The sequence below is a fragment of the Xiphophorus hellerii genome, chromosome 23 (genome assembly GCF_003331165.1).
Source record: "Xiphophorus hellerii strain 12219 chromosome 23, Xiphophorus_hellerii-4.1, whole genome shotgun sequence".
Lineage (NCBI taxonomy): Eukaryota > Metazoa > Chordata > Actinopteri > Cyprinodontiformes > Poeciliidae > Xiphophorus > Xiphophorus hellerii.
Window position 1 is genome coordinate 20,966,071 of NC_045694.1, and position 143,393 is coordinate 21,109,463.

The 143,393-nt window shown below is 39.7% G+C and overlaps 8 protein-coding genes across 12 annotated transcripts; 5 read left to right on the forward strand and 3 right to left on the reverse strand.

The window, feature by feature from the left end:
• The first annotated feature begins 19,841 nt into the window (after positions 1-19,841).
• Positions 19,842-37,380, forward strand: eda (ectodysplasin A). Of its 2 annotated transcripts, none has more exons than XM_032555364.1 (8): positions 19,842-20,312; positions 27,351-27,450; positions 30,846-30,884; positions 32,164-32,328; positions 32,668-32,696; positions 32,806-32,857; positions 35,346-35,470; positions 35,711-37,380. In XM_032555364.1, the coding sequence occupies exons 1-8, from the start codon at positions 19,986-19,988 to the stop codon at positions 35,972-35,974; spliced, it is 1,101 nt and encodes a 366-aa protein (XP_032411255.1). In that variant the 5' UTR covers positions 19,842-19,985; the 3' UTR covers positions 35,975-37,380. The 2 variants fall into 2 exon arrangements, with proteins under 2 accessions (XP_032411255.1, XP_032411254.1); XM_032555363.1 differs by having other exon boundaries at positions 19,843-20,312; positions 35,346-35,476.
• Positions 37,381-37,576: 196 nt separating this feature from the next.
• LOC116714673 (tumor necrosis factor ligand superfamily member 13B-like) lies at positions 37,577-43,563 on the forward strand. The gene is made up of 6 exons (XM_032555365.1): positions 37,577-37,925; positions 38,051-38,138; positions 39,312-39,368; positions 39,454-39,566; positions 39,657-39,801; positions 42,380-43,563. Exons 1-6 carry the CDS (start codon positions 37,683-37,685, stop codon positions 42,493-42,495), a joined length of 762 nt encoding a protein of 253 aa, XP_032411256.1. The 5' UTR covers positions 37,577-37,682; the 3' UTR covers positions 42,496-43,563.
• A 92-nt stretch (positions 43,564-43,655) lies between these two features.
• On the forward strand, positions 43,656-48,084 carry LOC116714671 (transforming growth factor beta activator LRRC32-like). Its single transcript, XM_032555361.1, has 2 exons — positions 43,656-43,975; positions 44,078-48,084. The coding sequence occupies exons 1-2, from the start codon at positions 43,886-43,888 to the stop codon at positions 45,944-45,946; spliced, it is 1,959 nt and encodes a 652-aa protein (XP_032411252.1). The 5' UTR covers positions 43,656-43,885; the 3' UTR covers positions 45,947-48,084.
• Positions 48,085-50,431: 2,347 nt separating this feature from the next.
• On the forward strand, positions 50,432-60,223 carry LOC116713873 (gap junction beta-1 protein-like). Of its 4 annotated transcripts, XM_032554148.1 has the most exons (9): positions 50,432-51,003; positions 52,392-52,524; positions 52,633-53,671; positions 53,802-53,932; positions 54,055-54,203; positions 54,433-54,587; positions 56,136-56,221; positions 56,312-56,427; positions 59,243-59,344. In XM_032554148.1, the coding sequence occupies exons 1-8, from the start codon at positions 50,863-50,865 to the stop codon at positions 56,392-56,394; spliced, it is 1,917 nt and encodes a 638-aa protein (XP_032410039.1). In that variant the 5' UTR covers positions 50,432-50,862; the 3' UTR covers positions 56,395-56,427; positions 59,243-59,344. The 4 variants fall into 4 exon arrangements, with proteins under 4 accessions (XP_032410039.1, XP_032410042.1, XP_032410041.1 ...); XM_032554151.1 differs by lacking the exons at positions 50,432-51,003; positions 52,392-52,524; positions 52,633-53,671; ... (1 more) ...; positions 54,055-54,203; positions 54,433-54,587 and having other exon boundaries at positions 55,477-56,221; positions 59,243-60,223; XM_032554150.1 differs by lacking the exons at positions 50,432-51,003; positions 52,392-52,524; positions 52,633-53,671; ... (3 more) ...; positions 56,136-56,221; positions 56,312-56,427 and adding an exon at positions 58,324-58,489 and having other exon boundaries at positions 59,243-60,223.
• A 2,250-nt stretch (positions 60,224-62,473) lies between these two features.
• Positions 62,474-65,540, forward strand: LOC116713939 (gap junction alpha-3 protein-like). The gene is made up of 2 exons (XM_032554218.1): positions 62,474-62,845; positions 63,572-65,540. Exon 2 carries the CDS (start codon positions 63,587-63,589, stop codon positions 64,667-64,669), a length of 1,083 nt encoding a protein of 360 aa, XP_032410109.1. The 5' UTR covers positions 62,474-62,845; positions 63,572-63,586; the 3' UTR covers positions 64,670-65,540.
• An 8,789-nt stretch (positions 65,541-74,329) lies between these two features.
• On the reverse strand, positions 74,330-77,756 carry vma21 (vacuolar ATPase assembly factor VMA21). Its single transcript, XM_032555308.1, has 3 exons — positions 77,568-77,756; positions 77,255-77,364; positions 74,330-75,267 (listed from the first exon to the last, which is right to left on the reverse strand). The coding sequence occupies exons 1-3, from the start codon at positions 77,627-77,629 to the stop codon at positions 75,128-75,130; spliced, it is 312 nt and encodes a 103-aa protein (XP_032411199.1). The 5' UTR covers positions 77,630-77,756; the 3' UTR covers positions 74,330-75,127.
• A 5,666-nt stretch (positions 77,757-83,422) lies between these two features.
• mtnr1c (melatonin receptor 1C) lies at positions 83,423-104,146 on the reverse strand. The gene is made up of 3 exons (XM_032555307.1): positions 103,315-104,146; positions 88,070-88,882; positions 83,423-84,076 (listed from the first exon to the last, which is right to left on the reverse strand). The coding sequence occupies exons 1-3, from the start codon at positions 103,505-103,507 to the stop codon at positions 83,952-83,954; spliced, it is 1,131 nt and encodes a 376-aa protein (XP_032411198.1). The 5' UTR covers positions 103,508-104,146; the 3' UTR covers positions 83,423-83,951.
• A 5,013-nt stretch (positions 104,147-109,159) lies between these two features.
• On the reverse strand, positions 109,160-124,120 carry neurl1b (neuralized E3 ubiquitin protein ligase 1B). The gene is made up of 6 exons (XM_032555346.1): positions 123,460-124,120; positions 118,718-118,962; positions 118,313-118,646; positions 114,311-115,045; positions 112,410-112,535; positions 109,160-112,058 (listed from the first exon to the last, which is right to left on the reverse strand). The coding sequence occupies exons 1-6, from the start codon at positions 123,488-123,490 to the stop codon at positions 111,811-111,813; spliced, it is 1,719 nt and encodes a 572-aa protein (XP_032411237.1). The 5' UTR covers positions 123,491-124,120; the 3' UTR covers positions 109,160-111,810.
• Positions 124,121-143,393: the final 19,273 nt, after the last annotated feature.

A 143,393-nucleotide genomic window follows, 5' to 3' on the forward strand; every position in this document is an offset into this window, starting at 1 on the left:
GGACGAGTGAAACATGAATATACGAAAAAGACTTGAATGTCTTCCTTCTTGGCATACAGATTGCCTGGGCTGGGTAGATTTTATTCCAGCCACATGCCTGAGGGATATTCTGAATCTTCTCATTTTAAGGTTCATCTTTCCATTTTTGCATGTTCGACATTTTGTGATAATGGAGAAACTGGGTCAGACCGGCACACACATTCCAAGTCTTCTGCTAGTTCAGAGGGGGGGGGGGACTTTTTCGCATTTGCATTCACATCAACTTCCAGTTTATTCATGTTGGGGATTTGTGTGTTTTTAATGGCAGCGAAGTTCCAAAATCTACTATAACATCACTGGTGTTACTGTTAAATTTTGGAAATTAAAGGAAATTAAATTTTGGAATAATAAAATAAGTTATTTCTATCTGCAGATAGAACCAGTGTTCCTCAACACAGACCACAATATGTGCCTCCATTATGACTCTTAAGAAAGTTTCTAAACCATTCAGTTAAGGTATTATGCTGCTCTGTGATCAGGGTTAAATTTGTTTAATTTATTTTTCTCTTAAATAATGATTAAAGGTAAAGTAATAAGCCCCAACTAAGATTGAGCAATTTCCTCAATTACACTGAAAATTCTGACAAATTAACTTGCTTTGTATTCAGGCTTTTATGTTTATTTTTAGTGCAACTGTATGCAACATCAATTTTAATTTCCGTAAAGTTAGCAACAAACTTGAGATCAAATAAATGATTTGTGTCCATTATTAATTTTTTCAAGAGATGCTTTTTAAACATTTCACTGCAAAAAACGTTCCATGTCCGAGTGACATTGATCTTTTTCCAATCATTAGCTGTAATTAGTTAAAAAGTGAAGTTGGGAACTCCGGTCCTCGAGGATAGAAGTCCCACGTGTTCATTTATGTGTCTCTGCTCTAACATGATAAATGCAAATTGCTCAATTATCAACTAAGGCTACCATCAAGTTCCACAAAACTCTGCAAATGACTCTTTTTAATTTTTTTTCAGGTGGGATAAAGCAGGGAAATGTTTAAAACATGCAGGTGTGGAATTTGCTTTGTTGGTCCCGTGTACTTAGGTTTGATAGCCCCACATTAACTGCTTAGACATACTTCTTGTAATTGTGGCCAAACAGCTCCATCATGGTTTCACCTGAGCAAGGTTTTTCTCCCAGAAAGAATTTGCTTTCTCTTTGTAGTCTGTAGCAAGCTTTGCTTCAGCCCACAAGGAGAAACACATGCACTACTTTCTTGGTCGTCATGCCTCTCATTCCTACTTCACTTTGAACAGTGACACTGGTGTTCCAGCAGCTTCAAGAGCTTTGGTAATCCCTGGTTTGCTCTTGTACCCTCTGAATCACATCACATGTCAGCTTAGAGGGCTTCAAATTGCATATTTGTTGGTATATAAAGATAAAACAGACTATGCTGTCCCCGAAACATTGACCGAAATCCTGCTCACATCCTATGAAATTGTCTGTAACAGGAAGCCAATCAGTTTGAATTAACTAAAAGATGAGAGGTCAGATTTGATGACTTATTTTAAGAATGAAAACATAGTTTATCTTATAATACAGTTTAAAGTGCTGTAGATGTGTGTTGTTGTTAAAAGAACATAAAACACTCATCCAAGAAACAAACTTTTCCGTTGGTACATCAAGGGAGCTCATCAACCCCCGTGGCTGCGATATAAGAACAAAGGTTGTGGGCATTATGTGTCCAAAGATTTATTGCCTTAAATTTAAAATCTCTGAGCTATAACTAAACCTCTTGGTGTGCTGGACTCAGAACAACAAAATGCGTAATGTACACAATGTGCAGGTTCTATATGAGAACAGGGATTCCCTGAAGTAATTTACCCAAAATGACCCAGTATGAATAATGTACGAATGGAGCACGCCAATGGAAAAGGAATTTAATGGTTTTACTTCATCCTATACAAACTATCCCAAGAGATGTGGCATTACAAAGAAATTATATGGAACCCGCAGCTTCCATGGCAATATAAGCCATAATAAAACTGCTGACTTCAGTAAATATGACTCTCATCTCATCCTGCAGTTTAACTGAAGCTGAAAGGTGCAGAGAAAAAAAAAACACTCTGCAGGCAGAAGTGTCTTTGACAAGAAACTCAGGCAGCATGTTTATCAATGGGGAGCTGCTCTGTTATTAAAAAAAAAAGAAAATGTCTTTAGGAGAAGATTCCCAGGCAAGGGGAAAATGAGTAAATGTGTGAAAGGAAGGACAGGAGAGGTAAGGGAAGAACAGACTGGGGGAAAAAGGGAAAGAAAGAAGGCCGGTGCATGCACCGACTCCAAAAATGGAGCGGCTCTAACCCAGCGAAGACTAAAGACAGCTATTTGGACGTCACCCAGACACCTGGAGCTGTTATCAGGTTGCAGTAAGTGAGGCTTTTAGAGGGCTGTGAATTGAAATACGAAGCTCAGCACTAACAGGTATTTCAAGGCTCTTTCCCTCTGATGATGTTGGCGTTTTAAAACAGGTCAAGCTGATAAGGCAGCAGCTGTGACCCCAGAGCCTCAACCTGCTTCAAGGAAATCTAACTGAATGGGGGGACAACTACTGTGTAAAGTGCCAGACCAGCTCCTGAAGCGACACTATATCAGGGAGCAGAGCGTCAAGTTCAGCTTCTGAAGCATTTGCTTAGGTTGTAATAGGTTGTAAATTAATACAGATATAAATCAAAGATTTTAATCTTTTTTTCAATAATAATAATAATAAAAACATCAGCATTTATGACATTGCTGTTCCCTTGACTTCACACTAATTCAGCCATTTTTCAGGAGAAGCTTTCATCTGCTATGGAGTGCACTTAGAACTCATCATGTGTTGCATTAAAGGTAATGCACAGACAGAGTATGAAACACTAGACCATCATGCAACAGCAGAGCCTGCCTTTAGCATAAAAATACAGTTTTAGGAATGAAAACATTCTGAAATGTTTGGTTATTTAGTTTAACCAATGTGCCATTCTTTAAAAACAATCATGACAAACACATCTCTGGTATTTTTCATTACATTTATACCCATATATATGGGCAAAAAAAATTTTTTATAACTTAGGTGGCCATATTCAGCCTTACTTGAATGGGATGTTCTCCTGTTGTTCTATTTATTAGTAGTGGCTAAGAGAGGTGAACCTCTGTGTCATGGTATATTCATCCTTATACCCCTGGAGATTGGAAAGTAATGGATTACCAACCAAAATTTCCTAAGTGATCAATTTTAAATATAAGTTCACATAAAAATGCCTCCTTTACCACAATCTAAGAGTATTTTAGGAGAGCCAATAGTTGTGGTGAGGTCTTATTTCTCCCTCTGAAAACAATTTTTTTTTATTAGTATATGATTATGCTGCCTCTACAAAAATAAATTTATTTTCATGTTTTTTTTACTCTTCCTTAGTAGGAATGTAAATAAACTCTCTAAACAACGCTAATAAATGTGCTTTTCAAGGTTATAAAAGACAAAGCAGATTATGTAACTTAGTAAAAATACTGGTCAGCAATGTGTGGCCAACAGCGATTAAAGCAGAAAAGGTCCAAACATAATGACGCTCTGAGAGTTATTCATATTTAGCTGGTGTTCTGACTGAGTGCAGCTGAGAGGAAAAACAGAAAATCAGGAGGAGGAAGGATGAAAAGAGGAGCGTTTTTTTTCTTCTTCCTTCTCATTGAACATTAGTCCTTGGGTCTGTCTGTCAGTGCTGAACCAGCCTTTTAGTTTCCTCACTGATTTTTCTGCTATTCCCTCTGAAATGCTAATATGGCAACTTAGTGCACCAGCATCCGCCCGTTCCCGGCCTCTCATCTTTATATCTCCTGGATGAGCTCATTCTCACTCTCCCAGTTTTCCCTCCCTCCGTCTTTCTCAGTATGAAATACGAAAAATCAGTTAACACACACATACTTGACTCGTATGTAAAATAATAACATATGTAGAAAAAAGGTCGATGATTGTGTAAACCCAACATTTCACAAGATTTGAAAAGCAGCCTAATAAAGTCACATGGTATTAAATTTTACTCCTCCTCTCTGATTCACAAATGCAATGACCTTTCTTTATGCTGCCATGAAAAGAGCACATTTCATGGAGCTTAATCCACTTTGCATGTGGATGAAAGCTGTAATTTTAGCGTTTCTCAAACCTTCCTTCGTCGTTTGCTTCAGTGTACCTTAATCCTTAATGTGCCCACCACAATACAGAGCCTTCCGAGGTGTGTTAAAATTGTTTTCACTTTGTCACATTGCAATAAAACACAAATCTCAATGTGCTTTATTTCAATTTCATGTGATCAACTAGTAAAACATATTAGTAAGGATGGAAGTAAAGGTGCAAATTAAAACAACACATTGTTTTGTAATAAAAGAAAACTATGACAAGTTTTAGATGCACAGTCAGCACCTCTGAGTGAGTACTATTTGCACATTTTACAGCTTCAAGTGCCTACCAGCTTTGCACAGCCACAGACAACATAAATTTTAAAATCTTCTCTCTGATTCTTGATTGGATTTGGGTCTGTACTTTGATTAGATCATCTTAACACATGAATAAGGTTTAATCTAAACTTTGTTGTTGTTTTTTCTTTCACATATAGCATTCAAGAATTTGCCTTTTTATCTCATGTCCCTTTATGCATGTGTTTGCTGCAACCCTCGCATGACTGCAGCTAGGACCTCTAATTTCTTTTACTAATCTATGTCTTTATCCTTCTCTTAAACAATATCAAGTTAGTGGAGAGTAAGACAGATTCTCCCACCGAAACTGTGGTTCTCTGCAGCTTCTCCAGAGTTACCATGGGCCTCTGAGCTGATTCTCTGATGAATGCCCTCCTTACCCAGCCAGTCAGTGAAGGTATTTTGGTAGATTTGCAGTTGTTTCATACTCCTTCAGTTTCCAGATGTCCTGTTATCCACTGCTCAGCTGGCAAAGTCTGGGATGTTGATTTAAAACCATTGTTAATCTTAAAGGTGCTGTTTGTTCACTAATATTCTTCAGCAAACCACTGAGACCTACAAAGAACAGATTAAATTAGAGTGTGTAATAAAAAAAAAAAATCCAAAACCATTTACAGTGGACCCCCTCTTATTCGTGGTTCAGTATTTGGGGATTTTTCTGTGGAATGTAACTCAAAATTATTAGCAGAAAATCCTTCAAAGATTTTGTCATACAGCACATTCAAAATATTCAAAAGAAAAGGCAGCTTAGGAAGCTGAAATGACTACTAACAAAGCTGTTTGACACACTATTGTCTGGTGTTTGCAAAGCAACTAATCCAAGGACGCCATTTATTTCCTTGGTGCTGATTGGCTGTATCCTGAAGAGGCGGGATAAAGAAGACTGTCGATATTTTCTCCTAGTAGCAAGGCAGTTCACCACCATGCATATTACTGCACATTAAGGTGTATTTGATCTTTGAACTATTAAAGACATGTTAGAGTTTCAAATATTTGAAGATTTGAGCTATTCCTAGATGACTGTGCCTTTCACTTCACAATTTCCCCCCTTTTTTAAAGTATGACACAAAATCCCATTAAAATAATTGCAGTGTTCGGTTATCAAGTTAAAAAAAAAAAACTTTTAAGGGGTCCGAATCATTTTGAAAAGCAGCCATTGAGACTAATGATTTCTCAAATCTCAGATTGTTCCCAAAGCAGATGAGTGTGGGCTTGTGCATCCTCCTCACAGACTCATTTACTCATTGATCCAAGGAAAATGGATCTGGTGACGACTAAAGAGGCATCTGCATCAGTCAAGCTCAGTGCACGTGTTGTTAGAATGTGAGAGTAAAAAAAAAGAGAGTTTGAAGAAATCTGACACGCTAAGGATTCCCACCTTCCTCCAAAAATTAAAAAAACCCTTTACCTTAATATTAATATTACAGCACACCACATCCGGCAGTCTGCTGGACCTGCTCTCTGGTTGGCAGCATCTTTTTCTGATATCTGTTCTAATAAGCGGCAAAGTTAATCGAGAGCACGGAGCAACACAGCGTCCCCCTGGGAGCAGCCAGCCAGTGCTGCTGACTGTGGTGCTGACAGCCAGAGAGCATTAAGCACAGGGCTGCTCAGTGAACCATGACGGTGTCATTTCTTTTAATAGGCTCCCTTTCTCTTTTCTTCCTCGCATAGTTTCCTGCTCTTTCTCCTCTTCTTCTCATATTTTCGGTCTTCTCCCTTGCATCCTCGGCCATTAACCCTTTCTTTTCCTCTACTTCTCACTTCCCAGTTCTCTTTAATCCCCCGCACCCATCTCTCCTGCTTAAAATGCAAGATGTGGGGATGCAGTTGTTGCTGAGAACCCCATCGGCGTGTGGAGAACTCTAATTGGTTTGCTTAACCTTCAGAACACAATGAGCTGGCTGTAATGAAGGCTCATGATTCATGGCCAGGTAATAAACCTGAAGAGGGCTGCTTACCCAACACAGCACACACACACACACGCACACAGGTGCAGGGAAATTGTGAGACTCTGTGACTAACACACAGCTGCATATGGGATTTAACACGACGACAGTTGTTGTCAGACAGGCGTATGGTCCCTAATAAAGCTCTAAGCTATTCTACTGAGAGACCAGCGGAAAGCATTCCTTCTTGGCATGTTTTTGATTCTCATCAAAAACGTGCAACCAACATGGCAGCCAGGTGAGGGCAATTTAAAAAGCGGGATGCCAGGAGGAGCGGGAAATTATTAGGGTACGTGACAGCTGATAGAATGATGTCAAACATTTTAAAAACTGGCGTTCCTGGTTGCGACAGAGCAAAGTTGCACAGGCTGTTTGCAGGTTTGTTGACAACACAGCCAGTTCCCCTCGCTGCACTTCGCTCCCACAAAGTACCCCCCCGCACTCCCATCAGATTCAGATCTTGCACCACAGGACCCTCTATGGGAGCTAAGTGAAACTTATTAGCTTCCAGAAAGCTGAATTAGCCAGAAATGTGCGTGTGTGTGTGCGGGTGTGTTTGTGTTGTGCATGTTTGATGAGGTTTTTAATGAACTGGCACACTCTTGGTGGGATATTGCTGTGTCAGGGTATAGTCGGCCTTTTTTAAGAGCTTCTGAATAAGTTATGATATTTGGAGAGATAATGAGATGGAGGGAAGGAGGTAGAAGGCGAGAAGGAGCTGAGGTCATGAGCATGAAAGTCGGAACACAAAGTGACAGTTGGTGCTTTGAAGCAGCTTTCAAGGTCAGATGGAAATACCGACAACAAAAGCTTAAAAAGTACTCCTTTAAATATTTTTTTATTTATTTATCAGATTTTAACATAATACCAGATCGCTGTGAATAAGTAATGCTCTGACAGAATCAGTTGAAGTATTGACGATTATGTACTCTCCAGACACATGGTAATATTTTATCCCACAATCAAGTAACTGTTATATTCAGTTGCTATAAAAATGCTGTGCATATCTAACATAACTTAAAAGACATCTGACTTTGTAATTTGACACCTTGAAATTGGGCCTCTGTCTCTTGAAGCACCTCGTGCTATTTCCGAGGCTCCACCTTCAGCACGTCATCAAAACAATGCTCCTCTGTAATGCTGTTATGAACCGTTGGCAGGAATGTTGGAATATAATTGTAATAAAAAGGTTATATTCTACCTTCATTTTATCTAAACATCAATCCCTGTGTTTTTGCTTTCTTTTTAATGTTTTTGGCACTAGTGGCCTTTATTTGACAGTAATCTAAAGGGGGCATAGTTAAGGGGGTAAAGCATGCAGCAAAGGAAACGAGGACAAAACTGGGACAACTGCATCGAGGCCTGAAGGTTGTGCATACGCTCCAACCATAGTGTTTTTTAAAGCGAAATTTGCCTCTGAGCACACTAGTCTGACTCTCCTCGCTCAACTTTTCACTCGCATTTGGACTCTGCATCATCGAACGCCGGGTAATGTGCTGCTTTGAAGTAGGCAACCCTCTGTTGACATGCTTTAAGTCAGGATTCTGACTTAGCGTGAGCTACTTTGCAAATGAGAATGGGCAAAAATGAAACTTTCTAGATATGAAAACTTGCCAGAGACGTCCTGCTGTAAGCGCTGCATCAGGTGGTTCTGTGATTTACTGACACCACCTTTTTAAAAATGTACTACACTACAAAACCATGCATCATTTTTCTTCCTCTTTGTCAAATATAAAACAAAATGTAAAAATGTGTGTGGATACTTTTGCGTCTACTGAATGATCTCTGCAACTCAGTGACAGGCTGTCTGGGCTCAATGGGAAATGATGATGGTTTAGAAACTCAGATCCCTCTCGTGTATCATGGCTCTAAATCTGAGACAGAGGTTGGCCTACTGGATTGCTGATTTAACTAATGATACATTCAGCGGTGCCTTTGCCACATGTAAATAACCCCTGCCTTTGTTTGCTCATGCTGTGTGAGAGAACCTACTTCAACTTGTCAGTCACAGAAAAAAGATAGCAGAACCTTAAGTTTATGCTAACCTGAGCCCTCAGTTTTCCAGAAAACAATGGAAAACTCTCAGTCTGACAAATTGAATAAGAAAATAATAACAATAGGAATTGAACATGGTATGTTGTAGTTTAAACTGTTCAGAGATCTTTTGCTGTGCTGTTTTTAATCTCCTGCTTAAACAACAAACAGCTCTGCGCAAGGTAAGTAAGAACCAGAACAAATGATTCATGATTAATGGTTCCTTCACAGGGCTGCACTTACCCAGACCATCGGTGCATTGAAGACTAATGCACCGATGTCATGAACGTAGGCTTTTAAACTATACACTAACAATCACTTTCTCCATTCTTTATACCAGAGGACAAAGCATCCACAAATGTTACCATGAATTCTAATTTATAAATTTTGTTAAACCGCAGTAAGCACTTCCCGATCCTGCTTGTTCATGTTTGCTTTTTTCTTTCTTTGATAGGTTTTGTTTGCATCGGTACATGTAGAGAAGAGCTTTGTTCACTTATGATATCAGAAGTGTATATTTGCACTTAAGAATCATGTCTGGTTTTAGATGCCGCTGTTTTTTAGCTAACAGAAACTGACAAGCCCAGGTCAGTATGCCGGTTGTCACAAAATCAATGTAAGTAATATTTCCAGATAAAACATTTTTAGGAAGCTGCCCCAGTATGTCTAATAAAAGTACAGGCATTGCACTAATGATATTTATTAAGGTAACATGTCAGATCCTATGAATGTGGGTGTGAATGTATAAACAATGTGATTCAGGGCAGAGAATTATCAAGTTATTAATTTTTTTTATATGCTCACATGTTGCTCAAGATGAGAATGTTTGAGATTAAGGCAAAGCTGACCTTTAGATGTTCACTATAAAACTGTCAGAGTTCATCAGTGAACTCATGCTTATCATTTCCCATGAAAATAAACCTACGATGAATTGCTTTTGAAAACATTAAGGAGCCTATTTTCCTAATTACTCACATGTCTGAATGAGAGATCTTTGTAATTTTCTTGACTGAAATATTCTGCCTTTCTCTAAGCAAACGCCGGTCCATTAATCTTTTTTTCCCCCCTCCTTGTTTACCAAAACAGTCTATTGCTGAGTATTTGTAGCCTCATGTATTGCAGAATTGATAGCATGCACTCTCATCCTCCAGGGACAAATTACTATTGGACAATCATCCATCAAGAGAGTGTTTTTATATTTCTTTTTAAACACTGCAACACATAATTTTTCTTACTTGCAAACGTAGTGACATGGGTGCAGTTGTGCAGGTTGGATGCTTTGAGTTATATTTTAGATTTTTAAAAATCAGTTCTTTTTCATGAAATCTGTTTTTTTACTGACATGAAGGGTAGATACGATAGATTGTTTACCAGTCTGAAATAATCAAGAATGAAATCTCTCAAGACAATAAATACTGCCGACTTTTGATTGCCTGACTTCTCATCCAGCTGATAAATTATCCTTGATTATAATCAGTCATTTGTTAGGTACGTAATTATGCACAGTCATGCTTTTTCCTCCACTGACAAATCTGCAAAGATATTTTATTATTGCAAACTGCTAGTTAAACTATGAACCAGCAAAAACAATTGCAGTCCATTTGCTCAGCTGAATAGTTTCTTGATTTATAAAATGTGATATAAACAAACAAGAAAGAGCTTTTGATCAAGGAAATTTAAAATGGGTGTAACATCCAATCCATCCTATGGAATCCAATATGATATACAGCGAAATGCAATATGATATAATCCACTGAGATACAATTAAAAACAAAAATAAAAGTGAGAAAGATAATAAAATGGAATATAATATGATACAATGACATGCAACATGATATATGTTAATATGATGCAATTCAATATGATACCATTACAGATAAATGTAATGGTATCAAGCAAAATGTATTATACATGTGATAAAATGTGATACAATAACACATACAATGCTGTTAAATATAATAAGACACAATGTGATGTGATATACTTCATGCACTGTTGGCAAAACATGACTCAGCTCGGTTCCATTAGCTGCCTTCACAAAGGATCCACATATAAATAGGCCCATAATCCTTAGAGGTGTTAAAGTAAAGCCAGGTTTCTAAACCTGGGACAGTCCTTCACTGACACAACGTTAGGCGACATGTTGTCTGTATATCACCGTACCCATGCGTCACCAAGCTGTCTCTCGCTGCCTTTTAAATTCATCAGAGTGTGAAGATGCCTGGTAGAGCGACATTAATACTTTACTTTATGAACTCTGGCAGCACCTTAGTGGGAGAAGGAGAACCTTCCTCAGTGACCTGCAGACTAATACGTGGGTATTTCTAAAGCAATAATCACATTTTTAAGGATTTAGGTTGAGAGTTGGAACAACTGTTGACAGAAACAAACTTCTATTATGGTTATGGACAATACGAAAAGGGTGGGATATCTCTGCCTTTTAAATTTCACATATTTTACTTGCATCATATAGTTTGTTTGCCTGCTTTTTTTTTTACCGTCACTTTGAAATGAGCTGGGTCGCTTAAGCCATCACCACCTCTTTATCATTGTGTGCTAGAATTAACTTCTCTGCAACTTGTTTTCCTTTTCTCTGCTAAGCACAACAACAATTACATTCAGCTGTTGGCTTTCCTCACCTTCCATTTGTCTTTTTTTGAGCCTGTCCATTCAGCCGCTGGAAGGAAGAAATGGGCCTGTGTTGTTTAAGTGAAGTCACAGAGAGCACTGCAGTCATTCATCTTAAAGAGGGCAGGTGAAGTCACCCCATGAGGCAAAAAAAGTATGAACACTGACCTGAGCAAACGGGCATTTATCTTTCAAAGGCATGACTGATAGCGAGAGAAAGATTGAAGGAGACTGAAAAAATGTGCGACAAAGCACCTGGTGCCACACAAAATGGACTTAGGTCATGGTGTAGAAATGAAATCCCTTACATATGAGAGTCCTACATTACCAGGATGTGATTTCATAGCGGGATTGTTGAAGTCAAATCAAGGGCATGGAAATATGGTCCAAAACATCGTAGTCATTCCAAACCTACAGAAAATCTAAACAAGCAAGACGGGGAGAAATAAACAAAGAGGGGGCAGCAGAGAAATGGAACCTGCAGGGTAAATTACCTTTGGGTTCACCTCAGGTGTGCCTCTTAATCATGCTGTTGGTCTGGCTTAGAGGTTTTGATAAGGGTAGTGACTGTTTATTGAAGATGGCAGACTCACATGAGCCTTAGAACAAGCAGTGTGGAAAACATCCCGGGAACACAGAGGCTGTAAACCATCATCCTGGCACATATAAAGGCTCATATAAACAGGGATTTTGCTCATATTTCACATCTTTACTGGCACTGGCTTTACAGGTTGTGCGAGGTATTCAAGTGTGTACATGAGGATAGTCTCCGTTATATCTCAATAACTGTACCTGCAGAGGCTTAGGGAGCAATTTAATGCTTAAAAAGCCAAAACGTAAACACTTCCTAACTGATGAAGATGGTGGCAGAGCATAGTGGATCTGACTGGGGAACAGTCGGCTAATTCATTTCTTCAAAATCCTTAATGTTCTTTAACTTGGTTTTCACTGTATTTTCATCCGCAGCTGGGACTTTGCCCCATTTAAAAATGAATGTCGTATTTGTTCTCATCTCAGAATTAATCAGGCAGCAATAATAGCAATTTCCACATTAAAACTGAATGAAATACAGTTCCTGTGAGATTTTCATGCACTCACAGGCATGAATGTCAAACTATTTTGGCTCTTTCAGGATTTGTTTCAAAAGTTAATCTTGAATAATCAAGTAAACTAATAATCGGGTGCATAACCTTGATATTATTGAGGATTTTCTCTACTTCACACCGATTCAAAATTACACACACATGCTCAGAAATTTATACATCTCTAATTGGATAAATGTCCCTAACCCGTCGCTATCTTAACCACATTACTTTTGTTGTTATCTTCAAGCTTTTTTGCACAAATCTTCCAGGAAAATGAACAATGTTTTCTCATGATTGGTAAAATATATTTAGACTGGTGAGTCGTAAACTTTTTCCACACATGCTCAATAGTTTTGTGGCACGGATTTGGAAAACATTTTTACGAAACCTAATATTACCCTGCTGATGGATCACCCATTCGTATGTAGGTTTCCTCCATTTTGAAGACGATATGTCTTTATTTTAATAACTTTGTAGTCTTGCTTCAATTTATAAATATGATACAGATTTGTTTGTAGAAACCTTAAAGGGATCCATGATTAGTTGTAACAATAGACTTTATGTGAGTAATATTTATTTGAGATGTAAAAACAGCACAGCAAAAATACTTTAGGCTGTTTTTTTGTTGTTTTTTTTTTAATATTGTCACATGGACATCACCATGTCATTTATGCTGCAATGCATTCTGGTTAAATGATGTATGCGTGGTCCGATCTGTCCAGCCAAAACAGCGATGAGTAACTTTAAGCGTTTTCAATTTGAACCAGACCTTGTTGAAACTGATGTCAATCACAAGCGGTAACTGCTGCGCACACAGTTAAATACACACTTTTACAACATCTTGACTTGTAATCTTTATTTGTTTTGTTGTCCTCAAACGTATTATGATGTGTTTTCTACCTGTTAACATTTACAATGGTGGAGTCACGTTTTTACATGCATCTATTATTATTAACCAGGAAACTTTTCCACGTTGTATTTGAAGTGATTACAAGGTATCCAGTCGCTATGGTTACTTAGCCTCATTAAAGATACTTTATGTTTCCTGGGTTTATCTGCTAACTCTCTTTTTGTTTTCCTTCTTAGTTGATATTTAACCTTGAAGTCCAGCTTTTACATCAACTTTTTCCTACTTATAAACATTTAGATTATTTTGACAATCCTACTAAGGATATAATTTTTATAATACGGATCCATACATCCCGTTACAAATAAATACCTTTAAAAAGAAATGCTAACAGCTCCTCTGATCTCAAACTTTGGTTTCTGAGCCACGTTAGCAAAACAAAGTTATCAAGTGGCTTTGCATTGCTAGACACACATCAAATACAGAAGTCCTCCAGAAATTGTGCCAACTTGCTATAAAAAATAACTATTTGTCTCTCTCAGGTTTTTGCCGAAACATAATTCTCTTTGCTGAAAAAGACATAAAACATGTGCCAGCAATTTTAAATGTGTCTTTTCACATTCAACTGCAAATCAGAGAGGCAGGCTTTGTGCTGTAACCCTGTTGCAATAACCACAACCATGTCAGGTTGAGTTTACATGGTATTCATCAGCCTACACAAGCAAATATTCATAACATTTGAAAGGGGAATTGTGAAATTGTTTTAGCAAATGGCTTCTTTATTTTAGTGCCAGATCAGCCAAGACCCTAGTTATCGAAGCATTTAAAAAACATCATGTATTCAAAGGGCTTTAGTTTAAGAGCCCAGTTTTAGTGGCAACACATTAATGAACACGCAGTGAGGGAACAAATGTATTGTTGTGTGTCACTAGATCTTCACTTTGTGTCATGTGAGCATGTGCTACAGCCTCCAGACCTGCTGGTTTTCATTAATATGTACAATAGCAGAATCATGTATCCTCTGATGGGGCTGCAGGGCATTGGAAAAGGTTACTCGCAGAGGAGGACTGCTGAGCTTGAGGCAAAGCGAGACATGACAGCCTCTTCAGAAAAAACATCTCTTTTTAATATATTCTATTAAACTGTTTTGGCAAATGAAAACTGCTCTTGGGCTCAAAAACTTTTAGTAAAACATGTAAACACTTTATGTCTGTCACTGAAACATCCACCATACACCAGCAATTTAAGCTATGAGAAGATACCAATTTACATTTACTTAAAAAGTAGATGTTAGACTTCACTCTTATCTTTTTTTCCTATGTGTCAAAGGAACAAAGAGAAAGTGTGATATCAAAGCTATGCGTTATTATGACACATAGTGCTTCCCAATTGGATGTGTACCTCTTGAACCTTTTTGCTTTTTGTTTCACTCCAAACACAAACATCATTGTCTTTTATTAAAGATTTGTGACAGTCCAACATAAAATCGCACCTGAATTTGAAGTGGAAGGAAACAGAAACATGGGTATCATCATTTTTACAACTAAACATTTGAAAAGTGTGGCACACATTTGTGTTCTCCACCTACAAGTAGCCTAAACACTTTGCAGAATAGCCTTTTGCTAAAAATGTCTCAGGATTTGTCTACATCACTTTTACATATCTAAAAAAAAAAGGAATTGTTGCCCATAGCTAAAGCTCAGTCAGATTGGATGAACACTGTGTTTGAACAACATTTCTAAACTCTGGCAACAGATTCTCAGTTAGATTTCAATCTGGGTTTTTGACTTGACCCTTCTCCAAGAAAATGCTTTGATCTAAACCTTCACATTGTAGTGTTGGCAGTATGCTCAGAGTAGATATCCCTCTGGAAAGTGGATCTCCACCCCAGTTCTGTTTTTTTTTCTTTTTAAAATGTGCACTTTATTTTGTTCCATCCATTCTCCCATCATATATAAACAGGGATGAGATAATAGCCACCTAAAATAGTTAACAATTTAATAAAAAATGTATTGGAAAGTGCAAATGTATAAAAACCTCAACAGCTCAGACCATATTTATGTCAACTGATCTTAGTCTATAAAAGCGTTGAAGTCCCTAGTAAAGAAATTAGTTTATGTAAACTGTAATCCAGAGTTTTGAGTCTCTATTAGTCATATACTTCATAGATCTGACCTTAATGGACGAGTGGAAGAAAGGAAGCCATTTTATTTGTATAACCCAGTCAGCCAACATAAAAAAGAGAGCAAAGTACGAAGCAAAAAGCTGCAGAGGGAAGAAAGACCACTGAGTACAGGAAGCCATGTGATCTTAAAAGGACTATGAAGATGGACATTCACAATGAGAGTGAGTTAATGGAAATGGCAGACAGGGTCCAATTTAGTGGAGATTTAAAAAATCAAATGCCACAGTCTATAAATTTGCCACGATTTAAAGCACAGACTTCTGCCTGAGACGGTACAAATGAGTTGGAGTTTTGTGAAACAATTTGCTGTAATATGAAACTGTACTGGGCTTCCAGCTAAAAATCACTCTAGCCTATATGTTATGCCTTGTAAAAGCAATTGAAAATAGAGTTTGAATTGCTCTTTTATCAGTTCAAGTACGAGAATGGAGAAATTACATAGCCACTCCTTTGCTGTAAGACCAAGCAGCCATCAACTTTGAGCAATGCACCACTTGACTTGTGGTGGTATAATATAAGAGCACCTATTCATCCTGCAAACTTCTATCATCTGGCACAGAAAGCCACTAAATCTTGTTATAAGCTCAGAGGGGATAGAGTGGCTCGCCGTTTATGAACGCTGCTTGGAAGCCCTGGGTACATTTTAGGAATTATTCCTGCTCCTTTAAACAGCAAACAGCAAGAAACCACAGCACCAGTTGCGGTCATTTGTTACAGGTTTAATGTTGTTGTGGCGTGTTGTCTTGTAGCAAGGCAGCAGATCGGCTTCGGCCACGTCGTCTCTGACCTTCAGCTCTGTCTCCGATTTACCAAAGCAAACTAATTAAATCTGACAGAAGAAGAGCAATTCTGCATTTTAGTTCATACATACTGAGAAATAATTTCAACACACCAAGGAACGGGCAACAGTTTTAGATAATGCATGCGCTTAACTTTTGCAGCCCTGAATCTCCTGCCTCTCAAAGTCATTGTGGCTGCTTGAATGAGAAGCGTGGCGAACACGCTTAGGCTTAGCCGCAGACCCTTTAAGAGTTACTTTGAATGTTTTTCTCTCTTTATTTTTTCTGTCTACTAAGCTAACAAAGGAGGGGTAACTTCACTGCAGAGAAAGAAGAGACGGCTTGATTTTAGATCAATAGTCCACAGAGAGGCTATATAAACCAAAAGCATAATAATAAATTTTGTCATATATTGAAGATGCTTTTTTAACTTCATCAAGACAGAGGAATGCAGTCATAATGATTTATAGCTTGGCAATGCTGCCCTTCAGTGGCAGCTGGCTAGAATAACTTCCTTTGAAGATCAAGTTTTTCTTTAAATAACACTGTTTGTGCTTGTGGAAAATAAAATGTGGAAGAGAATAAACCAGAATAAATCATTTCAGTTCCTGTTTTCCATAACAACTAGCCTCAGACTGTGAAAATATTTTATTGTGACAAAACTCCCTTTTTCTGATTTCCAAAAGTCATTCCTCTCCATTGTTTCCTCTTTGCAATTTGAAGCGAAACCCAACGACTCCTCAGAGTCTGTCTGGTTGAGCTTTTACCATGAGGGAGTTCACCTCTATGTAGGGCAAGCGCACGTAAATGTCAGGGTTTGTCCCGCCAAAAATAAAGACAAATGTGTCGTGGCACATGCCCGAAAATGTAATCTAAGGTGGTGATCCATCAACGGCCCATGTTTCAGGCCTGATTAGGCTGCCGGTTTCATCATCTTGATTCTCAAGGACAACCCCGATGTGCAAGTATTCTTCTAGTTCCTTGAAAAGCAGATCAAAGTGTCTGCATCAGAATAAGATCGTCCCAGCTTCAGATTTTTGGGAATGCAGAAACCTCAAAGCCACATTTAATCTGGTTAAGGAATTGTCCTCAGTCGCCACTTTGCTAGCATAAATGTCACACCATTCCCCATGCCCAGCTGAGCGACACATGTTCATTGCATTTGATGGTGCTTCTGACCTCATTGTGACACTGTCTCTCCTCCAGGCCTCTTCACACAGCCAGACACTAAAATGGGGTTATGTCATTTAAAAATGCAATATCGTTTCTTAAAAGCTATTTACTGCTTTTGCAACACTGTCTTTTAACTCTACGATGATAAGATTGTGAACTGCAATGCCCTTTTTCTCAATAACACCGGCTGGTATTTACAGAGGAACACCAGTCCATGAGCTGCCACAAACATAAAAAACCACAATGCCAAACAAAGTCCACTGGTGAAAAATAGCATGCCCAGACCCCTAAAACACATGTATAAACAATATGCATTACATCAGTGACCACCCATCTCTGTTCATGCTTACGTCACCAAAGAAATGTCACGAAATGTATTTTCCAGCCTCAAGGTACCACACAGTGTACAACAACCACCTACATGTTCACTAATACTGTGCTGGACCACACATAACAGCAAACAATGACTGCGACTGTTGTCTAAGATTAAAGCATTCAGTATCACAATGTTTCCTTCCAGGGTGGCAAAGAGGGTTTTTTTTTTTTTGTTGTCAAGTTGTTTAATACATGATGAGAAAATCAGACCGCTGCAAAGGTCTTGTTTATGAAAACCCTCACATTCTTGTTAGGATTAAAAAGTTGACAGTGTGACCTCTATTGAATGAGTGAAAATAACTCTTCGTAGTATACAACACTACAAATCCTGTCTTTCCATAGAGTTTCCTGTTAAAATAAATAGTTCAGGATTTTTGAAGTGAGGTTAAAATATGTAGCCCAAAAGAGACAATCAAAACAAGCTAAATAGTTAGCCTTGTTAACCAAAAACAAATCATATCTCAAAATGGCCGGTGGTCTATGCGAATGGTTTTTACACACATTTAACCAAACCTCATCTGTGCATTGAGTTGATATTTATACAGATGCTGATGATTTTTTACACGGGAATAGGAGGTAGAAAGCAATGTGTAGGTAATGATCTTCCTACGTGAAACAAGTCATGAGAACAAAATATACTGTTTTCAGAATAACTGCCTCATAAATAAAGTAGAAAAATATTAACCCTTCTGTATGTTAAAGTGGTTATAAATCAACAATATTATGACTGTTTAAGTGAATGTTTTGTTTATTTTTACATTACTCTTTTATTAGACATTTACTCTGATCTAAAAGTCGTCCTCAAAATCCAACATGTGCTTCATATTTTTTTAAAGGGTAATGATAGCTGCAGTTATTATACTGGATATGCTGAGTTGTGTTTCTAGTTGTAATGGTATTCTCAGAATTATGTAAATGAAACACAGCCTTAACAGACTGCCAGCTGTTCTTTCCAGTTCATTGTTGACCACTTCAGTTACTGTAGTGGTTCTCTGATATCCTGCATAGGATGTTTTTTATGGGTCTTTTGTTTTTGTTGCACCAGATATCTGTGTGCCTAAAGAGCTTACCCTCTTGTCTAAGATTATTGGCTCTACATCTTAGCTTAGTTCATAGTAAATAATATGCTTGATATCTAACTTGTAAATTGTTCATACCAAATGTTCCATTAAAGGCTGGTATAGTATTGCCAGTTGTGCATGTACCGTAGTTTGAGAACCGTCACTTTGCATGTTCTTAGTCTTTGTTTTACACAGGAAGATCTTTGGTGGTTCTCCCCTTCCTACTGTACTTCCATCTTCTATGTGGAAGATCAGTTGTTGTGCTTTACTTGCCTCCTAATTGAGAACAATATCAAAGACAATTGTATTGCAGTTAAAAGTTTGAAGACCAGTGTGATTTTCTGGTTGATATGTCACCAGGATAAACTGAAAAGATGTATTTTTCTGATTTGTGCTTTAAAATACTGTGGCACCACATTCCCTAAAGGATTAATAGCTTAAAGAGCTACAAATAATCAGAAAACTAAATTGTCTTTTTTCTTCTTCTCCGCTGTCGTTCATGCAGGGCAGCCATTTTGGGTTTTGAGGTTTTGAGAAACATCTGACTTTCCTTCACAGTATTCTGCCTTTCTAGGAATATTATGATTTTTTTTTTCACTGCAAACATAGAAATCCCAAATAAGACCTGTCATGGGAGGTCTATCCACCATGGAACTCTATCCACTAAATTACTGCAGTTCAGCAACGTGAGTAAACCACGGCTTAGTGATATCCAGGTGTTCCAGCAATTCGTACAATATAATATGGCAGCCTAGACTCATAGAAATGTTTTAGTCTGTAAAGATTGTGGTTCTTTCATAAAATAGTTTTTTTTTTACATCCTAGAAAGCAAAGAAGCAGAGAATGTGCTTTCTTGGATGTTTTCTTTCTATTTTTAATGAGAATTTCTTTTTAGTGCAGGTATTGCCATTTGGTCTGTGAATACCTAAATAATAGTTTTCTTTCTTTATATACTGTATATTTGTATATGAAAGTTAGCTTTTACCAAGGTGGTTCCCCTTTTAAAAAAAAAAAAAATCTGAGAACCTCTGGCTTAGTTAAATCCAGGTGTTCTTTTTTTCCTCTTTTTAAATTTTCTCTCGCAGCGTCCCGTCTACACGTGTTGTAGTACCTACTATTGCCCATTAGGTGTCGCTCAATCCCTGGCCCTTTTGAATCCAGCGCCCAACCTCTGTTCCGGACTGTCTGGATTAGTCAGCGCTATGGACCAATCACAGGCGAGCTGGGCGGGACATCCATTGTTACTACAGATCCTGGGAGAAGTTTGCAGCCGACCTGCTGCTGCTGCACCTATGAGCCTTCACGTAAATGAATAGCCCCGGCTCGACGCGCCACAAGACGAGCTGATTATGCCGAGATAAGGAGCATATGACCCGCGCTCCCTCCGATAATGGCATGCGATGACGCTTCACCCGCCGAAGACTTCCCGGACACGGTGATGCCCAGGGGGGCTCCCTGCATGTGCGGCAAGAAGTGCAGGGGTCGGAGCGGCAGCGCTGTCTTTCTGGGATTATTCCTGCTGTCGCTCACCCTACACGCAGTCACCCTGGTCTGCTATTTGGACCTGCGCTCAGAGGTGAAAAGGGAAATTACCCACCAGAAGCGGGACTCTAAGGTGACACACGCCGGGGTTGACCTGGATGACCCGGTGGGGGTTCTGCCGCCCGGCCACCCGCGGATGGACACCGGCAGCAGGCACAGCGAAGAGGATCGAGAGGTAAAAAGAAAACCTGTAATGAGATTCAGCACGCTTCGTCTTTCGGAGGCTGGTTGATTGCTCCCGTTTCTGTGTCAGGGTGTCAGGTTGTGTGTCTGTGTTCTGTCCTTGGCATGTTTTACTGGCCAACTTCATGTGCAGAATCCTGTCACCAGCTTGTTTCAACCCAGTTCCCAGGGAGATGTATGTTGAGAGAAATATTTGATTCCCTCATCTTTCAATCTGTCAGGTAAACCCATCTGCCCTGGCTCAATAAAGCATCTCCCGTTGGAGAATGTATTGGAATAAACTCATACAATTTATTCATTATTCCAGTTTGTCATCTCTTTTTTCAGTCTAAAAACAGAGAAAGAGTTGGATGCTCAGAGTTTTCGCCCAGCTGGAAACGCACAGGGGGGTCAGTGAGTGTGCTGGAGCAGGTGGACTGCACATTAACTGAATCACCAGCAGGTGCAAAGCCCCAAGGGCTGATGTAAATTCATCAGGACTTAGATGGGGCACTTGGTACTTGGAGCAGAGCCAGTCTCCGTCTCACATGTGTTTTCCCTTTTGGCAGCGGCTTGATTGAACACTCATTGTGTTGTCTGTGGCTTTGGCAAACAGCCTCCCCCCCTCCGACTCCTCCACTCCCTAATTTGATCAGCACGAAAAGTACCAAGTTGTATCTCTCAACTTTACGTTGCCGTCTCACTCCTGCTCATTTGTCAGCGGTTGTGTAAGCTCTGTGCTGGAGAAAACGATCCTCTGTGTGGGACATTGGCCAGGACCTGTAGCTGTCACCCTGAGGAATTTAAGTTTTCCAGTGCAAACACATTTATTCCTCTGGAGGGAACATTAATGAGATCCATCGTTCGTATTGGGATTTCTCCGTAATATTTTTCTCTCACGAGCTCGGGATATTTATTTAGCTGTGTCTTTGCTTGGCTTATTTTAGATAGTAGCTGCTTCCCTTGTTGTAGCCGAGTGAGACGGGCCTGGTATTCGGCCCAGATGGTGATGCTTCATGAGGAGAAAGACTGTAGCCCAGCTGTAAATATTTAACAGTGCTGTGATGCTGTCCGTGCCAGATGTCTGCATTAAACAACTCTGATTACACGTCCCACAGTTTACATAGTTGGAGAAACAGGAGCATGTGGCATTGAGGCCGCACTTGTTAGCCTTTTTTTTTTTTTTTCCAAGTCCGTTCCTTTGAAGAATCTCTCTTGTAGAGTTAAAAAATGTTTATTGGAATCTTCACACGCGTCTGCATCAAAGGCCCCCTCACATTTCAACCCAGTTCCCGGCAGGAATGGTTGAAATTTGATGTGACGTACAGGTATACAGACAAGTGTAGCAGAACAATCGCCATACATCTGATGTGGAAAACATAAAACAAGTGGAACTGTCCTTCACAGCATGTGTAACCTGGATTTGATTTTTTGTGCGTATAACCTATGTTTTGAGAAAGACAGGTGATATGGATGTCTTCATTATGGTAAGACTTTTTAAACATTTTGAAGCATGTGTCTGATCGGTTTCAGCAGAGTTTCTGAGCGAAACAAATCCATTTTGCCTCTATGAACAAGTGCCCCCAAAAGTATTTCAAAGGAAAAAAAAAGAGCTGTTTCTAGTTTGGCAGCTTCTTGTATCCAACTGAGAAGAGAATGATTGCTTGACATCCCACTGTTACTGTAGGTGTCAACAGATAAAACAGAAATGGGTTATCTCTGCCTTTTTTGTCAGGTTTTACTCTTGTCAGTTTACCTCTTTACCATTTCATACCCCTATTTCACATATGTACATTGCCTTTTGTCTCTATAACTAAACCATTTTGCACTTATATACTTTGTGAACAGGTTTTTCCAATAATTATAATAATAAATTGCCAATAAATGTTCATATTTCACCCATAGTTTGATTTTATTGTATATTGCTTTCTGAAAACTTAGGTTAAGTATTATCCCTTTTTAATTTTGGTTCTGGTTCCTCCTGTGCAATATGACAGATAATGACCCAGTATCAGACCAAAAGGACTCTAAATGAGCTCACATAATTCACTTTGCATAAAACAGACTGTGAGTAGATTATGGAAAGTTAACTTACGTCAATATAGATACAAGTGAATGCTAGGTTCATATAGAAACGTCAAGCAGTCAACCAACAAGTCGGGTATGACCAAACTACAAACATAGAAGTAGAGAAGGGACATAATGACTCCATGTTGTCCCTACAACGTTTCTCACCTTTTTGTAATTTTTTTAGCAGACTTCTTCTGGTGTTAGATGGAGCCATCTACCAAGTGACGCCAATGGACATTCTGTGCTACATATTTCATAAAAGTAGATGTCTGCTTTAAAACAATACATAAGTGAATTAAATTGTACAATAGCTAATAGTAGTTTTGCCTTGTAATGAACCAGCAGCCCCTCCATTGTGTACCCGACTGCTCAATGACCTCTAAACACCCCTGTGAAAAGGTGGCTATAGAAAACGATGGATAGATATTAGCTGTGTTTGTCTCCATAACCCATGAAAATACTGAACCATAAAGAAAAATATTTGGATCCAGGTCACTTCACCCCTTGGACAGTTGATAACCTTTGAAGTTTAAAACATTTTGTACTCAGGAAAAGTTCTGTAGGAAACACAGCTGTGCCTCAAGTAATGTTTAATTACCAATTTATACAAAGTCTTAAAAGAGGGTTTCATATCCACTTAGAGAACAGATGATTTTAGGTCATTTTCTAGAATGTAGAATTATTTTTTATAATTATTTATCTGTAAAATTAATCAAGAAATACTTGGGTAGTAATAGAAATAAACTGATAAAAGCTTAAGAACATTAATTGTTTACTTCGGTTTGTTTGGAGGCAGTAGCAAAGGACAAAAGATAATTGGCACTTTGAATATTGTATTGTTTGAATACTTCAGAGAGGAATTGGTACACTGTTACAAAATGGTAGTAAAAGGGAAAGAAATGGCATTGTGTGGGTTCAAGTTGGTAAAGGAGCATTTCTTTGAACTGAAGACATTGTTTATAAGGGCTAATATTCACACTTTATTGCATATTTGTCAGCTAGAACCTGCTGCCTTCTCTTAGAGTAGATGTCTTGACTTATCTCAGTCAGTCCTGAGAGTAAATCAGAAGATGAAAATCCAATCAGAAGAAAGCAGCCACTAATGGGTATTAGAGATCAAAAATCTTGTGTGTATAAGCAGAAATGGAACTGATGAGGATAAATGCAAGTCACATCCAGCAGACTTTAGTTTTCTATGTCAGTGACAAGTATTCATCTCGATCATTAAGAAGAATGGCAATGCTTAGATCTTTAAGATTTTTTAGAAACAATCATAAAACTAAGCAGCCGTTTCCGGAATGCAGGTAGAACTTAAGAACCACTTAAAAACTTAACAGTTTCACCAAATCCTTCCAGTTGCTCTCTTAATCCAAGCAGATGAGCTGGCGATTTATGATCTGGGTCTGGGAAGTGATCTTAACAGTCCTCACCTCCACCTCACTGTTGGTAATGCCCTTGAGCAAGGCAGTAAATTCCAGCTGTTTCGCAGATCTGCTCAGTTCCCAACAGTAAAAATAAAACAACCTCCGTCCAGGTGTGTATAGCGCTAATATCTAGGATGGCAGACAGCGAGATGTGGGGGTTGAGCATGTTGTGCCTTTATCCACCTGACATCAGCGAGAGAAATGTATTAAAGTGTGATTTAAGGATTATTTGATCGTGTTAGCTCGGCTCATGTTTTCTTCTTGAGCCTTCTGTTATATGAAATAATTCTGTGCTCTGATCTGTGCCTTCAAAGTCTCAGAGAGAGCACATGCTGAAACATCTGGAGTCTGGTTAATGGCTATTAAAAAAAAAAGCCAGTTTGATGGGAATCAAACTCAAAAGTCCTTACTCGCGTACAACGTTGAGGCGCCGGGTGGGCTGTGACCCTCTTTGATTGTAATTTGCTGCCGATAGCTAAAACAGCAAGTATCATGATTGTTCACTCGGGTATCATGCTTAAATAAATGAACTGTCGTAAAAGCCCAATAGGAGGTTAAAACATCGACAACGTGAGCATGCAAACACATAAGCACGCACAGCCTGAATCGTCCTGACAGGCAGATGGCGCAGACAGATTGAGTCCAGAGTCGTCGCAAACATCAACCAAAATAATAAATTCTCGACACGTTCGAGTGAGGAATCTCTCCGCCAGCAAGTGTTGCAACAGTCCAAGGGATGATTGGCTGCTGACAGGCTACATCTCCCTCAGGTTGAACTTCATAGCGTATGCGTACTGTTATTGAATTACCCGGGTTATGGTTTAAAACACATGGCTCGCCCAGAGAGAAGCGGTTAAGACGGGGAGGCCGCCCTTTTTGTGTGTGGTGTTTTAAAAGAAAACACGCCATCATCGTCGAATTCGATCGCTTGAATCACAGGAGTATCACGAGCCGTCGGCTCTCGGGAGGATGCATGCCACTGGGGTTAGTAATGCCTGCACAGCGGTGATGGGCACCCGACATGCAACATCAGCCACCAGCCCTCGGTTTCAACTCCTCAACTTTGTAACCTCACATTCTTAAGCACTATTGGGTTTCACACATCTATGCTGCAACCAGGATGGATATTTAGTGCAGTAAAATAGAAAGGAGAATCTGCTTGTCGTCTTTAGTCATCAAAAATATGACTATAAGTGCTGATGTTTAAAAGTGCTAGCAAGCATACAAGCTTTTGGAATGGTGCTAATTAAAGCAAAAGGAGCAATCCTGTAATAGCAAAATTACACAGCCTGGGGTGACTGAATTTTAGTCATATCCTCACGAAGCAACAGGGAATCGCATCCACGGCTCGCAACAGCAACCCCCCTCACTTTGAAGATTTGAAAGCCCTCTAATTAATTGCATTTTCCCTTTGTGCCGAAAAAGAATGGTTTACTCAATAGTTGGCACTTGGCATACATACCAACACGTTGTCATCCTGATTTACTGTAACTCGGCGTGCCTTTGAAGACGATGAAGGCTGCAAATGTTGTAATGATGTGAAACCAAGCAAGCGAGAGTGTGAAACCATTCCGCATGGTACTTTAATGGGAGCTTTTAGTTTAAAATTAATTTTTCTTCCCCGCTCTTATGCCTTCATCTGTCAGCTGCACCGGTTTGGTAGTAGCCTCGCAGACTGCTTGTTTGTCTTTCGTCGTTCTGCCGGGTCCTTAATCTCGGGCCAGAAATTGGCTGCGAGATCATGTTTGACTGTCAGAACAGACGAAAGTGTAAAGCCATATGGCTGAACATACACACCAAGAATACTTTTGAGATCCCCTTCTTCCCCCCCCCCCTCGTTCTTTTACACACCAACAGCTGGAGAGGAGATGTGGAGGCACCTGCATGCCAAATGAACAGCGAACGTTTCTGCTCCCAGAAACATCTGGAGCGGCTGTGTGTCCGTAAACTGTTCCAACTCGCGCTCGTTCATCGGTTCTGGATTTCCCGGGCCTCGTAAGGTCAGACATAGCTGGCAGCTGGTCAGGGACGTAGATGTTAACTGCACTCTGAGCCGGCTGGGGAGGTGTTCGACATGATTCAGCTCATCGCTCGCTTCAGGGAAGACATTCGGGAGGGTGGGTGTTCCCACATCTGAAAAGAGGTATAGAAAACTAGAAACATAACTTCTTGTGTCTGTCTTCCTATGGTCTGTCAGTGGTTTTGGTTTAAAACCTCACTGAGGAGACACTGGGAGTTCACACTGCTTCAGAAGGGGGCGATATCGGGTTGATGGTGCTCCGTGACTGAACTTTTAGAAATATTTCCTATTTTACTATCTTAAAAAAAACGCAAACCTCGATGTATTATATTTATGTTGTAGCCTAACACATAGCAAATAAAACCGTGAAATGGAAAAAAATGCATATAAAAGCTGCTTATAGTTTCTAAAATATTTTACACTTAAATATTTTTTAATGTGATCACATGTCAAAAATGTAATGCCAAAAATGAATATCCTCTATGGTTGCACAATTTTGGAAAATATTATTGGTGATTTTTTTTATTTTGTATTTAAGTTAACAAATCCACATCTGTGTCAATCCCCTTATTATCAGTTGTTCTTCATTCACTGTGACCTTCAGCCCTCCATTGTGAGATTAATATTTCACTAACAAAATAATTGTGATATAGTATACAGCACTAATATTATAAGGAAATAACAACATTTTGTATAATTTTCTTGTCAATTGACAAATACAGTATGTCCTACTTTTGTTGATCTGACATGTGAAATTCAAACATTAAATATTGCACAGGTGGAAATAAAGGGCATGTGTGATGCTGCACATGAAAAGAAATATACGTACAGGTTGTAGGATGTGATAAAATAAAGTCTGTATGGTGGTTTGGATGTTTTTGGTGCCAGGTTTCAGGGCAGTCTGACACTGATCAGCACACCAATATGTAGGTCATATAAATAGACAGCAGTGGGAAAATTGATTTACGGATCTTAAATCAGCCACGCCAGATCTGTTTCTTGGAATTTTTTTTTTTAAATTTTGGTTATTCATGTCACCAGTGAATAGGTTGGGACCAGGTGCATATGAATAGGTGTTGCTCTCTTATTAACCCCACCTCATGTCCTCCTTTTGTGTTGAAAAAGAAAAAAAAAGGTGAATTTTAGAGCGTCCGTGGCCAGGTGACGAGTTCAGACACAGACAGAAACGACTCGGGTTACGGGATAAATTACCGCCCGTACTGGGACAGACAATGACTTGGCCACAGGTGAATGTCTCGGCTCGCGTCTTTTTAAATGCCCCAAGTTGTTTCTGTGCAAACATTATATGCCAAGAATAGAATCAATACTTATAACGTGTGTTTCCCTCTCAAAACCCTGGATTGTTTTTCCTTTATTTTCTTTTTACTTCAGATGCTTCATCCCAGATGGCTTTGCTGCTATTGATATTCACAGCTGTTCGATTCAGGGCTCTTTTGTTCGACGCTTGTTGCACGTTTGAGTTCTGGGCAATTTTCCACTCTTAAATTTTCCCTCACCCTCTTTGTGTCCCCTTCAGGAGAGATTCCTCTACAGAAACGACGACTTCCATGGCACAAAAGACAGCAGAGGAAGAACGCGACGAGCAAAAAGGAGTCCTGGCAGGGAAACAGAAACAGGTGTGAGGCGTTTTTTTTTTAAAATTCATCCACACCCTTACAAAGAAGCTGTAATCTGATGCTGTGTTTCCCACCTTGTCATTTTCCACCTTTAGATTCACTACTAGAGGTGCACCAATTAGGCTTTTCCCTGGTTGATACCAATTTCCAATTTATTTTGAGGTCTGACCTGCCAAACATATTTATAGCACTAATTTATAGCAGTAAATTTCCATGGGAAGGTGATCCATGAACATTTGGAAATAATTTCAAATTGCAACCTTGTTGGAATTAAATGGAAATTGTGGCCAATTTTATGCAATGTAGTCTTACCCCTGTTGTTGGCCAACATAAACATCAATGTATCGTTTGTCATATTCAAAGATCCATGCAAAATAATGCCATTAAAAAAGGTTTCCACAGATTTATTTGTTTGCAAAACTTGATCAAAATTGAATTATTTTACTGCTCATTCAGTTCTTTCATTGAAGAAAGAACAAAATAGGAATGTCAATAATATTGTTCAAGGAGAACTTGGGAGAGCCCATTTAGATTTTTTAATGGATTTTCTTTTTTTGCTCCCTTAAAGTAAAAAAAAATCTAAGCGTGGTCACAATTGTGGCACATAGACACAAGTTTGTAAAACTGTGTCTATGTGAAGAAGAAATTTACTCAAGATTAATGGCATTATGTCTGGTTGTTTTCCATCCATCCATCCATTTTCTGTTCACCCTTTGTCCCTAATGGGGTCGGGAGGGTTGCTGGTGCCTGTCTCCAGCTACGTTCCAGGCGAGAGGCGGGGTCACCCTGGACAGGTCGCCAGTCTGTCGCAGGGCAACACAGAGACATACAGGACAAACAACCATGCACACTCACACCTAGGGAGAATTTAAAGACACCAATTAACCTGACAGTCATGTTTTTGGACTGTGGGAGGAAACCGGAGTAAACGGAGAGAACCCACGCATGCACAGGGAGTCTGGTTGTTTTAGTCAACGTTATGCCAGAACGTACTTTCCTCGTCTATATTTAAAATCTCTATTCAAGCGGTGGCCATGCTTGCTAACCTGAGCTTTTTGACAGACTCTACTGACGAGAAGAAGCTGTAGAACAGCAGAGAGAAAGTGGGAGGGTGTGAGCAGCGCATACACAAGGATTATTGATATCACTAAGAACGTGCACCTGACTGTGATTGTTTTGTTTTATTTCTGACAGAGCAGCTTATTTGTGAACTTGACAGCGTTCTCCCTTCTCTGCATAGAGAGAAGTCAGAGAAGCTCATTATGCTTTCAGAACATAATGATAGTTTTAACAAACATGTAAAATGCTATACACATGTGTATATATACTTATATTTATACTGCCGTTTTAAGGGCCAGCCTCCAGGGTTAATTATCTTGGAATGGTTCCAGATCTAAAATTTCCAAATTATGCATCCCTGTCTTGGACTATAACAAGCACCAAGCGCTGTATGTTGCTTGTAAGAAGTAACAGTTTTGAATCCAGCAGAAAATGAATGAAATATAAGCATCAAGGTGTCTCCAGCTTTTACCTCACTTTTGGGAAACTCAAAAAAGTGCATCAGAATGTAGGGATGATATCACATAACAAATGTGTTAGGAGTTCTTATGTTTTTTATTGAATATAAAATAATGGGTTTGAGTTTTTGTTGTTTTTTTGTTTTTTTTAATACTTGAACTTCTGATTACCAATCAAATCCTTTCACAGGAAAACCAGCAGATGCTGTCCTCTGGATTAGTCCACTCTTGTTGACTACATTGCACCTGCTGACTTGACTGTTGAGCAATTGTTTCTGTAGTAACGGGGTTCGGTTACTGTGTAAATAAAGGGCTCATGTTGGGATTACGGCTCCTAAATTCTGAAAACTGGATGTTAATGGCTTCTCACTTCTCTGTGGAATTAATTATTTTAGTATTTTTTTAAACTTCTTTGTGCTGACTTTACAAAGCGACCCCACCACATCATTTGGCTGTGCTTTTATAGCAAAAACAATAAGTGAAATGGGATTGATTAATACTTGGATAGGAAGAAAGGACAACAAGGGCTTTGGGAGGGTTGCACCAATTCGAAACAGACAGTGAAATCCTCTCGATTTTCCTCAGTCTCAAAATAACACAGTCTCTCAAATGTCGTTCGCACCTATCATCGCACATCTGAATATTAGAATAATAATCGGCAGTGTTGATGGCTTTCATTATTTTAAGCTGATTTATGTAAACTAATAACTCCACTGAAGGAAAAAAACCCATATGGCCAATATGTCTGAATTAGCTTTTGTTTAGAATCTGAGCTATGCAAATAAAAAAAAAACTAACTTTGATGTTTCATGTCAGAGTGCAACAAGTGCACCATGATCACAAGGCATTCCAGCGTCTGTGGCGTGACACTGAATACTTGGGGTGTGGCGGCAGCGGGGGAATTTAGTGATTGTGTTCAAATTAGAAGAAAAAACTCACCTTTGAGAGTTTCTACATAAATCAGTAACGTCCCGAGCCTCTAAACACTAATCATTCCCAGGTCTTTCCTCTACGCAGAGCGCACAGACAAAGGCTTTTGTAATCTCAGCCTTAGATGTGTGCTGTTTTGTGTGCATTTATGCATGTGTGTCCTTTTTCTTTTTTTTTTTTCTTTTTTGCACGTGTGTGTGTGTCTGCAGCGCTCCTCTAACGGGCACCAGATTCCAGATAGGGCTGCTCGTTAAGAGAAATCTACGCGGATGCATCCAGTCATTTAGCCAGGGGAGAAACGCCGGCCCATATGTTTGAGGGGGGACTCAAACTGTGAGGTTTTAAGGTTAAATGGCCTTTGTAGTTCTAATGACATGGTAAACATGCACAAAAAGGCTTTTTGAAAGGATTCCTCAGCTGAGCATATATGTACGCGCGCACATTTTAACTCCGGAGCAGTGACATTGATGCCCCAGCGAACATCCGGGCGTGTGCGGCCGCGCACACAACAGCGATGCAGGGTACGGGGGAGGGGGGTTGGTTGCCGGTGGTGAATGTGTGCTTAAACAAACACATGCACACATGTACACACACTTTCATCTGTGTTCTCCATCTGGGTCTAATTCAAAGAAAAAGGATTTTGGCAGGATAAAGTATCTCTCTAATGATCTTCTCCAGTTCCACTGCCTGCGAATGCTTAAGGCACTTGTTCATACAGAGGAGGTGAAACCGCACTTACAAATTACTACACTACGAGATACCGCAGACTGACATACCTCCACTCCAGTGTGTTTCCACTGTGTTTCGGCGCGCACTGTCTGAATCTGGTAAAACCGATTATAGGATACCTGCGTGGAATGAACCGGACTCTCGGGATGCTGTCCAAGATGGTGATTATTCATGAAACTATTTCAGAAATAATCATGCTGCTGTTTTTTACTATTTCAGAATCAAATGGAAAGGAGAAGAGGAAAGAGAGGAAAAAAGGTATTTGTCTGCTTTTCTTTTGGTTATTGAGAAGACTGCGGCTTCGATCGCCTAATTACAATTGGTACTGTGCCTGGTGAGATGTCTATTGGGTTTTTATGTGGTAGACAAACACAAAGTAGTATAAAATTAGACGGAAAACTAGATTGTTTCAAACGTTTTTACACAAATATCTGAAATATGTGGGATGCATTTGTGTTCAGCAATCTTTCCTCTGATACTATTAAATAAATCCAGTACAACCAGTTAGTCAATTTACTGGTAAATAGTCTACACATATGTAACTTAATAGTAGTATAAATAGAGTTGTTCTGTGATGACCTCTGGGGTCATGAATAGGTCAGATTTGGATTTTTGAAGTGGTTCCAGCAGGTTTAAAGCAGGCGTTATCCCCAGATTTTAGCATCTCACTGGACTAATTCTTCCTAAAAATGGAAAGAGCTTTGGACAACTGCAGATATAACATTAAAAAGGCCGTCTACATAAACAGAAAGGCCTATCAGTCTGAGAAGCTGTCACCATGGTAACTCTGGAAGAGCTGCAGACATCCACCGCTCAGGTGGGAGGATCTGTCAACGGAACTACTTTTAGTTATGCAGGCCACACATCTGACCTTTGTGGAAGAGTGGCAAAATAAAAGCAGTTGTTGAAAGAAAGCAATAAGAAGTTGAGCTTTTCATTTGACACACTAAAATAAATGCATAAAATTAAGAAAGGCCATGTTCAAACTTAAAATAGACATGCAGAAGAAGTTTTAGCCAAAGGAGACCAAAAGTGAACTTTTTGCCCTACATGTCAAAGTCTGTGTGGCAGAAAACGTAGACCCCAATGCTCCATGCCCACAATGAAACTTATTAAAAAATCTGGCAAGACATGAAAATTAACATCGCCACTCACACTCTCTGACTGAATTTGAGTGATTTTGCGTGTCCACAATTAAATTTTTACTTCTAACTTTATTCACTTTGAAGTTATTTTACTAGCTGTTAAAAAAAAATAATAAAATATGCATCTTTTTTTTCACTTGCAAATAAACACAAGTTTGTGTTGATCTATCACATAAAAAACCTAGTAAATACAGTGAGGTTTGTGGTTGTAACGAGACAAAATGGAGTATTTGGAATATGAACATACTTGCGTGTATTTTGTTTGAAGGTTCCATCAAAACCTTCATGGCTCTGGCCTGTCTTCATATGACCACATCTCTTAAGATCATTCAGGGTTAAGTTCCTGATTAGATTCCAACAAAAGTAACTTTATTGTTTTTCTCTTTCTACAGCGAAGAAAAGACCTGGACCACCTGGTCTCCCGGGCCCCCCAGGGCCACAGGGCCCACCGGGCATCCCAGGGATCCCCGGTATTCCAGGAAGCAACGTTGTGGGGCCCGTAGGACCTCCCGGACCCCCTGGGCCACAGGGACCTCCAGGTCCTCAAGGTCCGGCAGGTACAGGACTCTGCGCAACATACGTTGAGATAACCGAGAAAACAGAGAGCTCAGAGATTTTCCACCTAGATTACAGTGCTCCCCCAGCACATCGCCGCTTTCCCACACTAGAAGGGGGCTAAAGTTGTCAAAATTGATTAACTCATTGCCTCCGCTGTGAGGCTGTCTGATTCAGGTTGTCAAACATTGTGTAGAATAGCAGTGATTTATCCTTAAACTATGTCAGTGTTTGTTTTGTTTAATCACCGCTCCTCCTTTTGTTTCTCTCCAGCATTGAATTGCAGGATTTTAAAAAAAAAAAAAGAAAAAAAAAATCATGTCTGTCTTTTATTGTTGCAGGGGTTTCTGATAAGTCAAAGAAATTCCAGGTAAGAGTACACCCTTCATTGAATTAAATCTAATTCTACAAATATTTGTCAATGAGAGGGCCTGCTTGCCCCCTTGCAAATTATTCACCTGGGGTTCTTTGTTTTCCAGCCGGCAGTGGTTCACTTACAAGGACAAGAAACAACAATCCAAGTGAGGGAAGGTGGGTGCCTTGCTCATGCTCACTCAGAGATATACTAGCGTGTTTGACACGAAGCAATAAGCACGAATTATCCCTGTCACTGCTGTTTGTCAAACACACAATTTTGGAGTTATACCAAACAGACGGGCCTGCCAAACACTGAAATTACAAGAAAACAAATTACATTTCTTTAGATTGTTGGCAGGCCTTTGATGGTTCACTCGAGAGATCCAGCACGCCACATCTGAGGGGATTATGGTCTTTATGTCGAAATGCGGAACCATCTACAAGTCCCTGTTAAAATGTAAAGCTTGTGCTATGTAAGAAAATATGTAGCCATGATAAATCATTTCATTTTTTTACACATATCAGGCCATGTAGTTCGTTCCAATTAACTTAGAAGGAAAAATTGCTAAATTAGTGCCCATCCTTTACCTGATAGTTAGTTGAAGCACATTTCCATTTGTTTTTCAGCATTTAGTTTTCTTTGGTACATACCTAAGATCAATGACAGTCAAATAACCTAATCTAACTAAACCAAAATGAAGTCGACCTGTTATAGTAGGAATTCCCTGGCATTTGCTGATTTACAACCTCTAGCTAAAGGTATACATTGCAGAAAGGTCACAAAGGATCTCATTGTACAAAAATTTTGGTGAGGACAAGAGTGTAAGAATCCACAGTAATATATCTTGGCACAGGAAAGAAAATCTTTAGTTATCAGAGAGAAAAAAAGGGACAATGGTTACAAAAGCTGAGGTTTTCTCTAAAACTAAAGCTACACAAAAGAAATTGGTGAAGGAGGCTGCTTGACCGCAGCACTGAAGGAGCTGCAGGAATTTCCACTGAACGCTCCTTGTGAGAACAGTCTTATGTATTCTCCATATGTCTGGACTAAGGATTAGGTTTACATGAGAGAAGCCTTTTTCTTTTGTCCAAAGAAAACATCCACGTCTGACTAAAACCTCTCAAACTGTGTGGGAATCTTTATGATCTAAAGGAGACAAACTGAAACCTTGGTCAAATATTTTAACACTAAAAGAACGCCATGCTAAGGGAAACATGATGATGGCTGTATCATGCTCTGGGGTTCGCTGGAAAATGTTATTTGTCAAGATGGATGAAGATATGAGTAGCTTTGACCCAAAGACTTCAGGTCCTTGCTAGAAAGATGAGTGATTTTATTTTTTCTGTGCCAAACCAAGTCCAACAAAATAAAGACTTAATGTGAAGAAAATTCAGCTTTTGGTACAGATGAGCCAGAATCCAGAACTAGAGTCGACAGAAAAACTATAAATACTGTTGGAGCATTTGGATAGATATGAAAGATGTCTGCAAAACTGAGTAGGCAGGTACTTAATCCTTCCAGGACTTTGCTCTGTTTTTTGTGATTGTTGCGGTTTAAAATGACTGATTTTGCAGCACCTTTTTTCAAAAAGCTGCAGTCAGAGTTGCAATTTTTTGGGGGCTTTATTTTTGCCATAGCGTCATCTTATAGAAATACTTAATATTGCTGCACATAATTTCCCCAAAAAAGATAATATTATACCATATATAATAATTAAAATGGAAATAACATTTTTAAGTAATTCTAGTGCCTGTAATTCATAGTAAAATCATGTTCTGAGGAGTTGTCAAAGTGCAAAAGTGTAATTCCATATCGGTCAATCAAGTTAACAATCAAGTTAACATACTTATTCAGTATAAGAAAATCCTACAAAACATCTCAAATGGTTTTTACAAAAACAAAAAAAAAGACAAAAAAAGGCAAATGTTACCGTTTAGCATCACATGCTTTCATCTTGCAGGTTCGACCTTCACAAGATGTCATGAAACATGACGTTAAATTAGAAGTGGGCTAAGGCTATTGGTCAAAATCCAGCCGAGTTGCAGTGATTGGTTAGAAAAGAAGAAAAGACAGAAAACGTTAAATTGCTTGGAAAGATTTGCAGAGAAGTGAATTTGTGAATGATGAGGTCATTTGAGTCAAGTTTCGACGTCACAACTGCCTGGAGGGACTGAACGCTGCCAAGTGAAGGAGTGAGATGCTCACAGACTGCCACCAATGAAGACTGATTGTTGACAATATTCAAACAAATTTCATTGTTTCATTTTTGGTCCTGTAAACAGATTTATTTCTTACTCAGTTGAATTGCGAAGAATGAATGTCAGCTGCTGCAAAATGAGAAAGTAAATTTTCCTGCTGGAGAAATGTTTGGTTCCGCGACTTTAACATTGTGCAGAATGATTGCAGCCTAACTGTTATCTTACTGCTGTTTCATGTTCATTTAACACATGTAAGCCTGCTTTAAATGTCAGAGCCACGTGGCCTGACGTCAGGACTGAAAGGCTCGCATGCTACCTCAGTCCTTCTCCTAAGACAGAGCACAAGCATCATTAAGCAGGTTTATATTCTGTCAGTGCCAAGATCTGTTTTTTGTTAAAACATAGCCACGAGTTGTTTATGTTGACCGTTTGTCTCGCCCTGTGTTTGTTGTGACATGTTTAGATCTGTCTCAAGGCGTCCTCAGGAACTGGAAGATGGTGTCCATCAATAAAGATGTGTTCAGGATGAACCCTCGCACCGGAGAGCTGGTGGTGCTGCTGGACGGTGTCTACTTCATATATAGTCAGGTAGAAGTGAGTACGGTCCTTGACGTAACTCCTTTAAAATTACAGTCAGAAGAGCTGGCAGCTGATCTTAAAAGAAATCCTGCCTGCTTTGTTAATGTCTGAGTCATTCTCTTCCCTCTGTGGCTCAGTGTGCAGCTCTGAAAGTCCTGCTTCTGCTGCTGCTCAGGCTTTCAGAGAACCCCTAAATTGTTTAGATTACCCCTCTCAGTCTTGTGCGGATCTCTTTTCTTTTCTCACCAGGTGTACTACCTCAACTTCACCGACATTGCCAGCTATGACGTGATGGTGGACTCCAGCCCGTTCCTACGCTGCACGTGCAGCATCGAGACAGGCCAGCGCAAGTTCAACACCTGCTACACGGCAGGCGTGAGCCTGCTGCGCTCGGGCCAGAAGATCTCCATACGCATAGCCCACGAGTACACTCTCATAAACATGACCAATCACACCACCTTCCTGGGCAGCGTCAGGCTCGGAGAGGCTCCATCTGCTGGACAGAACGGTTAACCACACTCGCCGTCTGCTGTCTTTTCATCCTGCCTTATGTGGGATTGCCGGGTTCCTTTCAAGGCCAATGTCTAGAGGACACTTGGCGAGCTTTGGTGACTTTTGTTCACTTTCAAACGTTTGCCTTTAAAAAGGACTCTGAACACTTCAAATACTTCCCTTCTACATGGATCTGTGCAGAGATACGCCTTTTGGAACCAAATATCCTCGTCAAACTTCAAAATTTCTATTTATAGTCACCCTCTACACGCAGTAGCTCTCTTTATAACAAGGAAGGACACTGTGCTGATAGGTACTTAGTAATTACGTACTTTTAAGTGCTGTTGAACAATGACAAAAAAACACCAGTGATGGTGCCTTGCAAATATATTCATGATTCACACTCCTTCTCAAAGCTTTCATCAGATTACATTTTATGAACATTTTACACGATAGACCAACATAAAGATTTCCTTAGATTTGAAGTGGAAGGAAAATAATTACGTTTTTAGCATTTATTTTTTGTTTTTTACAAATAAAAATCTGAAAGGTCGTCACCAGCTTTAAAATGTTAGCTACTTTGACTTTGCAAAAAACGTCAATCTCACAGATTGAATGGAGAGCATCTGCAAACAACAGGTTTTAGGTGTTGCCACAACATCTCAATTTGATGCAAGTTTGGCCTTTGGTTCATTTATGCATTTTTCATGAATATGCTTTGATCCAGACCATTCCATTGGAGTTCTTGCGTTGTTTGCAGTCATCTTGATAAAAACTGAACCTCCGCCTACCAACTAATTTCCTTTCAGAATTGCCTTGTACTTGGCTTTAGCCAGCGTCCAATCAACTCTGACTGGTGAAAAAAAAAAAAAAAAATCCTACACCATACCGCCATTGGGATGACATGACATTTTTATATTTTTATTAGTAAAGTTTAAATACATTGTATAATTTTCCTTCCATTTCACAGCTCTTTCTCTAAGGCCATCAAACTTCCAATAGCAAAAAAACCCTTAAAAGTTTGTGATTGTATTGTGGTAAGATATTAAAAAAGGTACTTTAGTGAGGCACTGTTTCTCTCATGATTTAGTTCCTGTTTCTATTATTTAAGCCTTTTCTACAAGTCATGGAAGGAGGAGCTGAAAACTCCACAAGATGCAAGGACGAAGGAAGGTATTCAAAGAGCAACAGCACTATATATATGTATATATATATTTTTTTTAATTTTTTTTGCGCACATTTGCACTACAGCATCCCTGCAAATTACCAGTGATAGGTCTCCCAGTGCTTGTTTAGTTACCTTATGACTGAATCCATGTAGAGAAACAAGTTGTTAATACATGCTTGTACATAATGTATATAAAATGGAATATACTTTTGTAAATGGAGTTGATTGATGGATTAAAATGTTTTCATTTTCTGCCTAAGTTCGCCTCCCTCGTCTTCTGTGTTTGTGCAGCCGGTGGTGTTCATTTAAAGGCCTCCAATGTCCCTCTTATATCAGCCCGAACTGGCACGAGCGCTGACAAGGATGAATGATGCTGTGCGATCGGGGCCTTTGTCTTTATTAAAATGTAGCTTTTTACGTTGTCTGCGAGTTTCACAACAAGCCGCGGAGTTGGCTTCAGTTTCAGCAGTTTTTAAATGAGTTCCATCTCTGAGAGGCAACAAGAGGACAGTTCCTCATTTAGAAACTCATTTTGAAACTGCAGGTTTCCGGCGTGCACTGATGTGCAACCTCACCCATTTGAGTAGCTGGGGGAACACCCCGTCAGCAGGTCTCACTATGCTCTATAATGCTTTATTCTCGCTAACGGCGATCATGTTTTGTCTTAGCCTTTTCCTCGCGCACAGGGTCAGTGTTTTAGAGAAAGATTTTCAGAAACTCCGAGGGGACATAAGTCAGCAATTAAATCAGCAACGTTCTGAGGGAGTCCATGGGAAACTGGCCAAGATGTCTAAAACAAGGGAGGTATGTCAATGATTACGCATTATGGCGTCATCTTGGACACTGTACTGCTGAGATTTATACCATTAGCGAGTATTCAGATAGTGCTGCAATAATAAATTTCCTCTCGATGCTTTGTTTTCTCCCAGGGCATGAAGCAAAGTGTTTTCCAAAGAGCTCAGAGTTCTCTGGAGAGCTTTTCTAGGAGAGTAAAAAGAGAACAGAGCAGCTGCAGAGGTGGGTTTGGAGCCGAGAACTAAAAAATAAAATGTGCTTATTAGTTATGCTTTACACTGTAAAACCCAAGTAGTAGGCAAAAACTCCTCCTGCTGCAAAGCAGTTTATTAACCAACATGCACATACACTTTTAATATGATTAAAATGACACGCATTGTTTGATTTCAAAAGTACTTAAGAGTGAATCAAGTTAGAACCCAACTACGCTGAGTAATTTGAGGTAACTATACATAATACAGCCTGCTCTTAAGGTGTCTGTGAACTTGCCAAGTTCACAAAACTTTAGATATTTTCTAATGTAGACATTATCAGTATAATGTCTGCATTAAGTGAAGCTAACTAAAATTGTTAGTTTGTATTTTTTGGAGGTGAGGTTCTATGAAGTTATTACCGTTGGTTATTATGAGTAATGTTTCTCTTTCCTGTTTGATTTGCTGACAGCTAGTCAGATGGCGGCTGCTTAAAATAATTGAATGAGAAACATGTCAGTGCAGTACAACACTATGGTAGCAAATATTAACATTTACAATCAGCAAACTGTTATGTTTGGTGCTGCTTTTTAAGCCAAGCAATGTCTTTTCCTATGTGGAGTAACTTTGGGTTACATTACTTCGAAATGTATGGTTAAGGGCTTTTTTTTTGCCTTATTTTAAATTTTAAATAATTGTACATTTTTAAGAACACTAAAAGATCTTTTAACAGACTTGGTAATCATGTATGTTGTCTATTGTTCCATACTTACTGAATCTCATGGAGATTTTTCAGATATTATAGAACAAATTAAGTAATCATTTTATAGTTGTTAATAATTAAAAATCTATTAATTATTTTAAGCACAACTAACTTTTGTTCCATAAGTGGAAGCAAGATACTGTCTCCAAAGTTTGGACGGTACTATAATAAATTTTAAATTAATTAGTCAAGACAACACATTTAAGTCATGAAATGTAAACGTGCATTTTTTCAAAGCAACTAAGTTTTTATCAAGTGCCGATATTTGATGGAACTTTTATAGACTACCTTTTTGTGAAAAGCCAAGTTATGGTAACTTGTCTCATTTATGAGTTGAGATGTGGTGCTGGGTTTTACAGTGTAATGTGGTAGTGGGATCAGAAATGATATCTTCACAGTTAATAAAATTAAAGCATGATTTTTATCTGCCTCTCTTGCCAGCTCCGTTATCATTCCTACAGTTGAGAGCTAACACTAACAAACAGCCAGAGAGAAGAGGTAAAACTAAATTCATGTACTTGGCCTCAGTTCCACACCTTCCTGCCATTATTTTTGAATAAATGTGTTTTGCCTTTCCCCCCAGGAAATATAACTGTGATCCCCTGGACTGTTTCTGCACAGCGAGGAAATACAATTTCACAGAGGGAAAATAGGATCGTTGTCCAAGAAGATGGTTATTACTTGGTGTTTGGACAAGTATTGTGTCATTCCAAATGAAGCGTAACTAAGTTGATATTGCATATGATTTATTCCAAGTATTCAGCTAATGTTCTACTTAACTCACAGGTTTTGTTTCAAAGTCAAAGCACAGTTATGGGTCATGTCATTCAAAGCTGGAGCTCCACTGAGGGAGAGACGAGACCCACAGAGCTCTTGCGCTGCCTGCAGGATATAACAGAGGGAGCTTATGACAATACGTGCTACACTGCAGGTCAGTGAGACCAAACAGCTGCTGCTTTTTGTTACATGTGAGCAGACAAATTCAAGGGTTCACTAAGAGTTGCTATATTTTATAGTAGGCCAATCTTTGCAGGCCACAGTGCTTTACAAAGATTAAGATATAAAAGCAAGATAATATGCATTAAAGACACAAATTTTATTGTAATTCAAAGAACTGAGGAAAACAAATGGGTTGTAAGCAGAAATTTATGTGGTCAACAATCCGAGCTGCTCTAACGAGGGCCGTCCTACCGCCGAAAAGAACAGGTCCAACTTTCCAGAATGTCAGAATGAACCAAATGTAGCACAATAACATATCACAAGTCTAAATTCTTCCAAGGCCAATCTTTTTACCAATATTTTATGTGCAGGACTTTTATGATGTGATACTGACTTTCTGTCGTTCTGATCATGAGTTATTTTGGATAGCTCACATGAAAAGCTAATCTGGTTGTTGAAAGTACTTTAAAAAAAAAAAAAACTCCTCATAACTTGTAATTGTAGGGAATGTGCACCTGCACGAGTTATTCTGAATACCACAAGCAACAGTTTAGTTAGTAAAAGGAACAACTTGGGAGGTCATTTTAGTCTTATTCCAGGTGAAATTAAACGAATAGTAAAAAAAATGTTGATATCTGAAAAGTGTTATGTCAAATACCCACGATGCTAATTAAAGGAATTATCCAATTATGGCTATTTGGAGCTGTAAGCACCCACATGAGTTAGGACAAAAGTCATTTGTTCACTAATTTGTCCTGAGAAGAATAATGGTTGAAATATGTAAAATGTTGTGGGATAATTAAAAACTCCTGCTGAATGTCTAAGAGGTTCCTATTGATCTGGGAAAGAAGGATTTATGAATACTGGACTGAAATAACTATAAATTCTTAGCATAACCTTTTAAGCTTTTGTAGATACAATAAACGTTGTATTTCCAAATACAATTTTAGATTTAGAAACTTTGTTTTTATGTTAAGTTTTACTATTAGGAATTTGATTTCAGATACCATTGATTTTAATCATAACCAGGAGGACATCTAAGCAAGAAGGATGAGATAAGAGTGTGCTATGATTATAGAAAATGACCTGACGCTGTCAGTGTAGCTATGAAACAGGAGGAAAAAAAGCTTTTACCTAAAAAATGGTTCCTATTCTTTAAACCTGCGCCTCTGCTCTTGTATAAGTCAGCTCGTCTTTCAGCACCGACCCACATATTTAAGTAGTTACACATAAGAGTGAGGAACCATAACAATTACTCTTATGGGCAGATGTTTTCGCTAAATGATTTAATGCGTGTCGAAATACATATACACTCTTCTTTGAACTGTGTTCTAGTCAGGTTGTGTCAGGCCAGCCGCAACATGATATATGTGGATAAAATAGCAGGAATCACAGCCATTTATGAAGTGAAAGGTAAAACTTTAAAAGTATTCAGAAATAGTTCTAGAGCATTTTTTTGTGCCATGCTAGAGCTCGAGGTTAAGTTATGAAATGTCAATTTACTCTCAAAATAAAGCATCTAATAAATGTGTATGTTAAGCAAAACTATAAAGTAGATCATTATAATTTTTAAATATGATTATCCGGTTTTAGGTACGTGTCTAACCAAACGATACAAATTTCTTTACTGACGAGACAGCAGCCTCAATAAGCCCCTAAATCAGGGGTGTCAAACTCCAGTCCTCAAGGGCCACTGTCCTGCAGTTTTTAGATGTGCCACAGATACAAAACACTGGAACGAAATGGCTTAATTACCTCCTCCTTGTGTAGATCAGGTCTCCAGAGCCTTGCTAATGACCTAATTATTCTATTCAGGTGTGGTGCAGCAGAGGCACATCTAAAAGTTGCAGGGCAGTGGCCCAGGACTGGAGTTTGACACCTGTGCCCTAAATTATTAAACACGCAGTAATATGTAAAATTTATATTTTTTTAGCTTTACATAATGTTATAATGTTATTCCCTCATTAAAAATATACTTGGAGTGTTGCCTTGATTCTTTTATGCATATTTGAGAAATCCTTTAATCTCCCGTGGCAACCACTGAGCTGTGCAAAACGCCTTGTGGACCGAGCTCTTTTCTCGGAGCTGCAGTTTGCAAGTTTCCAAGTTACTGACTCACAGAGTACACCTCCCCCGTGACTTTCCCACTCAGCTCCTTCAGACTAGCCAGCAGCAATTAGCAAACACCTGGTGGAACTGAGCTCATACTTCTCAGATAATGGCAGGTAAAATGTTGTTAAAGGGTTGATAGGGAAACACTGTTGTGATGATGTCCTGAAGGCGGAGTTTCAGAAAGAGGAGGAGTTTATAGACAGAGCATTTTCATAACAACTGAAAGTAACAAAGTTCTTGATTGTGCTATAAAATGCCACTGTACCCAGAAAATGCATAATACTGCCCCTTTAAAGTTGTTGAAAACCTATCCAGACTAGTTCAAGGATAATGATAAGTTGTTCATCAAGTTACATTTTATCTGTAAGAAAATACTGAAAAAATGGGAAAACATATAAAGAATAAAAAGGTATTTCAGTTTGAACCTACAGACAACCTCACATGTTTCTTTGTTCCAGGCACTGTGCACTTGCTTCTGGGTGAGGAACTGGAAATGATGATCCCTTGTCGACCATCGGCTCTGATCTCTCTGGAGGCTGACTCGACCTTTTTTGGTGTCATACAGCTAAACTGAAACAAGTTCACATAAATTAATGGTGTTACTGCAGGAAGTGGGAAACTGCCACAGAGCTGTGTGAAAGGATGCAGATAAACAACTATCAGCAACAGGAAAACAGCTGGAAACTTTTCTAAGTGTAAACAATATGCACACACAGCTAGACATTTAATTTGAGCACATTTATAATGTGGGGGGAAATAAAACTTACATTACGAAGGATTTTTTTAACCAAATCAAATGAATGTTTCAATTATTTGTATATTCACTGTAGATTATTTGTATATAACATCGCACGAGGTTGGAGCACAGGCAGAAAGAAGGATTTTTGACCATTTCTGATCACCCAATCCTGAGTCTTCTCTTATGCTCCCTTCAGTTCAGCTTGCACCACTAGTTGTCCATAGATTAACTGAGAGAAATGGGGAATTACTAATTTTGTGTCCGATCAACAATTTCTGTGTTGATGTTGTCAAAAATTTGGGATAACTTTGCTAGGACATGGTATTTCAAAAAACACTTTAGGCTATAACAGATCCTTCACACTTAACAGTAGGAATAAGGTGTTTTGGAGAGTTTTTGTTTTACCTCCCTCAGCTTTGTGCTCACTGTGTGTTGCGGCACAGTAAATGTGGCTTAAAGAAATGAGCCTTTGTGAAGTTATAATGATACCCCACAGAAATACAAACCTCCTGGATAAGTAATTTGAAGTAAAAAAAGAAATATTCAGCATAAAAAAAACCTAATTTGAATTCTTTATCCTTAAAAATGTATATTTTAAAACTTTTTTCCCCTGTGTGGTTGTCTGTTGCTGCTCTTTTTCTGTCCCACTAGGACCTTTCATCACTCTATTTTAAAGTGTCTCTTTATACCTCGCCGGTCCCTCCTGCTCCACCAACGCGTTGTCTGTTTATTTGTTCCTCTCCTCTATTTTAGGACTGATTTCCGCTTTCCTCAGACTTTGGCAGGAACAAACAGATGTATAAATTTATATCACATTGTAAAGGCTTTACTTGGCTGAAATAAAGCTGCACAAGGCAATGTAAATCTTGCAATGTCTTTAATCCATTAAAAATGCGTATATAATTCAGCTTATGCAAGTGTCATAATTGTTAACCTTTTTACACTTCTTTTTCTTTTCCCAAACTTGCAAGAAACTAAATCAAAGAGATGAGCATATGTGTTGGAAATCCATATATATATTCTAAATTAAAGGAGATCTGTTTGCTTCATTTTAATAAAAAGGGAGAGATAATCAGTAGTCTTTGTCTAAAAATAGAAACCACGCTCTCTGTATCTATTGTCCACAGCTGTTTACTCTGTTGCTTTTTTGTGAAGCATGGGCTATAAGAGGTGGTGTGTGTGAGCTCTGAACACAGCAGGGGTACAGTATAGCAGAGCAGACACAATGGTTAGACATACGTTCTCTAATCTTGTACTTCTTTGGTCAATTACCCTTGGCTTTTACAGACCTGGAGGGACTCGTCATGCTTCAAAGGTAGGCTCAATGGCAGATTCTTAAAAGAGATCCATTTAGGCCCGAATTTTCTTGGGACGTGTAGTTTATTTTAACCATGATTAATGTTCATTTCATTTCAAGAATCAGTCCTGGAACAATCAGAACCTCTCCTCTGTCCCTTTGGATCTGGATGTAAGGCTCCGAAGGCTCGACCTGTCAAATAACTTCATCACGCAGTTACATGCTTTTGCTCTGCCGTGCTTGGAGGAGCTTGACCTGAGCGGCAACCAGATGGATCTTATCTCCGAGGCGGCTTTTGGAAACCTGGCCCGGCTTGAACATTTGAATTTGTCCAGGAATCGACTGAGCGTCAGCCTTGGCAGCAACAGCAAAGCCCTCAGATCCCTCGGCGGACTCAGGAGCTTGGATATATCAATGAACGGCTTGAGTAATGGCGCTGCTGAGCTATTACTGAGAAACAAGTCTTCCCTTGATCAACTTAAGATGACTGGTAATGTTTTAATAAAACTGTCACCCAGCCTGTTTCGAGAGAGCAAAAGTATAAGGAGTCTTATTATTGAGGATAATCTGATATCAGAAATAGCACCGCAGACGTTTGAACCACTAAGCCGATTAGAATCTCTCAACTTGGCAAGAAACAATCTTGCATTTATCTGTGATTTTACGTTGCACCAGGTGAAATATCTGAATCTCAGCAGAAATTCAGTGGAGTTCTTTGTTACTCCAGAGGACGCTGTGTTGTACAATCTTGAAGTTCTGGACCTCAGTCACAACAAGCTGTTATACTTCCCAATCCTACCAAAAATGAATCGACTAAAGTATCTACATTTGCAGAACAATTTGCTTGGTGCTCTGGATTCAGAGGCTGTGATGGTAACTGAAATAAACTCTCTTTATCAGAGCGCTGTAAATGAGCCGATGCTTCAAAATAATTATTTTCATGCAAACTGGAGGCTAATGCCGCTGGTTTACATTGATCTGAGCTTTAACCGCTTTGCCTCTTTTCCTCTTGAGACGCTGAGCTTGCTTAACTCTTTAGAAACACTCAATTTTAGCTACAACTGTTTGCAAAACATAAACTGGGATGTTAGAAATTATAGTGATCCGAGGCAAGTTCGTCAGATAATTTTCCATTCCTTAAAGCACCTCGACTTGCAGGGCAACGATCTGACCCATCTGCCCCTGCTCTTCCTCAAGACACTCACACAAATCGAAACACTAAATCTACAAGACAATTCATTGCAACCGTGCAGCATTTTGAGTGGATCTTTGTCAAAAAATCATATAGATTTTGATTATTCCTGCACTGCATTTGGGCAGCTGAAGACTCTTAAACACCTCAATCTTAGAGAAAATGACATAAAAATACTTCTGCCAAATGCCTTTCAGGGGACCTCACTCATTTCCTTAAATCTTGCCAAAAACCTCCACATGCTAATACATGAGATGGCACTGGAAGGTGTGCAAACAACTTTACAGTCTTTGATAATCAGTGGGATAAACATAAACAGCTCGGGTCTGTATTTACCCTGCATGCCTGCATTGACTGAGATCAACATATCAAACAACAAACTTAATGCAACACCTAGCAGCTTAGGGTGCTCTCCTCTTAAAGTAATCGATGTAAGAAACAACAACTTTATGACCCTAAACTATTCTTTGGTTGAGGCTGTATCCACAAATCTGACTACAGTGTATATTAGTGGCAACCGTTTCAACTGCTGTGACAGCAAATGGTTGACAGTCATGAATGACATGAGGGTTAAGCTGCCTGACATTAGTCAGGCCAAATGCTTTACACAAGTGAGGAACTTGACGATGTCAGAATACCTAAAAAGTCCTTTGTTTTACTGTTCCTTTGAAAGAAATGGGCAGGGAGTTCATTTTGGAGGAATGGTCATAACGTTGTTATTTGTGACTGTATTGTCATTAGTGCTCATTTTTTTTAGCAGGAAGCTTTGTTGCACTCAAAGATCTTCTGTGGTGTGATGTTTACAAAGTCTGCACAGTGTAAAGCTCTAGCTAAATGTTGAAATACTGCTCTTTCTACAACGTGGAATGATTATGGAACATACAATTGCAATAATGTTCAAAAAACAAGACCTGGGTGGTTTGAGATAATTTATTCTTGGCGTTCTTGAATCCATGGTGTCAAAAAAATCTATGTTTGTACAGAAAGTAGTCTGTTTGATAATGGGTGATTTGTGGAGCTTTAATCAATAACTGATCAACTTTTAAATACTTTTTGATTGTTGTTTTTATCCTTCCCTAAAGGATACCACAAAATATCATACCATTTCAAGCCATAATGCTCATTTTTGTGGATAGTAATGCTGGTGAACCAGCAGCTTCTAGTTTATAACAGGCTTAAGCCTTTGTGGTTTCGGTGATATTCTTATACATCCCAACCAATAACCTTTCACTTTTTTGGTCAGATGGTTGAAACTTGTTTACAACTGGTTGCTCCAACATGACAGTGATCCCAAATACACATTAAAAATGGTTTAGCTAACTAGCACAAGATGCTGCTTGAAAATTGGAATTGCAGTCCACAGCATTATGTGATCAAGCTAACAAGCAGCATGACGAGGGACTGTCAGGCTGATGGCTAGCTAAATAAATAAATGACTAATTGTTTTCTCCAAGTTCCAATCGTCAATTGCAGAATAAGCTGTTTAGCGCTGGCAGAGACATTTTGGCAAAGATTTTCCTGGGTGCAATAAAAACACTCAACCATGCTGCTCAATCTGAAAATTAATTTTCAATACAAATGTGGCACCACTTAGAGGGAAATAAACTTATTTCCAGCGGCATAAAACAATCAACAAAAAGCATTGTTTGAGAATTGTGTTTACTTTTTAAGCGGAGGATGCTTGTATATATGCTGCTGATTGGCCATGTGCGAAACACCCAAATGTTGTTTATAAGAATCCCTGAAATTGTATGTTGTTGCTTATAAGTATGTATGATTTTTAGTTTTAATAAAAGTTTAAAATTAATATGACAGTAATGTCTATGATGAGTGCCTGTTAACCTCTGACCAGAACTTTACGTTTAAAGTCAGCAATCAACACTCAAAGGCAAACTGGACAACAGATCAGATTTCCTGATAACTCCTGGGAGTTTCACTTTGCTTGACTCAGAAAAGTGTCTGCGAAAACAATTTTCCTTTTTGACTAAAGGAAGCAAAATTTCCTGTATAAGTTGGCACATGTAAAGCTTTCTGCACATCTGTACAAAACATGTCACTTCACATCACCAACTCGGTGCAAAAGTTGTGATTTGAATCGACACCAAGGCTCCCAAGTTGTGTTGATTACAGAGGAACAGATCCGCTGCCCGAACTTTGCGAAACATTTGTTAGCATATCAAACTGCAGCTTGAGCTGAAATACTTTTGATATGAAGCCTTTCACAAGATTCCCAGAATAAAGAGCGGAGAAATCCAAGCAAGAATCGTCAAAGGGAAAATAACAGTAACACTTTCAGTATGAACCCTTGCAAAAATGATATACAGTTCTCTTCAAAAATCAAACATCAATCTGAGTTTTCTAACAGACGAGGATCCAACCCTGGAAGATGTAATTCTGCATCAGTCTTGCTGCACTTAATAAATATGCTGTACTTAATTACCGCAATATGTTGGCAGTCTTTATTTAAGAGTCTGAATCTTCTGGTTTAATACCTACAGATAAATCACATGAAGTTGGAAGTGGATTAGTTTCACTTTCTGTGAATTTCAGTTTCTATGTTTTTGTTTTTGTTTTTTGTTTTGAGCCCAGCAGATGTTTTCCCCGTGAACCATAAAATACAGTAGAGTAAAAAAAAAGAACAGCTGTGTTAAAAGGCAAAGCTTTTGTGCACTAAAATAAATACAACATAATAAATTATTTTAAAAAATAGTTTCCACCTTTTAAATGACTTATGTCCTGTACAGTAAAGCCAAAACAAGAATAAAGGAAATCTGTTAGCATGGAAAATGTAAAGACCTACTTGCATAACTTTGCACACACTTAAGCATATTCTGCTGAAGCACTTTTAAATGTATTTATAGCATTCATTCATCTTGTGTTCACACATATTATTTTTAGTGAATTGAATTATCATAAATAAAATTCAGCTGTGCTAGTGGCGTTCTCCTGACTTTTTCTTGGCTGGATTTTTAAAGTTTTGAAAGAGGTTGCAAAGAATCAGAAGAATCATAGTTTAAAGGTATCAAGCAGGAAAGAAGAACCTCCTCTAAAGAATACAAAACCTGTTCTGAAACCTGGTGGGCACAGTTTCATGTTCTTGGATTATGTGAAACATTTTTTTGTTTTGTTTTGGGGGGGGGGGGGGTTTGTCAAGAAAGATGAACATTGTCAAATATCCATCAGATTAAGCTCAACAATCTGAAGAGGAACTTTATTTTCCATCATCACATTGAATTTAAATACACATCCAAGTCAACATAAGAATGGCTCTTTCTGTGAAGAAAACTAAAGCTTTATAACGTACCAGAGTCCAGTACTAAATCTGAGCATAAATAAATCTTGGTGGTAATCTGGACAGGAGTGTCGAAAGGTGTCCTCTTTATTAGGGAAGAGAAGGCAGTTTTTGCCAAGTCAAGATCTGGCATGCTGGCAGAGCCCTTTGAAAGAAAATTTCCAACTAGAAGTAAACCAAACGGTGGTTAAACAAAGTAATTATGTCAGTAATCTTAAGCAACTCCTTTTCTTTGGCGAAAGAGCCAAAGAAAAGGTTTTTTTCTTTTCACTTTACTAGTGCAGGACTTATGTCAGATTAACAGAGCTTTAATCAGTAATTTAAGATAAATTATTTAATGTGATCTTATTTTTTTCCATCATTAAAAACCTGCCATTTTAACAGGGGTGTGTCTACTTTTATGAGTCACTGGGTGTTACCGGAATTTGTCATTGTCACTTGAACCGTATCATATTTACTCAACTAAGAACCGATTATTTAACTTTAATTATATACTACAGAAGCATAAAACACTGCACTAGTGCTGCAGAACATTTTGCTTTAATTTCCCCCTGCTAAAGATGTCCTTTCAAATGGTATATATTACCAATATAACGCTTTTTTGTGTCCTTTGCATTTTATCTACCTTTAGTGCTGAGTCATTGACTCCAGCAGAAGCATCAGAATAGCCAGAGTGCTTATCACTCAGGTCTTGAGCCATATAACAGCCCCACCCCACAAGTTTTCTAGATCAAGTAGCAGCTTGACAAGTTTGAGCAAAGAGGACTCCAAGAACACAATACGGCGTGGATGTTAGGTGTGAAACCAAAGGAATGCAAGTGGTAAATTACATTCATTCTTCTTGGTGGTTGTAGTATCATGGCATTTTGAAATGCTGCAGTTTTTTTAGTAGCACATGAGAGCAAGCAGTGAAACCTAGAATCACAACTAAACTGCTTATAACAGAAAAAAAATGACAATATAAATCTGCAAGTTATTTATCCAGTGACCCATTTATTAATGAAATCCTTCACATTTTATTTATTTTTTTTGCATTTGCACACTACTGAGAGAATCCAAGCAGGTGAGTGGAGAAAGTCTATACACAAAATGCCAGACATAAATGTAACACTGACCTAAGCCCTTTTCACACATTGGCTCCATCTTATCAGCGCGAAAAACATGGCCTTGTGAAGCCATATGTTTTTGTGTTAGTGGTGGATCAACTTCCAACTCCCTATTTCGCTGGAGTCGTTTCACACATGACAGAGATTCAATAAGAAGGTGTCTCGGGCTGGGTTGAAAGCCTCGTGAGGAGAAAGCTTCAGATATAGGCGTGGAGGGGCTGGGATGATATGCTTCATAAGGCTGAACACTCACTAGAGTGAGGAAGGGCTCCCTCGGAGGGCTGAAGCAAGGGATAAGTCCTCCATTTATCACCACCTTTATCCAGGGCACCGCTGAGAGCAACCTGTCAGGCTGCATTACATTTTGGTATGGCAACTGCAGAGCAACTGACAGGAACACTCTGCATCGTGGTGGGGTGAGAGTGGCTCGGGAGGTCATCGCTAGCCAATCTAGGCAGATACATTTTTAAGGAGGGATGGAAGAAGAAAACCTTAACATAGAGGCATATCCAGCTCACCTTGCCTATTATCTTTTCAAGCTACTTCCAGGATGAATTACAAATAACCAGAATATAAAACAACAGCATTGGTTGCTCAAGGCCCAGTAACACGCCGAAAAGAAAAATGTACTTAAATCAAAATAGATTTTATAAATAAAACTGTATCTAATTTTCTGACTGAACAGGTCATCTTAACAAATAATAATAATAATCGCAGACTTCAATGTGTTCACTTGTTTCCATATATTACACATATGTCATGTTTTAAATGACGGTATTTAATTAAAACATGCCGCCATATCATGTTTTAAATTGCAAGGTCAAAACAATCCAACCGTGTTCTGAATCAGTCACGTGATGCAGCCATCTTGCGAGGCTCGTCGCCATACTTCCGGAGCCACAAGCCTTCGTAAAAAATCTTTCTGGTTTCCTCGACACGAGCCTCGTCCATCAAAACTCATCGGTAAAACACCGGGTAACAGCTCTCCGAACTTTTTTTTTTTTTTTTTTTTTTTACTCATGGTTTAAGTCGAACTAAAACTCCTCAAGACAAAGAGTGAAAACTAGCAGCTGCTTTTCGTCATGGCAAACACTGAGTTATCCGACCAAAAACCAACGGCTGTTGCTCAGAACTGAGAGGAGGATTCTCTGAGTTCAGAGTGACTGCTGTGGTGTGGAAACAGTTCATACCCCGAGGAATTTGTATTCTAATTTGGCAAATTACTCAAGGAAAGAACGTTCTGCCGAAACACCCAACCCGCCGATCAGCAGTGCGCACGCGTAGGAAAATAACGAAGAAAACCGCGAGGGTCGTCATGGCTACCCAACGGATTGGTGTCTACCAGGAACCGCGCTCGTCCAGAACCATCCAGAAAGCGCAGTTAACCTGTAAACTGTACTTGCTGGAAAAGGCTCGAAATAAGCTGGAGGAAGAACTTCGGGACTTCACAAACCAGGTATTGTTAACTACAGGGATGGAAAAAAAGCTGTGACACTCACAAGTCACCTGGGTGTTAGCTAAACAATTTTACTTAACTAGCATGCACGTTGTCGGCTATGTTAATGCTTTAAAAAAAATAACTATTGAAGTCAGAATGGGGACAGAATAATCAAATAAATACAACATCGATAATGGTACTCATTAGTAAAATTCTTAAGGATAAAAAAAAATGAGTATGACCAAATAAGTCTCACTGTGTCTCACTTACTCTAACAGGCAATATGTGGGGTCATTAATATTTAAGCATTTTTACAAGATGTAGAACAAATTGCGAGCCTTTGTGTGGACTTGATTTGTTTTATTTTCAGGTTTTGCTCAAAAATATTTGCGGTGGTTAAACCCTAATGCAAATGCGATTGGCACAGTAATATATTGCTTATTGAGGCAATGTAATTGGTTCACAAAACTTGCTTAAAAAACTTCACTAAACAAAATGAATATGTGTTTAAATACAATGTGGTTTTCTGGATTTAGTTTTTTTTTAAATTCTCTCATCGTTGAGGTGTATTTCGGATGAAAAATACAGACCTATTCATTCTTTTTAGGTGGGAAAATTTGAAAAATCATCAGTGTAGGTTTTTTTTTGTTGTTGTTGTGATTAAAACTATGATGGAGATTGTACTGTAAAAGTTGAGATATGAAATTATTGCTTTGTCACATTGTCCTTGTATGAAAGAAAGAAAAAAAAAAACAGGAGTACAAATCGCCCCCAACTCCTATAGAGATGTGGGGAACCATCTAAATTGAAAGTGTATTATATATTTAAATATGGTCTTTGTCAGATAATACAAGTAGAACAGCTAAATAATTTGGCAAATGTTTACTTTTTTAAAAAAAATATCTAAATCAAAACTAGAAGAAATTTGAAAAACTACAGGTTTTTACGATCAATTATTAAGAACATAAAATTAACGTCTGGCAATATTTTTATTTTGTGCCTTCATATTCAGGCAAGGCCAGCCGATGTCACTGGTATTTCCTATTTATGCTGCAAAATATACACAAACCCAGACAAGTTATGGTCTTCCTTCAGTGTGATGGAACCCTTTAAACTAAAAAAAGATTCCAGCAAACAAATTGATCCACTCTGGCTTCTTAGTTTGATCCAAGATGGAGAGATTTATGAGCAACTGAGTTGAAAGGGTGCACTTTGTTTTCCACTTTTCTGTTTTAGGTCTGTTTGTTTTGGCAAGATTTATGACTGGTGCTCAGTGTTTTCTTCCTAAAAGTATCAGTTCATTCCCAGAACTGTTTTTAATCTTTTATGTTTCTTCTTTTCAGCTCATAAGACAAATGTATTGCCTTTTGTCCCCCTCTGATAAACCACTGTGTCCTATCCACCAGGCCTATGAAGATGCACATGGTGTCCTCAACTCGTCTATTCCAAACCCTCGGTACAAAGATGTCATAAAGGCTCTGGACAGAAAGTGCAACGAAATTGTGAAGCTCTCTGCTTTGTTAAAGAATTATAAAGCTGGTAAGTCAAATAAATCAAATGATTCAGTTCATTTGAAGGTTGACGTGAAGGGAACCCTTTCAGGCTTTTAAAGAATAAAATCTTTTCTTGTTTCCCCCATGTTCACAGACTACCAATCATTTGATAGGGTGAGCTTCAACTATTTTCAGCCACTCAAAGCTGCTCTGTCCCACCAGCAGCTTAAAGTTTCCCTCGATACCCTGTGCCCCTTAAGTCAGCAAGATGGTGGCAAGACATCAGACTTGGTCAACACTCGTCTGACTCCAAGCTCCTCCTGTTTAAAGCAGGAAAAGGAAAAGGCCGCGTCTGAAGATAAAAACAAAGAAGTCTCCATGCACATCCCAGCTGCCATTATTCAGAGCAATGTGGTGAGTGAAGGGAAGTCAGAAGTCCTACTACCTTCTGTCCAAGATTCATTCTCAGAGAAGTCACAGTGCAAACTGAGGTCTCAAGTAATCTGGGGCCATGGCGATGACGTCCAGGTGCTACACCAAAAGCAAACTTCCTCCCAACTGCTGCGCTTTCTCAAAGAGAAAGCTAAAACCAAGGGTTCACTCAAGGTCACTTTTTTGGAGCAGACTAAAAGCAAATACAAGGCAAACAATTCAAGGTCTCTCTTGCGGACGTCACCTACAGTCAAAACAAAAAGCTATCAATTCAGACATGTTGTGACAGATGACTCAGTAGACGAGCAAGGTCCTAAAACGTTGCACGCAAACGTTAACCACGCTCCGGTTTTCCAAGTGAAAAGAGTCCACTCCTGCGGTCCTTTGATCTACAGTTGCGTCATCGCCACGGAAACTGAATTGTGGGACATAGGAGACATCTTCACAGAGGTTTTGCTGGAGGAATCTGTTCATAGCACTGCTTTGGATACTGAGAAATGGCAACAAGCATTTGCTCAGGTGGAGAACTCTAGTATCAGTATAGAATTAAAACCCCAAACTCTGCAGCACACGCAACCCCGACTTGAAAAAAACGACTCGAATTACTCAGGTCGGCTGGCAGCTAATATTGTAAACATTCCCGAATTTGAGATCCGGAAGTTTGAAGAGACTGAAGTGGTGGTGTCTCATGTTGTCAGCCCCAGCCACTTCTACATCCAGCACGCAGACTCCCATAGGAAACTGGAGGCTCTTTTTACAGAGTAAGTCATTTGTTCAGTCATAAGTCACAACCCCACGTCATGTTTACATGTTAAATACACTTTCATCTTATTGTTTTTGATTCTTGGCGTTCTCTTCCTCATGTAATTGTGTCTTGTTTTTGATTTGCAGCCTTAAAGTCAGTCATTTGTATGCTGATCAGAACTGCATCCCAGACATCGGCGCTCAGGTCATCTACTGGTCTCCACAAAATGAGCAGTGGTTCAGGGCTCAGGTGGCTGGGATTTCTGGAGTGAGCAGTAGTGAGTAGTTGAATGTGAAATGGCTTTACAAAGACTTGCCTCTAGATGGTAGCAGTGTCACTTAGACAGACTGTTACCTCTTGGGAATTTCAGACTAACCTGTTTTGTCTTGAATGCTACAGACGGGACTGGGAAAACGTCATCCATAAACGTGGAGGTGAACAGGTTGGACTACGGTGACAGTTCCTGTGTGTCACTCTGTAATATTAAGCAGCTCTCCTCAGAAATGGCGGTGCTTCCACTTCAGGCTCTGCAGGTTTCTATGGCACATGTGAGTGGTCCAATACTCCAAACCTATCAACTTTCTTTTGGGGTTTACCCAGTTACGTCACTTTCTGGAACTAATGTCTACAACTTGTATTCATGGAAAAAGTTAACAAACAGCTCTGTAACAAAGAGAGGCTAATTATTTCCTTTACTTAGTCACAGCTTTATCTATTGCCTCATAATGAAGGAAATTCACTAAGCTCACGGTACTTAGTCTGCTTCCTCTCCTTCAGGTGATGCCCATTAATGGCACAGATTGGACTGAGGAGGCGGTGGGTTGGTTCAAAGCAATGGTACATGACAGGACGCTGTATGCCAGAATGTATCCACAGGGGCCCACGGTTACAGTTGAGCTGTTCCTGGAAAAGGGCAAACTTGGAGCCATGAGGTACTTAATGATAAACCACTAATTAATTAGAGAATTAGGGAAATGCCATCAGTTTGTCATTAGGGGGATAAAGTAATGTTTTTAAATTGGGGAGCCAGTTTTAGTTTTCAGATAGAAGTGGTGGATTAGATTAGAAGGTAAGTCCAAATCATCTGGAACTTATAGTGACTATGTACAGTGCCTTCAAAAGTATTCATGGTCCTTCACATTTTTCCTTTGGTCATGTTATAAACACAAACTTGTGTTTCTTGGGGCATTTTTATGTGTTATACCAACACAATGAAGTGCATAAAGCACAAAGGTGTATAATTGGCTAAATAAAACTTTAACATGAAAATAGTAATACCCCTTAATAAAGCAGGTAGTGGACATTTACAAATTACTGGTCTGTTTCTTTATCTCAGTTCTCCAAGAAAAGAATATTTACAGGTAGATTAGATGATTAATTGAGAAACATTTTTTTCTTGAAAATCAAAGCTGTATCAGAAAAATATCCACATTTCCAGCTTTATTGGTAATGGTTAAAGAAATGTCAAAATGCTACAGACAATTTAAAAAAAGCAGTATGCATACTTATAGAGCCAAAGTATTTATACCATTGATCATGAAATATTCCCAACTTGCATGGTAAGTTACAACAAAAACAGTTAATTAGCACAAATGGGTGAAAACAAATAACATCAAAAACAATCTCAAAGAGACTGAAATTTATATTACTTGCAAATGATTCCAATATTTTGTTTTCTATGGAGTGGTTAGTGTAGGGTTACGAGAGAATAACATCAGAAATTTGTATATAAGTTAAACAGTGGCTTGATATGAGTAAATTGTCTATTAACTTAATTTAAAAAAAGTCTGAAATAATGGAACAAATAAAAGTAATTGTTAATATGTAATGAACTTGCATATTAATATAAATTATAAATTTATATGTATTATGTAGGACCATACGATCTGCTGAAACATGCACAAGCAAAAACAGCGAATGGTAATGCAGCGTTGGCAAAAACAGTCAATGTACTAAACCAGGAATCCCTAAATGGTGTTATCATGCACCATTGATAATTACCGTAGGGAGATCTCAGAAGAGTCATACAAATGCACTTTATAGTGGTTTGGTTTCAATCACAGCAAAAGCCTAATTAATGCCCAGAACTAAGTCCAGTTAAGAACCTGTGTCAGTACCTCACAGGTGCTTTGTCCAATCAGGTTGAGTTTATGTTAACTTGAGAAAAATGGACAGAATTCGCAAGTTTTTGATTTACGAAGCAGGTAGAAACATCACTTAAATGACTTGGAACTAACTGCATGAAAGTGATTTTTACAAAGGATTCACACTGGCTTAACTACAAACGCACAACACCATCAGATTTTTAGAATTTCAAAAACTATTAGTAATTTTCCTTCTACTTTACAATTATGCATTGCTCTGTTAATCAGTCACAGAAAATAAGTCTACTGAATATGTTTCATTTCCTTGTTGTAAAGTGATACATGTTCAAGTAACTGTAAATATGTGAAAACGCCAGCAAGTCTGTGTTTTTTTAGGAGGGGTGCATCTCTGTCCTTGAGATTAGCCCAAAATGGACATGCAAGGCACAGCAAAGTGAAGAACAATTGTCTTCTGAAGAAAAGTAAGTAGAGCAAGTGAATCTCCTCCCAGGTGTGTTGCTCGTATTGCTTATGATTCTTATTTTTGTCACCTTTTTGATTTTCATGTACAGGTGCTATTCAACTTAAAATGAAGGAACAAGAGATTGAATGGGAAAAATATCTCATCTCATGCTACTCTCAAAATAAAAAGTAAACCGTGTGAGCTGACACTGAAGGAGATTGTAAGGTAGTGTAAGAAAGTTTGTTGTGTAGTAAAAGAAGCTTTTAATGTATGCAATTTGGAGCTCTGAAGTATTGATTGGTTTGCAGTGTGTGAATATATACAGTGGATTCAAAATGGGTTTCCAAAACCTTTTAACTTGGAGAACTCACTCTGGGTTCAGTTTTTGATCTTTACATCATCTTCCGAAAGTGAGTGTTCACTATGTGGGTAATTTTTATACCACCTGCAGTGATTGAACTAATATATATTTTATTTTAAATAATTAAATCCTGAGTAGAAACTTCACTTTTTTTTGACTGGGCTTTCTGCAGAACTGCATTCTTTTCAAGTTTATCTTTAAATGCAGTATTTTGTTTTTATAATATTTTGTTTACAACGAATTTTAGTGAACACATTGTTAAAGTATGTGAAAATAGAAATCTACTGTAAGCTTATATTGCTACTATTAGCTTCCTCAATAAACAAATTGATCAGCAAAGCCAGCTGGGTTTCAGACTTGAAACTGGACCTTTATGAAGTTCCAACTTCAGAAGTCTCTAGAAAATAGCATAAATTGGTTTATTACATTACAATTGATATGTTTGTATTTAAACTTGCTAATAGTTTTTGCTTTAGAATTATACCTAAGTGCCATTAAAAGCCAGTCCAGCACTACTGTATTGTATTGGTACTTCCACAGAGAAACACTGACTTATATAAACAGATCTGATTTCTTCCCTCAGCATCTTGTTCTCTTATTTTTGCTGCTCCTTGAAAGATTTTAATGTATGTAACTCATATTCTCACAGACTGAGATTTTGTGTAAAAAAAAAAAAAAAAAAGGATGTGATATTTAGGTAGAAAGAAGGACATAAGGTGCGATGAGTGCATGATTAAGCAGAAATAAAAAGTTCCCCTGGAGCCTGTCTGAACTGATAGTGCACCTAGATTCTCTGCATTATAAAATTCTACTTGACTTGTCTGTACATCAGATTTATTGTATTTCTTAAATTCATTGCTTGCCTGCTTAAGATCAAAAAGCCACATTTGCTTCATGTCCAATTGCATGTTGATTTCCATGTGTGTTCCTGCTTTTGAAATAAAGTTACTATCATTGGCACAGTTTGTGCTTCTTGTCTCCCTTCTGTGGATTGAATGCAAATGAGTTTTTGAGTTCATTCAAAGAATCGGCTTCTCCACGCAAACCCTCCCACTGGCCCTGTCAGAAGTGACGCAGAAATAGCACAGTATTCTGCTGTAGATTATTTGAATGTATGTGAATGACAAACGGGCATTGTTTTCCTCTGGAGTTCAGTTTGTTTCTCTTGATCGTTTTTTTCTTGTCTTATGAGAACCAACTGTAAGGAATCACTTCATGGAGCCATAAAAGTTTCTGGGGGGGTTTAAGAGCCCGAGCATTGAGTGATTCATCTTGTTTCGCTTTCAATTCATGTGCAGCAGAGACTCTTTCATAGACTGCACAAACTGTGCTGTTGTAAATTACTGATAATTTGTTATAATTTCACAAAAGTGGGCTAAGAGTCTGGCCAAGGTTTCTGCCAGGATGTTTTGAAAACGATTCAGAAACAGCACTGAACTGTGTAATGCATTAAAAAGAATGTGCTGGAACAGTTGAGAGGATCATCACATTATTTATCCATAGATTATCTGAACAGTCATGCTTTTTGTAAACTGCCAACCTGACTCTCCGCAGCAGCGGCCCAGGTCAAAAGCTTCCTTCACGTCACTGAACCGCCAAGCACAATAAATAATGTGGCGAAGCTGAGGCCTTTTGTGTCCACACAGATTCCTTCTTTTGCCCCGGGGTGGGCGGAAATCGAGGCGTTTGATCTGAATTCTAAAGAGTCTTGTTGCAGCCTGATAAAGGCCACCATTGTATGTAAATAGTTTATATAAGAGCATATGACTGCTACGGTGCAGGGCAGCGGCTAGTGGCGGAGGAATGATTTGCATTTTCCAAACGCACGGTGTTTTCGTTCCAGCCTTTTGGCTTGCTGATAAACAAAATATTTTATTCATTTTCTTCCCATTTTGTACACATTTTTGTGTACCACCACAGCTGAAGGTAAAATACATACTCTGGTTTTAGTTTTGTATATACTAACATCAATTGTGAATGGAGATGTGATTTGATGTAGCTGATGTGCTCCTAATATCCAACTAGAAAGTATTCTAACAGATAATTCAGGATAAGTATTTGAAGGGCATATTCTCTGTAGTGTTTGAAAGGAAATTATTGTATTTTTTGTGGTATTTTTGCCGTTAGACAATGGCTTTCTGGCTCCTTGGAGGAATTACAGCTGTCCTGTCGGTCTGTCTGTCTGAATGAGTGGTTGGCCAGTTTTGGAGTACAGTATTAATATGGAGTCAGCAAGCCACGTGACTCAGCAAAAGTTTTGCAATTGGCTTCGATTTCTTGCGTCTTGTGATGCTGCTTTGTGTTAGGCCATCGCCCCTGCTTTTATAGAGCCAGCAGGCTACTTTGGCATTTCTTGTCAGCTGTGTCCAACGAGTCGAGCTTGATGTTCATGTCAGGCCTCAGGATGGTCATCTTTGGCCCCGGTGCTGCTTACGCCGCTTGCACAGCCGGATGAGCCTGGTAAGGCTCTGAACACTAAATTCTTGCAACAGTTTGCTGTGATTTATTCAAGAGTCAGTGATGGAGGGTTGTTAGGAGACCAACTACTGGCAGTGTGCTGGAAAGACTTAGTTTGTCTTTTGGTTGTCTTATTTTTTCTTTTAAAGAATTAAATGTATTTCTTTTAATTGCAGTTTAATTAAATAACTAGAGATGTGCTCTACTTTGACCTTTCTGCAGACCTGGAGTCGAAGATGAACTGGGGAACCTTTTATGCCGTGATCAGCGGTGTAAACAGGCATTCCACTGGCATCGGTCGCATTTGGCTCTCCGTCATCTTCATTTTCCGCATCCTGGTGCTGGTGGTTGCCGCCGAGAGCGTTTGGGGTGATGAGAAGTCCGGCTTCACCTGCAACACCCAGCAGCCCGGCTGCAACAGCGTCTGCTACGACCAGTTCTTCCCAATCTCGCACATCCGACTGTGGGCTCTCCAGCTCATCCTGGTGTCCACCCCTGCGCTGCTGGTGGCCATGCATGTGGCCCACAGGCGACATGTCGATAAGAAGGCCCTGAAAAGGTCGGGCCGCGGCAGCCCCAAGGAGCTGGAGCACATCAAGAACCAGAAGTTTCAGATCACAGGAGCTCTTTGGTGGACATACATGATCAGCATCATCTTCAGACTCATCTTTGAGGTGGCGTTCCTCTACGTCTTCTACTTGATCTATCCTGACTTTAAAATGGTGCGTCTGGTGAAATGTGACTCGTACCCTTGCCCCAACACGGTGGACTGCTTCGTCTCCAGACCAACAGAAAAGACTATATTCACAGTGTTCATGCTGACCGTGTCCGGGGTGTGCGTACTGCTCAACCTGGCCGAGGTGGCTTACCTCATTGCGAGGGCCTGCAAACGGTGCATGAGTCGCCCCGAGGACGAGGCTAAAGCAGCTTGGATAACTCAAAGGTTGTCTTCATACAGACAAAATGAAATCAATCAGCTGATAGCAGATCATTCGCTCAAGTCAAAGCTAACTGTGACCAAAAAGGGCCCGACTGAAAAGGGCGAGAGATGTTCTGCCTTCTGAAGCTTCGTTAAACTAATAAATCATGCCTGTAATGTGTATTATCTCCATGAATGACACCTTAACTGTATATTTGTTTATTTTACCATTTATTTATATAAATGTATAATAAAATCATTTACTTGTTTCCTTTTTATATTCATTTAATTGTGACGTTTTTCTTGCCTAAATCATCTCCAGCATATTAAGACATGGTAATGATTTCTTACAAATCCAACACCACAGTGCATTAGGTTGTGGCGCTCTGTGTCTTGCACTCATTCCCACACAAGTTGACACTGTGGGAAACCTGTCTGATTTAAGAAAACCATAAGAATTTGTTTCGTTCAGGGCTGCATATTTGCTGCCTGACGGAGCATTACAAGCAGGATGCATTTGATGGGCTCTTGCAGGTGCAGTTGGTCCAGGCTCTCAAAGCTTCCAGTTTACTGCCAGCATAGTTGTATATATGAGCTGTGAAATGGAGGGACTTCTTCCAGAACACAAAAATCTAGTATAAAATAGGTGCTGTGAAACATTTCCATTGTAAATGTATCACTTTGGAAGCCAGTCCTTGATCAGTTTGCACACGAGGGCATAGTACAGCAGATTCTGTGATATTTTACTTTTTTTATTATTTTTATTGACACTTTTAAGGTTACAAAACTACAACCACCTTTCTTGTGTATAAATTTTGACTGCAATGAGAAGGCATGTGCCTGGTAAAAAGTTCTAAACAAGGATGAACATCACTAAAGCAATCATAAAGCAATCATAAGCTAGATGAGGAAATGTGCTTTTATATGTAATATTTATTGATGCCTTTATCAAATCTGGTACAAGTGTTCGGAGACAAGGCTGTTTACTCTCAATGAAAACGTCTAACTTTGTAGAAACGGCTACATAACTTAGATTGTGTTAAAAAAAACAAATTATTGCTATAAATTCAGGTGGGATGTAGATTCGGTCAGACGCGTAACAAAAAAACTATGATATATAAAACTAGAAAATGGCTCATAAAATTAACATGTCATATAAATAAACCATATTTTGACAAAATGCCTTTAAACACAGGATGTATTCAATAGAAAATTTTGAACATTACTTTTAATGTTTTGTTTTTTTCCCCCTCTGGGCCACCCTTAGTTGTTAAGCTGCTGTACTGTAAATATTCATTTAAGAAAACTCCTTATTTGCAGCTAATTGCAACCAGCTTAGAGTACTACTTGTGGTAAAGTGTTAGTATTAATTATCAGTGAGGTAAAATAAACAATCTGTGATACAGGGTTAATAAATACAATAGCAATGATTTTTGCTTAATCACAAACCTCTTGAAACCTTACTTAACCACGCTGCAGGTCCGAGTTCATAAACTAATGGGATTTTTGCTCAATAATATGTGCAGCAACCAGACTAACTATTGTTAGCAATGGGAACTAACAACAGTCTTTCTGCATTTTGTGTTTTGAAGGACTAGAAACATCCTCAGAAAAGGTTATCTAATACTTTGTATGAAACATTCAATAAAAAACAATCTGTCAGAAAGGCAGTTAAGCATTTTTTTTCCTGTTAGGTTTTATAAGAAATCAGACACGTTGAATTTTGAGTAGGTGTGCAAACTTCAACTAACTTCAACTAGTAGGGTAAGTTGAAGTAGTTCTGCTCTGTTAAATATTCAACATTTGAACTGGAAATTTCAACTTCTGAGTAAAAATTGAACATTGTTCATTTATCAATGAACAACAATTTCTTTTGTTTTTTCAGCTTGTTATGAAACAAACAAGCTGAAAACATCAAAGTTTGGTTACACTACTGTTTTAAAATACTTGTAAATGAAAATGAAACTTAATCACATTTAGCATTTACTGAGGTGTTGCTTTCTTCTTGACTCTAGTAAATGTTTGACATTGACCAGCTTTTCAACGGATCCTGATTAGAACTTGCATCTGTGTATTGCTTACTTTGTATCAGTCTAGGTCTGAGAAGTTCATATCAAAAGACGCCGTCATTGTTTTCACATTGTTGTTGACTCAACACATTTTTTATGCTCTCAAATGCATGTTTGTTTACATGCATAAATGCTCCGGTTCACACCCAGGTAAAAACCCTCCATGCAGTATTTTGGGTTATTACACACTGTGTAATAAAGAAACAAACTGCCTGATCAATTGACTTGTTGTTATGTTATTTTACAACCAATAGCTTGCTTTTTTCTTCAGGCTGTAACAGGCTGCTCATCTCCCAGCCATGTCACCCACCCTCTGTGATAGGAGATAGGCCCCTGTGCTATATTTAGGCCCCAGGAGCTCTTTTGGCTAGACAGGCACAACGAACAAACATCATTGGCTCACTTCCCTGCCACTCAGTGTAGCAGCTGAGAAAGAAGGTCTTCAGAAGTTTACATTAGAGAGAGTCAACTGTGCCAAATTTAACCTCAGAAGGGAGGGGGAGATGTGGAAGAGCAAGCTGGACATGGTTAAGAGGGCTTCCAATGCACTAGGTGTCTGTGGAAGACCCCTGGGCCGCAGCCTGGGTCCTGATTTCTGTTAACAGGCTTTGAAGATGGACGATTGAGTCGGATGGTTTTTTCAGTGTGGAACGAAGCGTATCGCTAGACGGACTTCGCTTTTCCTGTCCATTCAAGGGCATTGCTTGAGGGCCCTCGGATCAGGCGCCACACCGAGGCCTGTCTGCAGAACATGACGGCTCCATGGACCCTTCAGGACGTGAAAAGCTTCACTCCATGAGATGTTTTGAGTTCACAAAGTGGTTTTCACCAGTAAATGTGAGTTATATCATTCAAGTGTTTGTGACCTTTTATGTTTACAGTAAAAAGTTGTAGGGCTTAGATTTATGACCAGTTTTTCAATCATCTTAAGACAAGCTTTTTCTAGCCTTTAATTGACATCAATTATTTGAGTTTCTATTTTGTTACCTTGAGGTAAGCAGGATTGATATACATTTTTGTTTTTAACGCCTTCTCTATTTCTAATTGTTAAAGTATTTTAGAAATGTATTTGCAGTGGCTCCCAAGACAACAGTTCAATTCACAATAGCATCATTCTACTGAACATTAAATCTATCTGAGATGGGAAACATTCATAGCACAGCTTTTATCAGAAGCCGACAGTGGCAGCATCATTCAACTGTCTCTGGTTTGGACCTCCAACACATCTGGCCAGTGTTTGATTTCACCTTCTTGAGGGATCATGTTGCCCTGGGTTGGGTCATGAAGGCCAGGACATGCAGAATCATGCCTGAAACCTGCCTTGCTCCTGTCTGCACCCACCAAATATACTCTCCTAAAGTAAATATAATCCTGTCTGCATCCACGTGGATGAGGCCACTCGTTGCTCAGCAGCTGAACCCTCAGCTTGTCAGGGACTTGCCTGTTTGTTTTGAGTTTCCTGTAACTTTTTAGACAATTTATAGTCATTTAGGACAAGGAAACATATTCTAAACTTTTCTAAAGAGATTTTGTTTGTGTCATCCATCTTCATTTCTATCTTAGTGACCTGACACAGCCATGGGAGACTGGAACCTGCTGGGAAAGCTTCTGGAAAAAGCCCAGGAGCACTCCACTGTGGTCGGGAAGGTCTGGCTCACTGTCCTGTTCATCTTCCGCATCCTCGTCCTCAGCGCTGCCACCGAGAAGGTGTGGGGCGACGAGCAGTCGGGGTTCACCTGCGATACCAAGCAGCCCGGTTGTGAGAACGTGTGCTACGACATCACCTTCCCCATCTCCCATGTCCGCTTTTGGGTGCTGCAGATCATCTTCGTGTCGACGCCCACCCTCATCTATCTGGGACACATCCTACACCTGGTGCGGATGGAGGAGAAGCAGAAGGAGAAAGATAAAGAGAGGCAACAAGTCGACAAACAAGCTCCCTTTGTGGATACTCATCACAAGAAAGCTCTCAAAAGGGATGAGAAGGGACGGGTGCGGCTTCAGGGGGAGCTCTTGCGCACTTATGTCTTCAATGTGATCTTCAAGACACTGTTTGAGGTGGGCTTCATCGTAGCCCAGTACCTCTTGTACGGTTTTGAGCTGAAACCCATGTATACATGTGACAGGCCACCTTGTCCTAATGTGGTTAACTGCTACATATCCCGTCCTACAGAGAAAACTATCTTCATCATCTTCATGCTTGGGGTGGCCAGTGTTTCATTGTTCCTGAACCTCATAGAGATCTACCACCTGGGGTTCACCAAGTGCCGCCAGGGCATCGCCTTCAAGAGGGGTCAACAGAACCTGCAGAGCATTTCCAAGGGGCACAGGGAGACTCCTGTGCCTCTGGTACCAAGCTACGATGACTACTTCCGAGAACACAGCCAAGTCCAACCATCTTACCCTCCAGTACCAAGCTACAACCTCTCCCCCCTGTCTGAGGGAACAGACTCATCTTTCCACCCTTACCACAGCAAGGCTGCCTACAAGCAGAATAAGGACAATTTGGCGGTGGAGAGGAGCAGCAGCAAGCCAGAGGAATGTGACGTGAAGGGAAAAAACGGATCAGTATCAGCCCCCGGGTCTCCTACGCAAACTAGGTCCAGTCATGGCGGCAAGCACAGCAGCAGCCGGACTAGAATAGACGATCTGAAGATATGAGGAGGTATATGTTTCTTGGAAGGGTCTTAAAACACTTGTGAGGGGAATCTTACATTGTCAGGAAAGCTGCTGTATATGCTGAACTCACCCTCTCACACAAGACGACTCAGGTTTGACTCATTCCAACTTTGGGCGTGGGGTACATTTAAGAGTAGAGGCGAGTGTATTTGTACACTTAACAAACGTGGGTTACCTTTTTCAGATCAGCTTTCTGCTTTGCTGCCATTAAATTCATATTTTGTGAAACTTAATAGTTTTTTTTTTAATCTCATCCCAAATCACATTTGTTTGTGGAACACAAATTAGGTTAATAGTGCATTATGATGAAAATTTGATTTGTATTGCTGATTATTGAATTGGGTTGTATGGTAGACTCTTTCTGCATTAAATTACATGGTTTCATCAGGTTTAATTTGGGGTTTTTTTGTCTTTCCTTGAAGTTCAGAAAGTTCTCAGACTTCAGAGTAGGAATGTGTTTGGGCTCTGGCTTGACTTCAGTGAATGAAATAAGATAGGGTGAAGAGTTAAGTTTAGCTTCCTTTGCCTGTTTTGAGGTCACAATCAAGTTCACTTGCTCTGACTTGAAGCGAAGAATTGTGCAATACATGACAGCTCATTGAACGGAGGATTGGCTGTCACTGATTCCAGAAGAAGTTGGACTGGTGTCATGAGTTCCAAGATTTGTGCTGCCTCTTGTTTTTGTATTTTATTTTGACAGCCATGAAGTAGATAATTGTGAACACATTTTCGGGTGGGGGGGGGAGGGAGGGGTCGATCCTTGTTTGTATGTGTATTTGTGTTTGTTTCCTGTAAAGCACTTGGTGACGACCGTGTTTGTTTAACTGCTCAAAATAAACCTGTCTTAAATTTGCACCGCCGGCGGTTCGTTTATGTTCCAGCTCCAAATCGAGAAAAGGGAAGTGATTACATTGGAAAATAACCGTGGCAGCTGTTGTTTTGTATACTTTACATTACCTCATGATGCTCAAACTATGTGTTGAAATGACCTAGGTCTAAACTTAATAAGGAATCTGAGGTAATTCTTGAAATTTTCTGTTACTGAACACTCTCAATTCAATCTGAGCCTGAGCTATTTCGCAAAGAATAGATTTGTCTCTATCACTTCAGATTTTTCATTGCAAAGCATACTAAACTATGTGTCTTTCCTTCTACCTTATATTTTTGTTGCAGGTTTTGCTGGTCTGTCATAAAAAAATCAATAAATTTAAATATTAAAATGTTTAATAAGCAATATTACTTTGTAAGGTAGTGTAAATGAATCTGGATCAACTCCAGAATAGAAAAACAGATATTGTTGCTTCGGCCTACAGTGTTTTATTTAACCTATTGTCAAGTGTGGTGTGAGTCATCTGTATATCACTGTTTCCAAACTAACATGGTTAAGCACGAAGATAACACATCATGTTTAAAGACTAATGCTGTTCTGTAGACAGAGGACCGAACAGGCACACTTCTATGAAAACCTTCAAACTGCATGTTCAGGACGATGAACCACTCTCGTTTCTTTAGACTGATCATGAATTCCTTTTGGTTTTGGCTCTGTCAGCGGGAAAACAAATCAGGTTATCGTCCTTTTCAGAAATATTAAAACCAAGAGTCATGCCTCTCATAAATCATGGTTTTCCCAGTGTTTTCACATACATTTCAAATTTTGGCAAGGTTTAAGGGCTTCACTTATGTTTGTTGAGGTGCCAGACTCAACGTGCTTCACAGCTGGTAGGGGGCAAGTCAGTAAAATATAACATTTGAATACTCAGAAGTGTTATTTGCAATATAAAACACCATAAATCAGCAAAGAAAAGAAAATATTCGACAATATCTACTTTTCAAATGAAGATGAAAAATGATACGTCCTTATTTTTATAAAAAAAGAGTATATGTTTTTAAAATGATAACAGATGTGCAGCTATAAGCCATGATTTTATGCAGCCCATAGAAACGAAATTATTTACCCCAAAACTTTAAATCACTGCGCATCACTGCAAATTTTTGCATGTATGCACTTTTTTCAATATGGCATTTTTATCGCAGAATTAATGTAAAGTAATTCTGAAATAAAGAATTAAGAAGAGAAGCATATGATCAGTTTTGTGTCAACCAATTAATAATAGATGAACTGTGATTCAGGGCTCTGTCAAGTACAGTAGCATTTATTCTGGGTTATATCAGTACACGTCCTCTTTATACCAGTATGACACTTCTGCCTTTCAAAATTCTTTAAACTGAAGAGCAATTGAAGGTTTTCACAGAGAATGCTCTGTCTGCAAATGTTTTGATTTGATCTCAGAGTATCCAGCGAGGTTTGGACTTCACTTGACATAGTTTGGATCCTTCATCTTAGATAGATTAAGCTTTGCGTTGCCTTTCAGTATTCCTTGTCAAATGAGTGAAAGCTGACTGCCAAGACCAGGAGAAATCACCATAATGCAGCTTCCACCGTTCCTTACTGATGACATGGTATGAGGATTTTCTTGCAAAATTAAAGTCATGATCTATGGGGTATGTGATCTTTTACAATATGTTCTGTGACCACCTCTCAGCTTTGTGAAAGATTTTAGAATGGATTTCGCCAGGTAAACCATTTAGTGCACAAATCTGATTTTGTTATTTTAATTTTATGAATCCCTTTAGACAGATTAAAGCATGAACCTCAGTACTAAACAAAAACCTAATGCCAAGATCCATCACCTCTAAATAGTGACCACCTTCAAACAAAATAACTTCTTTTATGAAACTAATCTTATTTTCCCCATCAGTATTCAAGTCAGGCATTTTCAACATGTCAGTGTGAGTGTTGTTAGGATGCGTTAAGAATACTATTGTTTTGTCAGTGATTATGTTAGGCTCTGTTTCACAGAAGATCAAGTGTTTGCTTGTCCTCCCTAATTGCTCATACGGCTCCAGTTAAATGTTATATTCTGTGGAGAACATCCCAATCAAGAAGCCTGAGATACAGACAGTTTAATTTGATCATATCCTTCTTGAACAATAATTATTCCCCTAGATGAACTGAACAAGCTGCATTCAAGTGAGGTTATGTTTCTGTGATCAGTTGGGCTGAGCTCCTGCAGCGTGACGCAGTACTCTGCTGCCCTCTGTCTTTACTTTTATTTCAAACCTCTCCCACTGCTTGTCATTTGTGCATCGACTGCGCCATCTGCTGGACATACAACTTTCTCTTTACTTGTTATTTATTAATCTTGGTTAAGTGTTTGTTTTAGAATAAAAATGTTATTGATTTTTTTATGAATATTGGGCTGAAGAACCAGAACCATGAGATGTGATTTTTTTTAATGCAAAACATAAAACGTGGTTGATAATCATTGTCAAAGAAATTAGCTTCCAGTTTACCTGTCCATCACTTTTACAGATTTTACCTGTATGCCCAATGAAAAATGACTTTGAAACCATGTTTACTCTAAGTCACAATATTTATTTATTTTTTCTATGATTGTCAAATATTACAATGATATCAGTTGTGTTAAATGTGGTACTTCTTAATACTCTAACCTTTTTCTGTCATCGCCTCTTTGTGAGCTTTATACCTTGGTTACTCTAAATGAAATGTGGCATTTACTGCAAACTATTAAAAGCAATGCAGGTGGAATGTAAGAGTTTATATTACATCCAAATGATCCTTTGTGAAACTGATATATTGTACACATGAACATATAGCTAAACTAGATGCAGGCAGTTTTTGTAGAGTTTGCATTGCATGAACTTGTCATATTTCATTATGCAGTGTGTAACCAAATTAATTCACATATTTTTGGATCTGAAGAATAATTTTCTTCGGAGTGGTATTTGACATCTTGTTCAAGAAATTGTTTTATTTTTCCAACATTATATGTTTTATAGACGGTAAATGTTTGGTTGCAATATTTCATCAAAAAAGATGTGCTTTAGATGATCTCACAAACTCACATAATGTCACATGACCAGAAGGTTGAATTGACATCACCTTGGGTTTTATGAATAAAAACGGGGACGTTTCCACAGCATTCAAATGATATATTACACGTGTCTCCAAAAGCAGCCAGCCAGTGCACTGAATTGGCAGCAGGCTTTAAGATTTAAGAGGAAGAACTGTAGGTCGTTCATGAGTGTGTTTTAAAATCCCTGACACAATTACCCTCACTCTCTGACTTATTTTCCATCATGCTGAGCTGCCCTGTAAACATGTGATGATGACACAGGCCCTGAAGCAAAGCCTGCCCTTACACCAACCCGCTGGTGCTGCAGGGCCAAAATCATAAAATATCAGCCAAAAGGAAAAAGAGGACGACTTCTGATGTCCGGTAGCCGAATCAGTCTGTCTGCTCACAGGTCTGTCATCACTAACGCCACCCTCTGTTTGAAACCAATGCAGCACGCACATCTCCGGGTTCATTACCAGCAGAAAAACGGCGCAAGAGGAAAGTAGAGGGGCTCCAGAGACGAGGAGAGAGGGGGAGATGAACTGAAGTCAGCTGCTATCACAGTTTCTGATGCAGAAAATGTCATTATACCATCAGATTTGTCTGCACTCCTCTCTGCCTCCTTATGGGGATACGGGAACAGGCTGAACATTTGCTGCCACCATGTGACAACTCCAACGCTCTACTCAACTTAATAAAGCATCTCATGGTCTCTTGAAAGATTGTGTTATCACGGCTCAACTGATTCATTCCGCTGCAGTGTTTCTGAGGCCACATAAAAACTGGGATAAATTTGTGTGAAAGTTAAATGTGCTTTTTGATTCCGAATGATTGGAATTTTTTTTCCTCCGCATTTTTCTTTTGACCTAATCCGTTTTGGGCGTGAATACAAGTTGGTTTTATGCAGAACTAGATTACTGCCTGGTGGGTTTATTAATGTTGTGACAGTTAAATATGCTTGTGAGATAAACACTGTTAGAAAGCCAGTGTCAAGTCAAAACTCACAAACACAGGACTGATATTTGTGCGGATGCTTCTTCAGTCTGGCTCAAACAACAGATGCTGGGGGAAAGTCTATGCCTCTTGAGGTGGTACAGCCTGTTCATCACGCGCAGACCTAAAAAAATAAGTTCACCACATTTTTTTAATCAGCAGATCCTTTAAAAGATAGGAGGGTTTTTGTGAATCCACAGACATAGTTTGTGTTGGGTTTTTTTGTTTAACCACAAACTGGTTCCTTTTTTACAAGGCTCTAATTCATTAAAAAAAAAATACTTCACACATAGAATCATCTTTTTAAAGGGATAGTTCTTGAACTAACCCATAATTAATATCTGACCTGTAATAAATAAAATTAAAGCTGCAAGCAGCCTCGGGCGGCCCTCGCAGCAAGCGCCGCTCCGGCCTATTGGCCACCGCGGGGGTTCCGGCCACCGCAGAAGCTCTCGCGCGTTTTCCAGAGCCGCAGCCCGCTCCCCACCGCGCAAGCTCTGCCGCAGTTTCCAGCACCGCCGCCCGCCAGACGCCGCAGAAGCTGTCGCGCATTTTCCCCGCCCGTCCACCGGGCGACAGGCGTGAATGCGTTCGGCGGCGCTCCCCGACGACTGTCCAAAAATCTGGTGCAGATCGGTCGATGCGTCGAGGAGATACGGCCCATGTATTAACTTAGGGGGCGCAGTGGAGTCAAATTACATCTCAAACCCGTCGGGCTCTTTAGAGGTGAACAAAGGTCAAACATATCCAGTTTGGCGCCAATCGGATGATCTATGCGTGAATAAGAGCCAAACGTATGCATATGGCGAGGGACTGATGTTCGCCGTTTGGCCACGCCCACACGGTTCAGCCAGAAGCGAGCATTGACAGAGCTCATCATCCGAATTACCTTGATTAGGTCAAGAGAGCCATAAACAGAGCTTTCCAAGGAAAAAAATAGCACTTCCGGTTCCGAGGGGGCGGGGCTTAGATGACGTCACAATGTGATGACGTAGGATCGACGGGCAAGCCTCCAGGATCACTCAGGCCAAGTTTGATGCAGCTCGGTCAAAATATGTGGAATGTAGAGGCAAACGTATACGAACGGCGTTGCCGCCATTGAAAACTCTTGGCACTTTAAAGCAAGCGAGACCAACTTCCTATCTGTCATCCAACACAGAATCACCTTGATTAGGTCAAGAGAGCCATAAACAGAGCTTTCCAAGGAAAAAAACGGCACTTCCGGTTCCGAGGGGGCGGGGCTTAGATGACGTCATAATGTGATGACGTAGGATTGACGGGCAAGCCTCCAGGATCACTCAGGCCAAGTTTGATGCAGCTCGGTCAAAATATGTGGAATGTAGAGGCAAACGTATACGAACGGCGTTGCCGCCATTGAAAACTCTTGGCACTTTAAAGCAAGCGAGACCAACTTCCTATCTGTCATCCAACACAGAATCACCTTGATTAGGTCAAGAGAGCCATAGATGAAAGTTTCCAAGGAAAAAAATAGCACTTCCTGTTGTGAGGGGGCGGGGCTTAGATGACGTCATAATATGATGACATAGCATTGTCAGGTATCACACCAGGATGAGTCAGGCCAAGTTTGGTGCAGCTCGGTCGAAACATGTGGAATCTAGAAGCAAACGTATGGCATCGGCGTTACAGGTCACTTCGCCATGCCGCCGCACCCAGCTGCTTCATCGCAGCCGGTCAGGGCTTGAATCCACAACACACCAACATGTCTTCTGTCTCTGGACACAGTTTCATGTTGATGAGGTCAAAGGGCTAAGAGAGCGACCGTTCACAGTAAAACATGACACTTCCTGTTCTCAGGGGGCGTGGCCTAAGTGATGTCATCATTTGACCATAGGGTATTGTAGGCCACCTGATGGCGATCAATCACTGAAAGTTTGGAGTCTCTGTGAGTTTTTGTGTTAGAAATACCAATTTTTCATTTTTTCCTGTGTATTACAAAATCGAAGAATTTCATCTGCAGGGCAATGCTGCCCTCTGGTGTCGAATTACTGAAATAATGAAACTATTTCAGTGGCCAGCAGAGGGCAGCATTGCCCTACAAACGACGAACATGTACTGTTTATTATGTAATTACACAGAAGATCTCTCTAATTCATTCTGAGGGGGCGGGGCTTAGATGACGTCATAATATGATGACATAGCATTGTCAGGCATCACAACAGCATCACTGAGGCCAAGTTTGGTGCAGCTCGGTCGAAACATGTGGAATCTAGAAGCAAACGTATGGCATCGGCGTTACAGGTCACTTCGCCACGCCGCCGCACCCAGCTGCTTCATCGCAGCCGGTCAGGGCTTGAATCCACAACACACCAACATGTCTTCTGTCTCTGGACACAGTTTCATGTTGATGAGGTCAAAGGGCTAAGATAGCGACCGTTCACAGTAAAACATGACATTTCCTGTTCTCAGGGGGCGTGGCCTAAGTGATGTCATCATTTCACCACAGGGTATTTTAGGACACCTATTGATGATCAATAAATGAAAGTTTGGTGTCTCTGTGAGTTTCTGTGCAGGATATATAAGAGTTTCGTGTTTCATGGCGAGTAGGTGAACTTTGACCCCTGGTAACCCCCCTTCAGCAATCTCAGACAGTCACCAATTTGATAACTTTAAATCAGACATGCCTTATGATCAGACTGACCGAGTTTGAAGCCGATCAATCGAAATCCCTAGGAGGAGTTCGATCAAATGCAAAGGCTGTAAACGTCAAAGTCGAGGTCCAAAATGGACCTTCAATACAAAATGGCCGACTTCCTGTTGGGTTTCGACCATGGCTCTAAGAGACTTTTTTGTACGTCCTGACAAGATACACATGTGTACCAAGTTTCGTAATTCTAGGTTAAAGCATGGCTTGGGGCTGTTCATTTAAAATACTCTAGGGGTCGCTATAGAGAAATTAGGCCACGCCCACCAAATTTTGTTATGAATTCCTGTCGGTGGGTGGATAAGGATCCATCCTAGTGAGTTTAGAGCAGCTGGGCCCGAAATTGTGGAATTCAGAGCCAAACGAAATTCGACTGCGTTCGCAACGCCGCCACGCCCACCTGCTATGTCAAAGCCGGTCGGGGTTGGAATGCTCAACACACCAACATGTCTTCTGTCTCTGGACACAGTTTCATGTTGATTAGGTCAAAGGGCTAAGATAGCGACCGTTCACAGTAAAACATGACACTTCCTGTTCTCAGGGGGCGTGGCCTAAGTGATGTCATCATTTGACCATAGGGTATTGTAGGGCACCCGATGACGATCAATCACTGAAAGTTTGGTCCCTCTATGTGTTTTTGTATAGGAAATATAAGAGTTTCGTGTTTCATGGCGAGTAGGTGAACTTTGACCCCTGCTAACCCCCCTTCAACATGCTCCAAAACTCACCAATTTGATAACTTTAAATCAGACATGCCTTATGATCAGACTGACCGAGTTTGAAGCCGATCAATCGAAATCCCTAGGAGGAGTTCGATCAAATACGAAGGCTGTAAACGTCAAAATCGAGGAAAAAAATGGACGTTCAATACAAAATGGCCGACTTTCTGTGATAGTTGGCTTATAACATTCAATGTAAGTTCTGAGTCTTTTGGTGAGCTCTACAAGTGTACCAAATTTCATGTCTCTATGATGAAGTACGTTCATACCATTGTGTCAACAGAAAATTGCTAGTTGCCGCCGTTGAGCAATTTTTTTTGCGATTTTTGCGACAACCTTAAAATTCAAAATTTTTAATTTTTCTAGTTGCGACCGCCAAGTTTGGTGAGTTTTTGAATATGATAAAGCCCCCAAAAAGGCACACGAAGAGGGGGGCAGAATAATAATAAAACAGTACAGATACAATAGGCCTTCGCAGCGCTTTGCTGCTCGGGCCTAATTAGTTGGTCCCAGAGGCTGAAGATAACTCCTAATTTTACAAGGGCTAAGACCAGAGTTTACTTATTCTCTCTTAAAACAACTCCAACACTCAAAGCAATACAGTGGTTTTAATTTAACATATTTATATATATATTTGTTGATGCTGTAAGTTATTTTAATATGTGGATTAGGTTGTTATTTTAACACAAGTGAATAATAATTTTTTACAGGAAACAGCGGTTGGTGTAGAGGAATATAATTATATTAATAGTTAAAAATTATGTTTGGTTGGTTATATTACATATTGGACGGGGTGCGCTTCCAGAAATCTTCCTGTGAGAAACATGATTTGAAAACAGGACATTCCAGGAGTCAAAATAAAGTAATACAGTGTGAATAGCAAAATATTATAGCAGTTTATATGAATCTTATCTTACTATTTAATCTGTCTTTTTTTCTGTAGGTAGTGACTTTGATCAAAATCACTTTTCCTGTTCCCATCAGCAATATAAACCTGACTACAGGTGTAAAGGTTCAAAAGGCTAAAAGAAGATATACGAATAAGAAATCTATCATGGACGACCCATGGATAAATCTGCAACAACTCTGTGAGACATCAATAAACTAGTAAAGCTGGTAACTGAGCTGCAGTTAGGTTTAGGGAGAAGCAAATAATTTATGACCTGGAAAAGGACAAATTACACCTGTAGCCCAAAGAAGATGCCTTAAGAGGTAGGTAAGATATGAATTACTCGCAATGCTTTGCTCAAAACTCCCTTTAAAATTTACAACTGTCCCTTTAACTGAGCGTTGCAGATTCCCATGAGAATAAAAAAAACATACCAAATAATCATTTCAAAGCAAAATCTCAAATGTTACTGAAATTTAATGACATAGAATAAGTAAACATGCAAACAATAAAAGTTTCACATTTTATTTGAGCAATTCAACAAACCCTACTGGTATTACACTAACATCATGTAACATCTCCAGGACTCATTTAAGTAAAAAGCAATGATTTCTAATGCATGTTTTACAACATCACCTCACTACAGTGGACAAACATTTTCAAATCAGCGACGGAAGAAAACGGATAGATGAGGTCATTTTAACAAAGTACCAATGAGACACCAGGATAACTGTGTTCCAAAATACATAAGGAAAACCTTGAGGTATTCGGACAAGGACTGAAAATTCAGGACAGAGTAATCAGTTGTTTTCTTGATTAAAAATCGATCAAACTCAAATAAAAAAATAAAATAAAAACAAACAAACATGCCGTGCAGATGAATTTTGACATAAACTCTTCGTGTGAAGGGACTCAGAGCCCAAAGTCAAAAAGCATCTGAGGACAAATTGTTTCAAAAACTGTTCTCAGTCAACAAAAAGAATCATTTTGTGTGAAGGGGAACAAAATTATGCCTGCTGGGGCCTGGCAACAAAATTGCACCCTCCGGTCTCTGCACCCCTGCGTCAAGGAAAATACACTACTTCCTGCTTATAACCCTGGGGTCAAAGCCTGAGCCAAGCCAGATCCCCCCTGACGACTTGTCTGGTTGGTAGACGGTGCAGCAATGAGTGTTGATGCCTGCGGGAGACAGGACTGTGGATCCCTGCCTGCAGTCTGACCATCTCCAGCGGCCTCAGAAGCTGATAAGGGTATGCCTTAATCATGTTTGCCCTTGCTTTTAGGCGTGCCTTCGTTCCAGGCGACGTAAACAAACAGAGCCAAGACCACATGCACGGCGAGCACGGCTACGATGGCCGCGTAGAAGTAGCTGTCGGAGCTCGACATCTTCATCGAACCTGAGAGGAGGAGGCAGTGGATTAATGCTAAAAAGGTTTAGTTATCTTAGTTCATTACAAAGAACGCATATGTGCATAAAATGTTACAAAGTTATGGCCAAAAGTTTGAAAATGTCACAGATTTTTTCTTCAAAATTCCTGAACAGCAAACTTTAGAATGGAGATTAGTGCGAAACAACAGAATGAAGTGGGTAAATAAAAGAAAAGATCTGTATATTCTTGTTTGCTCAATAAGAATTTTTATTGTTTCTTGCAAAGTAGAAAAGTCTGTCGTAAAATGACGCTCAGCAACATGCTTGAACACCCTTGATGTCCTGCAGCTCTGCCCTGGTGGTTGGATCGGTGTCAAAATCCACGCCCCCCATCCCCAAGTTATTCTGACTTTAGCCTTAAATCTGGAACTTCAAAATGTTTTTTGAGGTCTCATTTAGAGAAAAGTCAATTGATCTTCATTAGCAGATGTCGAAAAGAAGTGAGAAAAATGGGATTCCACTGTATATGTCATTTCTACAGTCAAATTTAATTTTAAATTAGCATAGCCCTGTTTAAATCCCTTATGTGTGGAAAATAAAACCAAACTTATGCCCTGAAAATAATATTTTTGCTACAAAAAAGTGATGCAGACTCAGGGTGCGCTTTCTTTTCTTTGTGCAGAAGTCCCTTCTTAGGATGTTACACAGACTCCCAGAAAGATGAATAATAAGCTTAGATATTTTCAGTTTTTCTTGCTTGCTCTCATTCATTTTATTTACCACATTGTTGTTTTAGGTGTCACTAATTGCATTTATGCTGTTATTCTATAACAGCATAGTGCTTAATAAATTAATATATTAGTGTGCGTAACAGCTGAAACCGGATATTCACATTCACTATAGAAAAAGGGAATTATTGTGTGTGACCAAATCACACACATTTTCCACAAATGACCACATGACTGCTGGAGACAGGCAGCAGAACCCCTGGCGATCCCGCGAGGATGAGCGTGTTTAGATAACGGATGGAGAATCCATCACACCCTGAATGGCCAGTGTGTTTGTATCCACGTGTAGTTGTTTAAAAACATTAATGTGACATATTCAGGCATTTAAAACAATTGTATCCGAGGATAAACCAGACTTGTGGTGGTCTGCAGTTATCTTGTCAATGTTGGCTTGATTTTTTCCCATGTCGCCACATAATGATGAAGTATGTGTAAGGTGTTACCCCATTGGACAGTCTCTTGTTCTTGACTTGCTGCTAATAGTTGCTGAATGTTCCTACTGTGGGACAATAAAGCATATTCTTATTCCATCCTAAAATCTATCCAGAGATTCATTTCTTTTAAACTCAAATCTTTTTAAGTGGATAAATACAAAGCTTACAGTGCAATGTCTCCATTATCTGGGCTTTCCTGGTTTATTTAAAAGTATTGTCATCATCTTACTGTATGCAAAGTTCAGAATGTTGAGGAAGCAACAAAAAAAATTGCACTGCACTGCAATTGTGCTGACACTTAGCAAATAGAGATCATTTTGACAATCATAACTGACCTGGAACAGGAAAGCTTTAATCTGATGGAATATCAGACAGTGAGAAAAAATTATGGCTTTTTATTCAGTGTATGAAAACAGCTGGTATAAACTGAAGCTACCTTTGTATTAACACAAGATATAAGAGCATCAAAAATGGTTCACACAACATTTCTAAAAATGTCAAATATACTTAAATATAAATATCTCAAGATTCAGTCTATTTATTGGCAGTACTTACTGTCTATTGTGTCTTATTTCATCTAGATTACGCCACTGCTTCATCATAGTAGTTACTTTTATATGCATTAAAGTAACACAGTGATACTGTGGATTTATGGAAAGGGCCTGCCCCCAAAAAAGGCATCAAACAATATGCAAAAAGACACTCTGCAGAAGTCTTGTTGTTTTCATCCAAATTGCTGAATAATACACAAACTGAACACAGAAAAAGTGGCGACAAAACTAATGAATTTTACCCTCAAAGATGTAAGCCTTGGTTGCGAAATACAATCCAATGGGCAGCGTCACCATGAGGATCGTGAAGAACAGCAGAGTCTTCAGGGCAGAGACCAAGGAGCCTTCATTTCTGCAGGAGCAAAAGTTCACATTATCCAACAGAAGCGAACACAGCCGAGCTACTGTTAGATTTAGCACCGCTGCTACTGATGTGGCTTTGTCCTTCGGCCTTGGATAATGCTGCGCTGCAGGATTTACGACACATCTAACAGGGAGCTCTGCTACGCACATCCCCCACGCTGCCTGCCTGTTCACTAAAGGCTGCTTCCTCACCCTCTAAAATACGGTGGAGGTCCAGCAGACGAGTCTGACGATGCTCGGACGGAGCTGTCCATCTCTGCGTCGATAAGAAGAGAGAAAAAGGTGGAAACGGGGGAGAATTTAAGCCGCTCCTTGGTGTTTTACTCTCGTTCGTGTTGTTATGAATCCCCTTTTTCCGGCATAAGTCACGAGACCGTGACGTCGCTTAGATTTGTCATCAACAAGTCTCGCGAGATCAGACTCTCGCGTAGACATAAAATCTGTATGAGCGCAAATTTATGACTCTGGCCTACGGTTCCCAGAATAAGAAGAGTGCAGCTAATATGTTTTGACATTTTCTTTTAAAATTCACCCCAGGAAACTTCCTGTATGCTTTATATCTAGAATCTGGAGAATAAGGCTTTTCATTCTTCTTTCAATAGAAGACGTTAATAACGTTAATCACCTTGAAATAAAAAGCTGGGCTTGAATTGGCTTGCAGACTTTTATCTTTCACCAAATGGGCAAAATGTATACAAAAATACAGCCCAGTCCTGGTTATCATTACTTTTAATTTGTTATGAATGTAGTATTTTGTAAAATCTCTAGAAAATTCTAAATATACACAGATGTATGAGCATATATTGGAGTTATGTCTGAAGTCACATATTTAAAAGTAAGAGAACAAATTTGTGGATGAAGCTACTCTGGTCAGAAAAAAGCTGGAGCTTTTATTGCATTGTTTGATAGGATCAAATGGAATTTATGTGTGATTAAATTAAAATGAGTTTTTTTGCAATGTCTGTCGAGATGGCGTGTTGTAAATTGGTGCTATATAAATGAATTGAATTGAACTTAATGTAATTCATTTGAAAGTAGAATTTATTAATATCTTGCAAAAAATTGTAAGACAATTTTTTTATCTTACAATGGAAAAAATGAGATATTTTTTCCAGTTTTTAATGGAGAACTACACAGACTCCAGCTTATTAGAAATTTAATAGAATATAACTCAATATAGTGTGACGACTTACATAGTTAGCTCCACTTTAATTTTGCAATTGAACATGTTTGTTGTCCTTGCATGCAGGAAAACACAAATGACACGCAAATCCCAAGAGCCAGGGTTTCTGGGCTAAAAATAAGCCCAAATCATCCTCCTTCCACAACTCTGTCTTTTAGGATAATATGTTTATGCTGGTGAAGTGTGTTTATTTTTCCTCAGACATGACTCTGGGCAATATAGGAAAAATGTCTCCACTTTTTTCCCTTGCTGTCCAAAGGAGTTTGTTTCAGGGGTCTTGTGGTTAGTTCCTATGCAAATTTAAAAAGCAAGCTGGGATTCTGTTATTTTTAGACTAGAGAGTTTGTTTTTGTGGGTGGGGTTCTCCTGAGTGGCTTTCCAAACATGCCATAACTTGATATATGTTCTTTCTCCTTTTTAAAGTCAAAGAAGGTCACATTTTATCTTTGTAACTAAGGATCTGTTCAGCCAGAGATATGCAGTATTTGCAGAAGTTTTTACATCCCTTGAACATTTTCACATTGTGTCAGGTCCCAGGTGTTTTTTTATTTTATTTAATTTTTTATAAAAGTTACATACTTCAGTCTTATCAATGCACTGGTGCAGATTTGGTATCCAGTCGGAGAAGCACCAGTGAAGTTGGCTGGTGTGTGACCTTGGAGGAGTTTAGGTTTCTGGCCTAATTGGCGAACAAAACTCAGACTTATTTGGAAATAACTTCATAACTTTTAACAAATTGATGAGCAGCAGTAGCTGCTTAACAAAATTACATATAGAAGCAATGGAAACAAATATATATAAGAAATATTCTGAAAATGTGACCCAAACTTAACTGAGTGATAAAAGAAAAACATTAGATCATCCTCATCAGAGAACATGCCAGTGCTCTTGCCGTACATGAATAATTTGGCCTTTCTTGCTGAGTTTCAGAAGTGAAGTCATTTAATCTGTTTCATGCGAGCTATGCGCTTCATGTCGGTGCACCGGCTACGTTTCAGGGCTGATGTCTCCCGAGCGGAGCCTCTCGGAGTGACCCTTTCTGCTCCAGTTGGCTTCACGCTCCGTACTCCGACGCTCAGCAGGTTGCCCAAAACGCACTTAATTCGAAAAGACTCTTTAAAGGGGCCAACCAAATGCAGGAGGAACAATTCATTGGGGTGTGTTCAAAATAATCATTTTGCTTTGTGAAGCAATTTCACTTGTGTGCAGTAATGTCAAAAAACGCCCAGAACATCACAGGCTCTGGAGACAGGAAGGGCTGTCACGGTGAATCATATCATTCTTCAGCCAGTTGCTGGATGAACAAACAGGAACAATCTGAAAAATAATTTTCTGCCCATTTTGTTCTCAACGATGATGCACGCTTGTAACCAGGAGACACAGCTTTCAACTCTTAACATCGCTTTCTGTGTTTATCTGGGGTTTGTAACTTAAACGCATCACGCCCCGTTCACCTCCATTCATTGTGAGTGGCAGAGTCGATCTTGACCTGCAAGAGATGCAGTGTGGGGTGACTAAATGTCGACATGCAGTTCGCAAAAAGTAACGGAAATGAGAAGTTGGAAATGTAGTCCCTGACCTGCAGCTGTGCAACACAGAGCTTTGTGTTTTACAGCTTGTTATTTCGTTATTTATTTATTTTTTCAAATAAAATCTCCTTTTGTTTTCTCTTTCAGCTTTAGAGGCCTATAATTTGCTTTGTTTCTGTTTCATTTCAGCTTTAACACAGCCTTTCATGGGTGGATTAGGCATTTACTACTCTGTTGATTTCTCTGACTCACATGAAATCAGTTTGGCTCTCTTTGTTTCAATAGTCAAATAAAGCCACCAATTCTGGTTTTTAATGTTACTAAAAGCACAGTGTTGTTTAATTTCCCTTGAAATTTAGCTAGAACCTATTATGTATCCTCATTGTTTTTGCAGCACCACATAGGAAAGGATGTTTTTTATGCACAATTGTCATGTGTTTTTTCTGATTTCATTTGGAGAGACAATAAAATCCTTACATATGGAATTTGGCTGTTTAATAATAGATTGTATTTCTTTTTTCTGATGTGTCTCAAAAGTCTTTAGGTAACACTTTGTTTGAAGGGGTGTGAATAAGACTGACATGACACCGTCATAAATATGACATAACACCTGTTATGAACATAAAGAAGTCTTTATGAACATTTATGACTGTTGTCATGAAGTGTCATTTGGTAAATAATGACACTTTTAATGCAAAGACGTCAATTAATAGTGCCATCTTTGCATTAAAGTGTCATTATTTACTAAATAATGCAAAGTTTGCACTTTTAATAGACTTCTAATGCAAATTTTAAAGACATTTTACATTAAAAGCATCATTATTTACAGAATGACACTTCATGCTAACAGTGACAAACATTCATAAAGACTTCTTCTAAAAGTATATCCATAATTACCTATATGTCAGATGTCATTCCAGGTTGTTTCCAAGTAGGTTTTAAATGTCATCTCCATGCTTCATGTGCAAGCAAACACAAAGGGAAAATTCTATAATATTATTTCTTATTTCTGAGGATTTTTTTTAATTACTTTTTTCAAAAATTTGTACTTTTGCCTCCTTGTTGCTTAAGTAATAATTTAAATTAAATCCCAGCTTAGTGCTGTTGGGAAATTCTCTCTCTGGTATAACTCCAACTACTCTGACATGCAAACGACTCTCATGAAAGAAGTTCCGCCAATCAAAAGAGCTGGGAATAATTGTAAAATAAATAATGACCCCTTCTCATAAACAGGTCATCTGCAACCATTCCAAACACAGAACTCATCATGGGATAGACTTTGATTATGTATTTTGTCTGAAGACAAAAACGTACATGGAAATAAATCAGACGGATTATTGCAGTGAACTTTGGGAATAAACCATAACTTACAACAGATGTAGCCAGATAGAGAGGCACATTCTTACCCAGTCATAAAGGGAGGAATTTTAATGGAATAGCTTGATAAAAAGAAACCCTTTGCATGGAATAAATTAGACGGTATTTTTACAAGGCCCATGCAAACATGTCCTTCGTATTTATCCTTCTAGTTATTCTCCTCTCGGCTTCCTAGAAGTTTTTCCACGGCTCTCTGGACTCCCCAGGTTATGCTGTTTGCTTCGTCACAAGTTGTGCATGCCAAACGCGGGACACTGTGCACTCCGCACCTGTTGTTTACCCACACAAGACTGTGACCTTCTGAAGATATTTCAAGTGTGGTAACCATGGGTCTGCTGCTGTTAATAGAGTTTCCATGAGAGGCTATAGCAGAGCTTACAATGCTTTAAGAATAGCTTACATTATTCATAGCTTTATGATCTACTGCTGGGAGAACCACTGTCAGACTGAAACGATTCTTGAAAGCACTCATTCATGAAAGTCAGTACTTTGGTCCTGCACTGTGGCGGTAACTCTGTTTGTCAGAGAAAGCATGTGCGCTGGAGGAATGGTTGGGTCTGGATGCAGATCGGAGCCCAATCAGAACAGGGATGGACGTATGATGAGTTTATTTGTAGGGAGCTGCTGCTTTGGCTCCAGAGGTTAGCTGGAGTTTGACAGGTCTTGTGATGTTTCCCAGAGAGTTAAAGAGTCAGTCAAAAATGAGTAGGGAAATTGTAGCATCACCTTGCTGAGTCGGATCTCTGGTCTCATTTGGTTTTAGATGAAGCCATTCTGGGTGTCTTTACTGTCAAATGTGTTTAGAAATTAAGTTAATAGGAAGAAAAAAGGTGTGAACAGCTAGTAAAGAGGAAACTGTGTGGTCCTTGGAGGGATGTTGATTGTTCAGTCAGGCAAACATATGTAACCCATCCCCCAAAATGCTGACTGGTCCTCAGCCTTTTATTTACTTATTTATTCATTTCTTTGCCAAAATAATCAAAGTTTGATGTTTTGTAACGAGCCTAATGCAGACAACCAGGTTTGATATGTTGGTCTTTTAACATTATTAGTTTCTCAGTATTTCAAGTGCTACTGGAGTCTTCACTCATGTGTAACATCTGTCTTTAATGCATCGTTCTTGTTTTGGGAATGTTGGTGCTCCAGATTTTTTTTTTTTGTTTGTTTTTGTTTAAAAGAGTCCAACAATTTTATAAAAAGTTTCTATATGAAGACTAAAACTGCTCAGCAGGGACTGCTTTCGATTCCCTTTGTTGATAATACAAATAATAAAACATCACTCACAACAAAGGAAATTGTGTTCACTAAAAAAATCAGAATCAGATGAACTTTTTCAGAGCAGGTCAGTTAGAAAAGGTTGGGCCAAAAATGTTTTGTGCATTTCTGTTAACCATCAGTTACTTTTTCCACATGCCCAATTTACATTTTCCTATTTAAAAATCATTTTATTTCATTTAGTTTACAATTTTAATACTGAGTTTACAGTTGGTATAAAAGAAACAATTTAACATGCAAATACAAGAGAACACAAACTAATAAAAACAGCTGCTATTCAATATGAAGATTCCAGAGGTGAAGCAATAATTTTGAAGCAATTTTAGAATGTCAGTTTTAAGTGTTTATATCTCATAATTATTTTCAGCTTGAATTGAGTGCAATTAGTTTTTACAGAGGCAGAATTAACAGACATTCAAAAATATGAACTGAAAGATCATTTTTAGTTAATAGCAGATTCTTCTTCTTCTTCTTCTGTTGCTGCTCCCCTCTGGGGACATTACAGCAAATCACTTGCCTGCAGATTATAACTGAGTTTTTTTCCCATGACATTTCTTTATTAATTATCAGAGTATATTATACTCACAGTAAGACAATAATGAAATTCTGTTTTTGTTGTTTTGTTATTATTGAAATGTCACAGAAATAGCCCTCAGGAGAAAATTAATGCCAAAACAAGTAACTTTTGAAACTTTGCACCTTTTGTGTTTTATTTAAAAGTGTAAATAGAGATTTTATACATCTGGACTAAAGTGTAGACCTAGAACAATTATTCAAATGTGAGAGACTACTGTATGAAAAAAAAAATACGTGGGGTAACAAGGGCACAAATTAAGACATTCCTCCATTCAGGAATTTGATTAGTATATAAATGTCATTTCATTTTTGTAATCAAATAATAAAAAGTAATAAAAGTCATGAAAAGGTAGTTATCAACAATTTACGTTTTGAGTTCACCTTCATGCAAACAAAAGAGAAACTCTTTAAAAAAAAAGTTGAAGGAATTTATTTTTGAATAAAAAACAGAGGAAAGGTGATGGTTCTCCGGATGTTTCTAGAGGAAAGGAGAGACGAGTTAGAGAACGTCCGAGATAAGACAAGTTTAAGCACTTGGTGTAAATATTGTCCTGTTTCAGATTCAGGAGCGCGGCGCTGGATGACTCTGGGTGACAGAACTAGAGCATACTGAAGCAAAGGTGCAGTTGTGTTTCTTTAGGTTTCTGTATTGCTGCCTGGGCGTCGTGCCGGAGGGTGGGCAAGCAGAGAGGAGGGTTGTAGACTGACCTGATGAGGAGATGATGGTGAGGTCTGCAGGCACCACGGCAGATGACGCCTATCTAAGGAGCAGCAGGAGGAGACGGAGAGGAAAAATACTGGAGCATGAACAGTAAACCATCCAGGTTATGACACTGGCTCTAAATGTGCTATTGTAGTATTTCTAAATTGTATTTCATACGAGGAGCTGTATCTGTGTTGGAATTATACATCATTTTGAGATCCTTATGGATCTACTACAGCAAACCGGAGCTGTGTAAGTGTGGGAATATTCTTGCATTCAGACAAATTAATGTTTAATCTCCTCTGTTGTCTATGATTCTGTCAAAAAAAAAAAGAAAAAAAAAAGGTATCAAATGTTTACCCTGTCTTGTAATTCCAGCCTTCATCGGCTTCTCTGAACCTACTGCACCTTAAAGCCCCTGCCATCCCTTCGGGAGATGTAGCAACCCATCATATGCATGAGAACACAAGCGTTCCTAAACCTGATGCAAAAATCCATTAGGAGGCTTGCTCTTGTAGTAGTGGACTCACAATGAAACCCTGCTGGTGTAAAGTGCAATGAAGTGCAAGAACAGTAAAAATTCCTGTGTGCACGAGCAGCAGCTAAGTCTGGTTTTCATGCAGCTGGCAAAAAAAAAAAAACACCATTGCACGCAAGCGTTGGGCTATATAATGCCTCATTGCTCATTTATCTTGTGTTAACTGCATTCAGGGTGAGGTTTTGCTGCTGGTGTGGACATAGCCTTTATCTCACTCAAATAATTAGTTTCTTTGAGACTCCCTGTGCAAACAAAAAGGGTCTGTGGAGGAGAATGAAATCCACAGAGCTGAGTTTTATGTCTTCGGGGGGAGAATAAAAAAAAAACAGATTCACACCCTTAGCTCTCTTGGTCCAAGTTTTCCACATAATTATTGAGTGATAAAGAGAACAGTACTGTAGCTCAAAAAATGACATAAAAATCAGCCATCTTCACAAATAAATTTTAGAAAAGAACATAATTTACATCACATTATGAGTTTTTGACTCGGCTCTATTCTTAAATACAAATTGAAAGTAAAATTATGTAAAAAAAAAAAATTAAAGCTGGTATTTCAGCGCAACCAGGAGAAATTGGAGACAGTTTTTAAGACAGATCCGAAAAATTCCCAAATTTTGAAAGAACTTTTCAAGCAGTAAATTTATTGTTCACCAAATTCAACGAAACATTCATCCTCACAATTAGAGAATAATTCTATCATACTAATTTTTTCAATCTTTGACTAGTGTTAATAGTTTATAAACTCCTGGGTCAATGCTTCTGTGTTTTTGTGTGTGTGTGCTATGTGTTGTCAAAAACTGTGCTCTCTTGGAGGATTCTTCCTGCTAAAGGGGCGACTTTCTTTCAACATGTGTCCACATGCATGCTCTGTATCAAGGATTGCTGCAAAGTTAATTACAGTACTTCAGGGTTGGTTTGTTTTGCAAAGATATTATGAATCTGTGCTCAATATGTTGAATTGTATTAATTAAAGAAATATAATAATCCTTAGTTTGTTACATGACATGTATGGGATAAAAATATCAAAAATTGCTCTAGTAAGATGACATCTGGATGTGAAACCTGGTGGCATCAGCCTCATGCTGTTGGAAGGACTTTTTTTAGCAATTCAGACAGTAAAACCAATGGACCAAATGGAGTTCAAAGACCTAGACACCCCCAAAGACTACAACAGTAATTGTAAGAAATTGTTTTCAAGATATGAATAATTTTCCGAGGCACTATATCCAAACCAAATAGGAAATTAAAGTTGGCAGGTTCCTTAAACTCTCGGATAACAGTAGCTGGAAATTCTCGTAAACTGAACAAACGATCCTTTTATTAAATTATCAGCAAAAAAGGTTGGTGCCCAGCACCCGAAAATCTATATAAAAAAACAAAAGAATAAGAAATGAAAAGAAATAGCAGTGGAAGATAAGATGGGAGAAAGAAAAGATGACCCATTTGTGTATAAGTGCTTGTTGTGGTGGAGCTGATGCTGTCATATCCCCCCGAGCCGCTTTAGCTACCAACCAGTAGCTGACATTTCCCTGGCATGTGTGCCGCATTTCTTTTGCACGTCACAGTCACTTATTTGTAAGAAGCAGAAGTGAACGGTTATGTGCCCCCTTTTGCAGCTCGGGAAACCTGACAGCACCTGGCTGTTTACGCTTGACTCGCTTGACTTTGACATCCAACAACCTATCTGAGCTTAGAGGCTTTAAACCACAGCAAAGTGTCAACAAGTCGGAGGATGGATCGCTGAGCGAATGTGAAATGTAATATACTCTCTTAGAAAGTTTGGGCATCCTGAATACGTCATTTGAAATGTGTAATGTGTTTAATACGTCAACAAACTGCATCATTTCAGGAAGGTGTCACGCAGACGTCTCAGAGCCTCCCTGTGAGGTGAAATGCTTCTAGTTTGTTTTGCGGGGTGGAAGTTATGCTGGGAGCCTGTCAGAGCTCATCTTGGGTATGGGTGACATGCGCCCAGGCACACTTGCATTATCATGAAATTACATCTCCTTGGCTTCTGATGCATGTCATGCCTCGCAGACATTTAATAAACAAGAGAGCCAGATTGGTTTATCAGCTGCTCTTCCTCTTTTGACAGTTTCTAAATCATTTAGAATAATTTTGAAAAACGGCTTCAGACCTGTCGGTCTTAAAAGTCAGTGCATTGGAGAGGTAGAAGTGGTTAGAAGAATCGATTTTTTTAACAAAAAAGCAACTTCCCATTCGCACACAAGTCCCGTTGGAATTTCTTGTTTTCTTTATTTGAAACCACAGCAAAGGTTTCACAGATATTTTATGTGTTTTTGCTTGTCTTCTTTTTCAGAATGAAATAGTGATGTGGTGAATTAACAACTCTACATTCTCCACAAAAATTAGCTTGAGATGCTCTCACAAACCAAGGATGACGTATAACTTTATCTTCTCTGCAGCTTTGATAGAGAAGACTTATTCTCCAAATTGGCACCTAGCCCTCTTCTAATACGTTAAGCCACTTAATCCCAATATCACCATTAAGTCCTTGGTAATTGACTGAGCTTCAAAGCTTAAAAGGATTGAATTTAAGGGGAAATTACAAACATTGGGGCTTTTATTAATGCTGCATTTGAGGGACCAAAGAAAGTGTTGCAAGAAAAAAAAAACTTTCTCGTAATGTGCTTCTGACTAAATCAATCAGTGCAAATAAAGGGAATGCGGGAATGTGACAGAAAATAAATTAATTAATGGAAAGTTGAGTGGAAGAAAAACTTGCGAAGGAAAAAGCTACATGGATTCCCACTGCTTTGAGAGGAGTGTGAAACAAAGGTCACTGAAAAGAATTTGGGTGTGAAATACAATTGTGGTCAGAGCTTCAAGAGCCACCACACACAGATGTATCCAAGATATGAGTAACGACTGTCACCGTATTTCATTTGGAAATCAGTTTTCTAGAGTCTTATGGAAAAAAACCGAGAGGCGCAGAATCATGATTGACTGAGGTCAAGTGTGAAGTTTCTGCTGTGAGTGATAATTTAGGGAGTCATGTCAACGTATTGAGAAACTCAATGCCAAACTGCATAGATGCATTAATTTCTGTAAAAGCAGCTGTGATCAAATGTTTAGTACAAATACTGTACACCAGTTGGATATAATTTTAGTTTGACCAACATTTCTGTGTTGCAAAAGCTTTTTAACATTAGTCTTATGTAATTTTAGAAGAGTCTAAGATTCAGAATTTTTATTCATCACAAGCTATAATAAAATAAAAACTTAAATCAAGTCAGTGAGTGATGGACCATGAAATTATACGTTCTTGAGAGGCACTGATATGCTTTGAAACAAAGTACTTTATGTCAAGTTTCCATGGTGGATAGATTTTTGGGGACATGTGAATCACTTCGCACTTAAAAACAAGAAACAAAGATAAACATCCAAAACAGGCACTGAGTGAAACATGGCACCATTACTTGTCCAGTGTAACATCAATTTATACATTTATTTCAGCTATATTATTGTTCGTTATTGCCGGCGAAGGCTTACTCTTTAGGCCCTCGGTGGCACATCTGGATGTTTCCATGAGGAGCAAACGTGGGACGCAAAGGGCAAGGAGAATCGTCTTGTACTCCTTACGGAAGTTTTGGTTTAGTAATCCATAGATGACGGCGTTGAGGCAGCTGTTGAAGTATGCCATGAAGTAACTTGTGACAAAGAGCCACTCAGGTATGTTGGGCGCCACTTTTGCAGGGTTTATAGCTACAGCCAGGCCTATAAAGTTCAGTGGAGCCCAGCACACAGCAAACAACACAAACACCATAAACATAGTCAGGAAGTTCCTCACATCGCTGGGTTTCAGTCTCGTCCTTTGTTCTGGTTTCACCCGGTGTTTCACTTGAATCACCAGAACCCATATCCTCATGTAGCAATAGGACACCACCAGGAGCGGAATCAGAAAGTGGATGACCACCACTGAGATGGTGTAGTACGAGCTGACAGTCTGAGCGAAGGTGCAGGAGTAGACGCGAGGGTCATACTGCAGAGAGCCGACAAAGAAGTTGGGCACGGTGGCGATGGCGGTGAGCAACCAAGTGAGGCCCAGGTAGCAGCAGGTGTTCCTCAGGCTATACAGGCGGTCGTAGTGGAGGCTGTGGCAGATGTAGCAGTAACGATTGATGGCTATGGCCGTGATGTTGAATATGGAGCCTATAACGCTTAGGCCCATGATGAAGCCACTGGCCTGACAGTGCAGGTCTCCCATGGTCCAGTCATTGTGGAAGATTGCTGTCAGCACAAGAGGGTACGGGTACAGCGCCACCACCAGGTCCGCTACGGACAAGCTCACCACAAAGATGTTGCCTGGAGACAAAAGGGAGGAAACAAGCAAAGCGTGAGTCATGCTGTTTTACAAAGTACCAGTTGTCAACATAATTTGGGGGCATTTACTGATGTATTTTAGCCGTTTATTTTCCAAAATGATATGATTGCACAACAAATAACATCAATGATTGAAAAAGTTTCTAATTCAGTGTCTAGTCTAATATAATAACTGCTGCCTTAAGAATCCCAAGAAAAGTTGCAGCCATCAACAAGTTCTTAAAGTTAAACTTTCGTTTCATCAGTAACGGTGGAGTTCATTTAATTGGTCCGTCTTTTGACAGTTACCTGTCTTTAAGCATAGTTCATGAATTTCCAGTGGGGCGAAGGTCAGAGGTGTTTAGAAGCGCACTGAAGTAACACCCAATTATGTCAAAGTATCAAAAATCTGAGCCAAACTCTTACCCTCACATGAAAGGAAATTGCTTAGAATATTCAAAAACAGCCCAGGAACCAGAAAGTTTTTCAGAAACTCAATGAAGCCTGTTTTACATCGCCATGGTCTACCAAGAAAGAGACCCTGGCAGCAGTAGCACAATAAAGAGATAACCAACTTAGAGCAGTGAGCCGATATGAAGCAGCGCCTGACTTAGGAAAGCAGAGCATAACAAACCGTTTGAGAAAAGCAGAACATAACTGTCTTATTAAAGTCTGTTAATGGTTTTGTCTTTTCATCTTGATGTCTCATTATCAATTGTGAACCTTTTTCTTGCTGGAGGGATGACTGTATGAGTTTCATCACAAAACAACAACTAAAACAGACTGAAATAATTTCTTTTTATTGTCCATGTCCATGTAAATGGATTAAAGTCTTCTCTGTCACAAGCTCTTTTTATTTTGTATGTCTTGTTTAATCTTGCAATGTCATCATGGTCGATACTGACTTTTTTTTTCTTTTCAGTCATCTACTGGTCTGTTCTTTCAGTACCATCTAAAAGATTCAGTATCCTTTAAATGACAAAGACTGATATTTGTCTTCTGTCTGACTTTGGTGATCCTCTCAATTTTTCCTTATGAAACAGCAATCTGACTCTCTGCTGCCGGGAACATTGTGAGCTTCAGTGAAGGTCAGAGTATCCATGTGTCTGGGGATGTCGCAATGTGTGAGAATATCTTTTTGTTTTGTTTTTTCAATGTCCTTAATGAGTTCTGTAAGGCATTTCATCAATAGATGCCTTAAAAGTAAGTCTGGAGGTATACTAACATCAGAGATATTTACAAAAAACGGATGATACAAAAAATGCAATGTGTTAGCTGAAGGATCATTACATTCCTATGCTGCCATCACAAACTTAATCTTATAGCCCAACACAAAGTAGTGCATGATGGTGAAGTGGGAGGTAAATAAAAAAACATTTCAGATATAAAAATCTGAACCCTAAGCCATATATTCATTAATGTCAGAGCTACCTTTTGCTGGAATTGCAGCTTGATTTCTTAGGGAGGGATGAGGTATCTCTGCCAGCTTTTCACATTTAGAGATGGATTTTTTTTTTTTTCAAATTTCTCATTGCAAAATAACTCAAGTTCTGTCAGATTGAATGGAGAGAGTATGTGAAAATCCATTTTCAGGTCTTGCCACAGATTGTCAGCTGGATTTAAGTTTGGACTTTGCTTGGTCATTCTAACACATTAAGTGCTCTGACCATTATGTTGTATTTCTGGCTGGTTGTTTAGGGTCATTCACACACATCCACACGCTGGTCCAGTCCCAAGACTGCACAAGCTGTAACAGATTATTTTTGCAGGACTGACCTGAATTCGCCCAAACCAAAAGCAAAACATTCCCACAGCTTGATACTCCCACCACCAGGTTTCAAATGTCAAATGGTATATCCAATGTGATATTAAAGGTGTTTTCCCTATCTGCTTTCCACTTCATATTCTTCTAGGTCAAGAAACTATATTAAAAAAAAGTTAAATACTTCCATATTTTTCAGGACTGGGTTTTTGTCAATCAGTTCTTAACTTAGAACTATCCAGCCTCTCTTTGTGTTTCTCCTGAAATCTGATTTTTAAATCCTCTACAAGTATGGTAATTTTCAGTTGGAAACAAAAGACAAGCATACTGAAGGATGTCTTAGGATATCTCATTCATTCGACCTCAATTAAATATATATTTTTTAAAATGTTGGGTCTCGGAAGTAAAAATCATCAGAAATTTCCTCTCCAAGCTCTTCAGTTTATTTTTTACTCCTGTTATCTAGCGCTGGTGGATGGATAACATGGTTACGAGGTTTGTGCACTGAATGTGGCACCAGCTCAAAAATCTATTCAAAGCCATTCTGCTCCATGTAGCAATGGCCTTACGCTAAGCTGACCAAAGCGCAGGTGGAGCGCAACTCACACTTTTGTGTTGATCTTACTCACATGTCTTGTACCTCAACAATTGCCCTGCTGCAGTGTCTGCATAAGGTATCGCTACTGAATTTGTGACTTGTTGTAAATATTTAAGTACTTACATAAGTGAAATTCATGCTTTTTTGTCAACATCTTCTAAAAAAAAACTCTAATTCTTACTTTTATAGAAATAAATCATGTTTCTCATGTAATATGAAAACCAACATGCCAGTCACATTTTTACCTCACACTGATTATGGGAACATTGTTAATGAAATGCAGCTGTTGGCCCTCTATGGTCTTATTATAGAGCACTGAGCTTTATCACAGTAATGATTAAAACCTCTTGACCACCATTGCATTTTATACTCTCTGGTTAACTGTCCTGCACTGTCCACAGCCATACTGCTGCAATAATATACTTTTGTTTATGAATCAGTACTTATTACCAGTGACTCTAACTTACTATATCATCTAAATATAAGCAATTATGTCCTACAACAAAAAGCGTTTTTTACATTCAGCTTTTCTTTGTATTTTTCATTTAATTTGTTGTATCAATCACACTACAATCTCTACAACAAATTATTGTTTTCTATGTAAAACAAGACACTGAGCGTGTGTGTCTCAGTAAGATCTACATTTCTAAATAAAGGTGAAATACAAAATGAAATATATGATTGTGTGTCATGCTCTTCGGATCTAAAAAGAAATAATGAAAAAATAAATTTACTTCCACTTCAAAATCAGGCACCATTTTATATTGGCTTATCACATTGAATCCCAGAAGAAGAGATTTAACTGTGACAAAATCTGGCCTGCGTTAAGAGACAGATATATTTTCAGAAGTCAATGTACATCAACATGAGTTGAACACTAATAACTGTACTCATAACTTTGCAAACTATGTAAAAATGATATTTGTATTTGAATGTCAGCCCTTTCAGACTTGGAAAAGGTGTTCCACTTTCCGAAGGCAAATACATTTTATTTGCATAACACATTTTCAGCAACAGGGCAATTCAAAGTACTTTTCATAATCAGAGGGCAGATAAAACAACAAACAAGCTAAATTTGTCTTCAATTCTTTTCCACTTTGCATGGTAATGTAAGGGGAAATGACAGATTGAAAAACACCTAACGCTTTATGATGTTCCAGATGTTATTAATCAAAGGCTGCACCAAAGAAATGGGTTTTTAGCCTTGATTTAAGAAAACTCAGTGTTTCAGCATTTTTGCAGTTCTCTGGAACTTTGTTCCAGACTAGAGGTTCACAAAAACTTAATGTGAGGCTTAAAACTGATTTGTTTTAAGCCTTTGCTCAGTGAGTTTTTTAGTTGCTTAGTAACAATGTAATGTAGACCTGTGTATCATCCACTTAGTTACGACAACTAATCGTACAATTTGTTCTTATCTGATCTAGCGGAAGCATATTGAAGATATTAAATAGGGACGCTCAGGTGGAACCAAGGGGATTCCCACATGTGACTGTTGTCTGTGAAAAGTCACATATTGGCACAAAGAAGTCCCTGTTCATTAGTTAAGACAAAATCCAGCCAAGTACTGTACCACGATCGGACCCAGTTCTACGGTCAGATGACAATTTCATCTTTCTCAGTTATTTGCTAACATTGTGTTTGTGGTGTGAGCAGATGTTATTTTCTTCACCCTGTCTCAGACCAACAGGAAGAAAGTCAGCATGACATAGTCTTGTTCTGTTTTTTCTGTAAAAACTTGCATCAATGTTTCGTCGTGTGAAAAACCTCAAATCTCTCATGGTTTTCTGCCAGCCATGTTTGTTTCCCCACATAAAATTCACAGGAATTTTAGTAAAATCGATTGCGAGAAAATCAAAACACAGCCTTTTTTAAAAGAAGCATCACATTAAAACGCTCTGTTAGTTTCACAGCAGCTGGATGATATACTCAACTAAAACAGCATCAGAAGAACTGGTGCTGGTAAGACACTGGATCTTGTCACAAGACACGAATAATCGAAAACGACGTTTAATACTGTTACACCGCAGCTGCTGTGGAGGGAGGGGAATCAAACTATAAACACTGTGTCAGATGAGAAGATTGATAGCTTAAACATAAAGCAGTACGACAAGCCGGGTCTGCTTTAAAAGCAAATCACTGTCCGGTATGCTGTGAATGGATGCTGGGAAATAAAGAGTGCATTATGTAAAGCTGCTGTTCATTAAAGGTGAAACTCACCATGAAATAAAACACGTTGCCCACACAAATAAATGATTTACTGCAGTTGAACAATGTCTCACAATCCACACGGGACAGGAAACAATACGAAAAGTGAATGAAGATTTAATTAGATAGTGCCTGTCATAGTCATTACCCAGAATTAATTTTCCCATCCAGCATTACATGAATAAAAATACGCTATCTGTAAATAATGTATGCAGAGTTATAATTGAGCTTGTGAAGTTGGAGAGACTACATGCAGGTTGGGTCATTCAGACAGCTGGGACAGCAGCACTCATTGACAGATATGATTTTATGCCGATTTAAAACACAGGTCAAGTATCCGTCCATAGAATCCAGAGCTTGTTACACAACCTGCACCCCAGGCACCACTGGACTAATTAAAATGTACCTTCCTCAACTGGATTAATTAAAGAAAAACAGCAATTGAGCGGTGTTATAATCCTACATTCCCAGAAGGACTTTTTTCCCCCGTCTTCATCATATAGAAAAACAAAAATGCAGATGTTTATCGTGCTATTTTTTTTCCCGGCAACTTGATCCGTCAGGGACTACAAATTTTCAGCCCCCTAAAAGCCATCTCTAAAGTCTACTGAGATAAAAATAAAAGCATTTGTTCCTCATCCTCGATTTAGCTCAGTGGGCAAATCTGTCAGATTGCATTTGTGATGCTGGCAGCACTCGCCGTGTGCATTTGTCACTGTGCAGAGGTTTGATTCCTTGCTGACATCATGTGACCCAACGCTATCATGCTCGCCTGCTGCACAGGGCATGCTCCAGCTTTGCAGGTCTCTGCGGCTGAACCGCTCTCCAGCACTTATCGTCTGGAGGGTGAGGTAAGTGCTAAAACACCGCTGGGAGGATCGCTGTGCAGAGGCCAGATGACTGACTTTGTTTTTTCTGTCATTCATTATGAAAAACATTGGACACACCATTACCTCCCTGTGTGGTGTAATTAGCCAAGTTGGCCGGAATGATGCTCAGCACGCCCAGAGCTGCAGCACTCAGGCAAACTGTTGTTTTAGTACAAAACAGGCGACCGACAAACTTGTTCTCACACCTGCATACAAGGAGAGAGTCGTGCCCGCCGACCTCTTCTGGAGCTATAATTACCGAGTGTGAGTCGGACGTGGCTCGGCCCGAATGCTGATTTGGTACAACCCGGCAGGGACAGCTGACACGGAGCCTTTAACTTCTCTGACGCCGCTTTGTAATTATTTGATTTTACAGCGCACAAAAAACTGTCAGCCAAGTGAAATGTGCCATCAGATCAACTGACTCTTGCTTTTAGAGTCTCCTGAGAGCTGAGGGGGTCGCTCAGTCAATTTCCCCAGTGAACGCTCCTTGTTTGGTGAATGAAAACAATAGTTCTTTCTCGATCGTCTCTGTGTTTGTGAAAGCAAAGGGCTCTGCAAAAGTACTGCTACCCTTATGCTGTTTTTCACACGTCAGCAGCTTAGATCCACAAACTTCTATGCATCTCATTTGGATTTTGTTTTGTTTTGTTTTGACAGACCAACAAAAAGCACTAAACAATTTTCAAGGTAAAGGAACATAAAAATCAGAAAAGTGTGGTGAATATTTATGTTCAGCCCATTGTACTGTGATACCCCAAAATGAAATCCAGTGCAACCACTTTCAAATCTCCTCAAATTCTCCTAAATATTACACATAGAGTTCAGCTACATGCCGTATTAATACAAGCTGCTCTGTGACAGCCAATGAGGAACACAACACAGTCAGGGGTAAAATTGTGGGGAAATTTAAAACTGAAAACATTCTATTGTTTTTCACTGTTTTTCATGTCACAGAGCATCCACCTGGGCAAGAAGGGCAAATATCAGGAAAAGTAGTCAAGAGAGGCAAGATGAGATTCAGAAATTCACAGCTCAGGAGGGAGAATCTGACTTAGTCTTAGTCATGCACTCCACAAATCTACCCTTTAGCTTAAGGAGAAATTGCTTTTAAAAGCCACAATACGTTGTGTTTGCAGCCTCCCCAAGTGAAGGAATGCAGCAAATATGTGGACAAAGTTTACTCTGGTCAGATAAGACCGTAATTGTTTTAAGATTGCACAGTTGATTAGGCAATTGCTGTTCAATGCAGTTCAACTGACCTTGAATCATTATGCAATACTTCAGTCTTTAAGTGTTTGAAGCTGACGGAGACAAACCCAAAAGACTTGCAGGTAAATTGAGATTGAGAGTTCGTTTTGACCCAGGAGGGCAAAGAAAAACGGATGTCACACTTTTCAGATTTTACTCTAAATCAAAACTATGTATAAGTTCTATTCACTTAATAGAAATGAGCTGGGGGTTTTTTGTGTGTCACATAAAACCCAAATAAAACAGACTTAAGTTTGTGGATGTATATCAGGACAGAATGTAAAAAAAAAGACATTTTCTGCAGTGTAAGGTTTCTGATAATTAGAATAGTCAAGCAAATCAGATTCAACTTTTTCTCACGTTTGCTTATTCATATTACAAAGGAAACAACAAGAGAACAGTGGAGATAACTCTTAACAAGACCGAAGATGCAGAAGAGTGAGACAAACAGAAAGGCTGCCAGCCAAGTAGCTTTTCATTCTCGTCATTCCTACGGCTGTGTGAACACGTGCACCCCAGGGGTCTTTGTTCCTGTGTCCCACCCACCATCCGCGTCCCGTCACTCTGACCGCTCGCGCCGGAAACGTGACGCTCCGTACTGTGCTTTGATTCACTCGGCTATATTTAAACACCTTTGAAGGAAAGATGAATTCACAAAAAAGAAGAAAAAAACCAGGAACAGGGACAGGGAGATGTGTGGGGGTGGAGGCATTGCTTGAATCTTTCTGTCAGCAGTGCGTGGCTTAATCTCAGATTAGATTACATTCTCTTCACTCAAGTTATGATAAATAGGCGAGAACAACCTTTCAGCAAGGACATTAGAGCTGATGAGACGCTGGTGACTGCACTGAGTTATGTTAGGGGGGCCCGGGGATTTGGACAAGTTTAAGATTAAGCTGACTTGAGTTGCCTTGAAGTGATGCAGCCTGCGATGAGTCCGGCCAACGAAAATCATTGTCATCAGAGGAGTCCAGTGAACGAACCCAAAAGCAAAGACTCAGAACATCATTAGGTTTATTGAGCACATCTATAATGGAAAATGTGCTACGATTTAAACGAGCAAGCTCTTCCAGGAGATAGAGATTCAGATTTAGTCAGATAATCCCAACGTACGACAAAATGCCTGCCATGATTTTGTTGTCGGGAAGAAGACATGCTAAACGTAGTGTACAGAGTGATATTCCCCATGGGTCTGTGCTGTCAATTTAAATTGGCTTCTGGTCTGACTCACTAGGTCTACTGACTCAATTAACCCTCCCTCTGGATTTTTTTCCTGTTTTGTTTATTTATTTTATTTTTTTTCAATAGGGTGGAGTAAGGAGCTCATGACTCTGGAGAGATGCGGGGATGTAATGCATGATTTCACAAAATTCAACTTCATCCCCCAACCTTACATGCCCCATGACCCACCGCTCTCAACACGGTGGCACAAACCAAACGCGCGCACACACGCAGACACATACAGGAACTGGCTTTTGCTTTGAATTTCCTCTTTCCATCTGCTCCCTTCCTCCTTCTCTCTCCTGCATTTTGTGAGTGTATTTTTAGTAAGGCTAACCCCATCGGGAAACTCTAGTATTAACATTCCATTGGCAGTCCTACAGTACAGAGCCCAATATATATATATGCCCTCATCCTCAAAGGATGCTGATCACACAATGGAACGTGAGCTACCAATCCTTGCTTGTGCACAGATACAGTTTCTGTTGGGATGCACCAGCGGCTGTACCGAATGCATAGGTGCACATGTCCGTGTTTGTTGTGGTGGAAGACAGAGGGATGCAGCATGTACAGTGAAGCCGAGCGGAACGGTCCTGCTGCTGCTGCTGCTGCCGTTGTGTGTGCCGAGAAGCAAAAACCAGCTGCCTTAGAAAAGCCTATTACAGAGAGAAAGAAAGGGGCGATAACGTGTTCAAGCTACAACAACAAAAAATGAATAAGTCTGAGTGTTGCTTTTACGTATTGTCAGTCATGATTTTGATCCTTTAGGCACAGAAAGACCGCCCCGTGTCTCCTAATGGGCCCCCACAAAGCAGCCATCCATCACAGAGATGGGGTTTTCATGGTGGACAGCTGTTTGGAGCTGTTCAGCTGCATCCGTTTGAAAGCTCCGTTCAATTAAACTTTCATACGACTGGGAGCCAAACACGGCTATAAATAGCTTGATAAGAACAGAGCAGAGATTGTTTACAGCTGTAACAATTTCAGAGACTCAACAACAATAAAAAACATCGAAAGTGCTCCGCTGGAGTTTCAGGTTGGCACTCTTTCACACTGACGGATCACCCCTACGCTCGGACCAATTAGAGCAGGGAGGACAGTGAGGTCTGCAATCACTGCAGTGCCCACAGTCAAACAGCGTGAGGCCATTCACTCCTGCCCCATTGTCTGAGCCCGGCCAGCTATGCCATTTACGCAAAACAGAAACATTAAATTATTCTTTTGGGTACTTCCGAGCTTCTCGCCAAAGGGATCTAGGCTGAATTAAATGGCTGTGTTATGTAATGTGTTTAAAATATCAATTAGAAGCTCATTATTCCAAAACACTGTCCAACCTAATCGGGCAATCTCGTTTACATGCTCTCATTAGCGTTACGTTGGGCATGCTGAGTTTTCTGCTCCTGTTTCTGACTACATACAATGTCAGCAGTGAGGAGCTCTGCATGTTTTGCTCTAACACAGATCCATACAAAATGCATAGTTTCCTGACTTTATCTCAGGTCAGTTTAAAGTTTGTTTGCTTTTTTTAGGTCTGGTTTTAGAAGCAGTTGCAGCACCATCACTGCCACTAATGCTGTAAAATTTATCTTATTGGGGTCTTGCTCAAAATTGCATTGTGGCACTTTTTAAATCTTTCAAAATCATTCAATCCTGGGTTTTACAAATGTTCTCTGGACTAAACGCAGGAATTTCAGCTTTTGTGAAGGCTCTGAAATGACATTTGAAAATGATTTAACAGGCAGGAGCAGAAGAACAAAACCCAGACTTTCTAGAGATAGCTGAAGGCCCCAAGGCTCCATTTTGGCTTTGGTTTTTTAAATGGCTTATATTAAGGCATTCAAGCCATATTGAGTATTGTATAATCTTTTATATACTGTACATCTGCTTTCAGTGCAGCACATGCAAGAGTACTTCAGACTACATTTCAATCAAAATGAAAAGTTAATCATTCGATCAAAGGCTTGCTTGTAAGACTTTGACAATCTAGGACTTTTTTCTCTTGCCTGATATTATATTTATTAAAAGTGTGTTTTCCTACAAGTACTTGAACATGGGTTGAAGAAGAGCTTCTCCGAATCTGCCTAGGAGATTTAAAATGAAACCCGATTTTTATTTCAGGATTAAATCTTGTCATTTATTGCAAACAAACATTTGTTGAAATCGCCCTTCTGTTCATTATCGATTATAGTGAGATGCTGTACATGCAAGCAGCCTTTTATTTCAGAAGGTAAATGTCTGACACAGCTATGCTTTCTCTACGACTGAGTTGGTTAGGCATCTTTAATCCTCTGTATAAAACAGCGTTGATATGGTTTTTACTTTTATTCATAAGGCTCTGCTGGCAAAACTTCCAGTTTTACCCAAGGAACTTAAATTTTGTCTGCTCCAAATTGTTGCTTTGAAATGTTCCCAGGGCTTTGACAGATTTCAGCAAAACAGCAATTTTGCTACTACGCACAGCGGTCTTCAAACGATCTGCAAGAAATTGCTGAACTCTTAATACTCCCCATCCGTTAAGAGAATCTTTAAAAAATGCAGAGAGGAAGGAATGTCATTGTTCTTCATGAGAGGTCACTGTGGTTGGATCGCTCTTTGTCTTTGTTTTTCTTTGCTTGTTTTGTTTATTACGTGTTATTTATTTGCTTCCCATAGTTCTGTGTGGCTGCAATCTTGGTCAGGAATATACAAATATGCAGCCATATTTTTTTTTCAGTGACGACACTGTGGGGATATTTTGCTAAATTTCATGGCGGACAGAATCCCTGGAGAGCAGGTCACGTCACCCAAATCAAAAACAGCCACTAACTCAGAAAGCAATCACAGGTTCACACCAGGATGTATTTTACTCCAGTTATTTTCCAATTGATAGAGATTAACATATATTTGCCTTACTTGAATGGCGTGTTTTCTTGTCTTTTCAATTTAGAAGAGTTAAAGAATTGGGCCTCTGTTACACATCTTACTTAGACACATTTTGATAAAGAAAGTAGTGTGAGATTTCAAAATTTTGCCACATGTGTTTATACTATAGGGAGACTTGACATATTTTTCTTGCACTAGGTTTTCACCAAAAAACACGAAAAGCAGAGCATCGGCTTTAACAGCTATTTTTGGTTTATTTTTGGTGCTTCGCCCGCTGTAGATAAACCACGTGTTTTACAGAGGAGAATGACAAACGACAACACATATAATTGTCAACCCCAGATGACTTCTGGTCTGACGATTCAGCCACAAAGCAAGAGAAAATGAGAGAAAAAATAAAACTGAATCCTTGACTTCTGAGGTTTATTTGGTCTGTACCGACTTTATTGCCACTTCCTAACTTTAGAGGAAAAGAGTCACCGAAAATCAGCCCGAATGTCGCAACGCTTTGCTTATATGCTTATCTGTGTTTACATCCTACTGGGAGTCGTAGCTTTCCAAGATGACGCGCACTGGGACGTAGAATGATTGGGATATTCACTAAAACAATGTAAATAAGATGATGAGGCCTTCAGAGCTCACAGTAACATTGTATCAGCAAATGAGGTTATTGGCTCAGGATGGGAGCTCTACAATACCTCCAGCAGAGTTTAGAAAAACATCGAAATCTGTCCTGGTATGACAGTATAGATCACCAAACTAAAAAAATAACACTTTGCTTTCAACCCATTATGGTTAAACACTGCAAAAGTGTGAATGTCTTGTTCAACCTTGATGGGAAACGAGTGTTTACATAAAAAAGTGTGGGGGGGGTTGTACTTCATGGTGGGTTTATATATATACAGTCCTGCTCACCATTATTGGCACCCCTTCATGTTTTGCATAGCTGAGTGAATATCTTCAGAAATAAATGGAAATGTTCAAAACTTAAATCAGCAGTATCTTTCAATTTGAGGTCCAAAGTAATTTAACAAAGACAATTACCATTTCAACATAAATATTTTAATTGCAAAGGAAAAAACAGAAAACCAGCATGTGCACTAATATTGACACCCCTCCTTAATATTTGGTTGCACAGCCTTTGGCAGCAATGTCGGCCTCCAAACGTTTCTTATATTCATCTATAAGCTTCTTGCACTTCTCGGGTGGCATTTTCTCCCAGACTTCTTTTGCAATATGCTCAAGCTCTTGTACATTTGCAGGGTTCCTTTCTCCAATGGCAGATTTCAGCACCCTCCAAAGATTTTCAATTGGATTGAGATCAGGACTCATTGCTGGCCATTTTAAAACAGTCCATTTTTTCCCTTTCAACCATGCCTGCGTGCTTTTGGAGGTGTGCTTTGGGTCATTATCTTGCTGGAGGACCCAGGATCTTCGCCTCAAACCAAGTTTTCTTACGCTGGGCAAGACATTTCGCTCTAGAATTGCTTGATAGTGTTCTGATTTCATGATGCCTGTGATACGGTCAAGGCCTCCAGTACCAGATGCCGCAAAGCAGCCCCACAGCATTATGGATCCTCCACCATGCTTGACTGTTGGTATGGTGTTCTTTTCTTTAAAGGCTTCATTGCGCCGTCTGTAAACATATTGTTTGTGTGAATTACCGAAAAGCTCCACTTTTGTTTCATCTGTCCATAAAATGTTGTCCCAGAAGGCTTGAGGTTTGTCCAGGTTCTCTTTTGCAAAGATCAAGCGTTCTTTTTTATGTCTTTTCTTCAGCAATGGGGTCTTCCTTGGCCTCCGCCCATAAAGCCCCACTTTGTTTAGTGTGCGCCGTATGGTACTTGTTGAAACAATCACACCAGACTGCTCCAGGTTGGTCTTTAGATGTTTGACGTGGTGTTTTTTCCACCATTCGCACCAACCGTCGAAGACTTCTGTCATCAATTTTTCTCTTCCCCCCACGTCCAGGGAGGTTCTTGACCGTTCCATGCCTGGAAAACTTCTTAATAACATTACGCACCGTTGAAACAGGGATACCGAGGTCTTTGGAGATGGCTTTATACCCTTTGGAGGTCTTGTGCTTACAAATAATAGCATTTCTGGTGTCCTCAGACAGCTCCTTTGTCTTTACCATTGTCACATGTGAAGATGGAATAACAGGTGGCTTTTAAAGTACCAACATGATCATTCATTGGTTAATTCATGTCACATGTGTGGAGGCAGTTCATCACAAGTGATCTTTATTTGTGATTTGCAACAGGTGAGCCGAATTGGGTTTTCATACTGATTTGCTGGAAAGGGTGCCAATACCATTGACATGGTAAATATTATGTTTTTCTTTGTTTTCCTCATAATGTTTATCTTTTAAAATGTTTTTTATCATTTGCTGTTTTGCATCGAGCACAAGCTATCAGCAGTAAAATGTTGTTTCACTTGATGAATTTCCTTCAGGAAATATTCCATTATATGTACTTAAACTTCATGGGTGCCAATAATGGTGAGCAGGACTGTATATATATATATATATATATATATATATATATATATATATATATATATATATATATATATATATATATATATCTTTGTTTTATACTGTATATCTTTGTTTTTATATACAGTATATACTGTATATATAAAACAAAGAGTCAAAGATTTTCAGATGTCACCTGTCCTTTTTAGCTCATAAAATAATGAAGATAAAAGCAAAGAAATTAATTCTAGGTTATTTTTTTCTACCAACAAAATTTAACAAAAATAAACAAACATTACAAGCAATATAAGACATTTCGGTCTTGCATAAATCTTCTCATTTCTAAAAGATCCCTAAATATACAACTTAGGTTCAAAAGTGCAGATTTTAGGAAGCTACATTTCCTTCCGATTGCTAAGAAGATTCCCCTGTGTTTATTATCTGTGTTCATGAAGATCAAACAAGAGATTGTGAATAAAAAAATAAATAACAAGGAAAGAAACAGAGCTGTTGTTTTTCTACATAAATGAGGACCTTTATGCTGCCTAACGCACAAGACATCATCTATTCCATCGGAGATATTTTTAACTGTATCGCAAGAAGGGGTGGAAGAAAAAAAAAAAACAACAAAAATTGGACAAGTCCAGTCAGAGCATCACAAATGTAGAACAACTGGGGAGGGGAAAAAATATGAGTTTGATTTAAAACATGTTCAGAGAGGCCATGGGAGCTACAGTCAGAGTGACAGTGCCTCTCACCTTGGCTGCTCATGGGACACTTCAGGTCATGATATAAGGAGGGTGTGATTTATCTGGACCGGAGAAGCCAAGGGTACAGCAGCCAGGGCAGCCAGAGGGAGTAGAGTGTTATTATAGACTGATATGAATGCTGGCATGCAAGGCTGCAGAAAGTGCAGACACTGAGACTGGAGGCGGATTGTGAAGGGGGTCAGAGGAAACATGTTGGATAGCATCACTTTAGTTATGAATGAAACAAGGAGAACAGGTCGAACCTCGGCCAAACATTTTTTTTTATTTATCACCCCCATAAATAAAGTTGAGCACAAATAATATAGTAATAAATCAACTGAAATTGTATATTTCTGTCCCATCGGAAATGTACAGATTTATTCCGCTGTATCATTTATTGACCCCACTGCACAACATTCCTTATCACGCCTTTGCTCCTCACCTGCATTCCTGAGCTTCTTGTTCCTGTACACGGAGAGGATGACCAGCACGTTTCCCAGGATGTCCACCACGATGGTGAAGATCAGCACGCTGGCCAGCGCAGTGGACACTCCGCCGGAGGAAGCGTTCAGTTCGCAGCCGCTCTCATTCCGCGGGCAGTCCGAGGCGTTCGCATCCCTCACCTCCACATCCATCTCCCCTCAGGATGCAGCGCCCATGATGAGCAGCGCTTCTCCAATGTTCAAGGTAAAAAGAAATATAAAAAAATAATAATAATTATAAAAAGAGGGAGAAAAGATCTAAATGTCTTTGCGGGAAAGGCTATTCAACTTTATTGGACAGGAAGACGCGCTCCTCCATCATTAAAGTCCTCGGATGTCCCGCGAGCCATGGCACGAGCATTTGGACACTAACGCGCTTTACGCGCAGCGAGGAAGTAAAGCGTGGGAGTTGCAAGGTGCTGGAGTTGCTGAAGGCTCTGGTTTCACGGCGCTCCTCATCGTCAGTCACCGTCGCTGCTGCCCCGCGTTGCCCCATACTGAGAAGAGAGCGCGTCCGGTAGGACATGTGAGCGCTCCCCTGTGCGTAATGGAAATGACGATGAGCACTATGTTGCTTGATATTTTTTAGCAAACACTCTTACAGTTCTTTGTAGTTGTTTCTTGCTCAGGAAGACTAAAAGAGCCGACCACGTTTGAAATTTTAAGCTTTCCAATAAAAACCACACTGTGCGTCCCGAACCTCTCTCTCCATTTGCCATTCATTCAGGGATCCGAATGGACGTGAAGCTTCCTGATCCGTGCGAGGAAGATATTGCTCATGTCAAATGAGCGCTTTATGGTTTTTACTACTAACGATTTGCATAAGTCAGAAACTCTTATTCATTAAAGATTGCGTCATGTGCTTGGAAATGGCGCCTTCGTGCGTCCAGCAGAGACTCTTACAGCAGGGCTGCTGGAAAAAATAAATAAAAAATTTGGTAGTGCTGATGCCTACAGATTTCCCTTCTAGTTCAGTATAAGAATTCAAATGAACTGTAGGAAAATGTCAACAAGTTCACGATAACAGAATATTCTTTATACAGCAGGCTAGAGGATAGCTACACAAAATAATGTTAAGTAACATGCAAAATATAAAGAATTTAATTATTAAATTAATATCAACAGCTAACCCTGAATCAGACCCAAAACTGGGAAAAACACCAAACTAATTGTATGATTGCCAGGAAGCTTAACTTTGGGCAAATAACAGGCTATGACACAAGACATCGGAGGCCTTTCTACCTAAATAAATAAAAGACTTTGGCAGGATGACATAAAATTGACCCTGAAATCAGAAGGACTTATTCAGGTTTTGCTGAATCCACATCACCAAGCAACCTTTCTGGTTTAATCTGACAATCAGGCACTCGGTGAAATATAACAAAAATGAATGTTCATAGATCTGAGTCAGCAAACAGGGCTTCAGCTCTCCCATGTTCAACACCACATCAGAATGACCATCTGACCCAGCAATCATCATGTCAGGATCTGTGTTTATTTAGAGTTTTCTGTGTCCTTAAGTCTCTTCGTTGTCCTGTCCTCCCCTTGATTGTTCCCAGGTGTGTCTCGTCTCTGTGATTACCCTCCCGTGTATTTAACTCCACCTGTGTTCTTTGTTCCTCGTCGGGTCCTCGTCAATGTTAGCTTCTTTGTCGTCAGTGTGTCCATGTTCCTGCTGCTCGTTGTTTCGACTGTGATTTTCTTAATTAAATTATCATCATTCATCATACCTGGGTCCGCTGCGTATACCTCACCACTCTCAACACACCACCTCATGACAGTAGGACCCGACCATACCGAACGGTGAGGCTGCTATTATGGACCCAGCAGGAGTGCGGTTAACTCCTAAAGGGCAGAGCGGCCCGAGGCGGAGATCCGGCAGGGAGGACAGGGCGCTGGCTGACGCTCTCGCCGAGCTGCAGCAGGAGCTTTTCCGGGGGACCAGACTGGTGTTGGCGCCCCCCGGATTCGGCCCCCGTCGGTTCCTCCGTCCGGGTAGTCAGCGACGTGAGCCGCCGGCAGACCCGGCCCCTCGTCGCTTTCCGGAGCCGGCACCTCCGCTGCCTGCCCGGAGACAGCGACGTGAGCCGCCGGTGGAGCCGGCCCCTCGTCGCTTTCCGGAGCCGCCACCTCCGCTGCCAGCTCGGAGACAGCGACGTGAGCCGCCGGCAGACCCGGCCCCTCGTCGCTCTCCGGAGCCGCCACCTCCACGGTCAGCCCGGAGACAGCGACGTGAGCCGCCGGTGAACCCGGCCCCTCGTCGCCTTCCGGAGCTGTCACCTCCGCTGCCGGTTCCCAGGCTCCGCTCCGGCTCGCCCCCGCAGCCGGTTCCAAGGCTTCGCTGCGGCTCGCCCCCGCAGCCGGTTCCCAGGCTCCGCTCCGGCTCGCCCCCGCAGCCGGCCCCGAGGCTCCGCTCCGGCTCACCTCCAGCCGGCGCACCCGAGGCCGAATCAGCCGGCGTTCCTGCCGGCGCACCGGAGGCCGTTTCAGCCGGCGTTCCTGCCGGCGCACCGGAGGCCGAATCAGCCGGCGTTCCTGCCGGCGCACCGGAGGCCGTAGCAGCCGGCGCACCAGAGACTGAGACTCCCAGCGTTCCTACCGAGACTCCCAGCGTTCCTACCGAGACTCCCAGCATTCCTCCTGAGACCCTGACCTCCTGCGTTCCTCCTGAGACCCTGACCTCCTGCGTTCCTCCTGAGACCCTGACCTCCTGCGTTCCTCCTGAGACCCTGACCTCCTGCGTTCCTCCTGAGACCCTGACCTCCAGCGTTCCTCCTGAGACCCTGACCTCCAGCGTTCCTCCTGAGACCCTGACCTCCAGCGTTCCACCCGAGACCGAGACCCCCAGCGTTCCACCCGAGACCGAGACCCCCAGCGTTCCACCCGAGACCGAGACCCCCTGCGTTCCACCCGAGACCCTGACCCTCTGCGTTCGGACTCTGACCCTCTGCGTTCCACCCGAGACCCTGGCCCTCTGCGTTCCACCCGAGACCCTGACCCTCTGCGTTCCGACCGAGACCCCCAGTGTTCCACCCGAGACCGAGACCCCCTGTGCTCCGACCGAGACCCCCTGTGCTCCGACCGAGACCCCCAGCGTTCCGACCGAGACTCCCAGCGTTCCACCAGAGACCCTGCATCGGGGGGCTCGTCGTCGCCGTCTGTGGGCGGCCCCCGGGGCTCATCATCGCCACCTCCAGGGCCGCGGACGGCCGCTGGACCGCCTCCTGGGGTCCCGCCTCCGAGGTTTCCGCCTCCAGCGCCGCGGACGGCCGCCGGACCGCCTCCGTGGTTCCCGCCTCCAGCGCCGCGGACGGCCGCCGGACCGCCTCCGTGGTTCCCGCCTCCAGCGCCGCGGACGGCCGCCGGACCGCCTCCGTGGTTCCCGCCTCCAGCGCCGCGGACGGCCGCCGGACCGCCTCCGGACCGCCTCCGTGGTTCCCGCCTCCAGCGCCGCGGAGGCCGCCGGACCGCCTCCGTGGTTCCCGCCTCTGTGGTTCCCGCCTCCAGAGCCGCGGTCGACCGCCGGACCACCTCCGTGGTTCCCGCCTCCTTTGCCTCCGCCCACCCTGTGGGTAGTTTTTGTTTGTTTATGGACTCTTGGCCCTCCCTGTGTTTCCGCCCACAACGGTGGGTTGTTTTTTGTTTTTTCTGAACTCTGGCCCCCCGTCCAGCGCCCCTCCGCCCACCCTTGTTGTGTTTTTGTTTTTTGGGCGTCTGGTAGCCGCCCTTGAGGGGGGGGTACTGTCAGGATCTGTGTTTATTTAGAGTTTTCTGTGTCCTTAAGTCTCTTCGTTGTCCTGTCCTCCCCTTGATTGTTCCCAGGTGTGTCTCGTCTCTGTGATTACCCTCCCGTGTATTTAACTCCACCTGTGTTCTTTGTTCCTCGTCGGGTCCTCGTCAATGTTAGCTTCTGTTACGTCAGTGTTTCCATGTGCCTGCTGCTCGTTGTTTGGACTGTTTTCTTCATTAAAATCACCATACTCATCATTCCTGGGTCCGCTGCCTCTGCCTCACCACCTCAACACCCGCACTTCATGACACATCATGGTATTAATCAAACATTAGCATTAAAATTGCAATAAAAAAATAAATCTTAGCATTTATCCAGAGCAGCATTAGAATAAAAAACACAGCAAAGTTAATACCTGAAAGAACAAAAGATGTTTAACAATTTTTTTTTTTCTTTTTTAGCTCCAGATCAGTTATTTATGCCCATTAAATCATCTGTTGAACTGAAAAATGCAATCCAATATACGTACTAATAGTAAACTAAAAAAAAAAAAAAGATTAAGAATGGAATTACGCAACACATTTGCTGCTGATTTGAATCTTAATGTGCTATAAATTGAACTAAACTCATTGAATAGCAATTGTTATGATTCTTCTTTGTTGCTTAGTCAGCAGGGAACCTTAACTTCAAAATGTCGTGTATTGTCCAGGTGTGTTTCTCTACAATACTTTTAGATTCATAAATATTATTCAAAAATTGAATAATTTTAGCTTTCAGAGGAACAATGTCTCCAAAATATGCTAAGAAAAAGTAAGATTTCACTAGACCTTTAGGTCATTACTGCCTTTTCTTATTTTAATTCTAAAGTTAGGGCTGCCCAGTATTATCTGTCAATAAAAGCCACTGAAATTACTTTTAGAGCGTGCCTCCGGTTGTTGATGACCTGAGAAAGATTAATGTTGGGGTCAAATATAGTCCAGTTTCGGACGCCTAAGGGGCTCTTCTTGGTGATCCTGTGATAAAAAGGGTGTTTGTTATTCCCCACAATACGGCAGTGCAGGAAAGAAATGTTATTTCACCATGAGGCATAACCTCAATATATAAAATGTTATCAAATATGAATAATTAATAAAAAAAAAATCCATACTCTTCCAAGTGAGAGCCTAATCTGAGCAAATTAAGCATTATATGGCTGCATTCTGGTCTCAAAATCACAACAATTCACAACAAGTCCACTACAATTGCTTTAAAATTCCCGCCTAACAGTGTATGCCTGCAGCTAAAATAGGAAAAGCAGAAAATAATACAGGGTGTCTTGTTTCTGAAAGATGAAACAAGTCTTATTTGAAACCCAAGGTTTAAATAGCTTATATGTACCTGCTATAGCCTTCTTGCAATGTTGAAAAAGCTCACATATACTGGATAAATGCTGCAGGAAGTTGATGGCAGCAGGATACCTGGGGACGCCTCCTGCGACCTTCTGTACTGCTGAGGATCAGCTCCTCAACCTCTATCCAGCGCGTTATATTTCTGTTCATTTTTTTAAGCATAAAAGTGTCAGTAAGTAGTTTTATTCTGTATGATGAGTTCTGTAAAACCATCTTAAAATTACAACAGATTTTATTTTGTAGACAGCTGTTAAAACAGGCCTTGATTTGAATGTAATTAGATGTTTTCTTTCATGCTAATATAATGGAATAAAATAGAAGTCAAACTAAAGCGATACTATTGCATCAGAGTTGAATATTCTGTTATTTCTATTTGCTCCTTCATTAAAATGCATGGAGGTTTCCAACATGTTCAGCATGACCTTTCATCTGCTTTAACTGTTCCCACAGTTCACTCTGTGTAAATATGATAGCTATCATTTCATATCTGGACAGAACATCACATGTTTCAAAATCTTCAGAGTGCAAGCAAATATGACCTTGAGTCTGACAGGGATCAAGGTGAATGAAGGTCAGAGCGATTTTAAAAATGCATCAGAGCTCTTTGTAATTTTTTTAAGACAAGGGATCTGGGCTGTTTAATTAATTCATGATTAGTTGTAGTTTTAAATATTCACAAGGACTGTGTCAGACATTAAATGTTTTTATTCAGTGATGATGATTTGTGGTGGTTGAAAAGGTCCAGAACCGCAGAGATGAACTCGATGATTATTAATAAAGACCCTAATAACACAGCAAAACTTAGAATATGGCACTAGGAGAACAAGAACAGGGTCTTTTCATACAAATAAGCAGTGTGTTTGAGGTTTGTCGTAACATACGTAAATGGCTGTGGCTCCATTTAATAACATCATTAAATAGTCTTTATGAAATATGAATAAGAAAAGTTTCTGATCCAAAACCAAAACCTTGTGATTGAAACTGAGGATGAAGAGATGTTCAAATTAACAGCATTGCAGTGAAAAAGTTTCTCCATGAAATAATGACACTTAACGTTTCAGTGTCATGCTTCACATGAAAACAAAATCATTTCCTTCTTTGCAACTTAATTTTCTTTCCTGAAATGTCAAAAATTAAAATGATCCTCAGGGGAAAAAACCCCCAAAAAACATCACATATTAACAAAACAAACTGCAACATGTGTTTCTTAAGATTTGTTCACTTTCCAATAGATATTTTATTAAAATGCTGTAAAGAAAAAAAGATGGCTCATTTTACAAGAAAGTATAAATCAGCAAAGCTTCATTATTCAAAAAAAAAAAAAATACTATCATGATTCTCATGAGTTCTATACAACATACTATGTTCTATATAGATTATAGTGTAAAAACTAGTGGCAATATTTTTCCTAATAAACAGCAAACATCTATTTCTAGTGTGTACTTCTACATTTAATATCATTTAAATTACTGTGCACACTCTAAGTTGATTTACTCAGGAGCATCGCGTAACAGCAAGGGTATGTTAGTGTTAAATTATAATTGTGCTTTTCAAAAATATCATTTAAATTAGTCTTTATGAAATAAAACTAGATAAACTGTATTTAGACAATATTGTCAGTCTCTCAGAGTGCAAAACCAGATTTTTCCTTTTTTTTCCTCAAGCAAACTTACATTTTTCTTTAGAGCATGGCATTTCCCTTACATCCAGTCACAACCTTCTCTCTAACCTGCCTTTACTCTCATTGCATACATTCTGTGTGCCTCAAGGGAGAGCGTATTCGGAAAATATGGCTAGGGATTTCATATATATATATTTTTGCTTTTAGAGATGTCATAACAACAATCTAAGGCACTCGAAGTCAATGGTCCACAGGTTCTCTTGGTTGACATATACAGCGCCTTGCAAAAGTATTCATACGTCTTAAACATTTTCACATTTTGTCACGTTATAACCAAACACTGAAAATGTGTTTCGGTGTGAATTTGTGTGCTGGGCTGACACAAAACCATTAAGGACAAAGTAAAGGATGCATGGTTTACAAAAACTTTACAGAAAAGATTAAAAAAAAAAAAGTGACATGCATTTCTGCTATTTACCATGTGAATTTTAGCCCCAGTCTTAGTCTAATTGTTCTTCGAAGGCCCCGCAGGTTTGTTTGAGAACATTAATCTGTTTGCAAGAAAATGATTACTCCTGCACTTTGCAAGTATTGCCTTTATGGAAGAGTAGCAAAAAGAAAACCATTGCTGAGAGAAAGTCGTAAGAAGTCTTTTTATATATATATTTTACCACATGCCATGTAGAGGAAAAATGTGGAAGAAGCTGCTTTGATCAAATGAGACCAAAACTGAAATTTTTGGTCCACATACAAAACTCTATTTGGGATGGATATGTAACACTGCAACAACTATGTAGTTGTAGTTGTTACATTTTTAGTTCTATCCAGAAAACACCACTCACAGAGTGAAACATGGCTGTGGATCCTTTTCTTCAGAAGAGACAGGGAAGCTGTAGAGTTGCAGCTTTAGAGTTCATCGACAGATGGATGGGGCTAAATGGCGAGAGGAAGAGGTACACCTTTCAGCAGGCAACAACCCTAAACACCCAACTGGTGCTAGAAAGCAAATTGTTGAGATTAAAATTTGTTAGACTGATTCAGCTGACGTTTAGATCTAAAATCAGGCTTGACAGTGGATGTTTACCAATGTTTGGGCTATTTTACAAAATAAGAAATGTTCTTCTCTAGATGTCCAACGCCCGTAGAGATGTGCTCTAAAAGTTCAGTTGTAACAGAAAATCTAGTGTGGTTCTACAAATGCACGCCGCACTTTTCAGTTATTTTTTTTTTTTTTGTCCTTCGCGTCACAATAATGTACCAGTTCGGGTTGATTTTTTTCACAGAAAATCCAAGCTAAATGGATTGAAGTTTGTAGTTACATAACAAAATGTGTTCAATGTCTATGTTTTCTTTTTTTTTTTTTTTGGAAAGGACTTCTACATACTAGAATGTCAACAATAAGGACAAGAAAGTCACAGCAAGCCTCTCGGCTTCAACAACACAGGTGAGATGATGTGGAAAACATAAAACGGAGCACACGTCTCATCATATCTTGGCGGAAGCAAAGGTAGTCAAACATCGAGTCTGGTTATTAGTCCATCTTAGTTCTGACTCCAGACTGCATTCAGCCACATGTAAGGGAAATCTAAGAGGCACAGTGATGTTCTGATGCGGTCAGTTTCTGGTTTAAGGTCAGGATTGTGGTCCAGCAAAGCCTGAGAGGGGTCGACAGGTGGTAGAGACGCACGAAGCACCTGCTCACAAAGCGGAGCCGCCATCACGGCCGATACGTTTTGATTACATCTTTGATGGGCCTCCTGCATATCGGGCAGCAGGCATTGATTTGTCTCTTCAGCTTCTGCCCGCAGTCGTTGCACAGGCACATGTGTCCGCAGGTGTAGATGACCGCGTCCACCTCCTGGTCGAAGCAGATGGTGCACTCTCCGTTCTTCCCAGCAGGGGGCAGCTCAGAGGCAGTCAGGGAGGGGGATGTAGGGGGGCTAAGCGGGGAGCTGGGAGCAGTCACTGGAAGGAGAGAAGACAGCTTGAATGAATGGAAGAGTAATCCTCTGTTGTTGATGGAGGATGAGTTTTTTATGTTTAATATTCATATATCTGCTCAGAACAATATGTAAAAAAAAAAAGACTACTCTAAACATTTTTAACAAAATGTCCTTGCCAATGACAAAATCTTAACATTCCAGAAATGTTTTAGTAGAAGCCTCGCTTCCTGTAATGGATAAAATTACGAAAAAACAAATTTCCACTGCAGTTTGTCAGAACTGCTGCACGTCTAAGTCGTCCCTTGGGGGCCTCATACAGGCCTCCATATATACAGTATAGTATAATTCATGCTGTCAACATCTGGCATCTTACCCAGAGAGGATTCTGAGGCAGAGGAGGATCTGTTGACGCTGAAAGCCAGGTCTGAGTCACTGTCATCTGGGCTGCTGCTCTGAGAAGTTGTGGGGGATGTGCAGGGAGGACTGGACTGCAGTGTTCCTGTTCCACAAAGACAATTATAAATCAACAACCGCCACACAATTAGACTCCCTATCTATAAAAGGTTGGGTTTCAGTTCGAGGATATATTTAATGTAAGTTAAAATGAGTGATTTCAGAACATCGGCTGCCCGAATGTAAAGCTGCAGGCTGTACTCTGACATGCCCGAAGCAGACAGATTAAAAATGCATGCTTATTCATTAGAGCGACTTTTTTTCACGGTCTTCTATTCATAGCAGAACATTGCTGGATTAAAAACAAGAGAGAACGGGGTCTGGTCTGATGGGAGTTTATGTGGGAGTTGGACCACAGGGACTGGAAAAGGTCACGGCTCAAGGTTAAACAGCCTAATGAAGAACAAATCTACCCAGATGAATTCCTTTAGCCTGGGAAAAGAAAAATGTTGTCATCATTTCAGGAAGCCCATATTTGGTTTGTGGAATATTAAGATTCCTTTCAACCTAATTGTGATTAACCAGAATTAGAATTAGTTTTTTAGTACTTTAAAACTGTCAGATTTACAAATAAGTAATGCAGATAACAGGAAGGCTAAACATATTACAGATAAGTTGCTCTGTTTTACCAAGTTGAGCTTTCAATGTCTCTCGGTTTTGGAACATCCTTGATCCAGAAATGTTGGAAATCTAAGAAGTAAGTAAGGCTTTACATTCGCTATGAAATACACAGAGAGACTGCTGCTGAGAGATGCTAATGCTAATAGCTCAAATGTAGCATAAGCTGCTAAACAGTTCAAAATCAAATCAATATTATGAAAGTGAATGTTTACAGGCACATGCAGTGACACCACTTCTGCTTCTAACACAAATAATTAATGACCATTGAGACAGGAAGACGTCTTGCTTCTTTATATTGAACCTTGAACTTTGAAGCTCCTGACTGTTTTGGTACAAAATCTCATCTGCTTGGACAAAAGAGGATTTCAACTAACTTAATTGTCAACTCTAGAAAATATGGCTATGTAACTCAGGCAAATGGTATTTATAATCAAAAAGTTGCATATAGTTATTTCATGTAGTTGTCAGTAGCAGACATACTTTCAGTTCATGGCTAAAATAAATGGAAATTGGGTGTCATTTAATGTCTCGAAAAAATAATAAGCAGAGATCACACATAGATTGACTTATGATATGAAAGATCTGAGCGTTTTTATGATTATTTCTCTTCAAAACTCATCAAAAATACTTTACTAAAAAGACAAGTAAACTGATATGTACAGTCTGGTTTAAGAAATTGCTTGCTTGCAGGTAAGCAGAAGGGAAAGAGATGCCGTTGAGAAAAGAGGACTAAAAATCGGCCAGCTATTCTTGAACACTTTTGAATTATGGTCTTGAAGAAAAATCTGCTAATTTCTGTATTTTAAGGTCGGAAATATACAAAACAAACACACAGAGATCAAAAGTCTGCCAACTCTGATTGTCTATTTACATTTACTTACTGGAACAGGAGGTAGAAAGCTAACAGTGCAGTACCGTGAATAAATACTTTATGTATGATCTCCTCACCCTTCAAAGAGATACATCCCATCTCATCTTATTGCATCATTACTGTTTGCATTTGAAAACAGATGGAGCAATGGTGCTAAACTGATGTGCCTCATCGTCACAGGCTTTATGTGCTCACAGCTCTGTGCCATTAAGCATGAGTGAATAAAATTTTATTTTTCTTTAAAGGGGAAAGTTCCAGTGATTGCCGTTTTATTGCTTTGGCTCCTCAGATGCTTTGTGTGCTTTATGTGTCGCTCTAAACACACTTACCGAGTATCCTGAGTCTGTTCACAGCTCCATGCAGTGTGAAAAAGGCCCACAGGACCTGAGAGGAGTCTACACAGAGCAGCCGGCCCCGTCCCACTCCGTTCACCCCGTGGTGCACCTCTCCGCTGGGCAGCAGACTGAAGCTGAGCACGTCTCCAGAGCAAGGCATGGGGAAGCCGCGGTGCAACACCCAATACTCCTTCCGGTCCAGGAGCACCTCAGGGTCAGCCGGCAGGTCTCCAGAGTGCAGACAAGCTGGGTCGCAGGATGTTAAACCGAATGACATCGACCCAAAGTAAGGCAGGCCCAGGTGGCCCACCTCCACATACAAAGTCTCTCCCACGTGGAGCGGCCGGTCGCTGAACACCAGAGTCCGGCTGCTGTCCAGAAAATGGATACAGGCGGCCAAACGGTCTGCGGAGAGTATCACATCAGATCCACGGATCAGGTGAAAGTGCAAGTCATTGTCCAGCAGGGACGGCAGACCCCGGACGCCCCTCGGAAACGCAGAGGAGACGGTTGAAGACGGTGTGGAGGAAGAAGAAGAGGATGAGCAGTAGTGGATGAGCTGAGAGTAGTTGTTGAGCTGGAGGTTGGCCATTTTGGCAGCAGCCGCCTGGTTGTTCTCCAGCTGATTGTTGCTGTAATTGGCCGAGTCGTGGCTGCTCTGGGGAAGATAGGCACTCAGACGGGCAGCGCTCAGGCAGCTGGACCCCACACTCTCAGCAAATGTGCTGTCTGTGAAGCAAAATGTGCACGAAAAAGTTAATGGCTATTCAGTGGCCTGATATAATCTGTCCCAAAACATTTCTCTGTTCTCTTCTAGTTGGCACTTTACTCTTATTTTCCAAGACAAGACATGAAAAATTTTTTACTAACTGTCAGGAATATTAGTTCAAACTGATTCAGACAAATTTTATAACACTTACTGGAAAGCTGTAATATTGGCAATAAAATGAACTACAAGGGAGCTAAAAAATCTGCTATTAGTCACAGCTCTTTTCAGAGGCTTCATTTTTCCAGCAGATTTATGACGTCTTCTGAAAGAAAATAACTCATTGATGCTGCTTTTTGTCGTCTGTGTTGTATTTCAGCCCTTTTTTCAGATGTTGAGTATGTCTCTACCAGCTTCGCATGTCCAGAGACTGAAGTTTTTGCTGATTTTCTTTAGCAAGAATAGCTCACGCTTGGACAATTTGATTTAGGTCTGAACTTTGATTGGGCCATTTTAACACACGACTAGGCTTTAATCTAAACCATTGCATTATACCACTTACTCACTGCATAAGATTATAATCCTGCAAGAACGTGCACCTCTAACAGGCTTTGTTTTTTTTAGGACTACACATATTTAGCTCTATCTGTCCCCCTTCACCTATTACCAGTTTCCCTGTCTTTGCTCAAGTACAGGTTCCTCACAGCATGTTGTTGCCACTGTCATGTTTCACAAGGGGTACGGTATGTTCTAGGCGATATGCAGCGTTAGCTTTCCACCACACATAGCAATTTATATGACCACCTTCTTCCACATGTTTGCTGTGTCGCCCACTTGACTTGTGACGAACTTCTTCTGGGTTTCTTTTAACACGTATTGCCACTCATTTTAAAAGGCTCAATCTATGTAGTGTATGATTAGTAGTTGTCCTGTCAACAGATTCTCCCACTTGAGTTGTGGATCTTAGCCAGAGATCTCAAGAGGTTCAGAATCACTGATTAAGGTTTTCCTTGTCTGGACTGTCGGTATAGATTGATGGCCATGTCTTTATAGCTTTATAGCTTAAGCAAAGGTCTTCAGTTTTAGATTGAACTATATTAGGTAACATTGGTTTAAGCCTAACCCATATGATCCAATGTTCTGCCCGTCCTTTCTGCTGTTTGTCCGCTAAAGATACTCCAAACTTCTCGAGCCCCTGCTGAACAGCTGGATTTATATTATTATTTTTTGAAGACTGAGGCTATTTCTGATGAGAACGCATTGATAAAATTATTTACAACGCGTTTCATTTTTGCACATGTTGAGAATTTCACAGTTTCTAAGCAAACTAAGGGTTGTTTCTGATGACAAAATACGATGTTAGCATCCAGAAATCAAAACGTAAACACATCTATGTTGAATTTAGTCCCACGTTGTATTTACTTTACGTGGACAAACAAGCATTGTCAGGAAGAGCTTCAGCTTCTCTGTACTCCAGAAACAGATATAAACAAGTCTGCTGCTTGTAGCCCCCCTCTGACTTATGGTGCATTCCTTTACCACTATTTCTAGAGATGTTGGAGCAGTAGAGCTCCCTGGCCCCTCACCAAAGCTTCAGGGACGGACAGCCTTGACCAAACAAGGCTACAGCTTCTGTCAGGCGAAGACAAACACGCCCGACATGTAAGTGTAAGAGCGAGGACAGCGAGGGGACAAACGTTGATGGAAGTGAAGCCAGCGAAAACGCAGAAAAGTAACACGGCTCAGGAAAGTGATAGTAAGAGAGTGTTTATGGAAGTTGTGAATAGTAGTTGGGAGGGTGAATAGACCGCATGACATCTGTTGCTCATTTCTCCATGTCATGTTAGCCAATTTGAAATAAAGAGGCTCTGGTTTTTAAGACAAACACAGATCCGTTTTGACACACGGATCATTCATCATCGAGCCATCCCAGACCATTTGAAACCGACCCATGGGGCTGTAAAGCCAAACTCCCAAGAATCTGTCTAATTTAGCCGTGAATATGTTGACCCTATAAAAAATGTGTTTCTGTTGACTTTGGGTTGTCAAAACACATGGTCCCAAGATGACTGACTTGAATCCAAATAGAAAAATATGGAGTACTATAGTCAGAGCCTTGCAAAAGAATTTATATCTCTCCAAGTTTTTCACATTTTCTCACAAAACAACCACAAACTTCAATGTGGTTTATCTTATAACAGGTAAGTACAAAGTAGTGAATAATTGGGAAGCTAAAGATAATTATACAAGGTTTTCTACTACTCTGATAACTCTAAATAAAATCTATTGCTACCAGCGTTCTGCAGAAGCCTCCAAACTTCTCTGTATAATCTCAGTTTAAATCCAGATATTCTGTGAAACCCTCAGAGGATTTTTAGAGGAGTGTAAAACAGGTTAGGTTGTAAAACAATATCCCAAGGAGTGTCTGTTCTAGCCATCATCTAAAAATGGAAAAAAGAACAAAACAGTTGCAATTCTAAGAAGACACGGCTGGGCAAGGAGAGCAATATCTAGAGAAGCAGCCAGGAGGCCTGTGGTATCTCTGGAGCAGCTGCTGAGATCCTTTGCTCAGGTGAGACAATTTGTTGATAAGAAAAGGATTCAGCCCTATAATCAACACACTTGGGCTGAGACCAACATTTATTTATTTATTTATTTATTTATTTATTTATTTATTTATTTATTTATTTATTTATTGGCCTTTTGCAAAACATATTTGTGACACAAAACTAACACTGCGCTTCACTCTAAATGAATGATCTCAATACTGAAACATTGTAATGCTGAAAGAAGACATGACGCTGTGGCACAAGGCTCACCTCCTAGAAGTGACAACTCAAAACATTTTTTTTTTTTTATCAAAGCATAATCATTTGTCATAATCCCCTCGTCTAAGATGATTTAGTCTAATTTGGCTGAGCTTGAGCTGTTTTGTAGAGATCAATAGACAACGGAAATTGGAGCAATAAGTGCTGCATAACTAGGTATAAACATGGAGGACAAATATGCACCAAACTTTTCAAATCTTTTTTTCTGAAAAAAATAAAAATAAATGCATCCATTTTCTTACACTTCTCATGTATTCACCTACTCATGTTGGTCTATCACAATATGTTTAAATAAAATATGGTGAGGTTTGTAGGCATAGCTATTTATGGTTTTAACAAGGGCACAAAAAGTTTTTACAAAGCACTGTACATGGCTAAAGATCTTCCTGTTAGAAGTTGAGTTTGCTCACACAACTTGATCTTTTCATAATGCACTGACTACCAGAATCACGAGATTCTTACCAAGCAGTGTGACCTCCTGAGTGATGCCGTAGATGTCGATGATTGCCCAGAGTGGGCAGCCAATGCTGAGCCCACAGTGGAAGAGGATGGGCTCCCCATCATTAATGCTGTAGAAAACCCTCCCGTGGCGATCAGCCCAGAACGATAGCATGTTGTCCTTTATGGCCAGTCTCTCAGGCAAGGCCTTGGCCCAGTAACCGGGCCGCGTCACCAGATCTGGGCACGCATACTTGGGGATGTCAATGGCCTCTAGCTCACTTGGATCCAGACTGGTGAAACCAAAGCGCAGTGCTCCACTCCAGCCAGTGTGCACACCAGTTAGGCGAAGACGGACCTGAACACATGAAATTGTTACAACCTTACTGCAGCCTTATCAGAATAACCATACAGAGAGATGAAGCAAACCTTTTCATAGAGGTGGACGGGGCGGTGGCTGAACGTGATGCCATTGCAGAAGCTGTTCTTGCGAGTCGCTCTTCGAAGCTGCCCATCCAGCCTGATGTTCTTCCCCCTGGCATGCGGGTTAAAGCGCAGCGACTCCAGGTTGATGTTGACAGGCGGGGCGGACGTTCTTCTCTCCACACCTGGCCCATTGTTGGGCAGCGTGTAGTACTGCCTGCTAGCCACCGGGCGGGGTTGCAAAGTAGCATCTGTGTGGGTAAACATCAAGAGTTACGTAGGTAGATGAGAACAGAGCCCTGCAATGATTCGGCTAACACGCCGTCTGAACTGCAATTTTCTTTTAATTTGTTATTGAATGAGCTGAGAGTACAATGTCTGTAGACAACTAAAATCAGCTGTTTTAAAGTGCAGCATTAGAAAAAAGGGAACTGACAGTCTTGTGCATTAAATTGTTAATTGACTCAAATAAATTTGTCTGTAAAACACTGGGAAACTGTCTAATTTATCCCCTTTAGATCAAACTAAAGTTTGCAACATATGCCATTAGTCTTTATCATACTTACACACAGAATAAATAAACCCTGCATAGCCTTCTTTATTCCTTCAGTTATCTTCAAAAGAGGAGAATGAATCACACAGTGCATAGTCAGTGTCAAAATACCAAAATAAAAGGCCTAATCTTTGATTTTGTCTGCACAGAAGGAGTCAGCATCCTAGTTAGCAAAAAAGAATCCCTTGATGAGCATCGCAAAACAAACAGATCAGAACTGAGGAGAAGACAAATCGAGCGCCAGCTCAAATGAGACATGAATGATGAGTGTTTATGGTATGGACTGGCTGTGAGTCGACCCTCAAAGGGAGGCGGTGCGTCTCCTCTCCTCCTGCGGGCCACGGCGAGATTACGTTCCTGTTACAAATTCACGGCGTTCTGGTGCAAAGACAATAACTCAGTGAAATGTTCCACAGCACATTTCCTAAATTAGGCATTATCACTGATTATATTCTAAACTATAGAGCTCGAAAACATCTGTAACATCTCAAACGATGTGCCTCTTCCCATCTGCACTTGAGCATTTTGGGTTTTGAGCAAGTAAAATATACTTTGGAGGTTAGTGCAACATAGAAAACATGTTGAGGCTTGACCTGACCGCCTGAGGCATAACTGCCTCGCTGACGGAGGGACAAACAGGGAAGTTTAATCACATACAGTGAGACCTGATATAGACACTTGTTTGCCCTTATCAGATGGAAGTCGCGGCAAGTCAAGCAGCAAGGGACGGCTCAAAGCACATTATGACTGCAGTTGGGGCCTCACATAAAATAAGCTAAATTTGTTGTTACAAATATATAGGAAGAATAAAGACCCATAGATCTTTAAGGTGTTTTGACTGCTAAATGTAAATTTATCAATAAACCTCTTTGTGTCTTTGCATCTTTCAGTTTTCAACTACAATTGGAAATTGCGTAAACAAAAAATATTGCCTTTTTTTCTGTCTATGAAAATTTGTAGTAATAAAAGAAAAAAAGAAAAATCAAGAAAATGGGAAATGACTATCAAACAGCGCTAAACAAAAAAACAATCTCCTCACATTCGGATTCAACTCTTTTCAACAGTATATAAAAATACCATCAGTGGACTGTCAGCTTGTAGCAACAACATTCCCGGTTCAATCCCACCCTGACCTTTTTCTGCATAGAGTTTGCATGTGTGGGTTCTCTCCGAGTAGTAGATACTATGGTCTGCCCCACTAATACTTAGAAGGAATTAGCAAATTTCAAGTAAAAGAAGTCAACTTGGCAGAAATTCATTTTCTAATCAAAAATCCACATTTGTTTCTGCTGGAATACAACACCAAATACAACACCAGGATAACTAGAGAAATGAATTGCACTTCTGCCATTTTGTACCTCAGACAAACATTTCCAATCCAGCAGTAATTTGCTGCTTCTGTTTGTAGATGTGTTACAATTTTTAAGTGTTTAGACTGCATAGAGAAGTGCACTGGTACCATATTGTGTTGCTAGTAGTAATCAGCATGGTCCCTGCACAAACATTACCCAATTTCTGATCTGCAACTAGAACAAAGTGGAAGTTGGAGATGTTGTAATGCTGCTGTAATGTTGTAATGTATTTGTCTAGGAAGTTGGAACTTCCATCTGGAAATGACAGACTGTAAACTGGAAAAGTGCTCCCTTAACCAAGCTAGCAGGCAAGCTAACAACAAAGTGTTTTCTATATTTTATGCACTCAAACACTAGATTAATATACTTAAGAATAGATAATATATGGTACCGTGTGTGTGACACTGCTTAACACAATAGAGGAAGTGTGAATTTCATATCTTCTGAGACAGAAAATGTAAACGGTACTTGAATTTCACAGATTTGGTGTCTGACTGGGCCGAGGTCATTCTCAATTATGAGTAACTACTCACACTACCACACATTTTGAGGCGAAGAAATCATTTCTCTGGATTGACTCTAAAAACATCCTCTGACCTCTGGATTGTGTCTGCCACTACTCAATAGTGGTCAATTTATTTTTGGGAAATGCTGAACCTTCAGGATTCTAAAAAATGGAAAAGCATAAATGAAATCATAAGACTGCACAAGACTGTCATACCAAGGCCAGCTTCTTCAAATAGAAAACCGATTTTAAGCATTCTTCAAATTCTTCTTTAGCTGAACAAGCTGCTTATTTACTTAAATATCTTAGATGAATCTAGTTTGGATTATAATAATTTATTTCTGACTGGTAAGCTTTGATGACTTTGTTGTGATGTAACCACGATTACTGCTAAAAAAATAATAGCCATGTTTACCAGGAAATGTACGTTATAAAAAGAAGTTCTAAATGGAATTAAAGCCATCATAATTATTTACATTTTGATGAAATAGATTAGTATGTAGATGTAATGTTCAAAATCAGTTCAAAATTATAAATATTAGCCAATTCATTTTGGTAACAAGAAACAGTTTGACTGGCGCTGGTTCCATCAATCTTAATTCTCATGTAAGGTTGTTAGGTTGCCATGTTTATGTGGATTCTTTCATGTCTGAATGCAAATTTAAATTTGGCACAGAACTTGTGGTTCAGAAAGTTCGTCTCAGAGCAAGTTTGCTTCATTTAGCCCGGTCTGTGGTGTTGCTATGGTCAAACTGCCTACCAACCTCAGCTTAACCCCGAGGCAGACATTGCCGATGAAGGCGATGTTAGCTGCGGTTTTCAAGTAAGGCTAACAAGCCACCTTAGCTAGAATGATTTGAAACGTTAACTATTATTACTTTATGAACATTGTGTGAGTTGAATGATTTGAAAAGTTAATTATTACTTTATGAACATCATGTGACTTGAATGATTTGAAAAGTTAACTATTATTACTTTATGAACATCATGTGACTTAACTAATTAGCATTAGCGCTAATGCTAAAGCAAATGTTGCTATCACACTGAGCTCTCTTCTGTCAATGGAGTAAATCTGTGGGCTTTTCAGGGAAACTTTCTACACACCACCTTCTTAGATTTCGAGTAATTACTATTTCAGTAACATTTTAATCAAAACAATTCCTAGTTCTTGTAAATTTTAACATGAAAGGACAAAATTTAAAGCAAAGTTACCTTTATAAGGTAGAATTCAATTAGTTCAATCAACAATTTAACTTTTAGAGGTTTTTTTTCCCCAATTTGTGTTTTGTTGCTGTTAAAAATACATCAAAAATCTTGAATAAAAATGATTACGATTGCACTAATTTTATTGAGTAAATTCCTTGTTTTCACAAATCAAGTGAAAGTCACAAGTCAAGCTTTCACAAATCAAAGCTTGACTCGATTTTACATGGATTTCCAGAAGGAAACATTCCTGGCAAAAAAAAAAAAAAAAAGAAAACAACGTAATGTGAGTTGCTGTGATGGCAGCACCCCCCTTATTCAGTTGCTGAGACGGGCCTGCTGGGAGCGTGGGAGTGTGACAGACGTTAAATCAAAGTGATATAGGGGAACTGATTATCAAGTAATGGGCTCTAGGTAACATGACAAAGTGGCTCAGAGCTTAGAGTTCATAATCATGAAGAAAACGAGACTGACAATCAAGCGCATACAAGAATAAATCACTGCTAATCACTCGAGACTGCTCTTAAAGTAATAGCACTTGGAATGAAACGATATTTTGGTGTTTGTTCCTTTTCTCTTCTAGTGATGTATATATTTAACTATTGTGCTCAATGGGCTACCTTGGTGTTTTGAGCTCTTACGAACTACTGCAATAAAACCTTGCTGAAATTTGAAATAAATAGCTAACTTAAAAAAAAACATGCTAAATATATGCCTGAAATAAAACAAAGTACCATAGCTTTATCATTTAAATTTTAACGCGGCAGTGCAAAAGATGTGCTTTTTCATAAATGTAGAGGCTTTTCTAATAAGATCTTTGTTCATGAAATTCACATTTTTGCTATCATCGCTCTCAAGTTTGCACTACTGATATGAATCCTGAAGCTGATCATATGGAAGTGTTGTTTTTTTTTTTGTTTGTTTTTGTTTTTTTTCTGGAGCACCGCGGCTGCTGAAGGAAAGGAGCGCTTCCCAGGGAATCACGCTCATCTCCCCCGTGATGCGGAGCGCATCAGTGCACGGCGATCACAAGACAAGGCATGTGTAGCCTATACACACCTCTGCTGTTTCCCCCACATTAATAAGCCAATAATGACCAAAACGAGGGGAGGAAGAAAAAAAAAAGAAACCTCACCTATTAATGGCTTTGGCGCTGTATTCCCCATTATATGCTGATGTTTCTCGCACCGGCTGACAACTTAATTCCGATTGCAGTATTTCTCTGTCCATCCATGTATCCTCGCACCGACGTGCACCTCCCCCGATCGGCTTGTGCTCCAGCGCCTTCCGCTTCGCGACGATCCTCCCAGATGAAGCATGGACCCGCTCTTCTTCTTAATGTCAACCCCAAGGCGCTGCGACAGGCAGACACCTCGAACTGGCGCACAGCTGCCCCCTCCTTTCTTTATCGTGGGCTCCCCTCTGCACGACTTTAAAGAAACAGTGAGCGCAGATCCCACGCAACCTCCTGATAATTAACTCAGCGGTTAATTTACGCAAATGAAACACTAACGATTGTGCAGCCAATAATACTTAAAAAATAAGGCATGCCTAATCCAAAGGGAACGGGGTTTGTGGATACATTTCCATATGGAGTCAGGCGGACAGGATGCTGAGAACTTTGAAAAGTCCTTGAGATTGGTGGAGAGATATAATCAACCAGAGTACAGATGTACAGAGCCTTACACATTTATAAAGCAGACTAACAGATAAGGACTCCACACTCCTGATAAAAGTCAAAGTACCGTCTGAGGAAATCCCCGTTTTTTTTCCACACCCTATCCTCTGCCCTCCCACAGCCTTGACTGCTGGGCTTCTCTCAAGCTGTTTCCTGTCTTTTGGATCTCTCTGCTCTCAGAGGAGTCATGCATGGCCTGCAGGGCTTGTAGGAATGAGAACTGCATCAATGAAAGCAGTTCTGGGATGACATGTCTCCTGCAGCATGAGCGAGCTAGAGAGAGGCCCAAGGTGCTACAGTAATCTGTGTCACACAGCACAGCGGGAACAAAAGCCTGTACTTTTAAGAAAATAACATGCTGCGAAAATGTTCAAGCGTGCTCACAGAACATGGAGGTTTCTGGGCAGACTGACTGAAATCGGAGGCCAACCAAGTCTTGTCAGCATTGATGTTTGGGTGATGGCAGACTGGAACTAAATATAACTCTAAGACAAAAGCATTTGTTTCTGCATGCTCAATGCTGTTTGTTTTAGCAGGATACTGTGGCTCCCTTAGAGTCTTAGGTGAATGAATGGTGTTTGGGGTGAAGCAAGGCAGAAATGAAAAATTCTCCCCATGCCTCTCTCCTTAGCTTCGGAAATAAAGAGCTGCAATGGTGAGGGGATTAACACAGGAAGTGAATATGGCTGTGATGATGTCTGCCATCAAGCTTTCCCTGTAAACACAGCAGAGCTGCAGTAACAAGTGCCGCTTCCCCCCCTGACGCTTTCTGCACTGCCTATGAGGACTGAAAGCATAATGATTGCAGATTTAGTTAAAATGCAAGCATCTGTATCTCCAGGTTTATTTTCAGCAGTTATTTAGAGGTCCTTCAAGATGTCTGCAGGAATTAAGAACATCGCAGAGACACCGGTGATTAAAAAACAAAGCAGAAAGCTGTGAAGAGGGGTTGAGTTATAAAGTGATATCCTACATTTTTAAACGTGTTAACACTCGATTTGGTGAATTTCCTGACAATGGAAAGCGTAGGATGTACAGTACAGACCAAAAGTTTGGACACACCTTCTAATTCAATGGGTTTTTTTTATTTTCATGACTATTTATAAGGCAGGAAATTCCCACTTATTAACCTAACAGGGCACACCTATGAAGTGAAAACCATTTCAGGTGACTACCTCTTAAAGCTCATCAAGAAAATGCAGAGTGTGTGCAAAGCAGTAATCACAGCAAAAGGTTGCTACTTTGAAGAAACTAGAATATAAGGGGTATTTTCAGTTGTTTTACACTTTTTTGTTTAGTGCATATTTCCACATGTGTTATTCATAGTTTTGATGCCTTCAGTGTGAATCTACAATGTCAATAGTCATGAAAATAAAGGAAACTCATTGAAATAAAAGGTGTGTCCAAACTTTTGGTCTGTACTGTAGTTCTAGCTTTAAATGAATAATTCACAAAATGTTGTGCAAAATAAAAATGTAAAATATGCAACATTAGGACTCTGAAATGGCTGAGAAATTTTAGCTACAAAATTGTTTTTAGTTGATTTTCCAAAAAACATAACAGCTTCCTGGTCCAAGTCCACTTCTAAATCTAATTGAACTTCTGTGGCAATACTGACAATTAAAACGATATTCAAAAGTTTCTCTCCATCTTATCTAATTGCGATTGAGCTATTTTGTTAAATCAAATTGGTAAAAAATAAAAGTAAACGTATTATGTACAGAGTTTGTAGAAAGATAAAAAGGGGATCTACAAAGTACTATTTTAGGGGGGATGATTACACAAAACACTTTTCAAACCTTAACTTGCATTATGTTTTATTCACTTCATAATTATGCAACAGTTTCTTTTGATATGTCATATAAAATCCCAATAAGACAAAAACTAAGGTTTGCAGGTGTAACATGGCATGGTGTTTTTTTAATGATTCCATCTGTACAGACGCACAAATAGATGTCAACAAAAAATTGTATATGTCAAGTGATAAAATGAAAATGTTACATGTTAATTAGTACAATATTGCTAGCTGTGTCATGTGCAGACGTCCACAACAGAAAAGCTAAAAATAACTCGACTGGTAAGAGGATCCATTCACACTGAGATGTATTCAAAACTCTTCAGGGGAATTTAAGAGAAGCTGCTACTTTGTTTTTAATGGCAAATGCTTTTTCTTTGGACTCGGCCGCAGATCTCAATTAGGGATCATCGACAGAAGCTCTAGATTTTCCCAGGCTTTTAAAAAAGAATAACAGAAATGATTTAGATGGATGGCTGTGCTTCTTTTACTTGATAATGCGTAATTTGTGATGCGTTTTCTGTCTTTACGCAGAAAGAACAAAAGCACGTCTCAGTAGAAAGTTTTTCTTATTTTTTTTACAAACTGCAACGACTGGAGAGCAGTTTCAGCGGGTTAGCACATTTGTCTTTTTTTTTTTAACAAAGAATCCATTTACATTTTTTTTTACACTGCAGCAGAAAGACGTAAGCAATGCTAATCTTTCACATATTGCTTTAAAACTGCGTAAAAAACCGCACTGCCTTCCAAAATAAAGCAAACGCAGACAGCAGTATAATGCTCCGCCACAAAACATAATGCATTGTCCCCCTTCAGGGCATCATGCATCTGTAATGCAGCAGTCCCTCCAATGCCCCTCCCTTACGGCGATTAAAGTTATTTCCAGAAAAGGAGGGCATATGTCCCGTTTGCTCAAGGAAAGTTGGCCCACAGCGATGCGACTGCTGCCTCGCAGAAGCAGCGCGGTGACTGATCCTTGGAGAGAAAAGTGTTACATTTGCAGTATTTTAGCTCTCCGTAAGAAGTCAAAGGCAGAAACGCTGAGCAGATGGCTGCCCGGGAAGGTTTGTGAGTGGTGGTCTCAGTATCAGGCAAGGGCTGCTGTCCAAACCTCAGCCACTGATCTAATGGATGAAGTGAGTCATACCCACCTTCAACGCGAACACAGCCATCTCCGCGAAGCGCGCACAGGCCAAGCACAATGAGCCACATTCATGCTGCAGCTTTCTGGTCACCCTCTCCGTGTGCGTGCACTTTTCTCTACTTTGGCTTGTTCACATCTGCTCTCAATATGGGCTCCTGTCTTTTCATTAGGTCGACTCTTAACAGCCCATTTTGAGTCAAGCACCTGCTTTTCAAAAACACAGTAAGAGTGCAAGCCCTGCCAAAGCCATTGTGTCAGTAAAAGAAAAAAAAGCGTCTCTCATGTGGATGACGAAGCAATGTATTATTTATATATATATATATATATATATATTTAAAAAAACATATTTTTTCAAAGCATCTGCAGTATTTGAACTTAATTGGACTCCTTTTTGGGAGGTAGGGTTCTTGCCATGTGCATGTGCTCATTGCCCTCACAGATTGTTCTAATTTACAAAATCCTCAGATCATAAGAGCGAAGGCTGTGGTAGTCTGGAGCAGACAAAATGCATGCATGCTTGGTTTCACATGTGCAATTTCAGATTTCAGTAAATTAAAAACACCACTAGGTAGTGAATCGCTGGCAAGGGGTGTAAATTGGAAAAACAAAGCCCAGACAAGGGTATAAGCTGTGCACACTAATGTAGTCCGTCTCAAATCTGCAAGCTTTTTACAATGTTTGCTTTATGGTTAAAGTATCAATAGGGGGTTTGTGCTGTGCTGAAAAAAAAAACAGAATGGAATGATTTGTCTTGGAAATCAAGACGTATAGAAATAATTCTTGCCTCAGAAGAAAAAAAAATAGATCACATGGAATAAAAACAACCTTTTAAAACTTACAACTCACAGACTGCCCCAGTGAGTTAGGTTCCTCAGTTATCATTAAGTCATTTTGTTTAACAACCTAACCACCAGGGATGGAAGTTCTCTAAATATTCCCAAAACAAGTGAGTAAGTTGATTTTATTGAAGGCTGTTTTAATGTTTTCATGGTAAAAATAAAAAAGAATTTTCGTTCCTCAGCTTTAACTCCAGTCATGTGTGTAAAACTGTAAATCATCTGTTTACTTCTCCATTTTGCATGTGAACTTAGTTATTTGTGCTGCTTTTCTGTAAAAGAGAGAAGTAGAAAGTCAAATGAAATGCAGCTCATCCCCAAGTCAACAGTTTCTTGGGAGAAAATAAAGAAGATCAACCTTCCATTTACCAGTACAGTGACTCCTACATGACCCAACCTTAGGCCTTGTAGCTGGTCGATGTTTAATCAAAACAAGCCTGTAGTAGGTAATGTGTTTCAGCTTGTTGTTTATGCTCCAGTACTCCACTGTTATAACTTTTATTTAGCGCATGTTTGAGGTCATGCAATAAGTAGAAAAAGATGAGATGAAAGTGGAAGGCAAATAGCTCTCTAGCTCTCTCTGTTCATCTTTTTAGTCTTTTCAGAGGCCATAATGCGGAGCGCCTCAACTGACCCCTATTGTTACTGTGTTATGTTTTTCTACGTAGTAACAGGAACAGATTTGCACAGAGGTCTTCCCTAATGGAAGACCTTCTCTCCCGACCCAGATCTCCCCTTTTCCACTATAACACCATGAACTAATGTCCATGAAGACCACAAACATACAAGAGGAAGCTCTGGCATGGTCAAACCTGTTCTAGAAAAAAAAACTTAACTGTGACAATTTGAGTTTTTCTGTGTGTCAATTTAGTTCCTCTGCCCCTGATTGTTCCCAGCTGTCCCTCGTTTACCTTCAGTACCTTCCCTGTGTATTTATAGCCACCTGTGTGCCTTGTTCTCTGTCAGGTCCTTGTCATTTTTGTCGTGTCATTGTTAGACCTCTAGTCTTATGTTTTGTACGTTGTACCAGTTGCTACCAGCGTCTGAGCTCTTTGCCTCTACTGACCTGTGCTGCCTGGATTATTGTTTGTATTTCTTCATTAAACCATCATTTATTCTCCATAACCTGGGTCCTGCCGCGTTCCATCCTCACCAACTACAGCACTTCATGACATTAACCTAGTCTCAAGAATATAGACAGAGTTCTGTTATTGGTTGTACAAGAACTTGTACACACAAAATCCTTTTCGGGACTCGGTTGCAAGTTTTCTCCAGATCCAGAACAATCAGACTTTCATGACTCCTTTAGCAGTTTTGTAAAGGGGAAAATCTGGTTTACTGTTCCTTTAATTGATTCTGAGTCCCTCATCAATCAAAACTTCTTTTTAAACAGAATATGTATACACAACTTGTAGAAAATCTAAAAAGTCTAAAATCAAGGTTAGGTGGTCAAAATAGTAATTTAATTCCACAAATTTCCTCCAAAATAATGACCAAATTTCCTGTTTGCAAGTGTTATACGATGAAAAAATCCCACAGGGTATAATTATCCTCTTACCAGTAACTCTCAAATTACCTAACTTATGCCTTCTTACTTTTTGACAATGAAACACTAAGTAGCGCAAAACAAAATCATCCAATTTAGCTTAATCAAAACAGGCCTGCAGAAGATGATGCACTTCACCTTGCTTCTCATTCACCAGCTCATGCAATAAAGATACATGAGACATGTTCACTGCCTCAATTTTCTGTGTTCATAATTTTCTAATTTCTTTAACAAATGACCAAACAGAAATCAAACAAATGGTGCTTGTCTAAGACATTTCTTTCTGCTACTATAAAAACATGATAATTTAAGCTTTGTTTTCAGCTGTCAGTCTGACAGTCTTTTATTTGGAATTTAAAGTTTTATCATTGAAATAACATGTTTTTTTTTAATTCAAAGCTTCAAGACTCCTTTCACAAAAACTGCAAAAATTATGTGAGTATTTACCCAGAGATTATGGGAGGTACTGGGACTCGACCTCCTTAACTGATTGCTTTGGATTACTGTCTGGGCATTTAATGTCAACATCTGTGTGTTGCTCTTGAACTGTTAAACATTGTATTGCAGTAATGCATGTAAAGCATCCCAACTAACACGTGTTGGCTGCACCCGCTTCAGTTTTGTGTTGGCTGGAGTAGTATTATCTGGGCCTTTGCACAACAGAGCTCCTGTATGGAACCAACTTGGGTTGACCAAAAACAGCCCATAGTGGCAAACCTAATGTGGCACACAATTTGGATTTTAGCGATTGGTCTCGATTTGGTATTGGGTCAATCAGATCCTAATTGGGCCTCCTTATATCAATTGGTTTGACCTGCATGAAACCTATATAGGCAGATAGCATGGGACTGTTACAAAACCCAAGAGTAATCACACCTAGGGTTCATTAGTCAATCCATTTTTTATCCACATGGGCCTCATATGCAAATATAGCATTATATATTGCCAAAAGCTGTTGATGGGTTTACTGATGAAAATTATATGAAATTTTGAAAACAATTAATACCTCTTAGAAACAACTATTTCTTTTGTAGTATACATATTTTTATCTCACCCATACTCCCACCAGGAAGCAATTTAACCTCGGTGCTTCAGCTCAACGTGGTTCTTAAATGTATTCTGCCAGCAACACACCAATAAAGAATGAGCAACTGGTGCAATTTTTTGATAAAAAGAAACCATGCTGTGTCTTAAAAGGTAAACATTTTTACAGACAGGGACGTTGCCTGTCAGAGGAGAAATTTCTTGAAGGCTTTTCCAACAAAAGAGCCTAAGGCATGAAATTATGTAACATGTCAAGTCCTTATATAAATGATCCCTGCTACCCAAACAGAAGAGGGACTCTGGGGGAGAGCAGACACAAGACTGTCGGTAAATTATTTTATGGCCCAACCGTACAGAATAAAATCCTCACTATCTGACAGAGAAACGTGGAAAATTTCACGGCTTCACTGGGGTGTTGTTTTAAGGCCTCTTTGTCGGTAGGAGACAAGCTAAAAATGTCCGTTCAACGCAGCCAACCAGATGCATGGACGGTACTCTTCCTCCATCTGTTCTATTGTCTCAGTGTTCTGGGGGCTGAGGAGCGGATGCACCACCGAAGGAGATGCAGGAAGTAGTCTTGGCCCAAAACAACACAGACAACTTTTATCCTTTTCTTTACTGTCCTAAGACTCACATGTACGATGCTGTGAAATAGCATTTCTTCCCTCACCTTCCTCTTTCTTTTGCTATTATTTTTTGGTCAAATACTTTGGTTTCCACAAGACATTCAAGGATTTCTCAAACATTTGTTATTCCTTTATTTAATCAGGTAAACCCCGTTGATCTCATTTTCAAGAGGGACCTGAGCAACATGCACGAAAGAATCAAAGCAAAACACCAGCTATTATTCTGGTGAGGAAGCGACATTATAAGATTATATAATTTTTTCATAATAACCTCATAAGTGATCTGTGAATACTACGGGTAATGCAATTAAATGTGACTCAGCTTTCTAAAAGAAAAAGTAAATAGGGGTAATTTCAGCTAATTCATGCTTTAACTTAGATGGTTTGGATATTCAATATATTCTTAAATGAATTAAGATTTTTAAACTGAATTTATTCTTGTTATCTTTGATATTAAGGCATTCTGGATGTCTTAGTTGTGGCAAAACGCAGAAGCAGAAGAACTCTGTAAAGGCGCAAAGCCTTTTCACAACCTTATACCTCAGTCTGCACTACAGCAAATGTGCCCAGCTTCTCTGTTATTGGGACCTGAAAATGATAAAAAGAATTTGAAGAATCTCCAGTCTGTTTATAAAAACTGGCACCAGATAAAGTTAAAGGACAAAGTGAATCTCCTGCTGGTCTTCAGACTCTGGAACGGGAAGCAGTTTGAAACTTAAGTTAAGACCTTTGTCACGTTCCACCAAAACACTGAAACCAAGAACAGCTGTTGGGAACACTGCAAAAAGAAATATTGGCCCACAAAAATAGGCCTAGCTTTAAAATGTATGAAGTTAAGTTTTACACACTTAATCGATCATGAAATATTTGTTTAAAGAGAAGTAAAGCTTGTAATTATAAAAGGGTGTTATCCTAAGCAATGGGTATATGTGCATATGGAAGGAGACTAATGGATGTAATTATGTTTTCATATTAATATTATAAAAAAAGATAAATGTTACTCAACCACAGTCCTTTGCTGGAGTTGTAAAGGCCTCCTGTGCCATATTCACAATAATCCTGCTGGCTCTACAACAGGAAGGCAGTGAATTTTTGTGGTCTGTATTAAACAACAAACCTATAGTTAAGAAAAACCCAATTAAGCTCGTCAACATCATTAGAATTTATGATACTGTTCAAAAGGAAGTAACTTCCCAAGCAATTTAAGGCTGGTCAGAATTTGCCTTGGGGCTCTCAAAGTTTGCAACCTCCAAATTGCTTCACTCTCAAATATTCAGCAGAAAAGCATCCAAAAACTCATTAGAGAAATGCGACTGGCTTTGGGGGAAGTGCTTAACATTAAATCTGGTTATGGGCTTTCACGTTTTTATTCTGTTTTTTGTGTTGTGTCTTTTTAATGTGTCTATTACACAAAATAACTTTGCACAAAAGTTAAAGAAGCAATTTATCAAGGTTAATGTTCCTGAAAAGTGGCAGATATTGGTCTTCTGCTGTACTGTACTCTACTCCACTGTGCTTTTTATTTTAGACTTTATCACATCCCATGGCTGGTATCCATACAGTAGAGCCTTGTTTGGATCCTTTCCAAAGCTAAATATTACGTACATGTTGCTAGCGGTAACAAAATGTTTACAGACCACAAGGTTGTGTGGTGATAGAGAGCTTGACTTCAAACGCTTTCATGACCCACTGAGGTCACAGAGGTTTATGACACAAAATGCCTTAGCTATTATTATGCCGTGCTATCACTGTAAGCTAAAAAAGACATCTAAGCACCCTTTCATGCTTGGACAAAGCGTCTGTGTGAGATTCAGCAGTTTCCACAAAGTGAAAGATGATCAAGAGCAGCAGCCGCCAGCTATTCTGCTCTATGCTGTTCGTCTGTGCTTGGCTTGTACCTCATCTCTAAAGGAAAGACCATATAGGGAAAGCTGAGGAGTCCAGGTACCACATTGCATAAGAGAATACTTCCTTCCAGGGCTTGTTTTCTTTCCACTCAGAGACAGCTGGACAGACCATAGTATCCTGCCTGTAATTATTGCTTATTGTCAAACTAATTTGTTGTGCTGTCTTTGCTTATCTTTTTGCAGTTTGGGAGAAAACACATGCTGATTGGCTCCAGATTTCCCACAGAGTTTAAACTGGATATGTGTTGGTCATCTGTTGCAGTCTGACCAGATGTAAATGTTTTTCACTTCTTTTTTTTTTTAAACGTCAGTGTGTTTCTCACTGAAATTTTCTGTGATGCTGGAAGGTAAAGAACAAAATCAATTTTTTATCCAGGAATAGGTTGATCCAACCTATTGTGTTTGGACATGTTGGCATGCCTGTGTGTCACTGAGGTCCAGGGAGCTTTTTCCATCTCTGTGGACTCAAGGAGGCCAATCTTAATGAACAACTTAAACACTCACTCAAGACAACCACATGCAGGGTCACCTAGTAGCATGTAGGTGGTGAGATGTTTGATCATCCTTACCTCTGGTTCCTGTGCCCATTCCCAAATGTTGCGTGTAGACATTTAGGATTTTGGGTGAGGGCTCAGGGGGTGAACTGGTTTTGCCTACTGACTGGCAAAGGGGTTGATGTGCCTGCCACTGCCCCATCTTGCATTTTAAATGCACTATTTAACAACACGCATCAACACCACATAGTTGGTGGAGTTATCAATTTGAAATTCGGGGTTGGGGCCTGGAAGAAGAATGGACTATCTGTTCTGGGTTTGGAATGGGCTCCAGGTCTTTGGGGATGTTTGAAGGAGATGTCTTTCCAGGTTTTGAGGGGTTGTTGGGATTTTAGGATTTCGGCTCCATGTTTCATTAACAGGTCCCTTTGGGGCTTTGAGTTCTGGAAGGTGGTCAAATGGGGGTGTGAGTCTAGTTACTGGGGTGTGTGTCTAGTTACCAGCAGTGTGTGGCTGACAACTAGATGGGAGTGTGGTTTTGATATAGCAGCGAGGCTGCTTTGGTGTGTTGCACTGGCCTTCTATTTCTATGTAGAAGGCCCACAACTTTCCTTAAGAAAGTTTTGTCTGTCATTCCTTCTGTTTAAAATTATAAACATTAAAAAAAATAAAATTATAAACTCATCCTGCTTATTGACTATGTTGCATCAAAATTTAAGATGCAGGATGGTTCTAAAGGACACATCAAGCACATTTATGCAAATATATGAAGGGGTCAGCAATACTGCTGGGATTAGTCACTCGTGAATCTATTTTTTGACACTTTCACTTCTGTTTTTGGTTTTTCGACAAATGGTCCTAAAGTTACGATCAGATGATGAACAAAAAGTATAACAACTAGACTGTTTTTCAGCTTGCGCTCGTTTCTCATTTTTTTGCATTCTAATCTTCAACTTACAAGCTGGCTATGATTTTTCCGTCCTCTCAACATTTTCATCAGGAATGTTTATCAAAATTCTGGGGCTGTTAAAGAAAAAAATAAATAATCCACAGGGCTGTGCACACTTTTGCAGGGTTCTGAATTTGAACAATAATGAATCTATATTTTTACCTTATGGTTTAAGGCAAACTATTAATTATTTCTTTTTGAAAACATCACAGACCATCTCCCAACGTAGATAACCAACATAAAAATGTAGGATCACACTAAAGTGTCATGAAACGGTGCGGTGTAGGTGATGGTGAGGCAGACGCTTGTAGACCCAGGTAAAGATGAATAATGATTTTAATAAAGAATGTCCAAAAAGTCCACACAACCAGGCAGCACGACTGAGCAGAAGCCAGGGCTCAACGCCGGTAGCAACTGGTAAATTGAATGGACAACACGAACAACACGAACGCACATTAGACGAGGACCCGACAGAGACGCAGAGACACAGGTGACACTAAATACACACGGGGTAATTAGGGAACGAGAAACACCTGGGAGTAATCGAGGGGAGAACAGAACAACACGGAGACACAGAGACACAGAAAACTCGAAATTAACACACAGAAAAAACAGAACATGACATAAAGTGGACACAGCGTCTCACAGCACTTCATCCTCTACTAGAGTGTACATCAAGATACTAGAGTGTACATCAAGAAGGACATCCAAACTATCATTTTGGAGAGCTACAGTATAAGTCAAGTCTGTTTTTCCAAAGCTCCAAGTCCATGAGTCACTCAAATTAAAAAGACATTCAGGCCTGTGGCAGAGCTGCATTACTCGGGCCAGTAATAACCTACTGTTTTTTTTTGTGTGTGTGTCAAGGACGATTTGAAGGCCTGCAGCTCTTTGAGCTTGTACTTTAATGAAGGGGAACAGGTCAGCTCACTGTTTGAATGGGGAAACCTCTGTTAGATTTACTGAGCGGAGGTAATGTCGCTAGCTCGGTCACTGCATACTGGCATCTGTTACTGAATAAGTTATTTTCAGCACAATTCTGTTACCTGTCATTTCAGTCCGACAGATGCACAGTGCTGTTCGGCGTGCTGTCCCCACCACAGGAACTCTTTGTATGCATCTGTCTTCAGCCAGCTACAGTATTTCAGAACAAAGCAGCACCATGTAATAAAGCCATTGTTTATTCCTCTGCAAAGGGTCTCAGCTGAGGTGTACTCCCCGCCTGGTAATTAGAGACTGAGGGACGTTAGTTTCAGTCTACGTCTCCAGGGAGACAGTTGCCATCCATTCCCAGTTAGAGCAACATAAATCGGCCTCCTCGTATAACTACCGCATTAATACTACATCTCACAAAATTTGTATATTGCAAAAAAAATATAAAAATGCAGCCTTCCCCATGACTGTGACTGCTGACTTGACAGATGTCCAGGAGACGGTCGTCAATACCCTTCACAAGGAGAGTAAGCCATGAAAGGCAATCGCTGAAGAAGCTGTTTGTTCACAAAGTTCTGTATGCAAGTCTTTCAACAAAAAGTAAAAGTGGAAGGAAGAAGTGTGGTCTGAAAAGGTTCCGCAAGCAACAGAGAAAACTGCAACCTTTAGAGGATTGTCTCTCAAATTCATTCCAGAAGCGCAACCATAGTCAGGCGATTACTAAACACGGGCTGTAAATGTCGCATCCCACTTGTCAAGCCACTTCTGAACCAGAGACAACATCAGAGGGCTGAGCAGAAAAGACACTGGACTGCTGTGCAAGATCCAATGTCCTGTTTTCAGGAAAAAGTAAATTCTGCATTTCATTTGAAAAATCGAGGTCCCTGGTTCTGGAGGAAGAGTGGAGAGACAGAATCCATATTGTCTGAAGAGTGAAGCTTCCACAGTCAGTGATGGTTTGGGGTGCCATGTCATCTGCTGGTGTTGGTCCACTGTGTTTTCTAAAGTCCACAATCGATAGAGCTGTCTACCAGCAAATTCTAGAGCACTTCCCTCTGCTGATGAGCTGTATGGACACTCTACTTTGATTTTCCAGAAGGTGCCACACTGTTAAACGTCCCTAAAACTGGTTCACTGACTATGGTGTTCCTATTAATGATTGGCCAGCAAACTCCCATGGCTTGAACCCCACAGAAAATCTATGGATTGTTGGCAAACCTTGATAATAGCAACTGGTCCATAACGCTTTTATATGAACTCTTTACCTCCTTCCATTTTGATTATCACTGTAAACAGCTTTTAAACAGAGAACATTAACAGCTTACTATCTGATCAAAATCCATGTCGAACGACCTTTCTGTCATGACTGATTTGCAAGCAGCCTGGCTGCACCGAAGAGCCAAGCTGCCTTTGTTTACTTATGATTTAGAAGAGTTTTGTTTTTGGTTGAACCATCTAAGGACCGGTGCTAAAATAAACAAAACTCTATACATTATCTTTAGGGTAAAAAAAAAAGTCCTCTTTACAGAATTATAATCGTTTAAATCTTTTGTTCCTCCTCTGATTGCAAACGGAGACAGATGATTGATGAGGTTTACAAACGAGGCGGCCAAAATCACTCAGCGCAGATGTAATTCATTCGGAGTAAACTTGGGCTTTCTAATAAAAATATTTGGAGAAAAAGATGAAATCTTGATATGTATAACACAATAACCACTCCTAATGTGTGGCTTAGAAGATTTCATAACAAAATTATGGATTTTTGAATATGGTGTATTTGTTCTTTCCATAAATCTCACGCCATCTAGGAGGAGCAGTGCCAGCATAGGAACTTAAATTGTACGTCTCGCACTATGACAGTCTAGCAAATGTGGGACATAGATGCCATCTACTATCTGACATCGAAGCCAAATGCCTTGGATGGTCTCTGTAAGCCAGCTCTGAAAGCTGAGCTCATGACTCTGACAAGTTAAGATGTACAGCATGCAGCTTCAAACAGGTAAACAACTACACCCTGAAACAGGTAGGACATGGGAGATGATAGACAAGCATGGGTTTTGCAGGACCCTGTTGTCTGACTTGAACCAACGAGACCTCAGGGTCAGTTTCACAGACACTCTGTTCACGTTTATCGTCTTTACTCTGCTGAGTGTTTCCATCCATCTGTGTCTCTTTTCCTGCTCTACATTTCCCACCACTGCCATTCGAACCAGTCGCGATCAGCTTTTTGCCATAACTCTCGACAGCTGTACAGCATGAGGGCTTCATTATTTGTTTTTGCTCCTCTTTAAAGCTAACCTCTGCCGCTCCTTCCAATTCCCTGACCTTCTTCTCCCTTCCCCAGCTCTCTTGTGGTGACTTTGGCCTGTGTCTTGTGGGAAACTTCTGCGGGGGGCCCTGCTTTCAGAGAGGCGACTGATATACTAAGAGTGCTGGGTGACGGACCTATTTCGGGAACTTGTAAATATGAGAACTTCCTTTCCTATCGTATATCTGATCCCCAAGAGGGTTATCTACAACAAGGAGCAATGTGCAGTAGCAAAAACAAAAGCGTGCTATCAATTTTGTTACAGCTTCCTTTTCTCGCCCAATATGGGAAATCAAATCTGGACCTTTGTTGATTTAACAGAACTGGGTTATGTTATGGGTTTGACCCAGCATAGAGATTGGTTAAACTTACAAAATAAATAAAAGAACTGAAAAGAATGGAAAAGGATAAGACATAACCTCTCTGACGATCAAATGTCAAAAAGAGGTAATGTTCCACATTTTTATCTGAAAACTATGAAATTTTGCATGTGTTAAAAATTGTGAGGCATAACATCAGAATAAAAATGAATGCACCTTCAGATCATTATCATTGCTATAAATATTATTTTTGCAGCAGTGGAAACAGTTATTGATTTTCAGTTTTGTCTCAATTTCATGTATTAACACTGTGTTGCAATGACACTGCAGGCTTTTTACTCAGGGTTTCAGTAAGCTGCCCCACGCCTAATGCATCTTTTATGTACTATGTGAAATATTATCTGGCATTATGGCACAATTTTACAGTCATGGCATGTCTTATTTCACCCTGTGAAATGATTCAGATACTAAGGTGAATACTGTGCAAGAATAGAGATATTTAAACACAAACTTATGTTTGGTCAGTACAGGTAGATTTTATTTTCATCTGGACAAATTTACCAGCACCTGAATGGCAGTGTTATGAATATGGGTCATGAAATATTTAATCTGTCTCTCTAGTTATCCGCACTTTTAGGATTATATTCATTTTGATCAATATTCATGTGTCTTATTTACACCCTCTCTAAAACAAGTCTTTAGACCCTGAAATTGTCATAAATAAATATGATGGAGGTAAATATTCGAGTTCCTTTCTTTAACTCAGAGAGACAAATTATTCTCGGACATGCACAGCATTTTCCTTTTCATAATAGGTTACACATATAAAATCATCTGAACTGTAATCAGAAGACTCCAGATGAATTTCTGCAAGCAGCACTTCCCTCGCCCCATCCTGTGTGTGACCTCACAGCTCAAACACAAGGGCCAAATTTTGCTAACACAAAGCCAAACATACGGTGGATGAACATCTCCTCTGAGAACTTTTAATACACCGACCAGCCCTCAAATGTTGGACGAGCAAAGAGGACACAATCACGTGAGAGGTGACGCCTCAAAGTAAGCACGTCCTCATAATGCTGCATTCTGCACATCTAAAGGTTTACATTTGGACAATGGGTGTTTAAATGAAGATGATGCTTCATGACCTTATGCAGAAGAAGAAATGGTATAAGAAGCTGCTCGTCTTGGCAACAATACCCAGTGAACTCATTTATTTACTGTGCTTGCCCAGTCAGCTCCTGAAGTAAGGAGCCCTCTTGTGGCCATATCTTATATTGTGTTTCGGGGGCGCCATCTATGGGACATATATGGAACACCATAAAAATGTATTTGAGTCATCTGTCAGTCCCAGGATGATTCAATGCAATGTTTAGGTGTGTTATTTCAGAAAAACTTAAACAGATCACAGAGTTTACTTTGAGCTTAAAAAAATACAGAAGATAAGCATGAATTTATTCTAAGATATTATATTATTTTGTTGTCATAAGTCAGTGAAAAATCACAAAGCACTGATACAAAAGAATTCCACAATTAAGGCTTTTTCTTAAAACCACAAAAAAAGTTCTTATATTGTAACTGTTAATTACAAAGGGCATCAACAACAGTAGAGACCAAAAAACACAGGAAAGGGGGAGAAACAGATAATAAAGGAAACTCCCAAAGTCAAAAAATACGGCTCTTGCTTGTTTTATTTTCTAGTGGATTATTTTGTTTCTTGACCAGTGACTTCCTTGGCTCTTCTCATACGCATTTGGTCTTTTTCTCATCAGTCTACAGGGGTCTGGGAAAGTTTTGACATGGCCTCTGCAACCCACTCCCAGCAACACAACTGCTGGGAGTGGGAGTTCAGCAGTGAGCGACAGGCATTTCCTCTCTGCCTTAAGGCCAAAATAACAAAGCTAAAGAAAGAATAGATGAGGTAGCTCAGCTCTGACACTATCAAGATTAAATATTCAAACTGGGAAGTGGATTTTAGCAGTTTTAGGTTGAAAACGATAGCACTGAAATGTAGAGATTCAGGACCCAAACATACAAGCAGATCTACAGTGAACTGGCTAAATATGCAGCATGAGGCACATAGTGCCATTTTAGGAACATTTAAGGAACAATTAGGCACAATTAAGGAACATAAGTTGCTATAAAATGCTGTATATACCAAACATGATTTAAAAGAAATTTGACGTCATAATTTGACACCTTGAAATTAGCCTCTGTCTCTTTAAGAAGCTGTTACTCCACCTTCAGAGTGTCATCACATCAAGGCCTTCCCATGATCCCATTTACAACCATTGTTGTAGACTGTATGATGTATGATGAGCTCAGCAGACTCATGCTAAGTGTTGCTGCCACTAGCCTGGAGGAGTTGATTGGGGACGTTGTGGGGGAGGGTTGCTCTGTGAGCATGGATTGGAAACTGCAGCTCCAAGGAGGAGCTTTGAAGAAAAAGGCGGTTGGTGAGAACAACGGTGTAGGCATCCCCGAATGGTTGCCATGGAGATTAAAGGATTTCTCAAACATGAACGGAAGAATCAAAGCAGCATGTTTTAGATGAGGGAAAAACATTACAACATACAAATCTAAAAAAAAGACCATACATGATACCCCTTGTAAAATGAAAGCATCTTTATGTATTACAATGCCTCAGTAAAGCACAGAGTGAAGTTCAATATATGACAAAATTGCGTTCAGTGGTATTCCTGAGCTTAGGTTATCTTACAAAGAAGAAACAGCAGCGATCTCAGTCTGCAGATGTCGATCAAAAAACATCCCAACAAAATTGACAAAAGTTTATGGATTTAAAATTAAACATTTTACTTCAATATGAATTGAATTTCTTAAGTCAATTCATATTCTTATATAGTGCATCAATAAAGATTAAATTAAATTTCATTTATTTAATTACATAATTTGATTTCAGCTTGTAAATTTGACTATTTAAATGCTTGCAGTGAAATGACATTGCTATTTTTAAAACAGAGGAAGAAAGGTAAATAATGCACATTACCATCTGCGATGCCAGCAGGTTTCTTTTGTTTGTTGCAAAAAGGGAGTTTGTAGGAGCCAGCTGGAAACTTATAACTCGAAGACTCACAGCTTCCCATCGTGTGTCCTCTGGACAAATGTTTTGCTCCTAGTGTCAGCGTTTTCTGTCTTCTGACGCCTGGTCTTCTAAAACACTGTTTGGTTTTCTTTTTGTTTCTAAAACTAATCCCGCCTGAAATTTGAAGGTGTGTAAACAGAGGCACGTGTCCATGGCTATTTGCCGTTTGTCCAATGAAATCCCACCTGAGAGGGGACAGACGTTGACACGTGTGTGTGTGTGGGTGCGTGCGTGCGTGTGTGTTTTTGTGTGGTTGATAAACACAGAGGACCGTTAAGCTTTCACATGGTCACAGTCTGCTGACCTGGGTAACAGGCCCACAATACAGCTTCTGAGAAGAAACATTAGTGGGCGTGAATAATAACAACCCTGTCCTTGAGAATTGAGTGGGATTTAGAAACTGTGATGTTTGGAGAGGAAAATTACCTGCATGGGACAGACAGACAGACAGACAGACAGACAGACAGAGAGACAGACAGACAGAGAGACAGAAGTATCATTAGGGATTCTTTTCTGCAGCAGAACCTGGATAAAGCTGAATCAGAACCAGACCCTTCAACATGACAACAACCCAAAACATAGCAGTAGGACTGACTGAGAATTAAGAATGAAAAATGTTCTGGTTCAAGTAAAATCCCAGATCTTAATCTGAGATTAAGATTATGTGAGGTGATCTAAGACACGATGCAACGACGACGCATGCAAAACAGAAACCCTTTAAAAATGTTAAACTTACTGTAAACAACTTTGTTTTTCGGACATAAATAAAGCAAGATTTGACATCAGTATGTGAATATTCTTAGCAAAGAAGTGAATATTAAATGAAATGCCCTTATTTCTCCTCATGACTGTTGATATCAGTTCCCAAATAAATATAATTTTATGCATCTCACATCACAAACAGTCTTTGAAGAGAGATTTGGCCTTATTGTAAGCTAGGCAAGCTAATCATTGTCTTTAGTAAATATGGATTGAATCAAGTGATGACATTTCCCTGAAGCAGCATGTTCATTGGAGGTCCTCTACCAGCGCTGTTACTTATTAACAAAAAGGGCAATGTTTGAGCTTACTTCAGCAGTTTGTTTCAGCTGAAATTGCTGGGTTTTCATTATTGAATATTAGCATAAATGTAAAAATAAAATTAACATAGAAAAAATTACTTGTACCATTGAATATAGGTTAATTTGTAAATCTCCTGCTTCAATTCATGTCTGTTTGTGATTGGTGTCTGTTGATTTGTTTTTGGCAGCCGCGCGCCGATCGTTTCAAAATCTCTTTGGTGTCCTAATCTGGCTCTGAAACTTGGATCAAGTCTTTGTTTGAGATCACTAGAAGCCAAGAATCAAATAAATAAATGCAGCTTACGCATTTTCACTTGTGTCGACATTTTTTTTAAGCAAGCAAAAGGGTTTTTAACATTATTTTTAGGCTTTCTTTCTTCTTAATGTAGACCACACAACATATAGAGTGCTCTCCAGGAGATGGCGCTCACATATAATGTACTTGGGGGGGAAAAAAGAAGGTGAACTGACTTAAATGCTGTAAATCCTCTCAGGCAGAGAGAAATTGGGAAGAAAGGGGCCCCTCTGGAACGTACTAGAAAAACGTTTAACATCTCTATTGAGAGGCACATTGTTTGAGTAAGATTTACCAAAAGATTTACTTTTATTTTTGTTGTCAGATTTTAATAAATCAAATGAGAACAGATGCATGGAAGATGAAGGAGTGCACTGTAAAATACTAAACACATCCTAAAAAGGGATTAGAAGATCTCTGCTAATATTTTAATCATTTTATCACTAAAATTGCTTCAGGATGATACACCCTGATTAATGGACGGCCTTGATGATTCACGTTATACTGAACATGTGATCTTCAGTGATTCATGACTGGCTCATCCAGTGAATAACAGCGAAAATGAAGTGAAAACTGGCATCACCACATCAGACTTCATAATAGTTGCGTTGACACAAACGGTCATTTTTAAAACACGCAAACACCACGCGTACTGAGAAAACTGGAGAAAACTGCCGACCACACGAGTATAACCTGAACATTTTTGAAAAAGATAGACAGCAGATTGTAAAACTAGACGAAACGCTGTCATGAGCATGACACATGTTTCCTTTTAAACTGTTTTCTGCTTTTTGGCTTGTAACTCCGATCACCTTTTTAGGAGACAAACTATGCACAACTATGTCTCAGAAATGTGCAACAGTAAACTCTTTTTGTATGCCCTGTGACGTTCAGCGTTAAGTCATCTACTGACTGGGAATCAGATGTCTGTCAGACACAACAAAGAAGAATATAAGTTAAAAGTTGAATTCAGAAATTCAAAAGTAGGACAGAGCAAGTATGCACATACTTTGAATAACTATGGCGTACG

Excerpts from the sequence above, each read along its gene's own strand:
- LOC116713939 (XM_032554218.1), top strand. The coding sequence starts at position 63,587 with ATGGGAGACTGGAACCTGCTGGGAAAGCTTCTGGAAAAAGCCCAGGAG.
- LOC116714673 (XM_032555365.1), top strand. The coding sequence starts at position 37,683 with ATGTGCAACCTCACCCATTTGAGTAGCTGGGGGAACACCCCGTCAGCA. Across the intron at positions 38,139-39,311 it reads AGAACAGAGCAGCTGCAGAG|CTCCGTTATCATTCCTACAG; the intron begins GTGGGTTTGGAG and ends CTCTCTTGCCAG. Across the intron at positions 39,802-42,379 it reads CAATACGTGCTACACTGCAG|GCACTGTGCACTTGCTTCTG; the intron begins GTCAGTGAGACC and ends TCTTTGTTCCAG.
- neurl1b (XM_032555346.1), bottom strand. The coding sequence starts at position 123,490 with ATGGGGAATACAGCGCCAAAGCCATTAATAG. Across the intron at positions 118,963-123,459 it reads AGCGCCAAAGCCATTAATAG|ATGCTACTTTGCAACCCCGC; the intron begins GTGAGGTTTCTT and ends TTACCCACACAG. Across the intron at positions 118,647-118,717 it reads CCGTCCACCTCTATGAAAAG|GTCCGTCTTCGCCTAACTGG; the intron begins GTTTGCTTCATC and ends TCATGTGTTCAG.
- mtnr1c (XM_032555307.1), bottom strand. The coding sequence starts at position 103,507 with ATGGATGTGGAGGTGAGGGATGCGAACGCCTCGGACTGCCCGCGGAAT. Across the intron at positions 88,883-103,314 it reads CAAGAAGCTCAGGAATGCAG|GCAACATCTTTGTGGTGAGC; the intron begins GTGAGGAGCAAA and ends TTTTGTCTCCAG. Across the intron at positions 84,077-88,069 it reads TGCCACCGAGGGCCTAAAGA|ATAGGCGTCATCTGCCGTGG; the intron begins GTAAGCCTTCGC and ends GCTGCTCCTTAG.
- vma21 (XM_032555308.1), bottom strand. The coding sequence starts at position 77,629 with ATGGACAGCTCCGTCCGAGCATCGTCAGACTCGTCTGCTGGACCTCCA. Across the intron at positions 77,365-77,567 it reads CCTCCACCGTATTTTAGAGG|AAATGAAGGCTCCTTGGTCT; the intron begins GTGAGGAAGCAG and ends TTGCTCCTGCAG. Across the intron at positions 75,268-77,254 it reads CAAGGCTTACATCTTTGAGG|GTTCGATGAAGATGTCGAGC; the intron begins GTAAAATTCATT and ends TCCTCCTCTCAG.
- LOC116714671 (XM_032555361.1), top strand. The coding sequence starts at position 43,886 with ATGGTTAGACATACGTTCTCTAATCTTGTACTTCTTTGGTCAATTACC. Across the intron at positions 43,976-44,077 it reads GGACTCGTCATGCTTCAAAG|AATCAGTCCTGGAACAATCA; the intron begins GTAGGCTCAATG and ends TTTCATTTCAAG.
- LOC116713873 (XM_032554148.1), top strand. The coding sequence starts at position 50,863 with ATGGCTACCCAACGGATTGGTGTCTACCAGGAACCGCGCTCGTCCAGA. Across the intron at positions 51,004-52,391 it reads TTCGGGACTTCACAAACCAG|GCCTATGAAGATGCACATGG; the intron begins GTATTGTTAACT and ends CCTATCCACCAG. Across the intron at positions 53,933-54,054 it reads GATTTCTGGAGTGAGCAGTA|ACGGGACTGGGAAAACGTCA; the intron begins GTGAGTAGTTGA and ends TGAATGCTACAG.
- eda (XM_032555363.1), top strand. The coding sequence starts at position 19,986 with ATGGCATGCGATGACGCTTCACCCGCCGAAGACTTCCCGGACACGGTG. Across the intron at positions 27,451-30,845 it reads TGGCAGGGAAACAGAAACAG|AATCAAATGGAAAGGAGAAG; the intron begins GTGTGAGGCGTT and ends TTACTATTTCAG. Across the intron at positions 32,858-35,345 it reads AACAATCCAAGTGAGGGAAG|ATCTGTCTCAAGGCGTCCTC; the intron begins GTGGGTGCCTTG and ends TGACATGTTTAG.